Source organism: Ixodes scapularis, unplaced genomic scaffold (assembly GCF_016920785.2).
Source record: "Ixodes scapularis isolate PalLabHiFi unplaced genomic scaffold, ASM1692078v2 PGA_scaffold0__279_contigs__length_252992795, whole genome shotgun sequence".
Taxonomy (NCBI): Eukaryota; Metazoa; Arthropoda; class Arachnida; order Ixodida; family Ixodidae; genus Ixodes; species Ixodes scapularis.
In genome coordinates this window covers 9,666,555-9,810,733 of record NW_024609835.1, presented here as the reverse complement: position 1 = coordinate 9,810,733, position 144,179 = coordinate 9,666,555, and the positions used below count along the sequence as shown (strand labels likewise).

At 45.9% G+C, this 144,179-nt stretch overlaps 2 protein-coding genes across 2 annotated transcripts; one reads left to right on the top strand and one right to left on the bottom strand.

Annotated features, from left to right (window-relative positions):
• The first annotated feature begins 43,825 nt into the window (after window positions 1-43,825).
• On the top strand, window positions 43,826-44,617 carry LOC121836092. Its single transcript, XM_042290811.1, has one exon. The coding sequence runs from the start codon at window positions 43,826-43,828 to the stop codon at window positions 44,615-44,617; it is 792 nt and encodes a 263-aa protein (XP_042146745.1).
• A 5,515-nt stretch (window positions 44,618-50,132) lies between these two features.
• On the bottom strand, window positions 50,133-114,831 carry LOC8030844 (WASH complex subunit 2). Its single transcript, XM_029979957.4, has 29 exons — window positions 114,782-114,831; window positions 114,169-114,273; window positions 112,713-112,805; window positions 103,320-103,391; window positions 102,901-102,954; window positions 99,478-99,751; window positions 98,944-99,014; window positions 95,072-95,282; window positions 93,189-93,349; window positions 87,502-87,553; window positions 86,766-86,837; window positions 83,677-83,820; window positions 82,602-82,718; window positions 79,233-79,330; window positions 77,316-77,369; window positions 74,198-74,301; window positions 72,531-72,725; window positions 72,402-72,471; window positions 71,826-71,993; window positions 70,425-70,487; window positions 70,224-70,316; window positions 67,036-67,165; window positions 62,511-62,563; window positions 58,476-58,574; window positions 57,672-58,046; window positions 56,547-56,682; window positions 54,222-54,280; window positions 52,544-52,703; window positions 50,133-50,621 (listed from the first exon to the last, which is right to left on the bottom strand). Exons 1-29 carry the CDS (start codon window positions 114,788-114,790, stop codon window positions 50,488-50,490), a joined length of 3,426 nt encoding a protein of 1,141 aa, XP_029835817.3. The 5' UTR covers window positions 114,791-114,831; the 3' UTR covers window positions 50,133-50,487.
• Window positions 114,832-144,179: the final 29,348 nt, after the last annotated feature.

Below are 144,179 nucleotides of genomic sequence, written 5' to 3'. Positions count from 1 at the left end.
TGGTGATACAGCGAGCTTCAGCTGCAACGTCTTGGGAGCGAGTCCCCCGTGGACTAGAGTAGTGCCTTTATGCACACACGCAAGTTTGCTTGAGTGGTGCCATCTCAGACATTTTCCCACTCAATAGTTTCTTCTTTTTTTGTAATGTAAAGTGCTCGAGCGCATAGCCTTGGCTAATTAATGCTCATACCTTATTTTACCGTAAAAGTCGCGCACGGAGTGTGCGAGCGCGTCACTACGTGTGTCGTGACGCGCAAATGTCGACACAACACTCTGGACAGCTACCGCCATCTATGAGCGACGGCAGCAACCAGACAATCGGCTTGCCAGTTGTCTGGTTGCCGCCGTCGCTCGTAGATGGCGGCAACCTTTCCAGCGTTTCCACTCTGGCTTGCCGACTTGGGGCCGGCCATCACTTCGTTCCCACCATAGTACATCTTCACTGGTCTTCCTTCTTCACCAAAGTGAACGGCTGAAAGTTTTTTGTTTTGTTATTTTTATTTGTTTCGCGGGTTCGCCGCGTAGGGGGCAGAGATAAAGGTGTGGTGCGTGACAAAGACTCGGCCCCCTAAAGTTCAGCAGCTCAAAATAGTTATTTAATAGCCGATTCTACAAAAAAATATACAATAAAAATAAAACAAGAAAAAACAAGTCAGAGAAACAAGAGAGAATGAACACTACATTCATTTGGTAAAAGAAAAAAAAATACATATATAAACGTCAGTAAGTGTTGGTTCTGAAAAACCAAAGACAGAAACAACAAACAAAAAACTAGAATGCAATCTTATGAACCTCCGATATGTCAGCATCAACAGCAAGTTCAGATGGAGGTATACAATGAAAACTTTGAAATTAGCTATACCTAGTGATTATATATTCTTGGTACGATGCGCTATCAAAATGAAAATATGATTTCACTGTCAACCAAGAAACTTCTGCAATTCCTTTTAAAGGGCCACTGAAAAGAACGAAAATGTCTTTTTTAAACAGTCTGGTTGGGAAACGCGTTTGAAAAAATGAATTTTACGCGAAAAAATGATTTTTAAGAGCCATATTGACGGCGCGAGACGCGATTTATTTGGTAGTCAAATACTTTCCACTTGTTTTCTCTCAGTATTTCGGGCGCGTGGAGGAGAGGTGGATCGGCTTGGCCATCACGTTGAGGTGGAGATTGCGTATGACCATTCCGTGACGTCGTGAACTTTGTGCGCAAAATTTCAATTAAAACAAATATATTTTTTTCTCGTAAAATTAATTTCTCGACACTGTCACAACCAGGGGCTTTTTAAAACCATGGAACGTGTTGTTTAAGTTAATGTTCAGATCCGTTCTATTGAGAGTTTTAGTTGTTTGAAAAATTAAAGTGTGATGACCATTATAGTTGAATCTTATGGCCGGCATCCTTCACTTTGGGTTTCTAATCGGATATGCACGCTCGCTGTTTACTGGTGTGGTGTAAAGTCTATTTTTATGTATCCATTGCAGACATGTACAAATTACTGAAAAAATGTAGTTAAGTTAAGTTACTGAGTATCGACGCCAAAAGTAATTGGAGTAGAGTAGAAATTACGCATTTGTAATAGTAATTGAGTAAACTACTAACTACTGTAAAAAGTAGCGAGTTACTTTGAAGTTACTTTCGAAGTTACTTTTTTATATTTTTGTGGTAGCAAAATGAACAGCAGTTTTGATCCGTGAAAAACCCTGCGAGCCTAAAATAAATGCTGTCACTTTATGGCTTGCTTTTTCACGAAAATAGTTTATCCGCTTGCAGAAGCAATTGACCTTTAAAGGTTTTGATAGAAGAGTTTTCGCCTTTCCCTCCTAAAGATGTCCCCAGCAATGCTATAAAGGTATTCCACCGAGGCGCTGGATGGAACGGCAGCGTTGAATTTGAGAAACAGGCATGTGCGGGGTCGGGTAAGCATGTGAGGTTTGCCTCGGCTAGAGGGTCTTCTGTAACAAACTTTCTCCTTTTTTCTTTTTTCTTCGACAAGTTGAGATTGTTATGACTGGCCCCTCTTTATTAACACGACGTTTGGGAAGTACGCTGAACGAATACGTGCACCTGACCGTCAAGGGTTCAAGTCTCGCGCCGCGACGATGAGATCATCCGGACGACTGCGCGTCTCGTTGCAGTGCTAGTGCTACGATACTGAAGAAAAAAAAATTGTTTTGGTTTAACAGAAGATGAAACGAAGTATACTTCACCGCTGACGCCGGGTCCAACAGGGCTGATGCTGCCCTCCCAAGGGTGACTCGCAATTTTCGCCGGCGACTACGGTATCCTGGCGAGCCTGACACGCCTGACAAACAAATCATTTTAAACAAAGAGGAGGTCTCTCTGGCGTGGAAGGTCGGAAGGACGCGAAGAATTACGTGAACAAGCATCGTCGCTCGTACAATTGCAGCTGGAAGCGAGCACGTACTCCCATGAACGGATTATCCGTGTCTGCGTTTGTCCGCGGGGGAGTCCGGCTTTGAAAAGGCGTATGCGCTGACGACGAGGCGACCATAGGAAGAGGCGCCTAGCTGCGAGGTTATTCCAGTGGCGCCTCTCCAGGAACCGCCAAACCGCTGGAGTCAGAATTCACTAAAGGCAGACATGAAAACAACAACCCTCGGAGTGTCCCCGTCTTTCACGGTTGCAGCTGGAGGTGGGGCGCCGGCGTGCATTACTTGGTTAGATCAATACCCGACCAAGGCTTGTTAAGCATCTCTGCCTGCGTTCGTGCGTGCAGGTGTTATGTTTTGGCTGCTCGTCGCCACCTTGGCCCAAGGACGCCTGTGATGCAGTTTCTCCGTCTGCCGAGTATAAGTGCATGGGAACGGAATGGGAGGGGGCCCTTGTTCGGGAATGCCCACTTCATCTGCCGGCGTCTTATTTATTTCTGCGCTCAAACTTTCGTGATGAAAAAAAAAAAAAATTAGATTTCGAAAGTAGTTGGTAATTTGAGTAGAAGTTACCTGAAAAACGTAGTTAAATTAAACTACTAATTACCCAAATAAAGTTGTAATTGAAAGTTACTAAGTTACTCGGAAAAGTAGTTAAACTACAGTAGTTTGAGTAGAGTAGTTGAACTACGTCCAAGTCTGATCCATTGTAAAAACCTGAAGTAATATTCTTGGTCTGCCTTAAGCATATTATATTTGCTGAAAACTGGTTGTGTCCTTAAATTTCTAGTGCCCCCTTTGTAAACTTCACACATGCGTAAAATATTTTTCTGCAAAAGGATAATTTTATTATAATTCACCACTGTCGTCGTTCCTACCAGAATACATACAACTAATTTTGGAGTAGAATATACACTAGTAGAATATGTTTTAACCATGTAGGTATAAATTTGTGTAGTCTATAAATGCATCTAGCTGTTACCCGGGATAAATCAGCCTTTAGTTTGTTTACATGAAAATTCCATGATGGGTCCTCAGAAAGTCATACGGCCTAATATTTTTTGTTCTGCCTCCTGCTCAACAATAATGTGCCCTCGTGTATAATGGTAATGCAAGTGTAGTCTTGTTTATTTGTTGGTTTAAAATGATATACCTAGTTTTATTTGTATTTAATTGCAGATGATTTATTTGCAACCATTTTGATAATTTCGGAAGATATTTGTTAGCCCGCTTGGTGCGACGAAAAAGTGGGTTTCGACCCACTTTTTCGTCGCACCAGGGTCATTCCATGCCAAAGGAGACGGCAATTTTCGTCATGTTTTGGATATGCTTGAAAAAAATAATAGGAATAAAGACAGATTTGAAAGTAAGGATGGCTAAGTTTGGGGGCTGAATTATGTTTATTTTTGCTGACGTCATGCTCCAAAGTGCAGGGAATTTGAAAAAAACCTCCTGTATTTCAAAAAATTGCTGAAAAAAAGCTGTTCTTACCACATAATTTTACGTTTGCATGCAATCAAGCATAAATATATTCTATCTTACCTTGAAAGGAAAACACCTTACGCCGCCATTTTGGATCCAGACAGGCACTCCAAACCGAAGTAAATTTTTAAGATTTCTTGATTTTTTTTAGACAACTTGAAATTAAAATTTGACTAAGAAACTTTTTCTACTTATTTTTATAAACCTTATACTCGACTAGGTTGCATTACAACAGTAAAAAATTATTCGGACAGTTTTTAATTAAATGGTGAATATGACACTTTCTTCAAAAACTGCCCTATAGAGGGTAAAAAAAAGCCATGTGGGCAACGGTGCTCGCATTTTCTGAAATAGCCAGAAGTTTACCCAACCCATCTGTTCAACATATCAAAAAGTTGGAAAAGTACGTTTTGTTATTTTGGAGAAATTATTTTTTTAAATATGAGGCAGAACGGCATCACCTCCAGGCGTCCACCTCGTCGGGAATGCACGCCGTCGTCTGCTACGGTCGAGTGAAACACTGCACGGGGTACTTACTTTCGTTTATTATATTTGTATAGCTAAAGCTGAGGATCTTGACATTATGACATGTCTATTTATAGTCACTAGAGATTGCATTTTTTTTTCTCTAAACTATATGTCCGGGTGCGCCTGCAAGTTGAATAGCGACAACTCGAAATATTGTTTGGGATACTTTTTATCAAAGCCGAAACAAAGCATATTTGCAGCTCACCGACGTTGTTGTTTCTTATGTAGATAAATATAAAATATAGTCAAGAAATACTATATCACATTTAGAATATCAGTGTTTCATTAGCTTTCAGTTCATATCATAGGCTAGAACACTGCGCACGTCTGGAACGTCACGAATGTGAACCGTCTGTTGCGATGTCTTAAATTCCAATGGAAAACTCTTCCACCACGATGGACGTGGGTGTTATTTTAGCCACCACGTAATAATATTCTTTTGGCACGCTAATTTGAAGGCCTTAATTCCACTTTACATGTGCTCAGTTGACTGGAGACAAAGCCGTCGTCTACTAACCGAGTTTGTGAACGCAGACGGTTCATCAAAATTGGTTAGCAGACGGCGCGTCTTCACTTTTTGGTCATACTGCGTTTGCTTGTAAAAAATGAAATAGTGAACGCTGGAGATCGTCAACGATGCCGAGCGATAACGGTGATTTTCCTCCTTTTCAACGAAAAGGTATTGGGGTGCAAATACGTAGTGCAACTGAAATACAGAGAGTGAAACATTAAAAGAAGCAGAACATTAAGAGTGGATATTCAAGCCAACGGCCATTCGAAGGTTATAACACAACAAAAGCATGTTGCGTGTTTACCACTTGTAAAATATTTGTCTCCCCTTTATGAAAAAAAGTTCTGTGTTGTGCTCCTATCGAAAACCCCTAAATATGAGTATTCGCCTGCCCTTTCTGGTATATTGATATCTTATTTGAATGACATCTGTACATAGTATTTCTGGACTATATATTACATTCATGTACATAAGAAAAAAAGAAATGTCGATGAACTACAAATGTGCTTTGTTTCGGCTTTGATAAAAAGTATCCCCAACAGTATTCGAGTTGTCGCTATTCAACTTGCCCAAACATATTGTTTAGACCAAAAAAAATATATCCCCTTTCTAGTCACTATAAATAGACATGTCATAATGTCAAGATTCTTAGCGTTAGCTATACAAATATAGTTAACGAAATTAAGTTCCCCGTGCAGTGTTTCGCTCGACTGTACCAGACGAAGGCGTGCGTTGCCGACGAGGTGGACACCTGGAGGCGATGTTGTTCTGCCTCATATTTAAAAAATAATTTCTCCAAAATATCAAAAAGTACTTTTCTAATTTTTTTATATGTTGAACAGGGGGGATTGGTAAACCTTTCGGCTATTTTAGAAAATGCGAGCACCGTTGCCCACATGGCTTTTTTTTACCCTCTATAGGGCAGTTTTTGAAGAAAGTGTCATATTCACCATTTAATTAAAAACTGTCCGATTAATTTTTTACTGTTATAATGCAACCTAGTCGAGTATAAGGTTTATAAAAATAAGTAGAAAAAGTTTCTTAGTCAAATTTTAATTTCAAGTTGTCTAAAAAAAATCAAGAAATCTTAAAAATTTGCTTTGGTTTGGAGTGCCTGTCTGGACCCAAAATGGCGGCGTAAGGTGTTCTCCTTTCAAGGTAAGATAGAATATATTTATGCTTGATTGCATGCAAACGTAAAATTATGTGGTAAGAATAACTTTTTTTCAGCAATTTTTTTTAAATACAGGAGGTTTTTTCACATTTTCTGCACTTTGGAGCATGACGTCAGCAAAAATAAACATAGTTCAGCCCCCAAACTTAGCCATCCTTACTTTCAAATGTGTCTTTATTCATATTATTTTTTTCAAGCATACCAAAACATGACGAAAATTGCCGTCTTCTTTGGCATAGAATGACCCACCAGCAAAGAATATATTTGTGTGGTTCGCGTACATAATTAGTGCAGGGGAACCTGGTATTGCCGTAATGTCATGGAAGTACACGAGGTATAATTGAGGGCTTAAAATGGAGCCTTGAGGAACGACATGTCGTATTCTCACTTTTTTAGATGAATGGTCACTTATTGATAACGATCTGAAAGCTACGTTTTTATTAGACTTAGCGCAACCCCTGATACACCGTAGATTTCAAGTTTTTCCAATAGAATATCGTGTTGAACTGTACCAAACGCTTTTTTTTAATCCACAAATAGAGCAAGAGAGAATAATTTGTTTTCAATATTTTCAACAATTTCATCCTTTATATCAATTACTGCTTGTTCCGCAGACCCATTCTGAAAACCGTATTAAGCAGGGATGCCGCGAACTATTTTTTTGAACCAAAGTTTCGATGATCGAATCAAGCGGTTCGAAAAGTTCAAAAGTTTTCAACATTTCAAACTTTCAATATAAAAAAATTCGACGGAAGCCGACTTTTCCATCTTGTTAAACTAAAAAGTTCGACGTTTTTCGAATTTCTAACTTTGCACGTTCAGAAGTGCAATGTTTTTCAAACCTTCGAATTTATTACTTTAAAAAATCGATTCTTTTCGAACTTCCAAACTTATTACGCTGCAAAATTCGATGCTTGTCGAACTTTCGAACGTAATAGACTAAAATATTCGATGACTTTTGAACTTCCGAAACTCTTGCATTAAAAAGTTCGACGCGTATTGAACTTTCGAACTTTTTATACTAAGAGATTTGATAATTTTTGAACTTTCAAATTTATTTATCTAGAAAATCAAAAATTTTCGAACTTTCAAATTCTAAAAGGTCAAAAGTTCGACGAAATTCGACCTTTTAGGGTAAAAGGTCGAAGTTCGCCGAACTTCGAAAGACTTCATACCACATAGTAATGAAAAAAATTCAGTTTTGTATTTGCTTGAAAAATTTCGGCAGATGAAGATTTGGAAGCAAGAAGCTAAAAGTATTCAAAAATTGTTTAGTTTGTTTTTATTTACTGAAAAGTTCCTTCGAAATCGTGAGAAAAAAAAATTAAAAGACAAAAGAAAATCTATACACTAGGCGCAGAGTAGCCCCACACACACGTGCACACACACACATACACAGACGCAGCACCGAAGTCTTAGGAATATTGAACGAAACAACAAGTAACAACACCGCGAACGGACTGTACGAACAAAGAGCAAGGACTTAAGCAATGTGTTGCTAAGCGCTGAGGGGACGAGCGTTAATCGATAGTCCCATCCCAAGATATGCGTGTTGCGCATATGCGTGTTTTTTTTTTTTTAGCCAATGCGTTTAACGCGACCGATGCTTTTCGGTAGCGTAAAAGCAGTCGTCCAGAAGTCCACTTAGGCAATCTAAAGGAACACGACAGGACAGGATAAGCAGAAATTTAGAGGATGAGTAAGTAAACGGACGAAGATCGACAGCGTTCAGCCGACAGAAGCGTTTTTCGTTTTAGACGTTGTCATGACGGCTCTACAACACGAACACGCGCCCCTCGCAAGAGTACACAGAAACCGCGCTACTCATCACGAAACGATGCCACACGCGACATCGACCAAAGCGGACACTCTTCCCGAACGATCGTCGTTTGAACGTTGATGATCGCGCTTCCAGGAGACACCAAGATTCGCTTGCTGCAGTTGACGCTACGCTAAGAGTGTTAACTTCTTCAGGCTATCACAGCTGTCAGCAACCGCCTTACTTTGTCATCAGACTCGAATACCTTCGAGTTTGCTTGTACTACCAGCTTCGCCTGCTCTCGTGCTTTGTTGGCATTCAGTAAGCACTATTCCACAAAGCCGTGGAGTTTAGAAAAGTATGCACCACTGGACGGGGGTGCTTGCACTAACGGCTCTAGCGCTCACATTTTCGAAGCTTACTGGACAACCCACGCAGCGTTCCCTATTGGATAAACTTGACGTACTGTATTTCTCTTGCAAGGGCTTCTGGGAGGACGCGGACCTTTTATGGATACGTGGACTGCCTTGGAAAGCAAGCGCATGGTCGTCGGTCAAGAAAGAACTGCTGCACCTGCTCCGGAGCAACGTCAAATCGAATGTAAAGACAATAGCTTTAGCCTTCGGAACCAAGCGTAATTGTGCGACGCCTATGCGGTATATACGGCAAACTTTGCCGCTCGCGCGTCTTCTCAGTGTAGTCTTCATTCCACCGAGCGAGGAATCGTGGAAACAAAGCGCCGCTTTTGCGCAGTCGACCGCTATGCGGGCTGCTCTCACTGCTGACCACAAATTCACGAGTGCGGACATGGTGAGGTACGTCCTGCTCAATCTCCGATTTTCAAGACCGCCAGGATCAAAACGTGACAGCGACTTAGAGGACTCCGGTCATTTCTCCAGGCTCTCCGGAAATGCTGTGGCCGTTGGATGCCTTCTTGTCGATCACGAAGTCAACTCAACTTGCCAGCTACCGCAGCTCGGCGGCTTGGCGCACTTGTTACAACAGACGAATGCCACTCTCGACTTCCGTTATTACGCGACTCGGAAAGAAATAGTGACAGCGACGAAGACAGGCCGCGTGAATATCGTCATGGTTCCGAGTGCGATGAATGACGCCCTGATCCCGGTCCGTCAGTGTCCGGACGTCGTCTCGTACGACTACGTGACCTTCTACGCAAGAATAGACCCGGTCCGTCGAATCTCATTTCTCGACATCCTCAAGTGCTCTTCTGCTGCGGTGGCATGTTCGATCTTCTCGCTGCTTGGCTGCTTCATGGCGCTATGCTTCGGGGACTTCTTGGAGCGCGGTGTCGTAGGCGCCAACACAGAATTCGTGATGGTCCTCCTGGCCGCCTTCTACGCGACGGCCACCCGGGTGCCGGCCTCCTGCACGCGGGACGCCGGCCGCCGCATCGTCCTCCTCGTCTGGCTGCTCGGCATGCTGCCGCTCTCGGTGTACTTTAGGGGCCAGCTCACGTCCCTGCTGAGCCTACAGAAGCTCCCAAGCGGTATGGGCACTCTGAAAGACCTCGAAGGCGCTTTACTCCGGAACGCAATCGTGCCGTGCGTCGTCAACAGGTCCTACCAACATCACTCTTTGGAAAACCCGAGTTCGGACGCCGTCGTGGTGATAAAGAGGCTGAGCGACGCCTACCAGCGCCACGGCAAGGCCGGCATCGTCACAAACGGCACCCGGGAATGTTTGCGGTGCGCGAGAAGAAGCGACCGCGTCTGTTTCATCGTGAGGCAACCAGGGAGCTTGGTCACCAACAACATCCCGGGCGTCCGGGAGTTCAGGGAGCATCTGTCACTTTCTTTTATAACGACCCCGGTTCAAGACTTTTTCCCGCTCAAGGCGGCATACAGAAGGTTCCTACAGAGAGTTAGAGAGACGTCCTTGTCACGGTTTGTCGGCAGGTTACGAACTTTGAGAACAGAGGAGCGCGTGGAGACCACCCAAATCGTTCCACTCGACCTATCGAGTTTCCTGCAGTTGTACGCAATTCTACTCAATGTCGCTGTTATAGTGTTTCTTTTAGAGCTACTCGTGTCGATGCTCTCATAACGCCGCGTCGGTCAGCGTAAACAAGCTAACTGAACTAAGCAAATATCCTGGAGCGTCCGTCCTATCAACGGCCGATCGGGATCAACACGCATGACTGCTCGTTTTGGAGTAGCGCCTCCCGCCTCCAAAGCTGCCCCGGAATTCGAGAAAACCCCAGTCTGCCGAAATCGGCGGATTCGGCCGGAACTCAGTTGGGACCCGATTCTGGACACTTGGCGAAAACGTCGGCGAGAAATCCGGCGGTTTTGATTGTATCGTTTAACACCGTAGACTGGTGCAGAGAAGAAAATCTTTCAGTCGAAGGAACAGACACAGAAGGTCAAGGTCAAGTGCAGCATTGGCCAATCCTGGCCACCGGATGTCTCTTCGACCTTTTCGCCAAGTGTCCAGATTAAGGCCCCTGGAGTGCGCACTAGAGTGTTCTAGCTGGCCGTTTCTGCGCTCCACTCCGCTTGGTTTTCTCTATTCTGCTTTACCGAAATGGCGTGTTTAAAATATGCTTTAGCTAGCCGTTTTCACCGTGCCATTAAGCAGAGACCCATTTACGCCGCTTGTGCATGCAGTTAGCCCAAGTAAACAAAAACAAATAATGGCCGAACTCCCCGGTTGGCTATTGTTTTCGTTTGTTTTTGAGGATCCTCAGTGAGTAGCGCATATTTTAAAAGCTTCACCACCGAGGACTAACTGTGGTACCTCCCGGGATTTACTTACACGGAATAGACATGCCTTGCCGATCCCTTGGGTGAAAAGAAAGAGCACTTGTTCCTCAAAGAAATGGCAAACCTGCCCAAGCTAACGTGGGCGAATCTTCGGGACTACAAGCCCTAAACGCGTTCAACTACTTCGTGAACGGCTAAGCACCGGCGACGAGCACTTCCCCCAGGCGCCGAAGATACGCGTATACAAGGTTTCTTTCCCAGAGCACCGTGGACATTGCATTTGTGCGCGCCGTAATTTCCCATCGTTGTACGGTGATAGTTGGTCGCTGCCGGCGCAGCAAAGGCCGGGGGGGGGGGGGGGGGGGGGGGGGGGGGAGGTGCCGTCGTTTTTTTGCGTTGCCCTCCACTTTTACGGCGCTCCGTGCGGGCAGCCATCGCAAAAATTTGCAACCAATGTTTACATCTCTGTTAGTGACTTTCAAGTTAGAGTTGATCAAGAACATCTAGCAACGTCGCAGTTTTGTAATGGCACCGATTGCCTTGCACTGTTCTGCGAGCGAGGAAAGGTAAAAAACGCAGGCGAGCTGGTGCGGGAATTTCTCGCAATCCTCTTGTGTGTACGTGTATGTGTGTTTGTGTGTTTTCTGTCCTGTGTTTGGGCTCGTGTCTTTATATGCTTCGGGCGTGTATGCTTTTGGGATTCGGGGCTGTGTGCGGTTATCGGTATAGATTGAAAGTTAGGGTACACTGTGTAGTAGGCGATGAGGTCGTTTGAACTGCGAAAGAGGTCTGGGACAGGTATCTAAGGCGATGGTTGTTCAAAAACAATTTCAGGCTGTGTTGAAGGCTTCGTTGTTCTGTCCGCTTTTTTTTTATTATAATTATTATTGTTTTTACGGTTTGGGGTTACTATGGATGTTCTGCGAGCGCTTTTTTTGTTGTGTTTGTTTTGCTTGGCTCAAGAGAGTGCCTGACAACACTAGCAACAGCGCATTTTAAATTTCACGCCGGCAGTGTTTTGGTTGCGAGGGACGAGCGATCCTCCTCGCTTTACTTGCACATGTACCGCAAATATGGCTGAAAGTGTATCTGTGATGTCACCGAAAGACTGAAAATATTTTTTTCAACAATCGCATGTCCTCTACCGATGAAACGAGTGAGTGAATCCACTCAAAAGCGCATTCACAAGTCAAGATTCGTTCTCCGTCGACAGCACTGCGTCTTCGGCAATCAGCGTAGTTGTACGTGTCTCACCCTGTTCTCTACAACTGCGATACGACCCTACGATGAAAAGCCGGAACGTGCGCGGTGCGACACTCGGAGACAGGAACTCACATCGAAATGCATGCGGTGCCCCTCGGTTGCTGAGTTTTCAACCTTTCATTCCCATCGTCTTCAGCTGACGGCTCCTCGACTGCAGTGACCCATTAAAGTAGTTTGTTCCCTTTCCATTTCATTCGATAAACGTGATAATGCCTACTTCTCACATGAATAGGAAGTTGCTCCTGAGCATTTTATGCTGCCGTGTGTTGTTAATTTTAACGTGTTAACGCTTGGGTATGTAGATTTTCCCGTGAAATGTTGGCACCACTTGATTATCTGTGTCGCAGTAATCATGCTGTTCTGAATAAAGGGTCCTTGCTGTTATTTACCTTCGTCATTTTTTTTTTTTCGCCTTGCAATTAGGTTGTAATGTGGTTCTTGGTGGAGTTTTAGAATTGCTGTACGATTCTTCACGAGTTTGGCGGAGATATGCTGCATTTATTTTGTTGTCTCCAACCTTGGCATTCTTGATCCATCACTGGCACTGCCCTTGGATTCAAGTTGCATTTATTCTGTATATAATGTGACATATTCAAACTTGCCTAAAGTATCAACAAAATGCTGAAGTCAAGTGTGATTTTTATATTTTTTATTCAGTCCTCTCGGGTGAAATCAAGAAAAGTCGGACGCATTCAGAGTAATGATAGGACTTGCTATGTCTTGATACCTCTATTATGTCCGTCCTTCAGCTTGCTTTTGTTTTGTCTTGGGTCTTTAGTGTCGAGCTAAATTGTCACCTTGGAGTGAAACTATGCAGACATATGGGTATAGTTAAATTATGAATTTTGCCTAAAGACACATAATGTCAAATCGAGTGTGCAAGCAAGCTGGTTAAGAAAGGACATTTTGAAACGAGACTCTGGGCAAACACAACACTTTGAGCACTTCCTTGAAGCTTCATGTTAATATGTTTGTACCGTTCCTCCCCACATTCCATGACATTCAATGCCAGGCATATAGTCCACGAGGTGAATAATAAGATGCATGATCATTTCATATATTAATTAATCCAGTGACTCTGCGTCATGTCACTATCACAATACCTTTGATAGAAAATAATTGAAGAGAAGACATTTTTGATGGCAAGCTACGGAACTAGAAATGGTCAACAAGACCTCTCATTAACACGCAGGATATTAATAATAAAAAAAAGTTAAACACAGATTGTAGTATATATATATATATATATATATATATTGTGACGAAGAAGACGTCGACACTGGGGCAGTGGTGTGCCTGACCATCACGTGCCACGCTCCGCGCGCACGGCCCGGCTTCTATAAAATGCTTTCTATTTCATTGAGTGGACGCATTGTCATTCGCTGCCGGCCGCATATCTTCGTAACAATATATATATATATATATATATATATATATATATATATATATATATATATATATATATATATATATATATATATAAACTAAGTGAAAAACTCACGGTGAAAAACAACAAACAGCGGAAGTTTAATCGACAGTTTCGCCGAGAGACTCGGCTTCGTTAGGAGATCTCCTGACGAAGCCGAGTTTCTCGGCTTCGTCAAATTCTCCGGGTCTCTGATGTTATCTCTAAAACGACTTGAAGGCGAAAGCCCAGGCGCCGATGTATTAAAGACAGACACGTGATTTACTTAATTCACTTTGGTTCCTCTTAATTCGCTTAATTCTTAATCTTATTGCCTCTAATTCGCCTAAGTGGTCACGTAAACGTCCGAAGACAACGCGCTTTCTGATGACGCTATTTTGGCGCCGTTGGCTCACTCGGATCGTGGCGTCGACTGCGGGTGCCGATGATAATGAACCTCCGAAGACAGCGCGCTCTGACGACGGACCTTTGGCGCCGTTTCATTGGTACAAACTTGTACCTTTCGTGCCTCCGACGTGTTTTCAGAAGGTCGACATACAATGAGACATATAAGGCGCCTTAATAATCATAACAGAGGTGAGTCAATGTGGTCTAAGGTAGCTATTCAAAACGGTGCATGTTTGACGGTTGGTTTGGTTTACAGACTGCAGGGTTCTATAGCGTTCGGTCACTGCGGAAAGGCTCAATCACGATCCTATTTGTTTGCAATGAACATTTGATATTAGGCGGAGACTTCCCCTGTGTGCAATGACAATGTGGTCGTCCTTGAACGACTAACGAGTCTTTCCTCTATTCTTCATTCATCAATTCCATTTTAAGTTGCGGTCTTTACGCAAACGTATTATCACCAATGAGAACTGATGCTCAACGGGCATCAGTTGTATGTTTTGTTTCGTTTTGTTTTAGAAATTCAAATATTCTCATGCCTTCTGTGTCGGTTTTACCGGGAATAAGCGACCGTGACGTTTTTATTGGTAATCTGAGGTGCCTTCACGCTAAAACTTCAAAATGTGTCCCTGGAAGGGTTTAGTTCTATGAACAGGGCGACTACTCTAACCTGACGTATGAAATGTTTTCCTTTCTTTATGAATTTGAGGAACTCAGCTTGTCTTTAGATATTGGCGATCTTTGAAATATGTTTTCTTATAAGCTAAGCATTTAATTGATCTCTACGTACCATCATAATAGTGAGTTCGAGGCACAGTAACGATAAGCCTTGAATGAATGGCGAGCTGAGGGCCATCGTGAAGGGAAAAAATGCGTGCTTATTTAAGATATCGTAAAAACCAAACCCCCGAGCATCTCAGGCAACTAAAAAAATTAGATAGTACATACAAACACCATTTAGAAACGGCGATACAAAACTTCCTTAATTCTCTGGAACACCGTCTAAAAACAAATCCCAAAGCTGAATGGAAATGTATCAGGGGTAACAGAAAGGAAGAGGATGGCACACTAGCAATTGATAGTAATGGCAATGTCGTATCTGATGACACTGAGAAAGCAGTCTGCTTCAATTATTCCAATCAATTTTCTCCTAACTAATGCTGAACGGACCATATCAGTTAGTGGCTGAGCCGCTATTTAAAATGGCGAATTTTGAAATAAATGTTGACGGAATCCGGAGCCTCCATCTTAACTTGAACCCAGATAAGGCCGCCGGCCCCGACAAAATTCCCAATCGCTTCTTGAAGGAATTTGCCGACGCTGTTTCTTGTTTTCTCTTTATTTATGTTCACAAAGTCGTCGTCATCTTGAAAGCTGCCGGCAGAGTGGAAGGTAGCCAGCGTTTGGGGGGGGGGGGGGGGGGGGGGGGGGGGGGGCCGGGCCTGTGCATAAAAGCGATTCTAAGAGTTTATGTACCACCCACACCTGCTACAGCTCTCAAATGTGAGCCCAAAGCATGTATGACTAAAAGGAGATATATACTGACCTTTATCCGCTATATCTGCCTGTTCAAAACAGTAAGGGTACATTTTATATAGTACTTTAGTCAACCATTTGAACGCGAACAACTATTTGTTTCCTTCCAGCATGGTTTTAGGTTGATTGAAAATAGAGTAAGTAGAAAGACGAGCTAATTGATGTTGTACAATAAAAACAAACAAAAAACAAAACAAAACAAAAAAAAAAAAAACCCGGAGATTACGGTTGAAGAAGGCGACAAGCACGAAACGTCTCAATGTTTGTTCCCGTCCACGTCCGCCGTCACCAACTGTTTTTTTTTTTCCAATTTTTTTTTTTTTTTTTTTTTGGGGGGGGGGGGGGTGGGGGTGGGGCTCTTTCTTGTTTGAAACACAATTATCATAATTTTTTAATGATGTTGCGTCCTGATACAATATAGGCTCTCGGGTGGATTCTGTCTTTCCTGATTTTAGGAAAGCGTTCAACTCAGTTGCATACGAATTGATCTTACTTAAATTATCCTCATTAAATATTCCAGGCAATGTATCATTATGGCTAAAAGACTACATTAATGAGCGAAAACAGTGCGTTGTGCTAAAAGGTAAAAACACCACGTACGTGGACGTCACTTCAGGAGTACCGCAGGAGTCGCTTCTAGGTCCACTTTTATTTCTTGTTTTTATAACCGATATCAGCGAGGGCATAGATTCAAATATCCGTCTTATGTCGACGATCGCGTGGTTTGATATGTTCGTGATTCCAACACTAGTGCGGTTTTGTAACTGGGAGGGGCGAAAGGTGGCAGATGAAACTGACGTTAATAAATGCCATCATGTGCAATTTACAAAAAAAAAAAAAGAACTAAACCGCAGTTATAAAGTATATTGGGGTACATTTTGCAAAACATTATCTTGGCTGCCCCATATGTTAATAAAATGGCCGCTAAAGTCACAGCTATGTTGTATTTTTTAGGATGCAACTTTTGAAACTGCCCTCCCAGAGTGTTAGGGAATACCAGAGTACACGCTTGTGTACTCTGGTATTCCCTAACACAATATCTTAATGATGACCTCGGAAGAGTCCAAAAACAGGACAGCGAGATTCGGGACCAGAATTTATGACTACACTGCATGCTCGAGTCTAGTAAAAAAACTCTCTCGGATGGAAACCACTAAAATGCGGCAGGTTGGCGTTACGTCTAAAACTCTTTCATAATATATATGACAACGAAACTGGCATAGACAAGGGATCATTTCTTCAGCCCATTCACTTCATATCACGCAGGGTAGATGATCAAAGTAAGGTTCGCCAATATTCATACCGTACTAACATTTTCAAATACTGCTTTTTTCCTCTTAGCACTCATTAATGGAACTGTTTACCAAGTCGCATGTCACGTCATCATCAAACACTGAGTGTGTTTTTTTTTTTCAGAGTTATGGACGAGTACTTAAATATGGTCACCTCATTGTGTCAGCTGTGCTAATCAGTGTATAATGATTGTTATGTTACTTTTCCTACCACTTCTAAATTTTTCATAATTAACCTAGATTTTGTTTATTGTTTTTTTCCTCACTATGTGCCCTCTCCCTCCTTCTCTGTAATGAATTTAGGCGCTGAAGGGTATACTGAATAAATAAATAAAAAGGTGTAAACAGAGTGTCATCACGTAATGGCGATAAGTTACGACGACGATGTGAAGTGTATCAACGTCGAAGTGCAGGCCACCACGCGTTTCAAATAGTTATCACGGCACAAGATGCGGTTGCTTCACGGTCTGTCCGTAACATAGGGTGGATCGGTGGCCGAGTGGGCTAGAGCACACCAGCTCGGAGCACGTGGAGCGAAAGCTCGCGCTGCAGAACCAGGGATCCTGGGTTCAATCCTCACCCCTGCACATTTCGATCTGGATGATCATCGTACCGGCGTACGGTCGTGTTTCACTACTGCGTGATGCACGTCAAAGACCCCAAGCTAGCGGTTGTTTAGCCAGCGCCTGTTGCACTGGCTAAATTTCTCATGCAGCTGAGAGACAAGTCGCCCTTTGAGGCAGACTAAGTCCAGGCTGTATAAACATACACAAACCCGCAATGTCCGTAACATATGTCAACTTACTTTTACTTGACACGGAAGGAGTGAAACAAACTCGGGACAAGTGACGACAAACCTTGTCCTGAGTGTGTTTTATTCTTTTGTGGAAAGCAAATTTACCAACACGCTCTACAGGTGATTTCTCTGGTGTTCTTACCCAGTTAATTATTTCGCTATTTTAGGTCTTGCTGAAAATGGGAGAACCAGAAGAAAAAATTCTCGCTGTGGTAGTTACAAACCGGTACAAAACACACTTCCATATCTCAAGTCTGCAAACGAAATCCGGGGCCTCAAACCGATCATATAGGTGCCGAAAACATTTCCTCTTTGTTGTGATGCACGTCAATCAGCAGAATCAAAAGGAGAGCCTGACGCTGCTTTGATGCTACGAACTAAGCATACTAAACAGATGCTTCTTTCGCCCATCCAGTACCAAAACCTTTTGCAGACTATCTCCATTTATGCGATGATTTTCGTCAGATAAAATCTCGTATCGTGCACAAATACAATTCGTTTTTAGAAACCTTACTAGTTTTGCTAGAAAACCTACCATGGTTACTATTAAATACGCGATCAAAGGTGTACCATTATGCCGATGACTCAAGCTGTTACCAGTACCCGGACACTCCCATAGACCCAATGGAGTCGATTTCTGGGAAAAGGATGACCTTAAAGCCTGGTGCAAGGAGGCATCGGACTTCCTTCAGCAGTGATCTTCCATGGAAAAAAACGTTGAATGCTTCATTGTCATATTTATTTATTTATTTTCACAATATGTAGTAGTGCGGCACCACAGGCCTCAGGTATGGGCCAATGGCCTTTCTGTGGTGCCGCAACCCTCCAGGGTTGAATAAAGATATTATTATTATTATTATTATTAACTGAGCGCTCAGCAGCGCTTCCGTGGTCGGAGGCGCTCATTACTGCAACGAATCGAAGCCTCATTGCTCTATTAACAGATTGCGAAACTAAAATAAGCAGCGATAATTATGTTCATAAAATGAAGTGCTAACGTTTTATTAATTACTTTTGACGCCGTCGAGCTAGCTGGAGCGGCTTCCGAGCCGTTGCGAAGACGAAGCCGCTCAAAATCCAACATGGCGCAGCCCTTCCGGCGCGCCCTGCCGCTGCTCCCTACCGTGGTACCGCCGGTACCGCGGTAGGTTTTAGCGAGTTTTAGTAGACCGTGTTTCCCGCTCCGCTCAGCCCCTCCGCTACCCGCAACTCTACAGCCAAGGCCATCGGCGCGCAGGCGCAGTGGCGGTTTCTTCGTAGCGGAGGGCTAGCGGAGCGGGAAATACGGCCTACTAAAACTCCCTTTTGTTTGGAAATTTACGGTCCGCGCGTGCCATACCACGTGTTATGGCAAAGAATTGTAAGTTTTGCTTGCCTACCTTGTGTCCAGCAGTTGACAGTCCGTTACTTGTCGTCAACGTCTTCCAGGGAATCGAAATAGATGCAGCATTTTTCGCACTCGTTGACGCATTTATTCAGTCATTTGCATGACAAGGAAAAACAATTTACACCGTCACTTTATACAAGCGTTGCTATGCAAAAAAAAAAAAAAAAAAATTAATAATGAGCGCAGTATCTACGTTAGCAAGAGGTGCTGAGTGAAGATACAATGTGCGACACTGTTATCGCAAACATGACATAGCTTTTTCACTTTGAAAGGCTATCGGCGCGCACCAACTATTGCTGCCTTAGTTCTCGCTAACGTGTCTCGCTAACGTGGTCGATCGTTTCGGTCACGCAGCTATATAGATCATATTTTCGGGGACTGATATGTGTCCCCATACAATTCAAACTCGTCACGTTAAATAAAGAAACCCGAAGTACGTACTACGGACAGCTAGCTTGGGAGCAAAACGGATGAATACATGTTATTTTTTTTATCTTTTTATTGTGGCCCCTGTAAAGACAAACGCAAAAAAAAAAAAAAGAATGGGGGGAAATATATTTGTGAGACAAAAAAGAATGACGAGGGTAGAAAGTTGGGCGAGTTGGTGATTCATAATGATTAAAAAGCGCGACAGGTCAACGGACACAGAAGGAGACACAGCACTGTGTCTGTGTCTCCTTCTGTGTCCGTTGTCCTGTCGCGCTTTTTAGTAAAGCTCTTCGGTTACCGAATTTACCCAGAGCTGCACAATTGTTAGATATGACAATGGTGACTCAATGGTTACAATTTTCAGGGGTTTCCAGCCTGAATCACTTGCGGTTCTTTCCCTTTCCCAGTTGCAGATGACAAAAATAAACAACATACCACCTTCATTGTTTATTTGTGATCAAGATTATGGATGACCAACATTATGGAGAATTGCTTTGGAAACTGGAGATGTCCATATTAAAGAGAAAATATTGTAACAGCAAACAGAAATGTCGGTTTCCGTGATATGAAAACACAATCATAATTTCTGATATGTGTTACATAGAAGCAAACCGAGTGCGAAATAAATATGCAGCCTTGCCGGAGAATTGTATGCAAACAGCCCTTTGGTGAGGCAGGCACATAGCCAGGGGGGAGGCCCATGGGGCCTGCCCCCCCGACATCTTCCATTTTGCTAGGACCTCTCCCCCCTCCCCCCATACAGCATTTTGTCATAAGCGCCCCCCCCCCCCCCCCCCCCGCCGAAAAAAAATCCTAACTACGTGCCTGCGGTGAGGTATGTCTAAGAAGATATTTAAATGGTTATAGGTTGTGGAATCTCAAATACCAACTTGAACGTATATTACGATAAAACATCAATTCTTCAACCTGTGTAATCAGACAATAATGCAAAATTTTAGTGGGTCAGATATTGTCCACCAAAACTTGAGACCTTAAAGAGTGAAACTCTCCAAATACGTAGTTTGAATTCTAGCTGCCAAAGTTCCTGGAATCACTGGTTCGAAGCAACAGATATTTCCCCCTCGCCCTCCCACATAAAAAAGAAAACTGCCTAGAGGTTGTTGGCCACCAGCAGGCTAACAACGTGTCTAAACAAAGTGGATGCTCAGAGGCTTCTGTTAGTCTATGATCTTGCTCCATAAAAATCGTGCAAAGAGCAACCTGCTGACGCAGTGGACAACATTGTCTCTCGAGGGTCTCGAGAAGCAGAGCCAAAAGATTTCATGCCTAGTTGAAAGCTCGTGTCATTCTGACTGGTCCATGCAAATAAACAGTTAACACAATGAATTGTAATTCGGGCAAAGTTATTCGTTGCTTACTTAAATACTTGAACCAAAATCTTTAGAGACTTAGTAATGTGTAGACCTAGCTCTCTGTAGACCACTTTGGTATTTCTCATTTCTCTTGGCCTCTTGATGAGCTTCCGATACCTTTCGCTTGCACCGTCAAGTTGAACCACGAGTTGAACCAGGGTTTCTTGGTGTGACCACCGAGATCCTATGATGCCCATGGGATGGGCCAGCGACTTCATTGCTCTTTCTAATTTTTGCTGTATGTGTGTTCTCTATCCTCCCAGGATCTGCACAGGACCATGTAAGAACACATTAGTTTGTCTCGTCACAACACATACACTTGCAGAAGAGAAACAGGGCTATGAAATATTGCAGAGGGCTGCTCCTACTATCCTTTTGTTTTTGTTGTAATTCTCTTTGCCCCAGCCACTCTCGTTTTACATTACAGTTGATCGTAGATTAGACTGCATAGATAACTACGGCGGAACCTAGCATGCTGATGGTTACATATTCAGGAAGCTTAATAGGTTGGCCAACAATCAAGTGCACTTCACAAAAAAGTTACCACGGACATACCTTTTGTCTTTTGGGGTTCCCTGTCCCTGAGGCTTGTTACAGTGACTTTGATGCCTTGAGAATCTGTATAAATATACAAAAAAATAATAATGCAAATGATGTTATTTTATGTGCAACAAGTGAAAAAAAAATGCCTAACGCGAGTTTTAATTGTTTTGAGGGGAGTGCGTTGGGAGGTGTAAAAATTTTCGAAAGAATTGCACATGGAAGGACGGATAGCACATCTCGCGATCAAGCTCTGCTGTCTGCATTCCGCATTTCTATGCGTAAATCTTTCAAGATTAATTTACTATCCAGCTTTCTATTTATTTCTGAAAGAAATAAAACGCGAAAAAACGAGTCGCAGGGCTGTAAAAGAATCTACATGAGATACAATAATAAAAACGGGCAGATATTATAAAATGTGAACTCCGAAATATTATAAAACTGGGAGAAGAATATTTATATAGAGACTTCAATTTACTCGACGGGGTATCGACACTGCTGTGAACGAGATCGACGAGAGGTAGAGGAGGTGATATTTCGCCAACAGTCTACAGATCATAAAATATTTGCAGGACGGTCTTCATCCACAAAACCGTGCTAACTTACGCTCGCCGAAATGGTACATCGCAATGAAATCACAGTGACATTTTGTAAATTTCAAAAATGAAACGATATATTCAATTATCTAAAAGAGTACAAAACCCTCAAATGGTGCAATTTGTGGCTGGAAGATCAGCTTAGGAAAAGTTTTAATTGGGGTGAAAACTTTCAAACTCACCGTCGTCAGTTGGGATCCGAACGAACGGGTGCTTCTTGTCCCCGACGCTGCTTGGGCACGACTTTGCGTAACCGCACAAATGAGGTGGCTCAAAGACACGAAAAGCTTTCCACTTGCCCGAAAGTGCGAGGCTCGCGCAACGCGATGATCGAGGCGCTGAAGCTTGACGCTCCGAAGGCGAGCGAAAGCACCGAGCAGACCCACCGACGCCTCCACAACGGTCCACCGGTTTCAGAACGCGCAGAGCGCAAGCGCGCATGCGCATAGGCAGCCGTTTCGTTTTAGAAACGCAAACAACAGAAAAAAGCAAAATGTTGAAAGTGTGATGTTGACATGAACTTTTAAAAAAATATATTATATTCTTAGGAATACGTAATTTGTATTTAGTAAAATAATATGCAGTCATAACTAAAGTTGAATGAGGTTTGATTCATTATTGTTTTGTTTAGTTTTTAGTAATGAGCGCCTCCGACCACGCGAGCGCTGCTGTACACCTCTATGGTGGCGCCATCCGTGTTCGAGCCGCGCAACTCGCGCTGTGTCCGGAGGTTGCTGTTACGTTCTGCATACGTTCGTCGTCAGCAGCAGGCGTCTCGAGACGTCACAAGGATTGCAAATATTTCAAAAACAACCAGTTCTTGACAAATTTCTGTCGTGGTACGATTGAGACCGACACTTCCTATACTGATTCTTTTTGAACGTTTAAATCCCACGTCCGAGTTTTTGAACGAACGGTCTTTCGGAGCGAAATATAATTCCATGTATTCTTCCGTAGCAACACCTCTAGCAAAGGTTTCTTTGGAGCAGTGACGTCTCACTTTTTGTGTCAATTGGGGGGGAGGGGGGGGGGAGTTTATTTTATTTAACGCTGTTCATTTGCCATCTTTGCCTGCTCTGTGATCGCTTTATTTTTTAAAAAGTGAAGTTGTAATGCATTTTCAGATGTCCGCTGGCAATCGTTTTATCGCATCGAGCATTAAAAAGCATGTGACCGGCAACGTTTGTGTTGATACTCCAGTCTTAAATGTAGAGGCGTGCTAATAGTGAACGTTCAGCTCAAATCAAGTTTGAATTGAATGGTGCCGAATATTGACCAAAAGGTTGAATGTCGAAGCGAATATTGGATACTAAAACTTTTTTTTTTTTTGTAATGTTCACACGAATGAAAGGAGGCACATAATGAGAAATCAAGGCCTACCTGTTTGTTCTCCTACAGGGCATGGGAAACAAAGAACGTCTAGCACGAATAAAAAAATTAGTTACCACACTAGAACGACCAACTTGAGACAGCCGGAAGTATCCAACCATTCACGCGTGTGTACACAAAAAGCTGGATAGATTCTCGGATATGATTGAACTTGGCTTGACGCCGCGGAGAGCGACGGTTTGGCAAAAGAGGCAGGTTTATTTATCGGTGTCGACCGGTTAACGTCGACAGAGCTAGCTACGGGTGACGTAAGATCTTTGAATTCAAAGAGAGCATTCCTCAGCGCTGTGTCTGTGTCTTTCGTCATCCGGTCATCTCGTCACTTGTGTAGTTTTAATTCTCAGGTATGTCGTACCAACTCGCCTAAGCTTCAATTTTAGTGACTTACAGGATTTCTTTGAGCGCATCCAAGAAGCTAGGACCATGACTGCTACGTTGGAGGAATAAAAATAGCGTAGTTTCCGTCAGTCACGTATCTGAACGGAAGGTTAATTGAAGCTTTATAAAATTAAGATCGCTTACAATAGACAAGGGCAAAAAGGGAGGCGAACAGGGAATTTTATACGTCAAGAACCCGCAACTCGCCTGCCTCGCCACTTTAGTTCACTTAATTGACGAGAGATCTACGTTAGAACCGGCGAGGGCTGTTTCACCATTAAACAATTGCTCCTGTATACCAACGTTTCACCGGTAGTACTGATATTCGAAGTGTCTAATTATTCGAAAACTCCAATACTAGAAATACGAAAGTCGAATCGAATTATTCGGTCAATCATTATTCGATTTGATTTCGAGACTCGAATATTCGCGCACCCCTATAGTTACAAACCGTTTTTGTGTCATTCGTTTTCTTTTTGTTGTTGTTTTTTCTGCATTTGATTGCACTGTGGTCCACATCAAACACGTACTGAGAAAGCGCCTGATCTTTCCAGGAAAGAGGCGTTTGCCTTTCCTCCGACCGCTCCAGGAGGACTGGGATCATCTTCCATTGGTGGATTCGGAGGCGCAACTGCTCCGCTCGAATCGCGTGCTTCGGCAGGGCCTGTTCCCACATGGCAGCGGAGCAGCGGAGCCCTACAAGCGCTGCCGCTGACCTTGTGCTAAAAGCGTGCTGACGCGAGCGTTCACCAGTTTTGTATCGCACCGTCAAATCTGTTGCTGATGGCAGTTGATAAGTAGCTGACGACACATGAGCAGCGCTACATCAGCGCTTCGCCGCATGTGAGAACCGGCCTTTATTGTCACGAAAAAAAAGTAGGAATCCTTTTCTCCGTTGATGATGATGCTGTTATTCCCGAACAACTGTTTATTTATGGAGTAGGAGTTAACCTCTTTTACGACAGATATGGCCAATTCGTCAATTAATATTGGGGGAAAGATACTTAGAAATACTCCTATCTCTGGCTAATTCCCCTGCCGTCCTCCTCGACCCCTCACGCCCTCAGCGGGTGCCCCGACCACAGCCAAACTCGACAAACAAAGATCCACACAAAGGCGGGCGAGCCGAACTCCTCCACAACCGTAAGGAGTCCCAAGTTTGCGAGTAAGCGGGCGGAAGACTCCACAGCCGAAGGGGGGTCGGACGTTCAGGTTGCTCACCAGAGGCAGGGTGGTGTACAATGCTTGGTATCCGGGCGCAGACCTCTCTGTGGGCCTCTGGCAGCTGTTTATATTGGGTTTAGAAGCATTCTGGAGCCATCCAGGTAACCAATCACAGAGGGTTTTCTTAGCATCAATCAAAAGGCTCGGAGCCCAAAGCAAACATCAGCATGACAAAAACAAGCGCATACACAAGACAAAACACATTTCGAACAAAGTTCAAAAGATCAATTAAAACAATACAAAGCACGTACGAAGGCACGATAACAAGACCAGGCGCGAACATGAAAAGTCAGTAACCAAAATGAAGTACGCAAGTGCATAAACAACAAAACAAATCTATATGGCATCAAAACAAACTCGGCTGAAAACGTGGTACCCATTCCGAAATTCCCTGAACTTGGCTTTTTTCGGTTAACCGCTGCCGACGACCAGAGCTTCAAGAAGAACGGTCGGTGGACCAGGGGGCCGTAAACATGCACTCTAAGAAATAGGGGGTGTGTAGGGGTACACCCCTTGTCCCCATATGTCCCCCCAAAACAATAATTCTACTTTCAGTCCACAAACGTCCAACTGACGCTATCAACTTTCAATAGCGGCTTGATAGTCGACCGAGGCAACTTATTGAAATAGCTAAAGTGCGCAATAAAGGCTACAGTAAGACAATGAAGGTTTTTTTTTTTCTATTTTTTTTGGCCATGCTGCAAAACCTTACTGTTTTGTTTTTGTAGTTTTTGATACGCATATTAGCTATTTAGTACGTTATATCCAACAGCTATCACGCCGCTTCTAAAAGTTGGTATCGCCAGCTCGTCGTCGGTGGACTGAACGTCCAAATGTAGTTTTGGGGTATCACACATAAGACAAGGGGTGTACCCGTGTGCACTTCCTATTTCTAAGAGTGTGTCAAAGAAAGACACGAACAGTGTCACTTAACACCGGGAGCGGGGTTCTTCGGAAACTACCTCGAAGGAAAGCCCTCATCCGCCTCGCGGTGGCGGCCAGCGGTTGACTACACTGGGGGACCAGAGTAGGGGCCCGGAAACAAAGTAAAACTGAAACAACAAAGCCGCGAGGACATAACTTCGCGACAATATAGATAGATCATACCCAAAAACGATCGTTCGAAATCGCCATAACTAAGATGCTGTCCTTGGACTGTATTTTAGGTAAATTTTTAAAGGAAATACTACAACCCTGGGAATTACTGATTACAGATAGGGCAGAGACCGGACAGCACATCATCGAAATATATGCTGTCCGTGTACTGCTCTTTTTGTAGGTAATTCTTAAGTTCTTACACTATAATACAAATCCAACGCGCTCACCTCAAAACAGTAACAAAATCAACTTCTTTAAAACCTCGCCAAATGAGAACATGCTCCCACGCATAAGTTTAGAAGCTTAAAAATGAGAACTTATTTGCGCGGAGTTTCTGCGTTTCAGCCATCGAGATTTCGCCAAATGAGTGAAGCAAACTAAAAATGAAAAACCAACATCGGCAGCAGCGTTAAGAGCGAGGGCGTCTTAATCAATTATTCCCAGGGTGCATATAGAGGGCCGCTCCCTTTCCTAATGAGCCTTTTGAGTTCCGAACCCCGTGGCAATCGAAGATCTGCAACCCGTCCGCGCGAGCCGTGCGCAACAACCAACTGTGTGTATCTTACTATTCCTTACGTTTAAGTCAGGCGTAAGTCGAGTATCTGAAGTCACTAAGCGAGGCGCAGGCTGACCTAACGAAATAAGGACATTCCTCAGCTCCCGGTGCAACCATCACAGTCTTTAGACGTCACTCAACTGTGGCCGCGTGCAGCTCGAGAGTCTGTTCACCGTACAACATGCGCCTATCCCTGTTGGCGCTGTTTGGTCTCTTGGCGTGCCTAAAGACTCCGATCGTGTCGTGCAGCCAACGCACGCGACAGTCACAAATCCAAGACATGCTCCGGGCTCGAATCCCAAAGCAGGGGCAGGACATCGCGTTCCTTTCACCCAACGGTGCCTGGGCCGACGTCGACCACGCCTGGATGCGGTGGCTTCCCTGGAGGTACACTTCCTGGCTTTCGGTAGAGGGAGGGCTTTCCGACTGGCTTCGAGATAGCGTCGACACCGGAACCGGCACTGTAGTTTTGCTCCCCAGCTGTCCGAAGAGTGAGCGAGACAATTGCGACAAAAGGCTGCGCCTGCTCATGCGATACGTTGACCCTCAAGACGTCATTGTCCTTCCAGGAGACGAAGCATCATCAGCTCTGAAGAACGATTCCGCAGAGACAACCTCTGCCAGTCGGAGCGCACTCTCCGCTGGTGCTGCACAATTCGGTCCACCGCAACGGTTAAATAACGATCGGTACAATCGTTCTGCGAGATTGGCGGGACAAGTTGTGAACATCGGCTGCCTTCGTGTTTTGGGTGCTCAGTATTCGTGCCAGAGGCGCCAGTTCAGGCGACTCATCCGCCTGCTAATGCTCACCAACGTCACTCTCCGGACCCGTTACTACGCCACCACCGCCAAACTCCGGGAGGCGACAGTGGATCGCGAGGAAGTCGACATCATTCTAGCCCCGATTGTGATGACTCATACATTGATCTCCGTCGAGCAGTATCCGGACGTTTTATCCTATGGTTACGCGACGTTCTACTCCAGAGCAAACGTAGCCGAGGTTATATCTTTTGCGAGCATCTTAAACCACTCAGGCGTTGCCATATCGTTTTTGTTCATTTCGCTGCTCGTCTGCTTTCTGTCTCTGTGTCTCATGGACTGCTTGGAACGCGGTGCTGTCCGCGTCAACGGAAACAACCTAATGTTTCTCTTGGCGGCGTTCTACGCAACGTCCTCCAGGGCCCCTGTGTACTCCAGTTGGGAAAACAGTCGGAGGATTATTTGTATCGTCTGGCTCGTTGGCACCCTACCGCTTTCTGTGTATTTCAGGGGCCGGCTGACGTCACTGCTAAGCCTTCGGGTGCCGTCGAATGCTCTAGATACAGTGGAGGAGCTGGAAGAGGCCCTAGACCTCAAGAAGATTGTCCCGTGCGTCGTCGAAGGCTCTTACCAACACTATGTTTTAGCAAATGCAAACCTAAACAACACATCTGTGATGAGGAAGCTCAACGAAGCGTACACAAGGAACGACAAAGCGGAAATCGTCGCATCTTATCCTCGAGAATGTTTGCTGTGCGCGAGTGGGGATAGTCGGATCTGCTTCATAATCAAGCAGAATCAGTGCTTCGTCAAGTCTCTCGGCCACGACGTTCAAGAGTCTAAGGACAGGTTCATGCTTTCTTTGACAACTACGCCAGTACGAAAGTACTTTCCCCTTAAGGGCTTGTATAGAAAGTTTCTGCAGCAAGTTCGTGAGACAGCTTTGTTACGGGACGGCCCGCCGTGGTGTGGTTCAGTGGATATGAAAGAAAACACTTCATCGAACTTACCGCTGAACCTGTCGAGTTTCTTTCGTTTGTATGTGATCGCGATGTGCGTCGCAGTTGTGGTGCTAGCTCTGGAGATTGTCATTGCTGCGGTTCATCTTCGATTCTCTTGCTTACTAGAGTAAGCTGCATGTCGGCCGTCCTCGTGGTTATCGTTTTATTTCCCTGCCTGCGTATGTAAATCCCTATGCTTATATGTCGCATTTCATCCTTTACTGTTGCGTATTTTTCCCATTGTAAGCAATTAAATTATGTCAACTGGATAAAAATCACCTTATCTGATCGGAAGGGTGTGCGAATATTTCTATTTCGAATTCAAATTGAATATTAACTGTCCGAATAACATTCGGATTCTCAGTATTCGAGTTTTCAAATAATTCGATTCATCAAATATTAATGTACTGAAAAAATTGTAAGGGTGCAGGCGAGCTGGTGGAAGTTAACCATAGTTTTGTTTAACCCGAGACTGGGGTATTTCGGAAAAGGGACGAGAAGAAAAGAGGCCTCCTTGTGGCCTCTTTTCTTCTCGTCCCTTTTCCGAAATACCCCAGTCTCGGGTTAAACAAAACTATGATTAATGTACTGTTGGCAAAAGTTTAGATTTATTCTGGAACGCCGTTCGTATGGTTAAATAGTCCTTACAGGCTTGTGTTGGATCTAAATCGAGCCTGCATGCAGCTTTGACTAACGAACCATTTCGACAGAAAATAGTTTCTTGTGTTTTCCGAAGAGAGCATTCATGCTTCAGGCTTCTTGGAGGGGCTCGACAATAACTCGAAAAGCACACACGTAGCCCTTTTGAATTCAAAGATGTTGCGTCACCTGCAATTTGTGCACTACAAACCTATTATCAGTTGTTACGTTCTTAATATCACAAATTATCATCAAACTACAAATGCCAGCGATGATTAAACCGGTTTCTTCCACTATCCCGTCGTTCCCCGCTGCGTCAAGCAAGGTAACTGGGCAAGGTGGCGCGAGACGCCAAACCTGATTCAAACCAATCAGCCATATCCGTTCATTTGTCCACCACGCTGCGTATCCATACATTGATGGGTGGACTTTTCCTTCAGCTATGTCTTAATCATTTTAATATTAAAAGTGAATGCGTCTATCACTCAATGAATTAGCGCGAACCTTAGAAATAGAAGACAGTTTGTAGTTATTAATGGTGTTCCGTCGTCTGTCTGTAGGGTGCCGCCGGGTGTCCCCCAGGGGTCAGATTTAGGACCATTGTTATTTTCATGCTACGTCAATGGCGGAAGCCGTGAGTCCCAATATTACAGCTAGGTTATTCGCAGACGACTGCCTGCTCTGCACGAAAGTACGTAGACCAGAAAAACTTAAACTTGTCCGTCGCCTCAGTAGTTGATGCGTATCAAAAATGGAGAATGAAGCTGAATCCAGAAAAGACTATTTCTCAGAACGACAAGTGAACAGAACATTCTTACTTATCGCTATAAACTAGGAGATTTGTCTTTAACAGTAGCTGATCACCTAAAGCACTTCGGGGTAATGATAGCCTCAGATTGAAGATAAAAACTTCACGTTGATCGTATCGCAAGGCTATAAAAAAGTTGTGGTTCTTGAAGCGCAATCGAAGGCACGTGCCGTATATGTAAAATTATTCGCATTCACAATCCTGGTAAGGCCAACTCTGGAATACGCCTGTGCTTTGTCGGATCCGTATAGGAACAATCAAATTGATGAGTTAGAAAAAATGCAAAGAATGACAGCCCGTTTTATCCTTTCTAGGTATGGTCGAACTGGTTCGGTGGCTTCGATGCTCAAAGAACTAAACCTCCCTTGATTTTCAAGTCACAGAGAAACTGCCAGACTTAAACTTCTTTTAAGCTCTCTCGAAACGAGCTGAACATTGATACCTGCCGCTACTTGCTACCACGCTCGGCTCGGCCATTGCGGGCTGTGCATAAAAAGGCTTTTGAAATGTAACGGGTAAACAATGATATTTTCAAGTATTCGTTTTTTGTTAAAACTGTTAATCAATAGACCGATCTACCAGATGATACTGTAAATAGAGATAGTGTTGTTGGCTTTGAGGAAACGCTGGAGAAGCAAAGCTGTTTGGTGCACTGAGTGTGTCGTGTAGCTACATTTCAAACATTTTTTTCAGAAAGCGTGTCAAAACGTATGTGCTTGTATCCGCGTAGTTGTAGTATATATATCTTATACGTTGTTGAAATCTATTGGTGTGTCATTTTTTCCACTCCTGCAACCGCCCTGAAAGAAAGAAGGGTTACAGTATCAATAAATAAATAAATAAAGTAAATAAAAAAACAACTAAACAGCTTTGTGGAATTATATCTTTGGGTTTTTCGTTCATTATTATTTTTTGGGGCCTCGAATTAAAAAAAAAAAAAAAGCCAATTTTTCTAGCTTTCATTTTTAAGCGTCCCAGAAATTAAATTTAAAATAAATACAAATTGTGGCACCACGTTGCAGTGTAAAATGTATTTGTGAATTTTTATCTGATGATGAAATTATAATGCTAATGAAATTTATAGGTTCAATGTTGTTTGCAAAATTAATTGAAACATTCGCGCTTCTGTGAGTGAAACTTCGTCTGCTAATTTCGGCTCTCCTCAGTGGCGCCACTCAGCGATCGTGGTCGCTAAGCACGCAGCAGTGATAATTGGGTCCACGCCATAGAGTTATTATAATGTACCAGAGCTTCAACCGGCGCCAGTGTCTACGGGACTTTCGGTTTTTAATTGAAGCTGCAAAACAGCAACCAGACCACTTTTGCGGTACTCCTGAGATTTCTACGGGAAAACGCGATGCATTTTGCCTCTTCGCCGGAGAATAACAGGAATTATCTTTGTTACTTTGGTCGTAGCATAGAGTTATTATAATGTACGCTAGAGGTTCAAGTGGCGCTAGCGTGCTGACGCCAATTGAGGCAGACAGCAACCAGTCGAAAATTGACTTCCGGTAATGCATTTCTATGGGAAAAAGTGAGTGCATTTTCTCCCTGCGCTCAATCATAAGAGCCAATATCCCAAATAATTCGTACGTACTAGGTAGTTTGGAACATTTCCCAGTCAGGCCGACGAAAGAATTGGTCAGTTACGGCGTTTTTCTTTCGAATTCATCGCACTAAAAACGGTGCTAAAACGGCTTCGTACGTGTATTTTTTGTGCACTGTCGGACACTGTTAGCGCGAACACGACGTCGGCGCTTTTCAGCATGAGGGATGGATATACATCTGGAAACCAAGAAAGACGGCAAGAACTACCCAGTAACACTGGATAAGTAAATACCCGTGCATGTACGATCAAAATAAATTGAAGGCCACGTAATATATTCTGATTTTAAATAAGTAAGTACTGCTTTATTCTTTCTGCTCTGTGCGAAGTTCTACGTTCAAAATATCACCCGCACGCTCGCAATCTTTGAGAACAAGTGCCCGATAAGCACTGCCCGGCGGAGAAAACAATACGAAGAGACACTTTTCATAGCCCACGTACTTATTCTTTACGTTTTGAGTATTTTTATCCGCTCATGCACGACGGTGTCGTTTTTATATAATGGCAAAACTGGCATATTATCAATATATAAGCGTCACCGGAATGCTGGCGAGCCTTGAACACACTTTATATTCCTTTCGATTGTAATTTTGCTTCGAATCGTCGCTTGTTTTTACACACCCGCTGCGGAACACACGTTGGCACTGAAATGTAGTGAAGTTAAACATCGTTCACTGATGAAGAAAAATGCGCTAACTAAAGCACTTACACTTTTACAATGTTAATCAATGTGCATACTATTCGGTACGACCGAAATAACCAAAGTGTCCCGTGTTATTTTCCGGCGAATAGACAAAATGCACGCGCGTTTTCCCATAGGAATGCACAGTAGCACCGCAAAAGGAGACTGATTACTGTCTGCTTCAATCTGCGTCATGGAGGTTTGTATAGACACTAGCACCAGTTGAACCTCTAGCGTACTTTATAAACTCTATGGGTCGTAGCAAATAGTAGGTAACTTTATCAACATTATGAAAATCAAAATTGCATTACTTACAGTATTTTCCCGATCAGTGAGCGAGGAATATTTTAGTTTTCTGAACCCAGTCGTATGTTCCACAGCAAGTGTGCAAAGACAGCAGTTGCGGAGTTGGAATGATTCCGGAATCCCTCCGCACTTTCGGGACCCCGGAGTGGAATGGGTATAGAATGGAGGCAGCGCTGGGGGGACTCGAATGGGTATGAAATTAAATCCCTTTTTGCCCGGAATGCAGTGAGAATGGAAGGGGCTCGGTACTTATGCGAGCTGTGTTGATTTTCAGCTAGGGCCTACGGACTGATGGCCATACCTCGGCAAACCTCACTCATGAGGGCCCTCACTCACCCTCACTCACCCTCATCTTCACAGGTGAGGTGACAGTGAGTGAGTTTCTGAACCAGGAAAATTCATGAGTGTGAGGGTGAGTGAGGGCTGTGAGGGCGGTGAGGGCCGTGAGGGCGGTGAGGGCCGTGAGGGCCGTGAGGCCGGTGAGGGCCGTGAGTGCGTGAGGGGCGTGAGGGGCGTGAGGGCGGTGAGTGGCGTGAGGGCCATGAGTGCGTGAGTGGTGTGAGGGCGGTGAGTGCGTGAGGGGTGTGAGGGCCATGAGTGCGTGAGGGCAGTGAGTGGCATGAGAGGCGTGAGGGCCGTGAGGGCGGTGAGTGCGTGAGGCCCCCTTCAGATCGAGCATCTTTCTCAGCAATTTTGGTGTTAATGGCGGGTTGTTCTCTAGCTTTCCCTAGATCGACACGAATTGCTGAGATCGGGTCCGGCTCGAAATAAGCAAGCAACTCGGAGCAATTCGAATACGTTTGAAGCGGCTGCATCCAATCAGGGACGCAAAATTTTCACGTGATACCTCGTGCCGGTGATGATGACACCGAAAGACTTGCTTCTGGTTTGAAATCGATTGTTTTTTTGGAAATAAACTGTTTCAGAGAGGTGCATTAGTATTCTTAACGAGGTTTAAATGCATAAAAACACGTTTATAAAGCGTAATTCTGTCTAAATAGTGCAAGAAAAATAAAATGTTATGATGACGATGGCAAATTGCAGCAATTGGTTGCTGCGTGTGATACCGGGCGGCCCGTGTTGCTGGTGTTACGACGTAAAGTTTCTGGGCGAAATTGCCCCATCTGAGGCTGGCCTGAGTGGCGTGAGGGCCATCAGTGCGTGAGGGGCGTGAGGGGTGTGAGGGCCGCACGGGCGGCGAGGGGCGTGAGGGCGGTGAGTTGCGTGAGGGCGGTGAGGGGCGTGAGGGCGGTGAGTGGCGTGAGGGCCGTGAGGGCGGTGAGGGCGGTGAGGGCGGCGAGGGCGGTGAGTGGCGTGAGGGCTGTGAGTGCGTGAGGGCGGTGAGGGCGGTGAGGGCCGTGAGGGCGGTGAGGGCCGTGAGGGCGGTGAGGGCCGTGAGGGCGGTGAGGGCGGTGAGGGCCGTGAGGGCCGTGAGGGCGGTGAGGGCCGTGAGGGCGGTGAGTGGCGTGAGGGCCGTGAGGGCGGTGAGGGGCGTGAGGGCCGTGAGGGCCGTGAGGGGCGTGAGGGCCGTGAGGGCGGTGAGTGCGTGAGGGCCGTGAGGTTCGGTGAGGGTGAGTGAAGGGCTGAAGGTGAGTGTGACTGTGAGGGTGAGTGAGGGGCTGAAGGTGAGTGTAGCTGTGAGGGTGAGGGTGAGTGAGGGGTTTAGGTGAGTGTGGCTGTGAGGGTGAGGGTGAGTGAGGGCGACCTAAAATGCCGACCTCTGCTGATGGCTCAATTCGCTAGCGCATGGTAAGTGGCTCTTAAAACAGCATCATTGCACTGGAGGTGACTGACGGCCTGACTGGCTTATGCTCCTTCGAACATGAAAATGGCGTGGGCTCGGTGGAGCAACTATCACCGAACCAAAATGAAAAGCAACCGGAACCCGAACTGAACCAGAATAATGACCGTTTCGACTCCCTGCGTTTAACCCAACCGATCTTCTAGTGCTTGCGTGGAACGCAAAAAAAGTGAAAGCCGTTTACAACTCCCTGTAATGCCGAATTGGAGCGCAGCTCTTCAGGAGGAGGAGGGAAGGGTACTTAGGGGAGGGTAGACCCCTCCTCCTCCTCCTCCCCTCATTCTTTAACATGCTCCGGGGGGGTAACCTGACCTCGGGGGGAGGGGGTCACGTGACCTCGGGGGGAGGGGTGTCACGTGACTTCGGGGGGAGGGGGTCACGTGACTTCGGGGGATCACGTGAACTTGGGGTGACTTTGGGGGGTCACGTGGGGGCCACCTTGGGGGGTCACGTGACATTGAGGTGACCTTGGGAGGGGTCACGTCACCTCGGGGGTCACGTGACCTTGGGGGATCACGTGACCTTGGGGTGAACTTGGGGGTCACGTAACCTTGGGGTGACCTTGGTTACGCCGACGGCGACGGCGACGCCGCTCAAGCCAGAAACGGGCGCCTAAGAGCTGCGCTCTAAAAAACAATTGGATTGAATACGTTAAGAAATAGCAAGAATCGTACATCGAACGTAAAAGTCTACGTTTTAAGGCAGGCTCCATAATACGGTGCTACAGTCCCTTGTGCTGGCGTCGTATATCGATTGCACTTTGTCAGCTTTTTTAGAGCGCAGCTCTTAGGCGCCCGTTTCCGGCTTGAGCGGCGTCGCCGTCGGCGTAACCAAGGTCACCCCAAGGTCACTTGACCCCTCCAGGTCACGTGACCCCCAAGGTCACCTCAAGGTCACGTGACCCCCAAGGTGACCCCACGTGACCCTTTGAAGGTCACGTGACCCCCAAGGTCACTCCAAGGTCACGTGACCCCAGGTCACGTGACCCCTCCGAGGTCACGTGACTCCTGAGGTCACGTGACCCCTCCCAAGGTCACCTCAAGGTCACGTGACCCCCAAGGTGATCCCCACGTGACACCCCAAGGTCACGTGACCCCCCAAAATCAAGTGACCCCCCAGGTCACGCCTCCCCGAGGTCACGTGACCCCCCTCCCCGAAGTCACGTGACACCCCCCCCCCCCCCCCGAGGTCACGTGACCCCCCCGGAGCATATTAAAGAATGAGGGGAGGAGGAGGAGAAGGTGGAGGGGTCCACCCTCCCCTCAGTACCCTTCACTCCTCCTCCTCGAGAGCTGCGCTCCAATTCGGCGTTACAGGGAGTTGTAAACGGCTTTCACTTTATTTTTTTTTTATTTTTTTTTATTTTTGTTTTGCCGCGGTAGATTTTGGGGCATGTAGAGACGCTTTGCGGCAGCCGTGCATGACCAACCCTCAATTTTTGTTTCCTCTTATTCCGTTTACTTCAATTCATTGTGACCACAGCAGGGCAGGTTCTGGTCATTCTATAGATTCTAGTGTGCCCTTCTCCCCGGCATTGACCTTGGTGGAAGCTTGTCAATGCCCGCTTCACTGATTGGGCATCTGGGTAATACAAGAGAAGGTCAGCAATGGCGGATGTAGTCTGGCGCGCGTGCAAGGCACTCTAACAGCGCACTAGCGTTGTTGTTGCGCAAGTATTCGAAGCAGAGAGCAAGATAGCTTCTTCTTGCGCCACGAACGAACTAGGCATTTTACAGCGGAGCTGTTAAGGGCTATACTTTCCCAGGATCGTGGACCCCGCAAAGAAATGAAGACACTGAACTCTGGACACCTACCGCCATCTATGAGCGACGGCGGCAAGCCACGTTTCTGGTTGCCGCCGTATACACCAACTCATCTCTGTGACGTCACGGCGCGGTGGTGGCGCGTCGGTCGCACTTCCGGTCTGGGGCTGTGGGCGGAAGTCCCCATGCCAGACGTGTATTCCTGCGTTATTTTGAAGGGAACCAGACAAAAACCTACCTTCTCGTTAAAACGCTGCGGCTGGGGCCATGCCACGAGCCAAGAAATGTTTGAAGGTCAGTTTTCATGTGCTCGCTTCGTCCGAGAATCTGGATATGTGCCGTGAAAAGGGAAAAGCAGACGCCGTCGGACAACGATTGCTTGGGCGGGAAGCACTTTGGGTTGAATTCACGGATACTTAAAGGGCAACTCCGCTTCTTTTTTAGTAGTGCAAAACTATACAGTTCTCTTTGTTATCATCTACAAAACCCCCATGGCAAATATTACGACGGAATTCCGCCTAGAAGTCCATTAAAATCGCTGTCAAAGTTTGACAAGCACGAATCCGCTGATTTTGGATGAGACGTGCGGGCCAGACAACACTGCCCGGCTGCATTTCCGCTTCCTCCAAATTCCTTCTCCCGGCACCACCCGGCACGTCCGCGACGTCATCAAACATGTACAGCTTCTTTTTTTTTCAATTTTGTTTTCTTCCCGGGGAGAGCACGGGTGGCGCCAGCGCCGTGAAAGACGTGAGTGACGCGCTCGGCCGGCCCGGCGCTCGACTATTGAACTACTGATAAGCCGATCGCCTCGTTGAGCGCGGCTTGTGTTACATCGCATACTTTTGAACACCAAGTAAAAGGAGGAGAGGGAAGCTGCTTTTGTAAGAATTTTGAGTGACAGGTTAATCTTCTATAATCTTCTGGGAGGAGAATAGCGACGCCTGTGCTAATCCAGGAGGCACAAAGGAGGATCCTGATAAGAGGGGAGCTCCTTCTTCCCCTTGTATATCACGTGGGTGTACATGCTTAGTGATGCCGAATATACAATGTTGTCCGGCTTCGCCACCGTTTCGGTTTCGTTTTGTGATCATGGCTAGAGTAGAATTACACGAAAAATATTTTATTTTTCGCGAAACAAAGGATTGGGGATTGTTTTTGAGTGCTTCAAAAAGCAAAATCGGCCACTATCTCAAAATTTTTTTTAATTAAGCGGAGTTGCCCTTTAATGTGGTCGTCAGATTTATTTGTTTTGTTCCAACATGAACGCCAGAAAACCATCAAGTTGTGCGGACCACCTGCGGACTACGTTCAGTGCATCTTCAAGTTCAAACGGCCGCCTCATCGAACTGTCGTCTGCTCTTTCAAACGTTTCTGTTTGTCGTCTGCTCTCTTAGACGACGCCGGCCTGTAGACCAAACGTTGGCCCGGTACTTGCGATAAGGAGTAAGTGCAGGCCTCAAAAGACTTACGTTTGAAGGTTGGTAAGCAGGCTCGATGTAAACAGAAATACAAGGAGATGTTGATCATTGTTACCAGTGACCATCACTGACTTGCTATGCCTAATTGACTTGATACGATTCTGCTTGCGATTTTTAGTATCGACGTCGACCATCTCAGCTACGGTTCACGCTTTTGCAGCCCGAGCGGCGTCGCGACTGAAAATTGCGAGTGAAATCTCATCACGCGAATCGGGTTTTAGCGTACATACTGCGGCGTCCACGCGGAATGAATCGGCACACGTCACATTATTCACGCGAATTTTCGCGGTGTAACGAGCCTCAGAAATTTCGCTGGCGCCGCTCAAGTAGTCAGACATCGCCAGGAAGACGTTGAATCAACAATTCGAACGCGGAAAAAAGCGCGGGGACTCACACCGACGCCGACGACATCGCATTTCAATGGTTTGTTTATGGGCGACGGCGAGCTTCTTGCCCACACCCCCATCGCGCATGCGCGGAGCCGGTGGCGTCCACCAGGGCTGCTCCGGTTTGTTTGTAAACGTGAGTTGGTGTATAGACCTTTCCAGCGGCAGTCTCGAACGAAGCGATTTACAGCGGGCGTCCCTGGTTTTGAGAGGGTACGTCAGTGTTGCCCGACTGTGCTGAGCTGTGGGTTTTCTAGTCAGGGGGCTGTGGCAGCCTGCGTAGGCGCACTTCCGGGCGCTGGTGGAGGCTAAATTGACGCGTTCTATTTTTTATTTCGTGTCCTATGGCGAATAGAATTTCTCGGGGTTTTCAAAGGGGCGGTGCAACAATTTGCGGACTTTGGCTAATTAATTGCAGGAATTGATCCCGGCCACATATAAAACGAAGGACCGGAAACTATTCTTTCCTGCTTGCCCTAGTTTTCATTAAAACAAATAAAAGAAATTGGTATCTCCGGCACCCCTCAACTCAACATTGAAGCAGCACCAGCTTCGCCAGTGACGTCATTCAGAGTGGCGTTGGTTTCCGGTTGGGTTCTTCTGGCTTCCGTTTCCCCAGCGCTCGCCGCTCTCCCGCTCTCCCGCTCTCCCGTCGATTCCCGACCAACATGGCGGCGCGGCGGGCAGTTGAAGTCAAAGTCGAGGTCGAGACACCAGGAACAATAACGATACCCCGAATACTACGGACCACGATCAACGCACTCCGTCGAGCGAGGGAAGGACAAAACGTCCGGGTTGCTCGTGTAGCCGCCGTAGGCGCCATGGGCGTCGACGGATGACGGCGACGGCAGGTTCTGTTGACTTGCGGTAGATGGCGCCACAAATAATGCATACCCTTTTAGCGGCAATATTAGGCTTTTGAAGCGTTTCTGCATGCCTAAACAACAAGATTTTTTTAAACTTAACCTTAAATCAAGCTTACAATTGCCTAACCCTATCACTTACAGAAACCACTCCGAATGACGTCACACCACAGGTTCCATTTGCGGCCGCCATGTGGCCGCAGGTTGGGAAAAAAAGGGTTTTTTCTTTTACGATTACGCAGCGAAATAGAGGTATTTTGGGGTATGGTGGCACTTTTTCTCTTACTTACGCCGAAGTAAAACTATAAAAAATACAAGCTGCACATTCGTTCAGTGTTAAAATCATTGCACCGCCCCTTTAAGAATGCATTGTACTATTTTTGGGAACAAAAAAAGTGAAAGCCGTTTACAACTCCCTGTAACGCCGAATTGGAGCGCAGCTCTTGAGGAGGAGGAGGCAAGGGTACTGAGGGTAATGTAGAACCCTCCTCCTCCTCCTCCTTCTCCTCCTCCCCTCATTCTTTAGTACGCTCAGGGGGGGTCACCTGACCTCAGGGGGGGGGGGGGTGTCAGGTGACTTCGGGGGGGAGGGGGGGTCACGTGGCCGTCGTGGGGGTCACGTGACCTGAGGTGACCTTAGAAGGGGTCACGTGACCTGGGGGTCACGTGACCCTGGGGTGACCTTGGTCACGCCGACGGTGACGCCGCTCAAGCCGGAAACGGGCGCCTAAGAGCTGCGCTCTAAAATGAAGAAATGAAAGCTATTTTGGTGAGTCCGTGCGCGACAGAACAAAATGCAACTGGAAAATTTGTTTAATTTTATGTTGATTTTTTTACGGCACCGTACACTCAGCTGTGTCAATTTACAAAGGTCTTAGCCGTCGAAAATATTTGACCAGACAGGATATCCGAACTGCATGGATATTCCCCGCCCACAACATGAAATTCAACGAGTATCATCAACCGAACAACATATTGATATATTGTACGTACGCCACGGTGCCGCGTTATCCGAACAGGACTTGAGAAAGGTCTCGAATAACACAGCATGTCCAATATACAGTGCCGACGATCGCCGATAGTCACTTCACGACAATCGGACGGAATCCGGTGTGTTTTGGGGAACATCTAGAAAAGAGCTGCTTTTAGAGCGCAGCTCTTAGGCGCCCGTTTCCGGCTTAAGCGGCGTCGCCGTCGCCGTAACCAAGGTCATCCCAAGGTCACGTGACCCCTAAGGTAACACCAAGGTCACGTGACCCCCAAGGTGACCCTCAAGGTCACGTGACCCCAAGGTCACCCCAAAGGTCACATGACCCCTCCGAGGTCACGTGACCCCTCCCAAGGTTACATCAAGGTCACGTGACCCCCAAGGCGACCCCCCACGTGACCCCCAAGGTCACGTGACCCCGCAGGTCACGCCTCCCCAAGGTCACGTGACCCCCCCGGAGCATATTAAAGAATGAGGGGAGGAGGAGGAGAAGGAGGAGGGGTCTACCCTCCCCTCAGTACCCTTCACTCCTCCTCCTCAAGAGCTGTGCTCCAAGTCGGCCTTACAGGGAGTTGTAAACGGCTTTCACTTTTTTTTTTCGCACAGCTTCAAAGCAAATGAACGAACGTGTCTATTCCGTCGCCACAACCCGAACCCGACCCTATCAGCTATTTTTCTTGAAGACCCGGAACATAGCCGGGAAGGCTTTTTGGAGATTATCTCAACATAAATAATCCTCCAAAAACGTCGAACTGCCTGCGCCGCGGGCAGCTTGACGTTCGCTCTCTTCGTTCGTTTCCTGCGAAGGCCGAGTAGGCCACGAGCCCTGGATTATTCTCTGGTTCTCACAATGGAAGATAACACACAAAGGCTAAGCATCCTAAACAGGCAAATAAAGTAAAAACTTCCAAGAAAAGCCGGCGAACTCCGAATGCACAATGCAGGTGGGAAGTCACGCTGACCGGGTTTCCACAGCTCAGGCGGGTGCCAGAAATTTCTGGCTGATAGGGGTTGCTCGATTCGCAAAATGGCGGCGGCCAGAGCGCTCTTTCTGCAAAGGTCTATAGATGGCGGCAGTCTTTCCACTCTGGCTTGTCGACTTGCGGCCGGCCATTACTTTCCATTGTACAGCTCCGCTGGTCTTCCTTCTTCACCAGAGTGGAAAGGCTGAAAGTTTTTAAGGCCTTATAAAACCACACACACACGCTAACCATGTATCTGTGGAGGGTATACGGTCCATTTGAGAAGAAAATTGATCTTGATTTTCGGCGTCTGTTGCGACTCGCCCTTTTACGCTGGATTACGAGATCGATGTCCGCAGTGCCACCAAGTGCCACGAAGCGCTCTGTGCGACCACAATTCGGCTTAGCAGAATGAGTGCTTTAGGAAGCTTTTGCAGGCGTTGCATTTGATAACGTCAGCAGCTTCATGCTGCTTTTTCCTAGTAACACCTTGTGGCTGTCAATGGACATTTGTTTACGTTTCGGAATAAGAGGAATGAAATGGTGGAGTTTAGCCATTCCAGGAGTGGGAATGGGCCCAATGTATCCACTCCGAGGAGTTGAAAGGAATGATATTGTTGGAAACTCTAATTTTCCGAATTGGAATTAGGATGGAATAGGGGTGCCCATTTCGCAACAGTGAAAGTCAAGCGGCGAATCTAAGCAAGAATAACAGTAGAAAAGAACGCAGAGAACCTGTTCAAGGAGCGCCAACGTCCCGATGACGCTAATATTGATAACCGACGAGATTTATATGCCACTAAAATGACCCCCATTTACGAGCGGTTAAAACCCGTATAACAGAAAAAGTACACGCTCTATAAAAGGTTTCGATTTTTTAAATATTATGTTTTATTGATCGGGCGGCAAGAGTCTTTCGGCTTTTCCCTTTCATTATTTTAATGCGAAAGCATTAACTGGTCCCATGAAGCGAACCGGCATTAACAGCTTTTGAAGCCGCGACAAACGGCATCTAAACTCCCCTGTCCCAATAGATCGAAGCCTGTCGTCTATAGCAGCAATTTGATGGACAGGTTCCATTGGCTGGCGCGCGTCATAGTTTCAAGGAACGAGGTTCCCATTGGCTGCCTCGCGGTGTAGTTCCAAGGAACGCCACCCCAAAAAGAAACCCTCTCCATGGCAGCCCAGCGGCCAAGCCGGTAAGAGAGCGGCTGGCCGCGGAGCCAGCAGTGTCCGCCCGGGCAGACTCCGGAGAGGCTGCTCGGCCGAGCTCAGCGCGGCGCGGCCACTTCACGAGAGCGCGCGCTCGGCCGTCGGCCGCAACCTCGGCAGTAGCGAAACGTGGCCGTCCACGCCAGTACGCCGCCGACGAACTAAGGGAGCGGGAGTACGACATTCATGCTTTCGCAATCAGAACTCATAAGAACTGCGTAAATGTCCTCTGAATTTTTCAAGCATGCAGATATGAGTTTTGAACGCTAGAACAAACTTACCTTTGTACCCATACATAAGCAGCAGTGTGCATCAAACAATCGGCGACTAAATAAATTACAAATGTATGGATTTCGTGGAGACGCATCAATTCTCATAACGTCTTATCTTGCACATCGTAAAACGATACGATCATATAAATGATTATTCATCTGATATTAAACTCATTCTATCGGGCGTTCTACAGAGAAGCATATTAGGTCCCTTTCTTTTTTAATCTAAAAGTCAAAGATACTGTCAATATTAATAAATACATTAAATAGGTTATTTACGCTGATGATGCAAGTTTATTTTTTACCGGTAACTGCTGCCAGGAACTAGCAAATAAGGCAAATCAAACGTTGAAAGACCTAGCTACTTGGAGCAAATGCAATGCTCTAAAAATCAATGATAAGAAAGCAAAAGCAAATTTATTTCGCCCAAAAAATTAAGAATGATAACTATACTCCGTGACAACTTTTCTTGGCAATGCAGTGGAAGGTACGTCCCGCGTCCCCTCCTCCATTTTGAGTGTACGCAGGCTCTCCTCCTCCCCCATTTCCGGGGAAAGAAGGAGAGCCCGCGCACACTCAAAATGGGAGAGGGGACGCGGGACGTACCTTCCACTGCATTGCCAAGAAAAGTTGTCACGGAGTATAGTGCTACTGTTTTAAATAGAACCAAAATAGAGATTGTATCTAGTTTTAAGACACGTGGCGTTTTATTCACAGATCGAATGAGTTGGGATGAACACGTAAATTATATTTCGGTAAAATTGTCAAGAGTCGCAGGCTTAATGTATCGTTATCGCCCTATTCTGCCAACAAATGTGAAATTAATTATTTAAAATTCCTCATTTTTCTTCCACATTCATTACTCCTTCTTAGTCTGGGGTAATACTACAAATGCAAATTTAAACAAAATACTTGTAATACAAAAGAAATTATTGCGAAGTATTTGTAACGTGTCCTTCGATCACCCTGGTGAACCTCTCTTTAGAAATTTAAATTTGATGCCTGTAAATAGATTATACAAATATCGCTTATGCGTGACCTATAAATCAGAAGTACAAACAAATCTTCATGCCCTTAGTGAGTTGTCTCTCTCGCCAAGAGTAGCAACATGTCCTACTCGAAACACGGAAATTTGAACGCTTCCTATTTGCAAAACACACCACGGTGAAATGCAATTCCTCGACTGCTCAATTTCCTTGCTGCTCACAACATTGATCTCGCCACAACATCTGTAAAATATCTCCGAGCATTTTTTTTTTTTTCGTTTCAAATGTGATTGCTTAGTTGTTGTCATATTTCATAACCTCAGTGTTTGCTAAGTTGAATAATGCTGTGCTTGCATGTACTTATGTGCTTTGTCTTTGTTAGCCTCTTATATTGTTACCCCTTTTTTGTAATATTGTCCTGTTGTCATCTCTGAAATTGTTAGCTTTCTTTTGGTTTTGTTTTTGGATTAATTGTTGTGCCACTGCTGCCATATATAAGGAAAGGAGGCCGAGGGCCCGTCAAGCTGCATGATGCAGCTTTTTTTCTCGGTCTCCCTCCGTCATGCGTATTTTGACGGAAGATAAACATTATTATTAATGCTATTTATAGCAAATTGCACTCATTACTTGTAGCTCAAATTTGATTGTCTACATGCACAAGTAGGTACTGATCCAGTGTTGATGCGTAGTTCTTGGCGTCTCTCTTGATTTCCGAGCTCTTAGGCGCCAGGTTCCGGGTTGAGCGTTTCATAGCGACCGGGGCGAGAAATCGACGGTCACGACACTTGTGAAACGAAACATCGCGGTGATAGAGCACGAGCTCGATTTGCGGGAGATCGAGAACGTCTTCGTCGAAATTTTAACGGGCAAAAAAACGGAACCCAGCCTCTTTTTGTAGAATATATACAGCTCGCCTAAACAAAGAAAGGTTAGGTTCAGAGCCCTGCTCCGCAAATCTCTCAAAATTAGCGGAAACCGGCCTTTAGTGGTTCCGGGGGATTTCAACGCGCATCATCAGGCCTGGGGGTACTCTCATCAGTGCCCAAAAGGTAGACAATTGTGGGAGGACATGCAAGACCAGGGGCTTTCGTTACACACTGACCCTGATAGCCCCACGCGAGTGGGCAACAGCGTTAGTGTGGATACGTCTCCAGATCTCACCCTCTCCAAGAACGTCCGCGGCCTCGAATGGCACACTTCAGAGCTAAATTTTGGGAGCGACCACTACATACTGGTATCCCTCCTCAAAGAAGGCCTTAAAACGCGCAGGGCACGCGCGCCAGCCACCGTCGAATGGGACCAGTTTAGAACAATCAGATCCAACCAGGAAGGGAAGCCCATTTGCGACATCGGGGAAGGGGCGGAACAGCTAAAATCGAACGTCGGGGAGGTTACCAAAACCTTAGAAGGTGAAGACGCCCCCGAGATTGCCGATAGCCGCCTCCTGCATATGTGGGAGGCTAAGCAAAGCATGGAAAGACGTCTAAGGACACAAAAATGGAACCGCACCCTCCGGAGAAGGTTAGCGCGACACAACAAGGAAATTGAGGATTACTCCTTTAAATTATGTGAACAAAATTGGGGCAACAAATGCGACCAGATGGAAGGCGAAATGAACCTCGCTAGAACGTGGGGTATGCTCCGCCATTTGCTCGACCCGGAAAATTCGAAAACCCAATCGGGAATCAGACTCGCCAAAGCTCGACAGGCTTTTGACGGCGGCGACGACGATTTTATGCAGAAACTAATAGAAAACTACGTAGGTGAGACCCATCAAACTCCCCTTCCAGACTATGATGGTGCGCGTACAACGAGGCGCTTGATGCCGCCATCACTGAAGCGGAACTTAGAGCGGAATTAGTTAGGCTCCGCACAAAGTCTGCCCCGGGTCCTGACGGGATTACAAACAAAATGCTCAGGAACTTGGATGATACCTCGAGAGGTTACCTAACGGAGTACATGCAAGAATGCTGGGACAAAGGCGAGCTGCCGCAGCAATGGAAATCGGCAAACGTCACCGTAATACCCAAGCCGGGCAAGCCTCCGCAGCTCGGGAATCTCAGGCCCATATCGCTTACCTCGTGCATAGGAAAGCTAATGGAGCACGTCATCCAGACGAGATTAATCGAATACCTGGAAAAGCAGGACCTCTTGCCGCACACAATGATCGGGTTCCGCCCTCATCTGTGCACGCAGGATATCATGCTTCAGATTAAACACGACATTGTCGACTCGCGGTCTAAGGATGCGAAGGTGATCTTAGGGCTAGACCTGACGAAAGCCTTCGACAACGTAAAGCACGAGTCGGTACTTACCGGACTTAGCAATCTAAATGTGGGCACTAAAACTTTCAATTACGTGCGAAACTTCTTTTCCGGCAGGACGGCCTGCGTAAAATTCCAATCTATCGAATCTTCCATTCTTAAGCTGGGCAGCAGGGGCACGCCCCAGGGCTCGGTGTTGTACCCCCTCCTCTTTAACGTGGCCATGTGCGCGCTCCCCGGGCAGTTGGAACGCATCGAGGGGCTACAATTCAGCCTCTACGCAGATTACATTACCTTAGGGGTCAACCAGGGTAGTGACTCGGAAATTGAACAAAGGCTCCAGGCGGCGACCGACACAATCGTGAGGTACGCGGCCGAGCGAGGATTGGCTTGTTCGCCACAAAAATCGGAACTATTCGTCTACAACCCTAAGCATCTCCGGTGTAAGGCACCGTCGGATATTCTAATTGAGGTAGCGGGAGCAGAGGTCCCAAAAGTAGAACAGATACGAATTCTCGGCCTAGTTCTCCAGTCTCATGGCCACAACGGAGAGACTCTAAAGCGATTGGAGAGCCACGTGATGCAGACACTGAGCCTCATCAGGCGGGTTGCGAGCAAAGGGCGAGGATTAAAAGAAAAGAATTTAATGAGGCTGGTACAAGCTTTCATATTCAGCAGAGTTAGCTACCCTACGCCTTATCTCGACTTAAAGTCGGCAGAAAAGATGAAAATTGACGGATTAATACGTAGATGCGTCAAGCGCGCGCTGGGCCTGCCCACGTGCACATCCACGGAGCGACTTTTGGCGCGCGGGATGCACAACACGTGGGTGGAACTGACGGAAGCGGTGCGCACATCTCAGATTGAGAGATTGTGCGCCACAAAAACTGGCAGGACTATCCTGGCTAAAGTAAGAATCAATCCGCACAGGGGCCCAACCCTGAAGACAGGAATTAGGGAATCAGAAGCTGGCTAACCATCCCCCCCTTTACCTAAGAATATGCATCCCGAGCATAATAAGATCAGAAGAGAGAAGAGAGCAGAGGCCATTAGTCTCCGGTACAGGGAGCTGCCCTCGGAGCAGGTAGCTTATGCGGACGCCGCTTGTGGCCACGACGGACGAGCGGTAGCCGCGGTAGTCGATGGCCGCGGCTACCGCGGCCATCGACTGCAGCGGATGAAGTTGCGGTAGCATTGGCTTGCGTCGGCACGGAAGCAAAGTTCATCATAAGCGACAGTAAAACTGCCATCCAAAATTTTAGTGCAGGCAGAATCTCGCCTGCGGCGGCGAAGATTCTGGATCAGCGACTAATTGCGAGGAAAATTACGTTGATCTGGACACCGGCACATGCCTCCGTCCCCGGCAACGAGGCGGCTCACGAGCTAGCTCGAGGTTTATACCACCGGGCTGGTGAGGACCCCCTCTGGCAAGGGAGCGGTGAACGCATGGTAAAATATGGGTACATTACAGATTGGAACGTTGGCTGGTACCCCCACCAGACCCGTCATTAAATAATACGCAGGCAGTCGCGTGGCGACGACTCCAAACATACACGTACCCACACCCAATCCTGGTGAACCATATGTTCCCGGATATAAGATCAGACGAGTGTACACACTGCGGGTTGAGAGGGTCCCTCGACCATATAATCTGGGAATGCTCAAATTCTGCTGGGAGGGCGCTAAATATCGCTTCTAAAGAATCCTGGGAGACCCTGCTGCGCAGTTCGGACCCTGAGCTCCAGCTCCGCCTCGTCCAACTGGCTGAAGAGGCCGCCGGGACACAAGACCTCCTGGCCCGCAAATAAAGCGGTGCCTCCTGCCTCCCCGGCCTGGTGCCGAGGGGGGAGGGAGAATGCCAATTCTGTCGGACAATAAATGTTCTTTCCTCCTCCTCCTCTGGGAGCAGATGTTGCGCGACCCGGAGGAGTCAGCCCAAGTCCTGACCACCTCCCGGGCCCTGGCGGTCGCGACGGCCCTCTGGGCCTCCACCACCCCCAATACCGGATCCCGGAGGACTAATAAAGTTTCCTCCTCCTCCTGACAGATGGCGGTAGCTGTCCAGAGTTTTGTGTCGACATTTATTTTGTGATGGACACGAAACTGGGGAAACTAGCCCGCAACAACTCCGCTTAAAAAGGCTCGAAGTGCACGTAAGCAGTGGCGTCACACTGCTTAGGTGTCAACAGGCAGCATTTACTAGTGAGCCATGAAGCATCTCAAGAAACCATCTCCGACTCGGAGGACATGGATGTTCCAACAGAAGTGCCCAACGAGGAGAATGTGCAGCACCAGGAAACTCGTGACTATGAAAGTGAATAATGGATGGTCCTACAGACTATCCAGCGCCGGTACCTGAGCAACCTCCCACTAGCATGCCATCAAGACCAAACAAGAAAGTGAAGCTTACTTATGATGAACACTTCAACCAGGCATGTTAGTCAAGTTGTAGTATTTCAAGTTAGTTCATTGTTTAGAAAGGAAGATGTATCAGATCTGGTGCTAATGTCCAGTTTCAGTAAGCTGTAAAGGGCAGTCTGGCAACCTGAATAAACCAGTTTCGTTACAAGACAATCTCGATGCGCTCAGCACTTCTTACAAGTCGTGGATCCAAAAGCATGAATAGGGAGTTTTCGTAGAACGTTTTCGCCGTCCCGCAACGCTCTCCGCAACCCGTTACGATACCCGGAACTCTACAGCCAAGGCTATCGGCGCGCAGGCGCAGTAGCTGCTTCTTCATTGCCGAGGGCTTAGCGAAGGTGGAAACGTGGTGTATGCGCGCGCGTTCTCGTGAAGTGGGCGCGCCGCGCTGACATCATACTTTCGCATTAATAAACTAGATTGCTGGCGCTTGGAAAGCCGCTTCGCGAATGCCCGGGTCGCTCGTCCACCAACTCGCCGGTGACTTGCACAGGTAGGGAAGAGCAGGGGGGGAGGGGGGGGGGGGGGGGGGGAAGGTGCCTCCGCTTTTAATGCACCCTCCTCAGAATTTACGGCGCTCCGTGGGGGCCGCCATGTTAAAACTTGATACCAGTGTTGCTGCATCTCTAGGATCATCTTTTTTAAGTCAGAGCTGACGGAGAAAATCTGGCCACGGCGCAACGCCGATGTACATATAAAAATAGGCAATAAATTCAACAAAAAAAAAAAATAGTAGAAGGGATGACGAAATGCTACGCTAGGTGGCGCAAGCTGCCGCCCGATACAAAGGGTATAGCCATTACCATCCATCCATCCATCCTGGAAGCTAGAGCCGGTTTGCTTTCGTTGTTTTTGTTTGGTCGGAGAAAATCTAGCAACAACGCACGTTCAGCATGGCGCCTGTATTGCTTCGGCAGCTTCGGTTTGACCACGTTTGACGCGGTTTTCGAGCACATGTAGCGAAGACGTGACCGAAGAAGTGCCCCTTAATGGTCCCGGAAGACGGAAAGTATCATTCGTAATCGTCGTGTGTGCTTTGAAAGCGAAGGGAGTCACAGGGTCCACGAGTGCGCAACAACAAGGCAAGGTTCACGACAGCGCTCCGTTGACTTCTGCGATCTCGTTCTGTTTGGTGCATAGAAATAGGTTTGATGCAACACGGCGATGGCGGCAAAGAGTTGAAACGTTCGTGGTGTGTGGTGCGGTGCTTGGAGGTAGAAGCCCATATTAACACGAAGCGCAAATTGGTTATTGTGGGGTTGAAATTGAACAATGGACTCCGGATTGTTGTCCTAGACCTGCCGTTTTTATGCTTTATGCCAAGTTCAGAGTACAAGTGTGCCTGCTAGGGTGCGGCCTACCCCATTTCGAACCCTCGTCCTTGAGTACCGAGCCGCCTACCACCTGGCAGGCCGGTAGTTGGTGTTATTTCGGGGGATCCACCCATGTCAAATCGCCCTCCGAGAAGAGGGGAGGGAGGGGGGGCGCGGGGCCGGGGGCGGGGCCGTTCCCGTCCCCGTTGCCTTCCTCCTGGGTCCGCCGCTGGGTTGACAGAAGCCCGCATCGCCCGCATCTGCACTGAGTGCACTTGGGCTGTTGTAGTGGCTGTTGTAGTTGTAGTATAGGCTGCTGATGTTGCAGTATAGGCTGCTGATGCTCAAGCCTTTCTTCCGCGGCTTGCCGCCAGCTGATCCGGCTGCTCGACGGTGAGGAAGCGGCGTAAGTTACCTCTGAAGTAAATGTAAATCTTGTTCATACAGTTATCCGGCGTCAAAGTGTGGAAAGTGTCCAACGTGTATTGGGGGCGGGAACCACGAGCGTTTTGCCTTGCTTTTGTAACCGAAACCAGAACACCGAGTTAACTGCCTTGCGTACTCCGAAATGATGAAAGCAATAAGTCGTCAAAAACCCGTTTCTAGGGTTTCAAACCAAATAAACAAGACAAATATAATTCAACTTCGTTGTCTGTATGCAGGAGGACTTATGTAGCACAACAATACATTCTCGTTCCAAAATGAAAAAGAAAGTAAAAGTCAGTCCGCCGTATATGGCAGCAACTTCTTCGCTGCAAAACCTATGCTGGCAACGTAAGCGGTTTTAATATGGCAGCCTCCGCTTTGCGCCGCGTTCCCTTTCCCTCCTTTCCCCCCCTGGGGAAGAGTAGGGATTTTTCATTGTTGCCAGTAGAGATTTTGACCGGACAAGCGCTCACGTCTGGATTAACCCAGTTTTCAGTGAAAGTGGGATAGGTGGGTACTCCCACGGTATTTTACGGAATTTGTTTTTGAAAATGTTCTTTGTACGAAATGCTTTACGCACCACCCTGCACAATTCTTAAACGCGTCAAAAATTAACTGAGCAGTTTTACTGAAACTGCAAACTATATGCACAAAAAGAGTCTACAATGCACCACTGTCCAAAGCACCAGTTTGAGAGCCACCGGTACAGGGCCACGCTTGTTGTGGAGGCACTCTTCGCTCGTGCTGCTCAACTCTGGCTTCACGAATTAGGAATATGAAAAATGGTAGACTCTCAGATGAGAACACTACGCAGCCTGGTACAACAATATTGGCACCGAGAATTCCGCGTGGCGGGCGTTTCATTGCACTTGGGACTATTTGACTAGCCTCACTATCATTTTCGATTCTGTGAAAAAGAATGTTTGTTCATAATCACGGGACAGCAAACAGCTCTCGGCAACTTGTTTTATTTTGGCTTGCAAAGCTATTAAAGCGCGCATAACGCTGATGCTTGGAAAAGCAGACGACCAAAAGCACCGCTTGCCTGGGTTTACGTAATTAAGTTCGACTAGCCACAAAACTTGCCAACAAAAAAATTATGATAGCAAAACTAACTACAAAATATGTCCACCTCGCATCATGATCGACGTTTGTATATTTAAATATTCCCGTTGTTTATGTACACACATTATGTACAAAGGCTATAAAAGCTGAAAGATTGGCGTATAAAAATAAAAAAAAGGGGCTCCCCTCCCCCCAGAAAGCAAAAAGCGGGGAAAAGAGAGGCCCCGCAGAATCCCCGTCTGTCAGTTGTCCAGTTCGCTCAGGAGGGGGTCCTTGAAATCTGGGACCTTGGGCAGAGACTTCTTCACCGGAGGCACGCTCTTCTTTTCGGCCGTGCTCGCCCTGGGAGCCACCGGCCTTGTGCCAAAAATGTCATCTGCAACGACAGGCCGCAACGGCGGGGCATTCTCAACTGTCCGGAAGACATCTTGAGGGACATGTTTTACGCGGGGTGTCAAACCAAACCCGAACCATCGTACGATTTGGCTGGCGATTTTTTGAAGACCGAAGTCCAAAAATGGTTGCATGGCCCCTTTAAAAACTTGCGACGGTGGCATCAGCCGCGCAGTCTTGACTAAACAAATGGCAGATACATGGAGACAGCTCAATAATAATGAATGAAAGAAATACATTTCACACCTGTATGCAACACAACTTGATGTCAACAGAAATGCAAGTGCAAAGCAGTTTGAACTGGTGGAAGCAGTAACTGAGCCAATATTTACAATACATCAAAGAGTTGGAATTGAACCAGAACAAAATTCGAAGCTAATAATATCCGAACCAGAACCGAACCCGAGTTCTGACTGGTTCAATACCCTGGTTCTACGAGCCGAGAAATTGAACCCACGTAGCGACAGTCGAAAAACATCAGTTCTCTACCTGTAACCCACAGATAGAAAAGAGTACAGGTGGCATTCACTGAATACCGTACGAGAATAGTATTCATTGTTCACGGCACATGCTCGGAGGGGACTTCCACTTAGCGCCTGCCAGGAAATGGTCCAATCTTAATGGAGTGGAATGCATGTCATGGGAGCCGGCCGTCAGCACACTATAGCCGCAGGGTCAACTACCATATAGCCGCCATGGAGTATCATCTATATAGGTTACGAACGCAAGGTCTTTAAAACAATTAACTGAGTTAACGAACTCTGCTCTGTACAGATATAGAGACTGACAAATGCACAAATGTAACAGAACAAACACTTCATATTTCCTGATACCCTTACCTAGCATATGAGCACCCCACTGTGCCCTCAAATCTCCAATGCTAAAACCAGGGTTCGTACAGGCATCAAAAAGAAAAGAATTCAAGGGTTTTCAAGGACCTCTAAAGACATTTTCAAGGACTTCTTAAAATACCCTATCTAGTAAATTTATAATATAACAAAATTTTTTAAATGTACTGCGAAAATTCTTTATTGCACGATACCTAGGAAAAGGTGCATTTGCCAAAGAGGTGCCAGTAAAGGGTTCAGTAGAGGTACTGCAGTTTTTCCTTATTTTCCTGGTTAATGTTTAAAAGTTCTTGCATCTTTTTTTTTTTTTTCTGCAGTTTTTCTTAGTTTGTTTGACCCGACAATGCCAAGTCGAACAGCCTAAGGAAAAAGGCGAAAATGCAGGTGATGTCATCTGTTGCCTCTGCGTTCTCGGTGCCTGTAATCCTCACGACCCCTGAAAGTGGCACTTCTCGGGCATCGCGCACCGTTTAAACTATGTTCATCATGTGTAGCGTGAAACAGAAATGGAACAAACAAACCAGGAGTAGCTAGTAAACAATACACAAGAGAAAGCGAACGAGGGAAAAGATCGCAGATGGCAGATGGGCGAGTCCGGATATGGAACCACCGGGATGCTACCATTGTGGCCAGGCACTCAACAGGTATCCACTAAATGTGTCTAAATGTACTATATAAAAAAACTTCTCGTTGAAATTTTAAAATTTATGTTCGTTGAAATTTCAAAGTTTATGTTAACACACACGCAAAAAACATTTAATTACTGAAAAAAAAAAAAAAAGAAACCAACTATTATTGGAAAGTTTAAGGGTTTTCAAGGCACTGTTAGAAATTCCAGGGTTTTCAAGATCTGGAAAATGCCGTTTTCAAATTCAAGGGTTTTCAAGGACCCGTACGAACCCTGTAAAAGGAACACCCTACAAACCAAAACTCAAGCAGAGATAAGTTGTAAAAAGAGACTGGATGCACCCCCAAGGCAGGCCACACTGGGACTGAAGCCCCAGTCAAAATCAGCCATCTCTGAGTGTTTTCAACATCAGCCACAAAATGGACAGACCTGAGTCATCGTCGTCAAATAAAGTGCTGCGCTTGGGACGGCTCGACAGTGCCCTTGAAGATGACGTGAAGATGTCCGCGTCGTCATCGTCCAAGACTCCAGTGGCTTCTTTCTTCGGAGAATCCCTGGGTAATGCCTTCGTATCTTCGTCACTGTCATGCTGCAGATTTATTCATTAAGAAAAAAAACAAGAGGGAAAACCATTTAAGTCATGTCACAAAGACTGTTATAAGGGCAATTAACTACTACTTATATACACGAGACATCTGAAACAAAGATTAGAATAGCGAGGTATTCGATTTCGCCTTAAAATTGAATTGTGGTATCATGAAATTTCTCATAAATGTTTGTATGTGGAAACATTCATTCAAAGGAGGTAATGAAATTTTGACTTCAAGTCAAATTGTGGTACTGGAGACTATTTGACAAATCTCAATAAAACCAAGTTATGGCTCCATTAGGAGTGCTTCCCTTGAGGCACAGATGCACTGGAAGGAAGCAAAACCTGCAGAATACATATGCGTTATTTCTATTAACGGTCGCTAGAGCCACTTGCATTACAGGACACACAACAAATGATGTAAGCTTGCTCCTTCCAGAGAGTCTGCCTCTGACGTAACCAAACAAGAACTTCCCTCAACTGCTTTTCTCGCTTACGAAGACAAAACTTTTAAAAAGCTTCTGCCAAAACACCACCACACACGCACAAAAAACTATTGCATTTCAAATAGAAACTTCATTATAAATGAAGCTGTACCATTTAGTTTCCTGCAGAAGCCAGCGATTGAGACTAATGAGAGGAGCTCAGCAAATAACAAAACTGGGGCACTGGGCATGAAACACACACTCTGATTCCGTGTTCAAAAACTCTGCCTACGTCAGCGAGTAACACCATATGACAATGCAAATATGTAAAGACTCTGAAACTTGATTTTCAAGAGGTCTGCACCAACATTTAGATTCTCCCCGAGTTGGACTTGCCTGGGCTTATAGCTGAAAGCAAGTATAGTGGACGGCAGAGATTACCGTTTTCGGAGTTCAAAGAATGTGAAGAAATATACTATGAACAGCTAAGTTTTTTTCCCTTCAGGGGAAAGCAAAGAAGCTAGGAGATCACTAGACCATTGCGGTGAAGACTAGGGAAATATAAGTTGTGTCTATAAAAATGCCTCTAGTGCATTTATTGCAACGTTGGTGTGCATCGCTCATGCATTTGTTCATGCACCGAAAATCTGAACAAATCATCTAAATGCACTCGGGACTAGAATTTTTGTGGTATGCAAGCCCTCCAACCTTTCTTATTATGTGCTTTACATGCAGGGGAGCATATTTAATCAAGGTTTTGCTACACAATGTGCCTCCACTGTGTGAATGTTCACCCTTGTCGTCCATAATCAGAAACAATGAAGCGTCTTCTTAGCCAATAAAGATCACTAATGAGCTTTGTGGCTTTCGACGATGCATCAGTGTGCACAAGCTTTGGAAATGCTCAATCCTAACTGACCTGCGGTCTTCAGAGGACGCATATTTAATGCAAGCGCATATGTTAGCGTCTTTAAGGCAAACTTCAGCTAGAGCCACAGTATAAGGCAGCTTGCTTCCACCGTTCCCCTTAACTATTAGAAGAGTGCGCTACCTTTATGAAGCCAAAAAACCTGGAAGTGTGAAAACAACCCACCAAGAATGACATGGTAGCTGCCTTCTTTGTGCTTTGACTTGCCTTGACGTCACCGTCACCTGAAAATCAAGGTACATCCTATTTACTTGAACTTTTCCTTTGGCAACCTTTCTGTAATCTGGAGAACTCCCAAGCTTGTACTTTAATGTTGTGAGCATCTAACGTATGGGAAACAGTTGAACCTCTTACAACTCTCAAAGGACCTAAAAAATACTACCCATTGCACTGCAACAGAGTCTCTGGTAGTACACATTTCTGTTTTTAACCATTTATCCCAGCAATGTTCATCACCAGAAAAAACTTTCAGCCTTTCCACTCTGGTGAAGAAGGAAGAGCAGCGGAGCTGTACTATGTGCCACCATCTGAGTGACAGCGGTAGCTGCCCAGAGGGTTGTGTCGAGATTTATTTGTCCACGGACACGAAACTGGGCAAACTGGCCCTTAAAACTCCGTTGTAAAACTGAATAAAATGCTTAAAATGTTGCAGTAAAATTAGGCTAAGGTTAGGTTAGGTTAGCTTTATAGAGAGTCTGAAATGCCAAGGCTCGATCTAAAATGACCGTAAAATCGCCGCCTGCACGTAGCAATTTAAACTTTTCGTCAAAGGTGCATTTCATAGGCGGGTTTTACATCGTCATATTACAAGGTGTAGATCCGTCTCTTTACAAGGTAGGGCCAAGAAACTCACCAGGGTCAACAGCAGACGGCGACACAGACGACCAAGCCGAACGGCAGGGAGCGTTTGGCACATGTATTGACAGATGGCGCTACCTCCTTGTTCCGACTCGCTTTTAAAAATGTTTGAGACTGCCTGCAACGACAGTGGTCTACGAAAATGAAAATAATATTTTGGTAATGTACCTTTGGCTTAAGAATAAATGGGGACAATGATAGAAAAACTAGAAGCAACAAAAATAACCACGACGCTCTTGCGGCCGACAGCTTTCGTCTGCGTGTCGTCCGCTTTCTTTTGCCGGTAGGCTAGACAAGTAGAGCCATCTATCAATACGTGCGTCAAACGCGCCCCGCCACTTGACTCTTCATTTGTGTCTCTGCTCGCTGTTTACCCTAGCAAGTTTTTTGGCCCTATTTTTTACAGAAAGGAACCAACGCCTTGCGATTTTACGAGGTGAAATATGAAATACACTTTTAACGAAAGGTTTAGATTCCTACGTGCAGGCACCGATTCTCACGGCCCATTTTAGACGACGTATCGGCATTTCAGAGAACCTATAGCAGTGGTTCTCAAATGGAAGTCCACAAAGGCCCTCTTAGGGTCCCCAAAGCCCAAAATGAAGCAATATATATATTTTTTTTAAATTGATGCTGACCGTCTTAGATTTTAGCCATACACCCATGTGTGCATTTAATGTTCTTTCCATCATTCACCCACAAACAAGGAATCGAACAGTCTCGAAATGTCAGGTTACCGTTTTTTTTACTTTTGGTTAGAGTTCCTATTTTTCGTCTAATGTCTGTTACTAACCAGGCAGAAAGCTGCCGAACGTTTCCTTCTAAACCCTATAGATTAGGTTTGATTAGGCACTCCAGGAGGCCTAGCAAATTAATGCTTCGCCATAACACTTAATCCCTTGGAAGCACTAGGTATTTGTATCCTGATTAAGTCATTCTGCACTGTTGCAGCACTTAGGCATGTTTTTATTCACACCCACAGCTTTTTCCTGACTTCATTTACGACTTAATGTTTTTTTCGTCTTTCAATTACAAAAAGGGTCACGAGGGTTGCCGAAGCACATCCGAAGAACTCAACGAGGAACCTCCTAGAAGCCTCGAAGTGGTAGCCGACATTTTTTTCAGAGACACGGCCACTTCGGCGCTAGGTTCCTCCCCTCTTAGTGAAACGTCAGCTGTAGTTATGAGGCTTCCGGAAAAAAATTTTCGAGTCTTATCTACCAAGCTATTTACAAAATAATCTCCCCCATGCATCCTGAATTCAACCAAACTGTATAAAAAGGAAAGTATTTTAATATTTAACATCCCAGGTTTTTCAATGCTCTTCAAGCTGCATTTCAACTAGGCTCTGAAATTAACGAGACTCTGTCCCCTCTTAGTTTCATTATACTAAAAGTATCGTAAATATATTCATCGAGGAAGTCATAACCACAACGAAAGTTTAAACAGCAGAGCATAAATCCAGGTGAATTGACTCGTGACTTAAGAAAACAACTGAATGAGCGCCAAACAAACAAGGAGAGTGTTGATTAAATGGACGAAACGAGAGCTCCATTGCCCACTTGTTCAACTTTGCCCCACATTTACTTTTAGGTTCCGTTTCGGATGCTCTTCGAGAGCCAGTCTCCTCACCGAAGCCAAACAGTGCGTCGGAGCCTCTAGAGCCCTCCTGTAGGCTCCGTGGCCGGCTGGGAGCAGTCTTCCCGGCGGGGTTCACAGAAGAAAACAGGTCCTCGTCACTGTCATCCAAGATGCCCTTCCAAGGAGCCTGCAACCCGCGCTTTGCTGTCAAGCACCAAAAACCTTGGCAAAGCTCCAGGGCAGTAAAAGTTACTTCTAAAAAACTCCTCGGATCACACCTACAGGCTCTAAAAACATGATCAATTAGCACATACAGTTATGCATACCATATTTACTCCAATGCAGGCCGACAATTTTTACGGCAGTAGCTGTTAGTGCCCCTTTCCAGCGAAAAACGGCAATGTTTGAATGCAAAACATGCAAATCTTTTGCTTGTTGCCGCCACACTTCCATGCTGACCTTCTGTCCCATCATTTTTGGAACACTCATATTTTGTCGATTTCCTTGTCTCGTCTCCAGTTTCCGCTACGTTCAAAGTTGGCCCGACTCTTCGCCTTTATCTCTAAAATGTCAATCGCGCAACCGCGTCGGTTGCTCTCCCTGTAGCCGAAAAGACGACAATGATAGAACCACAGGGACAATCGTGCGCCATAATACACCGCGGGGCAACCGATTTGAGCAGCTGTTGCAAAAAGTCATTGCGAGTCAGAAAAAAGTGGGCGCCCACATGGCAAAAGCAACCCATCCCCACTTCGAGCGAGTTTCCATGCGGCGTACAAAGCACGGCCGTCCCGGCGGCCGTCACAACCGTTGTTTCTGTCACTGTAAATGCGAGTAAATGAAGTGTTTGAATTGCCGTCGACTCGATCGGTACCACCTAGAAGACAAGGCCTGTGCACGACATCGTCGTTCATGAATATCCGACCGCACAAAGCGGCAAATGCGCCAGAGCTCGATGGGAGCCGCCGTAAAGCAGCAGGCACATCCGACTTGCCGTCCCCGCATACTAGCGTTCCGCTTGTTGCGATGCTATACGTGGTGGCGGAAATGGTGACGCGAGCTAGGAGGCGCTGCATGGATTTACTGGCGAGGATGTTTGGGGGTGGAAGGTGCGGGCCTTCCAGACGGCATTGACTCATCTCTCAATCTACTCAGTGGCCTCCAAGGTGTCCTCACCTGTGACCCGTGCACCTCCTGGGGCCTTGGCGGTGGAGCGAGGGAAGGTCCCGGGCGCCTCGCTTCCGGCACGGGGCGGAGGCTGTTTTCGACGACGGAGAAGAGGTCCTCTTCCTCCGTCGACGGAGACTTGACCATGCTGGGGAGCGTCGACGAGGACCCGTGGACTGCAAGCGCCTTCCCTTCTCCCGCAGTCGGAGTAACCGTATCCGTCGCAGAAGCCACCGCGGTGCTGCGGGCCGGCGTCGGCGGCGATCTGAGAACCGCCGTAGCCGGCGAGCCGCCGCTGTCGGAAGACGGGGCGTCGTCGCTGGACCTGGGTTGACGCCCCTTGCGGGAAGGCGGCCGTCTCTTGGCCTGGATCCTCGCACGGTCCTGCCGGCAGAGATTGCATCGTTGCACTCGGCCGAAAAGGCTTTGAAGAGAAACATCTGCAAGCCTCCCAACGGCAGCCAATGCTTTACGAAAAAATGTGTAAGGAACCATCATAATCTAAACTCCGAGACACGGAGAAAATGATACAGCCGCTTCTCAGGGTTTAGATTATGATTGAAAGAAGGGTTGGGACACAGGCGAGTTGGTGAACATTAAGCAACATAATAAAACCGGAGACACAGAAAACAAGAAGGGCACACAAAACACAGTCTCGGACACAGCTAAAACGTTTTATTCGCAACACTCTCCCTTTATAGCGAACGACCCTCAGCCAACACGGATATGGAAAAACAGCAAATGCTACTATCAGCAAAAGGAGAGCCACCCATCCCCTTTTGCTGATACGAGGAAACATTCGCCGAAACCCACCTTGGTTGCGCTCGTCAGCGTTGTGATATGGTCGGCCGGCTCGTCGAAGCTGACGGACACCACCTTGGTATCTCGAAGAGGCGGCGGCCTAGCCCTGGGCTGCAAAAGAAAGGAACTACCCTTTTACCGAAAGGCCTGCCCAGTCTTTTTTTCTGCGACGCAACACGGTATACGGGGAGCGAGTGTTCCGAAATTCATGTTTGGTGTATCAGAACGCAAGGACGGGCGGTCCAATCAAAAGGCAACAGAAAGGATGTGCGGGGAACACGCGATGATGAAGCAGCCAAACGTACGTCGTCGGTGGAAACATCTGGAGGGTAAACAACGCACGAGGTGCGCAAGGAGCAAACTTACTTGCATGCAGTATTGTTTTGCTTTCGTCATGCCCGCCATTCGCTGGGGCATGGGATTCCGTGATGTCACCTGTTCTTGTGGTTCATTTTAATTTTACCTTTTGATGGACCACAGGGGACACTACAAGCCATGCAAGTCAATCCAATGCCACGTGAATGTCACGCAGGGGCGGATTTAGAGGGGGGGGTCCGGATGTCCTGACCCCCCCTTGAATTCTGCATGTGTAAAACTTAGGGTGTAAAACGAAGGAGAGGGGGTTCCTAAACATATGGTACGCTGACCAACACCTGACCCCCCCTCAAGAAATTCCTGCATCCGCCCCTGATGTCACGTGACCTTCGAGGGCTGCAGTGGTGCATAGTCACTTATATATTGAAATGGCCAAGATGGCTCGTAGCGTCCCCTACAGCCCATTGTAATTGGAGACGGAGTACAGTGACGTTCAGAGAAATGAATCGAACCATTTTGTCAGCAGACTACCCACATTAAAGTACTACCTTAATAAGAAGGTAGCGCATTGCAGAGCAATGAACCAAATACAACATCTTAAAGGGCAACTCCGCTTCATTTTTGATATTCAGAAAACTATGTAGCCCTCTTCAGTATCATATAGGAAGACCCCATGTCAAATATTACGATCTAATTCCGCTTATATATTTAATAAACTGGCCAGCAAACCTTCAAGAGAGCCAAGTCGCCGAAATCTGCCAACTCTAGCGTGCGGCACGAGGCGCAATCATCAGCGCAGTCAATGCCACGGAGTTGGAGCGGCCAACGTTGAACCACTACGTCAGAGGCATGTGTACGTCATTCTCACGTTTTGCTTGTTTTTACTTCTCAGAGTAAAATTCAACGATGACGTCATGAGTTTCTCCTCCCGGTGTTGGCTGACCGGACGTTCACGTGATCACCGTGACGCGGATGCGCTAGTTTGCGCTGCCCTGCGCGCTTATCGGTCTGTTTCTCCGCTCCCCTTCTCCTCTTTCGTCTTCTCCCCTTCCCCCTCTTCCCCGGGCCATCACCGTCCACGCCATGCGAAGCAACCTGCCCGCGTCCAATAAAAAGAAGAAAAAAAAAAGACCTGCCCGCATCGCGTGTCCTGTTTCTCGCTCCCACCCGAACGTCACAAGACCACGTGGTTCGACGTGACGTGCCATGACTCTGACGACCCGAGACCGATGTTGCCTGACGCAACCGAAGTTTCGGTTTCGGTATCTGCTCATGTTTAAATTAGGGTTACACAAATAATATTCCACATTTCGCGAATCCGAAGACGTAGAGTTGTTTAGTAGTACTTTGTGAATGTGAGTCACATGGAAGCCTAAATTTTTCGGAATTGAGCGGAGTTGCCCTTTAAGGACCAAACGCCCTGCAAAGTTCAGTTTTAATAGAGAATATCAGCCATATCACTAATAATAAAAGCTTGCAGGTTTTTTTTTGTATATAAGGCTCTATGGTGTCTGGGCAATAATGCGACCAAGTACGGCCACTGTGGATGCAGTGTTCGAGTGCCACTAGTAGTCGTTGAGACAAACTTTCAAACGGTAATTGACTGCAGCATGAACCTGGCTAAACACTTCTTTTTTCCAATTTCAAACAATATAATGCAATAAGTTTATCCAGTTTTCGAATTGCCGGTTTTTAAGGGTTCATCGAGGTAAGTTTGGAGAAACTGGAGGATGATTATCTTCTTTTTTTTAATAGCCATACAAATTTTGCATAATTTTGACTTTTTTGATAACTTCCATGAACAATGCAAAAAATATTTACAACGGCTGAGCACAAACTTTTATGTAGAAAGGAAATAAAGCATATGTTTCTATGTAAAAATAATTTCAGCTAAAAACATTATTTGAAGCATTGTTAAAAAATCACAGAAAAATGCCTAAAAAAGCTTGAGGTACAGCTTAAAGCGGGACACTGGCTAGAGGTTGAACTTCTGAACTACTCAAGTGATCGGAATGAAATTTGCAGGGGAGAGTTAGCTTCAGATAAAATGTGCTGCACAAACTTTCAGCTCTCCAGGACAACTTCACATACCTGCATAAGAAGATGTGTCACTCTTCGATAAGAAATCTATGATATGCAAATGAAGCTATTAAGCATCATTTTAACTGTTTGAATATAAAGCGGAGGATGTGGGACTTTGGGCTATCTAGTTTTTATAACTCAAATGTAAATATTTCAGAAAAAATAACTACCTCAAAATATGATATGCATATTTGTCCTATGTCAATTTTTGAAAACATAGCTTTTTCTGAATGAGAACTTTAACTTAAAACAAGATAAAGTAGATAGCCCAATTCCCCAGTAAATTTCAGTTCAGAAACATCTTGATTGTGGTAGCAAAATAATTTTACCTTCAAACAAAAGATTCCTTCAAATGAAATTTGCAGCAAAAAGCAGAACTGAGAAAAATGCATTCAAACATTGAACTCCTTTACTTTGTTACTGCCTCACAGTGAGTTGAAAATATTTTATATCAATGTAAATATTTGGTACATAGTTATGAAATTTAGTGTATGGTTGTATAATTAATTTCTGAAACCGAAAACCTTAAAATGGATTTTTTCAAAAAATTTGAAACTTAGGCGGATGCAAAAGCATGAATGTCGTTCTTTTGCGCGTCCTCGTGAAGTGCCCGCACTGCGCTGACAAGAAGCCTTTCCCGCGCACTGGCGGTCAAGGAGCGCCATGAAGTAGCCCTCCTTGAAATCGACGTGCAGCGGCCAATAGGAGCCTTGTTCCTTGAAACTATAGCGCGCGCCAGCCAATGGGATTGAAGCCAAAATCCTTCAGATTTCAGCTTCACTTGGAGAAAGGAGTTTAGGTGCCGTTTGGCGTGGCTTCAAAGCTGACGATGTCGGCTCGCTCCATGGGACCAGTTAATGCTTTCGCATTAATATGAAAGAGTTGTGCAAGAAGCCAGGTTTGTTATTATATTTTACTTGAAATATAGGCCTACAGAAAAAAATATATCTAATTCCAGTAGACCAATAGGCGTGCTTTATACACAAGATTTTATGTTGTAGAAAGGCGTATTCTTATTCCTGTGGCCTTCAAAGTTGTGTCTTGTGCACTTGGGAAAATTGTTGTTCCACCTCCTCTCAGATGCGCTTTTTTTTTTTAACGAAAACAAAAACAATCTTTCAAAAGTAAGGGCTGTTCTGTTGTGTGGGCCATGTTTTGCTACCTCATATAAAAATTTAATTGAAAACAAAATATAGGCATGACACCCCTATGACAATCCTTATTTCAACACACCCTGAAACAAAACTAGCATTTCTGAAAAATGTTAACTACAAAATTTTTTAATAGGCAAATACTATCAATTATTCAATTAACTACACAAGAAAATGTCAATGCAGAGATATCCTTTGTGCCATGGTTTTTAATGGGGGTATGGTAAAAATGTTGGTTAGAAACGTTTGTGACAAAGTTGATATTTTATTGAAGACTGCAGCATAAATAGGAAAACAATTAGCTTTAATATGTTTGTACTTAGCATGAGAAATTATGGTACGTAGATAAGAGAGTGATATAACCAGGATGAGAAATGACAGAAAAATGTTCAACACCGGTTAAGGGTGCATACAACAACATTTTGCACATTACACCAACAATGTGGAGGCATACAAGAGCCCGGCATTACACCAGGCAGATGGATGGGAGGTTCCTGACCTTTGCTGCAAACAGGTCACCACTGCCGTCGTCCAGTACGTCTGCATCCGGCTCTGCAGGGTTCAGCTAGATTAAAAACTAGCTCAGAGACCCCAGCAAATTTCTTGAAAGGTCCAGGTTTTCTATATACCGTAAAATACCGGGCAAGCGCCCACTCAAAATATGGAGGTACTGTAATCGAGAAAAAAATAAAGGATGGGCGCTCGTCCGGTCATCAGTTTTACATATAAATGTACCGTGTGTATTTTCTCAGACCTTACAAATTTGGAAATGGGCGCTTAGTGTGGAATGGGCGGAGGCAAGGTGTTCTATGGTAGCAATAACATATACACATTTAGACGTCCACATGCCCTTCAGCCCTGAAATAAGCCCTGCACTGCTGACAGATAGTTTGGCCAGTGCAGTACACCATAAAACCCTCTACTATTCTGGACCAAATATTTTTGTGGATTAGGCAGAGAGGGCATATCTGTGGCCACGAAATTTCTAAAGCTTTAGAGGCTGGAGTTTGCATCTTTAGAGAATAGAAATATTTGCTTGCCTTTATAGTTTGTAAATTTTCAAAATCCCGAAGTTCGCGAAAATGACGGGCTTGCAAACCTTGAGGGTTTTACAGTAACTTGTGACCTGGCCTTTTCTTTAACCCAAACGATGCAAGGGTGAAGCAAATACTCAGAGTATGACACAGTGGGCACAAACAAGCAATTACGGATAGCCTAGTTTTTTCTTGCACACCTGAAATTAAAATGCGTAACTAGTGTCGTGAAATGTGCTTATGCAGAGCACCAACTTAAGCAGCAGAATTGGGTGTCTCACGCCTACGTGTCCGAGTAAAGGGCAAAGAAATCCAAATGTGTTCATGCTAACTAGTATGTTCCATAGTGTGCGTTTAGAGAAGCAGCTACCTAAATTCTCCCCAATACAGAAAAATGATTTGCATAGGAAAACATTTATTCAGTGCATTGCAAATGATGTCAAATGGTAAGTTCCTGTAAATGGTTGAGTGTGTTGGTTTCCAGTTTACGACAACGAAAGAGGGACATGGAAGACAAACAGACAACAGAGGCTTTCGACTTGCAACAAAACATTTACTGGCTTCACCTCGCCTCCGAAGCTCTACAGGGGAGCGTCAATGAGGGAGGGAGGGAAGGTGGTGGGTGAGAAAAGCGGGAGCCATGTGGCCCTGCCAGCAGCTATGCGTACACGACGGAAAGTGGGGGCCCGCTGGGTGTCGTTAGACAAGTCACCGTTAATGGGGAAATCCGGAGCCGAATCGATCTGTTAGTGCGCGCAGTCGATGTGCCGTGTTGTGGGAGCAAGAGATGCACGCAGGGCGGAAAGACCGGGGCCCAGAGAGGACCTCCTTTGGACGGCTCCTAGATTGCAGAATAAGCTTTTTGCCGATATCTCGTCTCCTTCTTCCAACTCCTTCCATCCGATCGTGGCTCACGCCGAGAGCTGCTCCTCGTGCAGCCCCGAGTTCTCGGAAAGCACAATTCTTGGGGGGCACAAATCTCAATCTGGCAGGGAAATCCTGGACTTCCTACACATTAGATCTTCTGCCTCCAACCCATCCAGCCCTTCCCCTTTGGATCGAGAGATTTGCTTCCTGCGAGGCGAGAGGGTTCCTCCAAAGACATAAAAAAAACGAAATTCCCACACCTTCTCCTCGTCTTTTCTCCGCGTCCTTCCCCTCCCTTTTCCCTCCCTTCCCAAGAATGCACTGCCGGCACTCAGGGCCCCATGTAATGGTCGGGAGGCAAAGTGAAACCAGTAAACATATTGTTGCAAGTCGAAAGACTGTGTTTTCTGTCTTCCATGTACCTCCCTCGTTATCGTAAAAAAGGTGAATTCCCCTCGCCTGTTTCAGGCGGATAGAAGAGAACATCAAGATGCCTCCTCTTTTTTCTGCATTAAGACATACATGGTGTGACAGTCTTTTCGCAGTTTGCTTAGATATGGCATTGACATGAAACTTGACAGCCTCAGCTAGTGCTCCGGATATGTGCATTGCAGCACACCGGTAGAAGCTTTGATGATCGCATTTCAGCTAAAAGACAAAAAAGAAATAAAACAAATGCCCCGCAAACAGGTTCGAGCACACACCTAGGGTACTCTCAACTCAAAGATGGACGAGCAAAACATTGGTTGATTGACATTCACTGAAAACAGAAACTCTGTTCTATCATATGGACTAGGGTTCCATGTTTTCGGATAAATCCAAAAAACTCCAAAAAAACAGCCGCCGGTAAAACTTTGGTCACTTTAGATTTATTGAATGTGCCAATGCATCAAAATTCTTTTTTCTTCCTTCAACCCCCCTTCCCCCTCCCCCCCCCAAAAAAAAAGAAAAAAGATGGTACTATTTTACCATTAAGTTTCATCAGTAAACAGAGTCAGTGCTGGAAAAATGCTGCCACAGCCATCTTTCAAATTTCGGACCACTGTCGAAAAGGGTCTTGTCAAGGTTCATTCAGGATCACAGGTCATTGTACTTTCGGGTCACGACAAAAGTCACTGTTTTGGCTTCCAGTTTGAGCCATACAGTTTGTGCTTTAGAGGAAGGAGAATATGTTTTTGCAACAGTGAAAGCTATGGACCATGGAGATTGCATAAAATGGGGAAGAGGGGCAGTTGGAACTTTCTTATTAGAGTAGCATCCTTTACCACTCCACCTCATGCGGCCGCAGGGTAGGTTGATGGAATATGAGAGGGATGAATTCGAGCTTCCCAGCAACTACCTACCTCCAAAAGCTTGATTTTAATGTGTCGACGTTTATCGAAGAAACACTTGTGTGCAACTTTGGTTGTGGGCTCAAGCTCAAGAAATATTAATTGACACAAGCACATTTTTTTTTTTTTTTTATCTAGCATATGTTTACTTGTTTCCCCCATGTAGGCATTGGACCTCCTGAAGCCACACAAGCCGAACCTTAGGATCAACCTTCACGAGTTCGGGTGAGTTTTTATCTAAGCATGGTGCAACGGCAAGGGGAAGACTTGGTGGAACTATTCTACATTCAATTCGTAGATATTTGGACAAAACCACTATCCGGCTCAAATTCAAAATTTGCTATGTACAGTTAAACCTCGATGTAACGAAGTCGGTAAAATTCGCAATTTACTTCGTTACATTGAAATTTCGCTAAATCGAAATTTGGCTTTAGCATGCAAAAAAAAAAAAAAAAAAAATTCCGAAACATTTTACGGGTATGAAAACTCACCGAAAATTACATTTATTTTGGGGCAAAGTCGTCCGCGAGTTTTGCTTGCGCCTTGTCCGACAGTAGCAGCGGCGTCATACGACGTTCGAGCGCCCAAAGCGCTTGCACGGCATCCTGCTGCCTATGCGACGCCGTGTACCTCCTCAGTACGTCCATTGCGTCGAGCACTTCCCGAGTGCTCGTGATCTCAGCACTTTCTTCAGGATGGCGTCCAAAACGTTTGCTTTCACATCCAAAAAAAGAACTTTACGTTTCCTTATGCCAGCAAGCACGTGAGTGAACCGCTCGGTTGAAAAATAAAGCTGTTTAGTTTAGGCGGTGCCAATGTTTCCAACCTACACAGCACTCTTGCCCTCACAGTTTACTTGCCCCCTTGCGCTCATGGTGTGCTTGCGCCTTTGCTTTACATCACGGTCGCTTACACCCTGGTCTTCTCCTAGATGGCACTGCCCGTGCGGTCGCGTCGCGCCATGACGTCGCTCCCCCGCTGAAGTTGGCTCCCGCGCTACCCGCGGTACAGTGGACTATGATGATCAGTGAATGTCAGTGGTGATGCTGTTATGCCGTGTAAACTTTTTGCTCGGCATTTTCTGGCCAGCCCCGCGGAATCCACTTTGCCGCATGCCTCGCCGGCACTACCGGCGCCGCATCCTCGGGCTGCCTAGGAACTTATTGGAAGGCCTGTCCCCGTGAAGTAACCTTTCAACGCGCTCGCGTTTGCGCATAATTTTTTTTTTAACCACCATTTTTTTTTGCGAAGTTGTTTTTTAGAGTCTATTTATTTATTGCCTTCTATGGCAATGGCGCTTCGTTATATTGAAATAGCAGCAAAATGGACTTCGTTATATAGAGACTAAAAATACATGGGGTCTATGGGCAAAAAATTATGAAAAATAAAATACTTCGTTAAATCGAGGATTTCGTTACATTGAAGTTCGTTATATCGAGGTTCGACGTATTTGCACGTGTCTACATGTTTGTATTTGCTTCGAATTTTCTTATTTTTTGTAGATTTGCTCTTGAATGTTTTTCAGTCGGCACGGAATTTCAGTTTCCCACACATAAGGCTTACAGCTATTTATGGGCACTATGAAAAAATTGGGTATTATTATATTACTGTACCATTTGGGTCGTAACACCAAATGGATGCAGCTTGTATGAGATGTTCACGAGGAAAGAAAATCAAACTCTGTGGATGTTTGTACATCGAAAAGTTGGCCTGCCCACACATGACTGGGTGAAACTGGTTCTAGGCTTGTCGCACAGACAATGCTTGAATGGAGTCGGTGCAAAGCACTCACCCTCGAGGACACCGCCAACCCTCCCGAGCCGGTGCTTGAGCTCGTCTCCAAAGAGAGTGGAGCCTCCGAAGAGAGAAACTCCGCCCACGGGTTTCTTCTGGCTGGACGAATCTGCAACCGGCTGGCCAGACTGCCAAGAGAAACGACCTTTTCACACACATGCACGGAGCGGGACAGAGCGCCCCAAGAAGTTGCCTACACTGCGGAGCTAACTGCAGGAACTAGACTAGGCATTGCCGACGAGACATAGATTCGATAACATCCTGAATTCCAGCCTCTCAACAACAGCGCTAATCATTTGAAACCATTAACATCTGGGTCCTCACAACTAAACTGTCAGAACACTAGAGCAACACGGGAATTTTAAAAGCTCTTTCAGTGGTGCCGATACCTGATATTCTTAAATAGTATGTATCTAAAGGCAAAGAAATATTGCACTCTCTCCAGTGAATCAAAGGATCAAATACACTGGTAACCGCTTTATGTCATCACTCTTATGCAAATAAGCATTGCAGGTCCTTGTCTCATTCGAGTCCAGCTAGGACCGACCCGCTTCCTTATGCCCCGAGTCAGCATGTGCAGTTCCTGGTCTCGTGCGCCTAGCTCATTCTGGCCACCGGGCATAGCCATCCGACACTACACGGTATCTGACATCCTGAAGAGAAATGTGGTGTGCAAACATTAATTGGGTGCAATTAGCCTTTCGCTATAGAGTTGCGGACCCCTGCCAAAAAAACCAAGAGTGCAATGTCCGAACCTTTGCGGCTCCGTGCAAGTCACCTGGACTGTTGCAGTCCCCACGCATATTACGCTCAGCGTTAAATCAACACATGTTTGGCTGAAATTAACCCATCTCTGGTAATTACTATGTAAAAGCGAAAGAAAAAAATGAGGACAAAGAAATAGAAGTGAACACACGGAGCGCTACTGACAACTGAATTTTATCTGGGAAACACAAACGTGTAGACGCTTTGCACATGCACCAGATGAAAGCCGCCGCTGCTGACCTTCTCATGTCTTCCCCAGGTGCCAAGCTAGTGAAGAGGGCATTGACAAGCTTCTACAAAGGCCATTGCTGGGGAGAAGGACACAGCAGAATCTAAAATGGCAATAATCTGCCCTGCCGTGGTCCTGATCAAGTGAAGTAAACATAATAAGAGGAAACAAAAACTGAGGGTCGGTTATGGTGTCACAAATGCAAAAATACAAAAAAAAAGATAGTTCTTGCAACAAAATATTTTTTTTTGTGGTTAACCTTGCACCCACAGTATGGTGCCTAGAATGCATCTCTACTCGTGTTTATTGTTGTTTGTGGGCTTTATGGCGCAAGAGCTCCAAAGGCCATGCTGTACCCAGCAAGATAAACTAGAAATCACTAGAAAGAGTACACTAAAAATAGAATTTGACTATAGTTTGTATAAAATTCCTGCATTTGCTAAAAAAGCTAACAAACGGCCAAATGATATGAACTGCTCCTCTAGGAAGTGGGTAGGATGGAACGGGATGCAGTACAGTCAAATGCGAACGCCTCTACTATGGAAATGCTCGTTTAATGAAGTAAAATAAAGTCCCAGCCAACCTCCTATGTTCAATGTGTTTCCCAAACTACAAGCAAAACAAATTCCTGCGTAACAAATATTTCTGTTTAATGAAGCCATTGCACAGCCCCAGAGAGCAAAGACAAGTTGCTTTTCAATGCTCCGTTCAAAGCAATGCGCGCACTCCTTTTCTTATTTTACATGTATGTCGGCGCATTTGAAAGGACCCGTGTGAACAGGACTCGTGTGAACTTTTCATGGGCAGTCGCAACTTTTTTATGCTGTCTTCGCATTTGTTTAACCAACACGCCAATCTTCATCGGGATTTAAGACTCCCAATCTGGCTCGATCCGAGTCCCAAAATATTCCGCCTCGCAGTGATAATGTGCGGCCGAGGAAACAATCTGCCACTATTCGTGGGGTCAAAACTTAAACGAAATGAGTAGAGCCGCACGAAAAGAAATGCAATCCTCTTTTGGTGCTGGACAGATGTGAAAAAGGGCTCAGTAGGCTAGGTTGTGCGCCTCTCTCCATCCTTGCTGCGCCGCGCGCTGCAATGCTGTCGTGTACCGACTGTGCGGACAGCATTCTCAGTTCCGTTGGTTAATGAAAAAGCGGTTAAAGTACAGGCGAGCTGGTGGATATTTACCATGATGGAGCTTAACCCGAGACAGGGGTAGAAACAGAAACTTAAAAGTAGAAGGGACAAAGACAAGTGAAGAAGAGAACGTTGGTTGTTGTTTCTTTTTCTTTTTGCCGCCTTTCGCAAGCAGTTTCGTTTGCTTAGAGGGCTTCTCCGCTCCTTTTTCTTACCTCCTTGCGCGCGGCGCGCGACCCCCCGTAACCAAACTGCGCTGTGAAAAAAAAAAAAAGCTCTTTTTTGTTTTTGTTTTCTTAGTTCCGCGTTTTTTTTTTTTTTTTTTTTTGCCGCCTTTTTCAAGCTGTTTTGTTCACTTAGAGCGCTTCTCCGCTTCTCTTTCTTACCTCCATGAATCCTGACTGCGCTGTGAAAAAAAAAAAAAAAAAAGCTCCTCTCCATGTTTATTTTTTTTTCTTGCTTCCGTTGCATCTTTTCGAATTTTTTTAACGCCTTTTGCAAGGCGTTTTGTTCGCCCATGCTGCCCATGCATTCGCGACCTCGCTGCACCAGGATAGAAAAGTGCGTTCATTTCGCGCGCGTGGGGGGAGGGGGTCAAAATTTTTACGTCCAAGGAGGGGGTGCGTTTATTACGCGAGTGAGTTCATTGTGCGAGTAAATACGGTAATGAGGTCTGGCTTGATGTTACGATTCTTGTTATTATCGGCCAAGTCCCATTCAGACTGCCGCCGCCGTAAAAGTGCAAGCCCGACTTCTAGCGTGTCTTCTGCATCCAAAAAAGTGGTCCCTCGATTTACACTCGACGTCCTAAAAGTGTCACGCCGCCACTTGTTGCAATCATGGTAGCGTCGCGGCATTGGTGGCTCGTGGGCGACGCAGCAGACGCTGGTTTTGCTGTGGGATCACTTTCGACATACGGCTGTAATGGGACACTAAACATACTGGTCGAGACTTGTCCCACACACCGTACCCTAGGATTGGTTCGTGTCGAAGCGATCTAGACAGGCACGAAGGCCTTCCCCAGACACCGGCCGGCCATGCAAGCGAGTCACCTCGGTCGGGGCAAAGAGGTCCACGTCCTCGTCGGCGACTCCCCCAAAGAGCTCGTCCTCTCGCTCGAACAAGAACCGGCTGCCGCTCCTCGCCTGGCGACGAAATCCCGAGAGAGAGAGAGGGTTGAGCATTAATGGTGCCGCTCGGACACGCTAGAAAAACTGCAGAAACGTCCGCCCAAGCCAAGACGAAGGACTCACCTTTCCGACTTGTTCAGAGGCCGCCTCTCCCCGGACCGACGCCGGCTCCGCATCTCCCTTAGACTGCAACGAGACCCGACGCATCACGTTGGTCCCCTTTTGACTCCATTGCAAAGTATAAGGACGTGGTCGCACTCTTAGTACGTCATGCAAAAGACAGACTGCAGACACGTACGAGTCATGCACGAAGCAAACAGGCTTCGAACATGCTAAGGAACATCCGCAGACACTCCCACCCTCGTACCTGCGGCAAATGCCGTCTTTCGTAGGACTACATGTCCATGGCTTTATGGATTGTACGAAAGGAGACGAGGTACTTTAGAGCTTTTCTTATCTTTAATACTAGGATGTTGACCAGATTTTACGTCGCAGTGCACGCAGATTTCGAATATCCAATCACATATTGAATCTGCGCTAGAACCCGAATTAAAGGAAGCCGATTTGATTTAATTAGCTCGTTAGTTACAGGTCACTAAGAGAAACATCCAGGTGAAATTACAAATTTTCCGGGACTGCTCTCGCACAGATCGGTACTGCGGGGTGATGCTATTTTATGTCTGTCCCGGGGGTACATCTTTCTAGAGAAATCTGTAATCGTAGAATAGAAATGCAACCCTCGATGCAGGAGACAATGAAACTAGCATCAGCACGCAGCTCTATTCCTCCAAATTACTAGAACGATACCGGCGTCATTAATTTTGCTTGAAAGAAACTTCAGAAAAAAACTCTCAAGGCATTCGTATTACCGAAAAAGCACGAACCGAGAAAAAGGCTGTTGAAGTTGGTAGGTTCCAAGTGGATGTTCATGGACAATTAGGACTGTTGAAGCATTCTTTTATATATTTACCAACTCGAGATAGCGATAAAATTTAAAAAAAAAGTAGTTGCTCAAGATAAAACAAACAATTTCTTCACATGAAGCGATACACTTGGTAAATCATTTACCTACATTCCACTAATTAAGTTTCGGAATATTCCCCTTGGTTGCCACATTCCAAATAGAGGTGCGTTGTGAGTCTCCAAAATACGATATAGCCGAGAATTCGGATGACCAAACGACGACAAAGGCCCGTTCACACAATCGCGTTTGCTGTAGACCGAGGGTTCGCGATCTCTTACGAGAGATCACGCAGGCACGCCGGCACCATCTATATGGAACTGCATGTCACTGGAGCGAAGGTTCTGCGGTATATGAGAGTTCAAATGTACATACTACCTACGAAAAATAGTCGTTTATAGCATTGTCAAAACTTTTCTGGGCAAAAAAGGAAAAAAAAAAAATGATGCGCAAAAGATGCAGGAAATACAGAAAGTGTTCTACCCAAGATATGGCACCAGTGCATTCTCTGGTCATAAACAGCTGCAAGTGCAAGAGAAGGACACGGCGTAAGCTCCACCCACCCCAATGCTCCAGGAGGAGCTCTGGATGCTGTGGCTGCTCTGGCTGTCCGCCATGTGCGTGGGCGGAGTCCTGTCCGCAAACAGGTCCTCGTCCGCTTCTTCCTCGTCGAACAGCGAGATCGACTCGCGCGTCGGCTTCCTCGCGGCAGCCGGCACCGGCTCGGGCTCCTGCACGGACGTACGGCCGGTAGACGTCGCGTGGTCGGCTCGGCAGAAAGAACGTCGGAATCGAAACTAAGAAAGTAAACGTACGTGCAACTGTCGACGCGCAAATATTTATCGTCACACGCGCGTTTATGCGGCAATCGCCCGCACACCACAGGTCGGACATTTATGCGCGACGGTACACCAGTCACCTAGAGGCCACGAGTTGACCTTCATCTCGGGTGGAAAAGCTCGCTTATTCTTTTCATTCTTCAAACGAGTTTCCGCCTTTCGGTTGCCACGGGCTTTCGGTTGCGTGGACGTCGAGCCAAACAACGCTTTCCCTTTGACTTGAACTGGACAATCCGAAACCCCTACACAATTTCGTCGGCGACATAAACGCCGTCGTCGAAAAGAGACGAAAGAACCGACCTCCTTCTTTTGTGGCTCTTGCACTGGCACGTCGTCTTCGAAGAGGAACAGTCCCCTCGAGGCAGCCCTCCTGGGAAAGAGACCCCGTGAGAACCGTCCCCCCGTCTGGGATGCGGGGGTGTAGCCCACCCTTTGGCCAAGAAGGGCCCGGCCTCGGCGCCTTCCGAGGTCCCCCCGTCCGACGAACTCGGCCAGGGCTCGGCGGCCCCGGGGCCTCCGGGTGCGGGGACGGCACTCGAAAAGATGTCCTCCTCGGAGTCGTCGAACAGAAACGACTTGGCCGGCTTTGTTTCCGGCTTTGTTTCCGCCTTCTGGCTGTCGCGACTGGAAATGAGAGAGGAGCCAAAAAACGTGTACAAAATGTCCCCCCCCCCCAAAAAAAACAACCTTTTTTTTTATTATTTTAAAAATAAACTATGCGTTGCAGAACACTCATTCTCCACCCAAATGTAGCGCTAGCTATCCAAACCGAACACCAAAGTTTCAGAACTAGCCGCTATCTCATTAAAAAGATAAGAGATTTTCCAAAATTTTTTAATAGGAAATTGGAGGTTGACGGACTTCTCGATTACATGGAGCTGAATGGCGTCAGTTACCAAGAATGGGCCCAATTTTCCGACTGGGCCCACTCTTTCCACTGTAACCTTTACGAAATCACTTACAACTTTTGAAAGAGATAACGGTTGGTTCACAAACTTTGGCGCCTGGCTACCACTAGCGCTACATTCGGATGAAGGCCGAGCATTTGGCAATGCGTCGTTTATTTTTTAGGCTAAAAACAAACGACACTTACAATTATCTGTAATGCCGAATTAGAGCACAGCTCTTGAGGAGGAGGAGGGGAGGGTATGTCCCTGCTCCCCATCTGTTCTCTCCCCTCCTCAACTCCTGCTCCCCTCCCATTTGGATGGAAATTTTAGCTAAATTCCCCACTAAATTAAGCAAAAATTTCCACACTAATTTATCAAAAAGCTTTCCCGCCAAATTCAGTGAAACATTTTCCCGCCCAGTTTAGCGGGAAAATCTTACCCTTGCGACGTCACACGTGACATTATTATGGGGAGTTGAATTGAGTTTAAAAGTCCAATGCGCTCAATCCAAGTTTAGGTATTTCATATTTATGCAACTAAGTTGACTCGATTGCAGGTTGACCTTTCGCCACTGCACGCGTAAATAAAGCAAGAAACTATACTCGTGGGTGCGTCCGAAGGCACGTTGCTAAAACAAAATCTTATAGCTTGCAAAAACAACGACCGAAGAACCCCCTTTGGTCGCTCGGAAGGCGTGAATTGGGACAGAGTAGCGAGAAGCGTCTCATATCTTGCCGATCTGCCCGGCTGCACTTCTTTGCATTTACGTATGCTACATGAAGTCGAGATTAGGAAAAAAAGACATCTCACAAAACAAGCGCAGAACGACACAATAATCATTTAAAGCGATAGAGCAAACATGAATCGTGGACAAACCGGGGTGCTTCCGGTAGCTTCATTGTTCCGGCTTAGGGGTGACATTCTAATTATAAGATCAGCCTCCCTCCCCTCTCCCCTCCCCCTCCCTCCCTCCCTCCCTCCCTCCCTCCCTCCCTCCCTCCCTCCCTCCCTCCCTCCCTCCCTCCCTCCCTCCCCCCCCCCCCCCGCCACTCCCCTCCAGTTCCAGTTTGCAAATCCAAATAACACGGGTAGACCTACAGTTATCATGCAAATACGGCCAACACCTCGTAAGAGGCCCCCTTTAAGAAATGCTCTCCCAGGCAACTTGCGATTCGGACAAAGTAACCTCTTTGCCGCCACACTTACTTCGAAACGAAGAGGAGGTCGTCGTCGTCTTCGAAGAGGCCACCGGGTTTTGAAACTTGGGTTACCCGCAGGGTTTCCTCTTCCTTCACCGGAGGCGGCGGTTCCTTTAAAAAAACCCAAGTGTTAATCTCCATTGCTAAACGGCTGTTTTACAGGGACAGCTCAGCGTCCCTGCACTCCTTCATCAGAGTATCAAAAGACTGCAGCAATCTTAAGGCAAGGACTCTTGCACGCCTCAAGCTCGGATGGCAATACCCAAGTATTGCTATCCCAGCTTGAGTCCATACCACGCGCATTCTCTTGCGTCCACATACTCGTGTCTGCTGTTTTAAGATGGAAAGACAAGACATTCTGCTAGGAGGCTTTTTTTTTAAACGAAAGGCCATCACACTTGCGGGAAAAGATAACAACGGAGCAGCACTGCGTGGCCTCCCAATCCCAGCGACCCGACGAGCTCGCAAAATGGAAGGCGACCCTCCCAGAGGCGATGGTCGCGCACTTGTACAAGTGCAAGAAGCGTGGCACCTAAAACATTTTAGACGAAAGCAAGGATTACCTCTGTGGAGAGCGAAGAACCATTGTCGGGCTCCGACAATGGCGACTAGTGCATGGTACTGTATTTTTGAATTGGAGTGTGTTTCATAAAATGTTTTATGAGCTGAGGTATGTGTTTAACCCTCACCATTATACATGCACAATAGAATGCGCAGCAATTTACTTTCTGAATATCTGGGAGCTAAATCTGCCTGCGTGTTAGGTTTGGGTGTGCGTTAGAATTGTGCAAACACGTAGTTCTATGTGTAACGTAAATGGCAAGGGTTTATGGAAAAATGGCTACAATACCTGCAAATGTAGGCGACTAAACATGACTTCTCTGAATGTTCAGGGCATGTCCCGCACGCGGATCACTCGCTATTTGCCCAAACATTCATTCATAACCGAATATTTCGAAATTTCCGAATATGCAATTCTCGAATCGAATACAAATCGAACAAGAAAAATATTCTATTGATATTCGAATATTCACACAGCCCTACAAATTATGAACACAATAGTGCTGGCCTACAAAAGCAGCATGCTGCTTGTGCACAGAGCCAGGCAACCAGCAAAAATACATGTACAAATATGGTTGACGTAAACAAAGTACCGTATTTACTCGAATGTAACGCGACCACGATTGTAACACGAGAAGTGACATTTCGCAGCGCCCACCCCCCAAAAAAAGGAAAGAACAAAAATGTAACGCAAACTACAAACTACGAACTCTGGCACTTTTTCTTTAGTTTTGTGTGACGAGCACAACGAGGTCCGCGGAAGCCTTTTCGGCTGGGCTCACACTTGAAGAGCGCTTCACGCTGGAGCCTCCACTTACGGATAGTCAATTCTGTCACATCTAGCCATGGAGCAGCGGCAGAGTTTCCAATTTCCTCAGCCATCAGAATTGCACTTCTTTTAAAGCGGGCATTGTTACTGAGCTCGTCGCATTGCCATTTGCTCGAGTCCAAAGTTGCGGAAGCACAAAATTGTGCTTCGACGATTGGATTGGATGTTGCCAGCGTGTGCTATGTGTTGCCGGCACAAGACTGAAAGATCGAGAGATTTGTCAGAGTCATTTTGAAGGCCTGCGCTGCGGACAGCGCCAAGGCAAATTTTGAGGCGTTTCGGTTATAACACGAACCCCCAAATTAGGTAAGGGAAATTTTGAAAAAAACTCGTGTTACATTCAAGTAAATACCATAAATACAACAAGTGCGTGCTCGATGTAAACAAGCAAAATGGAATGCATGCATTCTCGATGTAAGCAAGGAAGATACACGAATATGACAGACACTAAAAAATTCCATGTCGAAAAAATTGTGTAGAAAGAAAGCCAGAAAGAATAAAATAATAACTGGGGATCTTAAACCTCTCTGTCCATCATAAGATACTCTAGGGATCTAAACCTCGCCACAAGGCTTTTTCCTTACGAACATCAAGTTTAGAAGTAGAATCATAGCAATAACTTATATGCGTAACCTATATATGCCGATAACATAAGATTGCAAGCCGATTAACCAGTTTTCGGAAAAAAATATTTTTCCGAAAGCTTTTATTGTGCCCGTCTGTCACGGATTTAATGTTATTTATATAATTATATAATTTATGAACAAACCTCATTGATACGAATATGTTCTTGGATGATATATTTTGCCGGCCGTTAAGGTTCACAAACACTGGTCCTGTTTGGCTCCCACAGGGATATGCAAATTAATTTCCCGTTCGTTGCGTTTGCCTTTCCAGTAGTCAAATTCAAAAACTGACACTTGAAGTGGCCGACGCAACTTGTTGGCCCACCCGGCCGTGGCTACCCCTCTTTCTTGCGCGACTTTGACCTTCTGGGCTGCGCTTCCTGTTTGAGCAGGCATGACCTCGGAGAAGAGTCGAAAGAGATTCGGGCTTTTGTAAGAGCCCGTTCAACTTTCCACCCCTTTCTTTGGCGTATGTGCATTCGCTTACTTCGGTCGCGCTTGGTTCCCCTCATTCCACCAGTTTCATTCTGCGAAGAGCTCAAGTTAGTAATCGTGCATTGCGAGCAGTGCACACGCATCGGGCCTTACCAATTTTGCACCAGTTCGCACGCATCGAGCTTCACCGCTTTACACCGGCGCCATAGGAGCAATGGCCAACACGGGGGACCAGCTAAGTCGGTCGATGGGCTCGGAAATTATGCTTACTCTTGAGGCCGACATTCTTTGCTTACAATTATTAACGGAACCCTAAGTTTAAAGAGCAGTTCACCAAAAAGAGGTTTAGGCCTAAAATCTAAAAAATATGGCAGTACTCCACAGTTGCGAAACTCCAATTAAAATAAATAGGTGCATGAGAGTTGCTTCTTGCCTGATCTATAGAGCCTTCTCAAGAACGTTATCAGCTGCTGCATATTCCCAAGTCGTAACTCTTTTTACAAGGTCCCTGGAAGAATGTATCAACAAAATCCTACTTTATTCCTGAAGGGCGCATCGCTTCACAAAGGACACAAGCTTTTAAGCTCCTACAGGAGTCCGAGACCATAGTGCAGTCCAAGATGTGTGCGATATTGAAAAAAGGTTAGCAAGTTATATGGAAACAAGAGGCTCACCTTTGCCAATGCTGATGTTTCCGTCTTGACACTGTTGGGCAGGCTGCTAGGTTCCTGAAAATAACAAGTTTGGTTTCATCGCAAGGCTCACGCATTTGTTCGATTAAGCTTACGGCCTCAAAAATGTATCCTGAATCATCCAAATTAGGGGTGGCCAAGAACCTCGTTCAACCCGGAAAATTCTGAATCGGTCACTCGGGAGAGCTATGTGCAAAAGCTGCAAACTTAAAATTGGCTCAACTAATTTTAAAGCATCAGTATTAGTTTTGGATCTTACCTCTTCATGTCTTTTAAGATTATTTTCTTAGGCAATGCTTCAATTTTATGTGCGGTTCGATTCATTGCGATTCTGTACACCACTGGCGTAACCACAGGCTGTGCCTATGGGGCATCAGCCCTCCCCCCCTTCCCGAAATTCAGCCGACCCTATAATATACACGTGAAGTTTGACCCCCGCTCCCCAGGTCATGAACATCCCAGCCAGCTCAGCCCACCTCAAAAATAATTCCGCCTATGCCACCGCTGTCTACTTGCGACCTTAAAAAGAAAGTCCCTCTCTAAAGGCACGAAACGGGATCAAGACAGGGGGACAGCAATAGAGAACTATCAGCGGACAACCCAAAACCATGGCGAAAGATGCTAGGCAGTTCTTGACTCACTCGTGCCTACATCAGCTGCACTAGATCCCACCATAATTTTATGTAATCCCTCATCAAGGCCCCAAAGCTGCATTATACATTGAATGATGAGTGGTGTGACATCCCGTTTGCAAGCAGTATTCACAATGCATTTGCAATATACTATATATCCATAAAGTGCTCACACATCATTTGAAAGACAAAGAAAGAACTCTGTTTATATAAACTTGGGAGCGTGTTGGTTATTGGACAAAGACGACAGAAAGAATAACACATTTTGTTTATTCACCCCTTTTAGCTGTAAAAATACCAGTCAGTGCTGTGGTCTGAACTCAAATTATCTGTCCCAGTGCATCGATCCTTTGAAGCTAGGCAAAGAGATTTACTGGGGTGAGCCATCGCTCCACACTACCTTCTCAAGAGCAAAAAGTTGAACAGAAAAACGAGTGGGCCATCTCTAGGGACGTAGTAAGGCAATTCCCTCTAAATAATCATGATATTTAAACCCCGAGACTGGGAAGGAATCTTCAAGCCAAAAAAGAAGGAAAAGAAGAAAGTGGACAGACAGCGTCTTAATGCTGATGTTGTCTGTCTGTTCCCATTCTTCTGTCCCTTCTACTTTGTCTTTAGGTTTCTTTCCTAGTCTCAAAGTTTAAATTTCACGATTAATATGCACCAGCTCGTCTGCACTTGAACCATTTTCTTCTTTCTTAATAACAATGTTTTTTTGTCTGGCCACATCAAGCAGTCTGTTCAAGATGGCATCAAAAAAAAAAAATATTCAAGTGCATTCACGCTATCGCATAACGTGGGTTGCAGGACAATAACTTGGTGCTCGCGTAATTCGCTATAATTGTGTTGGCAACGTTTCTGTGTCTCTTCCTGAGCACGAGTCTTAGGATTTTCGTGCCATTTTCACTTCCACTCTTTAATTCCACTCCTCTACCTGACCCGTACTCCATCTACGACGAGCCCCCTAATGCGCCGTAACCAAAAGTCTTATTCTTCGAAGCCATTACAACCTTTCCGAGGTCTAGTCAAAATGGCATGCAAGTTTGTCTGCTCAGGCTGCCGCACGCTTGCGCCGACACAACTGGGTGTCAGCTACGGCCACTGTCAAAGCGTCTCTTTCGAACGCCCGGCCTCCAGCAGGCACTGGTTGCTTTTCGAAGCGTGCACTGGCTGCATGTGCACGCTCGAGGCACAGGGAGTTTTCGCGAAGGACTCAATTCCCCGAGGAGGTTCCCAGTTGTCACTGTACAACTCGACCGACACAAACCTTTTTGACGGGGGCCCAGAGGTCGTCCTCCTCCTCCTCGTCAAACAGCCCGCCCGCAGAGAATGTCTTGGGTGCAGGCTTGGAAGGCGCAGGCGCTGCTACGAATTGGGAAAACGCGAAACGAGCGAAAAGGTTAAGTTGTGCTGATGCCCCCTGCTCTAAGTGAGCTGCTTTTCTCTACGATTTGGAGACTGAGGCATCTAACAGGCAGGGCTTTCAAGGTGGCATCATTCTTTGGAAATGGCACTACCAGCTGACCAGGTTTACAGTAGGTCGTTAATCCAGAAACTTATCTTATAAAATAATTAAATTTAAAAACGCATGCTTAGTAGATATGCATGCTTACGGATACCAATATGAGTGCATAACTTTGTTTTAGAGAAAACAATACTAACGCCATTATGGCAAACCACAGGTCTTAAAGGGGTCGTGAAACGTCTTTCCGGAATTCTGAACAATACTAATCTTTGTTCTTCGTTATATGACCCCCATTCAATCTTTCGATGGTCGAGATTTATACAGGCATAAAAAAGACAAGTTCAGTTTCCCTGGGAGCTTCCCTCTCAGTTCTACAAATACGTCACGATAGGTAACCACTGCGGAAGGCAAGTTTGTCCGCTTCTTCCGCAGGAATTGCCGTAATGTCAGAGCACCAAGCTTTTATTAGCCGACTGAAAAAAAATGGTAGGTGGACCACAAGGCATCTAGCATTGAGGTCTACCCACTATCCTTCCAATCAAAGCCAATCTGAGCTCGGCATTATTCTGATGTCACCGCAACTCCTGCACAAGCAGCAGACGACTTGGTCTCTGTGCAAGGAATTCTTGTTGTCTGCGTAAGATGGCAACAAAGACCAAGCTCTGAGGGCGAAGCTAGAGCGTCAGATATCGCGCCCACAGAGGTGCCATAATGACATCACTCACACAAGTCAAGGGATGACATCCAATGTTATGCTCAGATACTCGTAAAATGGCCGACCTTCGTGGTCGGCTTTTAGCTAGGTTTCGAGCCGCACGTCGACACTTTAGGTTGTTTGTACTACCGTATGTCGCACTACAGAGGGGAGTCCGATGGAATTGTTTGCAAGTTTGATCAGTCGAGCCATATCCCGATACGATCGCCAAATGACGAGCAGCAAATACATTCTTGCTTCGATCAGATAATTGCTCATCCGCTCTAACAAAAAAGACGAGAAGGCTGTAAAACTAAGCGAATTGAATTGCTTTTGTGTGTTTGAGAACCGGTATGTCAAGTTGCTGCTGAAGAAGATTGTGGTAAAGAAAAACTTGTGGAAAACTCGCAGCCGGTCGTTGGAAAACCGGGAAGACTAATAGTACAACGTCCTAGGACCACGCCAGTGAAAATAAGTGGCCCAAAACGGATGTGCCGACAGTTGAGAGGTCACGCATGCGCTTCCCTCCTTTCTAGTGATTCTGCAAAGTTCTGAGTTTGAATCCTCCGAGGATAATATTTTTTGCTTCACTTTGTGCTTTATTCAGGGGTGGAACTCATGAAATGTACTTGGGAGCAGCTACGGGAGCAGCTGAAACAGCTGTTTTGGGAGCAGGTTGGGAGCAGCTAAAACTACATTCTGGAGCAGGCTAGGAGCAGCTCAGATCAGTTTGCATTGCACTTAAGCTTGTATCTTAGACAAGCACGAAAGCATTTTCAATTGTGCTTAGCAGCAGAGATGAACATGAGCGGTTAGGGACCTAGGTAGAGGGGATAACAGTGTAATATATGCGAAAACTTGAATTTTTGTGAGCCTTAATGAGAATCAAACAGCAAGTACTCTATGTTTCTGAAGATAGCGTCCTTGATATCTTCTGAGTGGCCTTCAGACGCTCAAGATGCAAACCAGCTCTGCTTATCGCAGAACCCACACGTGCTCGACATAGTAATTATATGTGCGAACCACGTAGCGTGCGTAAACAACGGACGTGCAGTTGCACGGAGGAACAGGGCAACAAATTTCGAGTTTATCCTATTGTGCAACTCGATATCGAAGCAGCAGACTACGATTAGCGAAGTTATCGTATTTGAAGCGACAAGCAGGAGCAAGGTTAAAGTACGCCGAGCAGATAAGTAGAGCTGCTGACCGGCAAGGTTTCGGATCGGACCGCGTTTCAGTTCTATCAAATCACGATTTATCTTGCAAGAATGCGGTTCCAACTCCTAACGATGAAGCACTAAAAGGAATATTTTGCTCATTTGCTTTCGACTGGATGACGTCCGGATCCCGGGCCGCAGAGCCTCATGCAATCTGACGCTTAACGACTCTACCTCACCTCGGCCTACTTGCCCTACCGCTTATGGTTGAAGAGTAACAATCCAGTCGCAGGTGGTGTAGCGCTTAGAATCCGAGTTTTTTCGCGCGCTTCCGACTCGGGATAGACAAGGGGAATAAACAGAACAAGGGATTGCAAGCCCGACCAGGCTAAACGCCCTCATTGTTGACAATCGAGTCGATAAAAACCGAAACCAAGACAAAATAAAACTTTTTTTTTGGGCGGACGTTTTGCGATTTGGCGCATAATGGCGCGAGGTATTGGCTTTGGCGCAGTTTCTGCAACATGGCGCAGGATGGCGCAGACACATGCGTCTGGCGCAAAATGGCACAAATGGCGCAGCCGTTCCACCCCTGTTTATTATAATTCTAATCCACAATAAGTTTGTGAACTGCATTCCACAACAAATGTGAGTTGCAGCGGGACGGGCAGCATGATTACGACAGTTACCAAACAACAGAAGACGTGGATATTTTTGAAACCGAAACTGTATTCCAATCATGTGATGTGGTGGTGTCCAACTAATATGAGAATGCCAAAAAATAACCCAATGTTTTTATCACTCCCAATTATTTATTTGAAGATTAAATATATCTGCTCAACTTTTCCACATAGCTACCATGACGTTTTGTTACTCATGCTGCCATAGGGTGTCGCATGGTCGTTTCAGAAAGTCCAAAAAACATGATTTTTAAACGCGGTTTATAAAACGCAGACGCAAAATTTCGTAGTAATACTTGGGAATCAATGTCTTTGTGGTTTAATGAATATAAGAAAATTAAAATCTGGCAGGCGCATCTTCTTTTTGAGACCCCTTTAAGAGTCGCAGAGGCAAATCTGTAAATTTCTTGTGCACCGCAGAATTGCCTCCCTCTGCTTAGGAACCATCTGCAGAAATCCCCAAGGGCCACACGCATGAAATGAACAATAGGAACGTCACACATGTTCTTCCCAGGTTGGTTTAAAACCAGGTTGGTTTAAAATCTAGCTGAAGATTCACGAGACGTTTTGCAATATTCAAACTAAATTTCTGCTGCCGGAGGCATGTGAATCAGTCCATGCCCACACTCGATGGCAGTACCTTTGCTGGCCTGGGTGTCAAAGAGGCCGCTGGAAGACGGAGCTGGACGCTCCTCTTTTTCACTCTGTTGCCGCTGAACGACCTTGGGGGCATCCTTGAACAAGCCATTCTCCTCGTCTGAAAATGAGCCGCAAGGAACTGAACAAGGCACGGCTCGAATGTGAGCACTGGTGCTCTTCCAAAATATTATTAATTAAAGGGCAACTCCAGTCAAAAACAAAACCGAAATAAACGACTGGTATGACTTTAGTGACAGCAAACATGATCACAGCCGAAATAGTCAAAGTGAAGCCGCGCACTCCACTAAAACCGATTTTAAATATGCGACAAGCTGCTCTTTACGAGGTGGCAAGCCGGTTAGCTTTTAGTCAAGCAACAATGGGCGACGCGTACTGCATCACTACCGTGACGTCACTTCGTGGCGGGGCTGCGGTTGATTTCACACGTCGTACCGCACACCGCAGCACTACCCTGACGTCATATTGCGGCCGTACAGCTGATGATCAATGTTGCCATCCCTCTCTAGCAGATAGTTTCGGTTTCGCCATTAACGCCCGAAAGCAAACTTTGAACCGTGACTTTTATAAAACTACAAAAAACATTGAAAAAAAATATTATACCTAGCAATTCATGTACACTGACAGAGCTGAAAACAGTCGCGATCCCAAATTTTAAAATACTGACCAAAGTTTTTTTTAAAGGCACATCGTAACTAAGCCTATGTCTTTGAAATGTGCAACAAAAATGACGTTAGGATGATTTTCTGAAATTCCCGACTCCACAATTTTTGGTTACATACTGGCTCCAATGACACGAGCATTTGTACAGCGGAAACATTCTGAAGAATGTGTTTGTGGTCAGTCTCGTAGCCTATTGTGAAACTGTCTGGACTGAAGTATTTGAGATCCCATAAATTTGGACAGGAAATTGTACCAGATTTAGATTATGCAAGGTTAATCCTACTTCGCAAAACCACAAATGAACAAAAATGCCACAAATTATTTGCGAAAAGCCTATCAAACAAAAGGAGGTTTGCAAAATATGAAAAGGGCCGTAGCCAACTGAGAAAACTCACCAGAGTGATCAGAAAACACTTCTTCGTCTGTACTCGATGCTCTGGGTGGGAGCTTAGGTACAGCAGCTGCCTGAGCCCGAACAGCATTTTCTTTGACTTCCGACGGCCTTGATTCAGATCGCATCAGGGGCGGTGGACCAGAACCTGTTACATGCAGCATAACTTGAGAATAGGCCAGGCTCAGCCAACACCGATAACAACTGCAGAACTCTCGTAAATTCAAACTTTGATTGTTCATGCAGTGGAACGTCCTTACAAGGAAGTCAGACTTAAGAAAAACATTTTCAATACAGTTGAACCTCGATTTAGCGAAGTCACCGGGATCCCTTAATTATTTCGTTAAATCGGGAACTTCGTAAAGTCGAGAAAGACATTCTTCGGGATAGGCTGCGCGGGGAATCCGAATTTGTTCGTTAAATCGGGAAACTCGTAAAATCGGGTTTCGTTAAATTGAGGTTCAACTGTATAATCAAATGCCTCAACCAGTATACAAGCTCAGTTTCACTTCACTGCAATCATTATCCTTACCATATCGGTCGTTACTATTGCCGCAGGCATGATCGAGAAGATATGCTTCTTCGTTCATCTGGAAGATATGCGTACACTCTCACCCCAAGCGTAATTGACAAGAAGGCCAGAATGACCTTGCCTAGTCAGTCTTGCCCCAGCTCTTTCCCGAACATTCTAGGCCGAATATTCGAGATGACGAACGTGGTAGGTAAGGAGTCGAGCGCCTTATTGCCGATTCATTCTTCACCCCGCGCATAAGAATTCGCAGCTTCTTTTCGTCCGTTGCCTGAGGGTCGGCATGGATGCAAGACGACCTCAACGAAGCTCGTGATGGTTTTGTTGGGGCCCTGGGTTCGCTTTCGAAGAAGGTCTTTGGCCCTCTCCCGTCGTATTGGCTGGTGAATGTCTGTTTCAGCAGGTCTTTGCAGGCAGTCAAGGAGGTCTCACGATTCTTAAACCAGTGCCTGACCCTTCCTTCGGGCACAAAAGTACAGAATCTGCAGGCGCTGTTCTACCGTCCATCGGTTGTATAGGGACCACTCGTTTGTACTGCTGTAGCCAGTCCTCGACGTCCTCGAAAAGCTCACCGTGGAAGGACGCAGGCGTACACGCAGCGACGGGTACGATGGGTGGGGTGGTCGCGGTTGATCTTGTCGAACTCCGGGGACTTGCCTCGAGTGCGGCGGCTTTCTTGTGCGTTGGCTTGCTCCTCCAAAAGTCTTTCGCTGAGGAGCGGGCTAGCACTACGGGCACTCATAGGAGTACGCTGTATGGGTGACATTCTGCACCTCCAGCAGAATGTCACGAATGACAGACGATGGCCGCTTACGCTTATTACGAAGGCCACTGTGCCGAAAACATGCGAGCGTACACAGAGGCGCACGGGGACCCTTGCATCCCCCCCTCCTCCTGCACGCTGTGCACGCAGAGCATGCATAGCGCTGCTTCTGATGCTTATGCGCCAACGCAAGCAGGGAGCAGAGGAAGCAGCGTCCACGTTCCAACGCTACTCACGGCGCCCGCGGCCGACGCTGTCCGACTCCCGTCGGAATCTGACCAAGGAAGCAACGAAGCCAATGGAGTTTGGAAGAGATCATTCCTTCGGGAGCCCCCCGAGGCATGCGCCTGCGGCGTACGACGGGGTGCGTCGTATGGAAGAGTGGAAGTGTTTACTAAGTTCTGCGAGGATGAGAAAAATGACTGGTCTAAGTTCGAAATTGCCAAAGAATTCGACGTTCCGGCATCGGCTGTTCGATACTGTCCACTGTTTTGCTGAACAAGCAAGGTGTACTTGACGGGTTCAAAAAGTTCTTCATGCAAGAGAAAGTGCACCCGCAACCCGAAAATGAAAGATTGCCAACTGTTTTGTGCACGTCGGATTTTCTCTCGCGAGCATGCCTGCCGAGCCGGCGCACCATTTCCAGAGCTGCAACTATCTCTACAGGAATGTGTGAAAACATGTTGGCAAAGCCACCGAAGATCACTTTGATTCGTTCTCGCTTAACAATGTGGACGCTTCCATCGTTGCTCCTGCTACAGATGCCGCGATTGTAGACCTTGCCTGCGGCCAGGGTAAACATGAGAAGCAACGTCGGAGGCACCTCGGGAAGCTGCAACGACTGCGGAGATGCGAAACATCCTACGGCTGCTTCGAAACAAAGTGGAATGCAGCGGCGGTGACAGTATTCTTACGGTGCCTGGAGCAGTTCAAGGAGCACTGATGCCCAGATGAAATTATCGGCAAACTCCGCTTAATTATCTTTTTACTCGGTAAAGCTTCCAATTGTTGTTTATTACCAAGGTTTGTTTGAATAAGTATACGGGCAGAGTGTTCCTCAGTTTCCCGTCTACCTTCAAGGTTGTTGGCGCTGACTTTTTGGCCCTGTCGCTTTGATCGAATTACCGAGTATATTGTATTTTTTTACCGTCCCGTTGACATCGTTATAACGAGGGATTACTGTATATATTTACTTCCTGTGATCTGTGCAAGAATGTTTTTGCCATCAACGTATTTGCAGTTTTTTGGAAGTCATAAAAAATTGGGTTCATAGGTATTCCTTTTTATTTTTAATATTGAATGTGCCTTAGATAACTCACGATTTTGAATATGTTTGGTATGCATCAACTTGAACAGCGCGTGATCGTGGAAAACAGTGAATGCGCCTAAAACCAGCTAATTCTCGACCAGCGGTTTTCGGGCATAAAGATTATGAATTTCGAGCCGTAAATTGTGTTCTGGGTAGTTGGGTTCTCGTAAGTCATCTTTAAATAAAAACACTGGCGAGCAAAAGTATCCTGCCAGTGTCCCTTTAGAAAGTATTTGTACTGAAGTACATTGTATTTATAGTACTTTACTTATGACAAGCCCGCTTACGTTTATGAGTGGGGCTTGTTATAATTGGGTTTGTTTTAATTAAGCTGATTTGACTAGCATCTGCGGAAGCCCCATTATTTTCATACCAGACCAGACCCCAATTTTCTCCAGATTAATCGTAAATAAAAAAGAAAAGCTGGAAAAAGGCAGTCCATCCTAAAAAAAGCAACAACAAAGCAACTACACAGAGATGAGAAAAGCATACCTCCAAGCATGGACCGCGCCCCAGCCGGAAGCTTCTTCCCGCTCTGGGTGAACTGCGGCGTCGGACGAGTGGCTGGAAAAGCAAAACGGTGAGCCAATAACTGACCGTACTTCAGAAAGGATTAAAATACAAAATTCCAACTCCATCTTATTCCGGAATGCTTGGCAGTGCAGTGAAACAGGCAACAGTTTTAGGGAACCATCTTACGAATCAAACACAGATCGGCCGACAGCCCATACGATTGCCAAATGATCAACTCAATCGCAAAATTTCGATTTCAATGGCAGAAAAAGATTAAAAGGTTGAAAATCTCCGAAACGAATCGCTCCTATATGCCTCCGGAGCAGCAAGGCGACTGCTGAACAAGGTAGCGCTAAGATTAAAAAAGAAAAAAACTTGACAGCCTAGGGGAACTTTACCTATTCAGGTGGCACCGAAGAAGAGTGCTTTGTACCTATGCCAAAAATGGCAACGTATCACCGATAACCGCGGCCAACCAATGGAAGCGTGGACGGTACAACTGAAGGGTATCCTAGCGAGGGCGAGCAACTTTAGTCAACTTCAGTACGTGGCAGCCCAGATGAGAACCGGTGGCTCGACCTGGCAGGCACCCGACAACGACTCGATCCAAAATAGATACAAATGAGACCGTTGCCACACCAACTGACGCGCAGCCTATTTAGGGTGAGGCATCCGCCTCGACAAATTGCCGCGAGTCGGTAAGGGGATTGCTTACTCGTGCTGGAGGCCCGCTCCTTCGCCGGCGGAACGTCGTTGAACAGGTCCCCCTGCGACAGAGAGGCACAGGTCAGTTTTCTGGTGTTTGTTCCCCATTTTTAGGTAGCACAGGGGACTCTTTATTGTACAAAGTCGATTCTTCCAGGAAAGACCCTCGCTAGATTGCTGTCAAATGCCTTTGTAACGAATTCCACGGGACCAGGGTTGTAAAGTACCTAGGTACGAGTAACTGTAAATCGGTATCTAGGTACTTTTGTTGTACCTGAGGTACAAACCTAGGTACTTTCATTTCTCAGTATCTGTATCTGTATCTTAGGTACATTTTCCAGTAACTTGTAACTAAGTGAAGTTACTTTTTACAGGTACTTTTCTATTCACTTCGTCAAAATCGTAGAAAATACAATATAACATATAACTGAAAATAAATTATACTTACAGTCGTCAAGCAATTTAACTTCACGTAGTGTTTCCACGCAATAAATCGAACTCAAATTTTGCACTTTACAAAACTGAAAATGTTTGTGAAAAAAAAATAATGGGAGGACGATTAACCTTCGCCTTTAAGAGTTGAACGCGACAGGGTTATCGGGCCCCGTTCGCATGGCCTTCTCAATCGCTTCTCATGCTCTTGAGTCACACAACGACCTAGTTCTTATGATACAACACTCCCGGCGCGATCGAGGAGCTTTTGCCAGTGCTTTGATGCCATTGTACCCCTCAAGGTTTATTTATGTGTTTGCTCGGCACGCGCTAACAACACTCGATGCGATAATGCCTTTACCCTGACACAGACAGACATCGAGGCTCTCTAATGACGGCAGGATCGCAGTGCCATTCCCAAGCCCTCCGTTGCCTAGTCGGTAGCATGTCTGGCTCGCAACCGAAGTGTCGTGAGTGCGATCCTGCGTAAATTCTTCAAATTTTTCTTTTAGGCAAATGAATTAGTTTATCAAGTGGGATCATTTGAAACATGCGGCGACCATTAATTCGTATGTATTTAACCACCTTCATTCCACGCATGACGTCACGTTTCACATGAGCGTTGTGGGTTGTTTGAAATTCCCGCGCGAAGTCATGTGGCTGTGACGTCACGACCCTATCGACCATTCAGGAATTTCCCGTCACGCCACCGACGCCACCGGCATCCGACAGATTTTCTGTGACCCGAGCTCGCAAACGCGCTCGCCGTTAAAATATTTTCTGCCTTCCTAAAAACGAAAGAAAAAACGTGAAAGCTTGAAGACTTTCGCTCGTCGTTGCGTTGCGAAGGTTAGGTGCGTGTGCACTCGACTCTTCGTTTCTCCATGCCGCCGACGTCTTCTGGGCCCGCCAATGGCTTCGGTGCCAGTGCTGGCGCTGAAGGGCAAGCCACGTCAACAAGCGAGTTTGAGCAGGACGTCGTAAACAGTGGAAGCTGTGTCCTCGGTGAGCCAATTGGAGCATGAGAGTAAGGCACGTGAGGGCTCAACTCCAATCCTTTCAGCAAGTGCTCGGCATTATGGAAGAAGCAAGCGAGGTCTAATGTGGTTGCTGACGCCATCTCTTCAAGCTGTGAAGGATATTTGCCCACGCCTGTCCTCACGCGGTGAAACTCTACATACGATTGCCTCAAATCGCTTCACGGAATGCTTGTTCACAGTGAGGGAAAGTTGAAGGAAGTTTGTGAGAATTTTAAAATTTCGCGATTCACGAAGTCAGACATTGACTTTATTGATGAGTATGTTCAGGTGTTTACACCTCTCGCACAAGCTATAACTTGCGCAAAAACAGCATGTTTATGACATATCTCCTGCCTACAGTGGCTTCACTTCACAAAAAATGTCCGCATTGCTGACGGAGAACTTGAGGTACTGCTGCCCGGTGGTCGAGAGCTTAATCACAGCGATCAATAAGAGGTTTGCAGGTATGGAGGAAGAAAAACATTTGATAATATCTGCCGTATGCCATCCAAAATTTAAGGTTGCGCGGATAGACAACGAAGTGGAACGGAAGCGGGCCTGGGATTATCTAAAGAACGAACTTATGCGAACATCAACTATAGAAAAAGCGTCGTCAGGCGAACAAAGTGGTGAGGATGAAGAAGACTGTAAGCACTTCATTAACTTCCAAACATCGTCCTCATCTGCTCCATGGGAACAGTAGTTTGTACAGTACACCGAACTTGCTCCGACAAGAAGTCTCGACTGTCTCAAGCACATGCCGCTTCTGAAAAGCGTGTTCTTAAAATTCAACACGGGGCTTCCAAGCAGTGCGGCGCTGGAGCGCGTTTTTAGCATAGGAGGAACAATTGCTACCAAACTGCGATCGAAGATGTCGGATGAACATTTCGAAGAAGTCCTGATTCTGAGGTCAAATCGAGCACTCAAGTGAAAAAGACAAAGTCTTCGAATGCTCTGGTGAGAGCGTTTTGCCTTATTTCTCCCATTGACACCAATAAAGCACGTTTATCAAACTTGTTTTGGTGTACATCCCAGTGTATTAAAGGATTTACTTCCAATACTAATGTGACAAATTTGAGAAAAATACTTGATGTGAAAATAAAATGTACCTTTGAAGTAACTGTACCTGTACCTAGGTACATTTTTAAGCGAGTAGCTAGATACGCACCTAGGTACATTTTCGTATGAGTAACTGTAACTGTATCTTAGGTACATTTTTTAAGTAACTTTTACAACCCTGCGACGGGACCAGAAAAAATGTTTGTCGTAGAACTCTCTTCGTTGTATGGGTCTGGCACGAAAACTTTAACGTACGAGAAACGAAAGCTATCGTGTAACGCTGCACCTGCACGACAGTGTATTTCTGAGTGGTTCCATTGCTTAGATTTTGGTGTCATGAGAGGGAACTTGCACCAAAATCAGAACACGCTCCTCACATCTAGACCCAGATGGAAGCGGGCGGATATACAAACGTCAATTCAGTTATAAAAAATCAAGACAGACCGTTCCGCTTCAAATATCCATCCATTTATGTACAGTATAGACCACTTACAACGTAACCGCTTATAGTGCAGGACCGGGTATAACGCGGCTTTTTTAAACCACCGGTTCGCCTCCCATAGAACTCCATGTATGTACATACCGTTTAAAATGCAGGCACGCAAAGGGAAATACCGGTTATAGTGCGGTTTCTGGAACAGCCCGGTGGCCGTAAAGACTGACCGGCGCAGCGAGCACGCTTCCCTGTGCGGCACTAGATAACCGCCGCGAGCCGCAAGCGGCACTCGCGGGGCAAGGAGGTTGCTCGAAGAAGCGGGGAGAAGTGGAGAGAGGCTTCAGTTGCCATAGCGACGGAGGGACGCATACACGTGTCGTTCACGTGCGTGCGTCCTTCCACTGCAATGGTTGGAAACAACTGCAACGACAGACCAATCGCAGGTTGAGGATAAGTGTTCGCGCGCGTTGCATGCCGGTCGCGGGCCGGCTGCTTCTATCCGCAAACATGGCGTCGGTTGTGATTGTCGACGTAGATGGCGTGGTGGAAGCTCGTCGTTCCGCGTAAAAGCGCTATCCTTAACTGTGAATTTTCGTTGTGTGTCGCTATGATAACTCAGCACGTACTAGAAGGGAAGATCCACCTACTTGTGCGGCGATGTCGTGGCGGCACCCTCAAGACGGCAGAAACGCCCGTGTCGTCGTGTTTGTTTACTTCGACTACAGTGGTGCTTTCTAAGCATTTGTGTTTTCGAACATCGCCCGGATTTCTTATTTGGAGCATTCCATGCCTGTGCTCAACTTAAAGGTATTACTGGCGCGTACTGTATAAAGGATGCGAATTTTCATGCATTTTCATCACCAGAGAAAAGTGATTAGGGTTAGCAATCCTGAACGCTCGCAACGTCAGTCCGCAACCCGCGACGCCGTTAAAAGGCTGCGCTAGGCAAAAGTCACTAATTTCTTTCAAAACGTGTGACACACTTGAGAGAGAAGTGTACTAGTCTGGTGAAATAGAGACTTTCCTCAAACTAAGCTTTATTTTTCATCTAACATAAAATGAATTCTTTTAGAAAAGTAAGTTGTCTCATGGCATGTATTTTGGCCTGAAAAATTGATGTTTTGGTTATAGCGCGGTACCGCTTAAAGTGCGGATTTTCGCGACTCCCGCGACATACGTTATATGCGGTCTATATTGTAAAACAAAAATTTGTTGGGGTGGTCATGATACCAAATACACCTAAATCGCTAAATGGGCATTTTTGTGGTACAGGCATTCATTATAAAGACACAAGACTGTGATACATTAAAATCTCATTGCTTGTTCATACGCTTTCGATAGAAGTGTGCAAACATCAAAGTTTTGACTACAAATCGAAGATAGATATTTTCACACAAGTCGTACATTTAATGCAAATTAAAAATGGTACAGTCGCACCCCGCAATAACAAAACCGTCGGGGAAAGCAATTTTTTTCGTTCTCGCGAGAATTTCGCTGTTGCGAAAATGGACAAATATGCACGCCTATTACTTTCCAGAACCAAAACTGATGCTGTCCTTGGATTTCAGAATTGTAGAAAGTGAGCTGCACGGAATACTGAACTCCTCCACAATATCCAACTTCTTTCTGCCTTTTGCAGCTTTGGCGATGATTGCAGACTTCTCCTGAAGCATCACAAACATGTTTTTTAACGGCAGGTGGCATTTTTCCGATAGGCCAAACAAAAAGAAGTAAACAAGGCGCGAGTGATCTCGGCGTGCACGCGGCAGACGGCAAAATGGCAGCGAGCGGCCGGTGATGTCGTCACGCGAAATGTCCCGTGCCTACGTAGTTGCCAAGAGATGGACTAGCAGAACGCTGTTTTTAGCTACCATAAAAAAAAATATTATTGCTATCATCATCATTATCCAACCAAATGTAAACCGCAATGGCCGCGCCGATGTTTGTCGGAAAGGTATGTGCCCGACCTGTCGGATGAATGTGCTGCTCCACTTGTCATACTTCTGCTTTCCCAACTGGCCCATGTGCCGAAAAAACGTTGCAGACCACTACCTCAAACTTTCGTTAATGCGGGACTGCCTTTTAAAAACTCTTCGCTTTTGAGAGGGTGCAAATGCATTGAACCCTACGGACGTTCGCCGGGCCCGCCAGATTTCTTTGTTGCGGCAAGAATTTAGAAAAAATAGTTTTATTGCCCTTCAAGCTAGTGAAGATAGTCTGCCACTTCAGTTGCTGCTCTTGGTACGCTTCAGCAGAACGGTAAAGCTTGACAATAATGAGCCACAGCATGAGTGCCATGGCATTGATTGAGGCACATGGTTGACACAACCATCACGTGACCTTACCAGTAGGAGACTAGCTGTCTCACTACAACTGCCGTCCAACTGTTTTACAAAGCACCTCTTCTAGACTTTTCAGCTCATTACTCAGAACGTAACACTCGGACAGTAAGGTGGCCAGTATGGCCAACAAGTGAGTTATAGCTTAAGTGACTAGAAACACTAACCTCAGGTGCCTGTACCAGTATTACAAACATACTTTACTACAACTGGTTCCATACCGTATTTCAAACTTGCTTAAGCAGAACTGCGTGTTCTGCGAAGCTCCTATCAACAAGAGCGCACTGCATTTCTTTTCTTCAAATATTCTACATACTATTACAGATCACTGCCTCGGAGCCAAAGGTTTGTCAACACTACGAGGGTGACTAAACAAAAAGAAAACAGTCACCATCTGACGATTAGAAGTCACCTTTTCGTCGTCTTCATCGTCGTCGAACAGCTTTCTTGGGCTGGAGAAAGCGCCACCCCTTTTCTTGAATGGAGACTGCTCCTCAGCCTCGGTGAACATCTCTCCATCGCTCGGCACGCCGAACAAGTCCTCCTCCCGTCTCCGCACGCTCCCGGCGCCCTCTGTATGCAGTGCGAGCAAGCAGATGTCACAACAAAACAACTGCAAGTCAAGCTAGTTGGAATCTGCCGCTCGAATAGACGGCGAAAGAATTCAGACGAGGATGTACAAAGAACAAAACAGACTAGTAATATACCAAGCACACGCCTTCACTTGTGAAAGCACCCTTTCTATTCTTTGGGAATTTCACATTTCCATACAGTAAAGGGCGAGCAACCTCCCGCCAGCCAGGGGCGGATGCAGGAAATTCCTGAGGGGGGGGGGGGGTTAGGTGTTGGTCAGCGTACCATATGTTTAGGAACCCCCTCCCCCTATCCTTTGTTTTATGCCCTAAATTTTACATATGCAGAAGTCAAGAGGGGGGTCAGGCCATCCAGACCCCCCCTCTAAATCTACACCTGCCGCCAGCTATCCTAGCAGCGAGGCTGCTTCTTTTTTTTTTTTTCACAAAATTTATGCGCCGACAAGGTTCTTTTGTTTTCTCGTATAATAAATAGGGCAGTGCGAATAGTCGAGCTTCGAACTCAAACCGAATATTGATTGACCTAATAATTCGTCGTGACTAGAATTTCTGCTATCCGACTTTTAGAATAATTGTATATATAAAATATCGGTACTGCCTAACAACATTCGGGTTTATTAAAAGAATTCTCTTCATCCAGTAAAAGAAAAGAAAGGTGTCCGAGAAGGCCAGCTAAGGCGTCAAGTCCTCTGGGGCTTGGCACATCTCTCGGCAGGTGCACCGTCTGTTTAAGGGCCATTGCGTGGGCAAGGTAACATGCTGCGCGACTTTAAAATGTTCGCGAGAATAAGGGCGGTTCTTGAAGCCTCTATGTATTGCGCAACTTGCGCCGTTTGCCAGAAATGCAAGAGAATCTTCGACACACTCGTTCCACGGCGAGGCGCTGTCGTTCAGACGCCTCTCTTTTCTTCGACCATAACCCTCACGGGCCTGTGCTAGATCTCAACTGAGCCCGCATTAAAAAAGCCGTGGCTGACTAGCCATTGTGATAGAAACTGGTTCATATCTGTAGTCCTCAAACAAAGCAGTCGGCTCGACAAAAACCCACAGGCGACGCACGCAAAAAACGTAGGGAATATAGGCAAGTGTTTGAGAGATGGCGTCAGTGTGTTCTGTCGTAAGCATGAGGCTGAACAGTGCCCTCGGTTGCAACCAAATGCAAGTGCCTAAATTAACCTTTAGCCGAAGCTCTCAAGACATAAAGGTGTATACCAACAAAAACCAGCTCACAAACAGTGGATACCCTTCGTCGGAGTATCTACCGTTTGCCAGCCCGCGCCGCAGAGCTCGGGAATTGTTCCTTGGCTCGATTTGGACCAGCAACGTACCAGCATACGCTCGTGTAATCTCTACTGCACGATGCACTTTAAAGAGCCCATTGTTAACGAGTCGCACTGCACCGGCTAGATTGCTCGTCTATGGCGTGAACCGGCGTCGCCATACCCCAAAAGTACGTCGACCTCCCAACGTATCAACACTCGACATCCAATTCACTTTCTTTGCCGACGAGACGCGGGAATTGGGTCGAGGCAAAATCGATTGCCGAGCGTGGCAGGAGCGAGCGTGACGGCACTTCGTCGATTACGACGTTCTTCATTGCTTAGGTGTCCGATGAAAAAGGACGCCGCGATCTAGTCTTGAATGCCGGAGCGGCAAACTGGGCACGGACGCGATTGAGCAGACGGGGAAGCAGGCAGCTCACCGCTCCTCCTGGAAGACACGGAGCCCCTCTTGGGCGGTGGCTCGGAGGGCAGCAGGTCGGCGTCCGAGTCCGGCTCGCTCTCGCTGCTCGCCGAGTGCAGCTCCGCCTTCTGGTCAAAGAGCTCCTCCTCGCTGCTCTCCAAGTGGTTCCCATACTCCCGCAGCATTGCCTGTGCCATCCTCGTGTCTGCCGGAGCCTTGGCTTCCTTCTCCTGCGAGCATGCAGAGACCCGCCGAGAACAAAGTCTTCCCCGCTGCTTGAAGACAGGACCGTATGTAACTTGTCACGAGCGATGCATCGCTCATTATCTGTCACTTCTTCAGTTACCGATTCACTATGCGACAGATTTCTGTCACTTCTAGACAAGTAACAAAATTTGGCTACTCTTTTTCTGGAAAATAGTTCATTCATTCGCTTATTTGACCCTTAAATGCCCACGGGGGCTTTACATAGGGCGGGCAAAATTTAACTATAAAACGGGACAAAATATATTGTACACTAGGTTACTTGTCCAACCTATACAAACGTGATGTTAAGCGCAACATCGCAGCCTTCGGCCCCGGCTTACGCTGCGTTTGCGCAATCTACGCCTTACATACAATTAAGTTTTTCCCAGTAGCCCTTTGTCCGTGTGCCTAGGTACTCTCGCTCCCAGTGCACTGCCGCCATTATCGAAGGGCAGCCAGGCTTGCCGTACCATGGTAGAACCAGCATCTAAGTGGCCAACGTCAGTTTAGCCTTGTTGCGATTGTGTTCATCATATTTCTCTGTAGTTTGCCAGAGCAGCGTGGCTGATTTGTTTCTGTTCATACCGTTTAGCATCATAAGCAACCCGGCAAAGCATTGACAGAGGAATAGCTTTTCTCATTCAATAGCCTTCGGGGAATGCCCTGTAGCAATACCATTTAGTAAAGCAGTAAGCTGGGCGAGTTGGTATACAGTGAACATGGTGAAAAATCGCGCACAAAGAGACGAGGACAAAAAAAAAAATAGTGTGCCTGTCTGTGTTCTGTGTTCCTTCCTCGTTTGTCGTCTCTTTGTGCGCAATTTTTCACCATGTTTAGCAATACCAGTAATACCGTTCATTTTGCTCTGCAATTGGTTGTTCAAATAAAAAAAAAAAGAATAGCATTCTTTTTTTTTTTTTCTTTTGCATTCTGTTGCTCAAGATGCATGTCAATCAACGATGAAATAAATAGATGAAAGCTGTTTGTCTGATGAACCCCCAGGTACCAGCTGTCAGCCGAAGAACATTGCTCGAATATGCAACGCGTGCCGATAATTGAACAATAGTGTCCTTAGCCTTTGAAAGGTACTTTCCAGAAAAGGGAGTGCGAGGAAAAGCTTCAGGTCTGGTAGACTCTAAAAACAGGACGTCGAACCGGAACCAAACTGCTCTTGTTAGCCAAACCAGAACTGAACCAAACTTTTCGTTGCCATCTTGGAACTGAACCAGGAAAAAATATGACTAACCAATTCAAAACGGATCCCGGAATTTTTTTTTTTTTCTTTGTATCACAAAACTAATATACAAGAATAAAAAATAGCCAGTTGAATTTGCAATCTATGAGAAATTATGGGATTTTGTGGTCGCGCACCAGTCACCTAGCTGTGTTTGGAGATTTGTGTTTGTCCTTTGTCCCTCTTGTTCCCCTTCTCCAGGGATTATTATCGTCATTCTAGTCCAGCAAGCATTGCTGGACTAGAATTTAATTGCATTATAATCATAACCTTAAAATGCAAGCCGTTCACTCTTGTTCGCGTTAGACTGGTGGCAGCTGATAAAACCAGTTTGCTTTACTGACATCTAATCCCTGGCTAGCTCAGCTGGCAGAGCGCTCCACTGGAAATGAAGAGGACCCTGGTTCGATACCGGGACCAGGTGGATTTTTTCGGTGGTGCACCAGTCACCTAGCTGCGTCTGGAGATCTGTGTTTGTCCTCTGTCCCCCTTGTTCCCCTTCTACAGGGATCATTTTCGACATACGTTTTGCACAACTATGTTTGCGTGCCCAATTTCAGGTACTGCGTACGTTCGGAATTCAAATTCTGCAAGGCATGCCAAATTTATGTGTCCTTACGGCTGCACCCTGTCTATTGTGAAACGTGTTTCGTAAACTATATTTCACGATATGCATATGGCGACAAGGTGCCCATTCCATGACTTTACTCACTGTAATTAATTCCTTAGTTGAAAAGCACAACTATGAATCAACTTTTAATACTGCGACGCAAAGTTGCAACAATCACGGATATTTTAGGCAACCTACCACAGTTTGCGACAGCCTTTCGCTTCAGATAAAATACATGTGACTGAGGTAAACAAATGAATGTTAATTAGCATAACTATGTTTCGTACGTTAATCTTGATTTTTTTTTTTTTTTACTGTTGCATAAGTAACTCAATTCCTTTTTTTTTTTTTGGTACCTGAAAATAAAAGTGGATTGTATGAACAACGAAAAAACTGTATAGTTACTCGTTTCAAGGCGAAAATAGTGCCCATTGCCAAAACAATGAGGAAAAATATATTCTCAATTTAGTTGCTCAAACTGGTTTGAACCGTTATTTTTGCTCCCCGCAAATGAACTGAGAGCTGGGAACCTGAACCGATAAAAATTTTGGTTCGACACACTGAGTAGGAATACCCTTCGTCTGTCATTGTTTTTGTTGTTTACAAGCAATTCTTTGCCTCTCGAGACTTCGTTTTCTTTCCGAGTATGGTGAAAAAATGGTTGCGGAGAAATTGACCAAAATACCAACGAAGTAAGATATGACTACTCAATAAATACATACTATGCAATCCACTTATAACGATACCAGATATAACAATGTACCGCTTATAACGATTAGTTTCTAGAGTTTCTAGACTAGAAATGCTCAGTTTCTAATACAACAATAATCGGTGGTAACGATTGAATTTTCGGGTTTTCTCATAATCGTTATAAGTGGATTGCACTGTAGTACTTTGCTTAAAGGTATCAGGCTGTAAAGGCAGTACAGGTAAAGGTATCGGGCAGTAAAGATAGTAAATCACATTAGAAAACTATAAAAATTGCTTACTTATTGGCAAGTGCATGGCTTGTGAAATGCTTGAGAGAAAAGGACACGACATGGAAGTTAGTTGCCAAAAATATCAGGATGAAAGTGAAAGACGACGACGGCTTACGAAGGATGATAGCGCGCAGCAAGAGCAACTGTTTGTCTACTTGGGTGTGCTCTTTGCTTGTAGCTCTCAGAAAAACCACTAGACGGCGCTCATTACCAGAAAAAGGTAAAGTCCCTCGACAAAATTAATGCTCACAAATACCGCCAATCATTGTTGTGTAAAGACACGTGCCATGAGCAGTGCTCCGCCACCATTCGCTTCCAAGGACCGCTCATTTCAGTTCTGCGCCACCATTTGCTTCCAACGGCCGCCCAAGACATGGGCCAAGTGCACTGGCACATTTGACGCTACTTTTGCAAGACATTGAGGGTCTTTAGAGAAAGATCCATCGAAGACTGGCATTCCAAAAAAGCTAAAGAGTAAAGGGCCGTGCCTATTCGAGCATGTGTCAAATCCGTCCGACCGTTCTCAAGAATTGCCCCACGCAAGCGAAGGAACGAGACAAAATGAACTGGATTCGACGGGTTAGTGTCGACCAATTTGACACACTTTTCGTACCACACAAGTATTTTCTAGCTTCATCTCAGCTGCCAGCTTCCCAAACTCAAAAAATAATGCGGAAAGCAATGCATTATTTCAATTTGTTACTTTAGTTTTGGAAAACAAGGTAACAATCTTCCTACTTAGCTAGCAAAATAGGTAAGCCAGAAGGTGAAACCACTCTGTGCATAAGAATCGCAGAGATTCAAGAATCGCAACCACTCACCTCGTCAAAGTCGCTCTCCGACCGGTCGCTTTCGTACTCTCCTCGACTGCTTTTTTCTTCCTCCTCCTCGTCTGCAAGTAATTAGGAAAAGAAAAACACTTTCATCGAGAGCAAAAGACCAGGGCTTCCATGCACAGCTTCCGTTCATCGGTGGCAGACGTCCAACGCGAAGTAAAAGCCGGCCCCGCAACAGAGGCCACCCATAGTACCCCCTCCCCGCAAAGGAATAAACATTTCAACCCATACCCCAAGCTTTACTTTTGTATAATCCCATACAACTGTTTTAGTAACTGTTTTAATAATATGCTGTAGCATTTTTGTTATTAGATTGTTTTACTGTTTCGTTTCTTGCATATATTTTTGCAGTTTTTTTTTCATTCTGCAATGCTGTTTTGTTGTCGTTGCCAGCCAAGTGGTGTAGACTTCTACCTAGCTACCCCAGATATTGGGGTGCGAATAAATGCAAACAAACAAACAAGGCCGCCAGTGTCTCCCGCCGTGCACAAGAGGGATGGGGGGAGGGGGGCCACGCACCCTCGCTGAGGAGGTCCCCAAGGCCGACCCTGTCGTCCTGCACGAAGGCCTGGCTGCCGATGAGCAGGGGCAGGGCCCGGTGCAGGTAGGGGTCCCGGGAGCGGAAGAGCGGCTCGGCAGGCGGTGCCCCCTCGTCCTCGGAGTCCTCGTCCGAGTCCCCCTCCTGGTTCAGGTCCACAAACTCCAGCGAGGAGCGCACCACCTGCACCCCGTGCTGGAACGCATCCCGCATCCGACGCACCAGCTCCGCCTCCTGCTGCTCCTTGCTCTCGGCCTGCAATGCATCGGATCTCAAACTTCTGAATCTCAAGGACCTGGCTTGACTGAGAGCCGAGGAAGCCCTCTTGGTCGCGGCATCGACGCAGCAAAGCAGTTCAGAAACCTACAGACGCGAAAACTTTAAGGCATGAAACAAGGCAGAGTTTCACCCATAGTTCGGCATTCATAGATGGCTCTTTGAGAACCCACGGTCTAGACAAACAAATCCATTGTCTTCCCACGCATATCTGCTGCCCTGAAACGGCGGGGCTTAGACGCGGACATCCGCGGCCCTGACGAGCCCATACTGCTGGCGACACTATTAGAGAGGGAAGCGGCAAAACGTCACTTGCAAGGTCTGTACCTAAAAGCTTGGTCTGCTGGGCAAGTTGCTAATTGACATTCACATTAAAAATAGCCAAGGTTGGGCAGGAATACTCAAAAATGTATTTCGAAATAGAAATACGGGGATACATTACAATAGTAGCTAAAATACTGATACTGAAATATATCTGTAAAAGTGCATCGCGACACGTATCGGAAATGCATTTTAAATAGAGGCAAAAAGTATTTGAAAACACAAATACAGGAATACATTTTAGGGAGGGCAGAAATACAAATACAGAAATACTGATACTGCAGTACATTTTTCAAATTTGTATGAGACACCAAATGGGATGAAGCTTGAAGTTTGAAGTTTTCGACTCTGAAATTACTTTCCTGTAGGCTTGGCACTTTGCCTTGAAGGTAGTGATTTTGGACGACGAGTAGTCTTCAGTGGGCTCAAAAAAACGTTCCATCAAAGACTGACCACGGTCCCTTTCCTGACATCCTGTCTGTCTGACGAGGGATACGAAAAGACTTCGACCTCTATATAAATTCTATGTCATCCTAAATTCCATCAAAATGTCACCATGCCCCTGTCCAATAAGGACGCCCCTGTCAACATTTATCACATGATGTCACGGCGGAATCAACTGGTATTCTTTGTCTTTAGGTGTGGCCTTGAACATGAAACTGTACCACGCTGTTGTACGAAAGGACAATACGTGCTTTCGTTGTAGCTTACCTTGAAGATCATGCAGGCAGTGTCATTTGGAATTTTCGAGAATAGTGGGCCACCTGAAGCATCCTGGAACACATGCCTTCTGTTACGGTTGATAAAACGATAGATACGGTGGCATCCCTGTTGTGAAGGTTCTTCCTACCGAACCTCCGCCACCGACGCATGGATTGCAGTCCTCAAGTTTCGTCTTGCATACTCCAGATAGAGACCTCGTGGATTGCGACCCGATATTGCCGGCACAGGTGCGAGCTCTCCGAGAAACTGTGTGCTCGAGACGAGTCGCAGGTGTACGAAGTCTGGGTCGGCACAGCAAGGCCACGTCTGACCTCCGTCCTGGGTTTCGGATCACCAGAGCAGCGGGTCACTTTCACATCGACTGATGACGTATCCTTGAGCCGTGCAATATCACGGGCGCAGCCGCAGACGCATTAGAATACGTGTTGAACTTTACTGCGTGAGTCATCCTACTATTTCAAGTCAACCACCGCCAGGCTCGTGCTGCAATGGACTGTGAATCAGCTTTGCCGGCTGGGTGTACTGTGTACGCGAAGGCGAGCGAGACGGTTAGCAGCGGGCTTTGGATGCCAGCAAACAATGACTCAAGAAACCCCTACCTAAGGACCTGCGGCACAAGATGCTCTGCCTCCACTCCTGGCACGCCACCTGGTTCGAGTCCCCGACTACGCAACACTTCTCAGAAGAGAGAAGAGGACGCATAGAAAAATAGTTTGGAGAATCGGAAGGAACCTTGGTCAGCAAGGTAACAATGCCCCAGCATCTCCTTGACCCCAATGTCCTCAGAAGTAAAAAAAAAAAAGAAAATGCTTTCAAATTTTTTTTTTTTTTTTTTTTTTTTTTTTTGAGGGGTGGGGGGTGGGTGTATTTCTCAAGAAATGTAACAAAATACATTTCATCCTGATTGTATCGCAAAACAAAGAAACATTCAAAATGCATTTCAACACAGGAATACAGATACTAGTGAAAAAAAGGTATCGCGATACAGAAATAGTGATACAAAATGTATTTCTGAAATACTATTGCGATACACTTGTATCGCGATACTGCCCAACCCTGCAAATAGCGCAAAAAAGATGGGACAAAAAGACGAAGAAGCACAAAGGACAAGCGCTATCCTGTGTGCTTCTGTCTTTTTGTCCCGTCTTTTTTGCGCTATTTTTAATATGAATGTATGTACCTAGTCTTCTTTTTAGCTTTATTTCTTACGAGAACGTGTATGAAAAATTCCCGGTTCCTTGCCACTTCATGCAAGTTAACTGTGGTGACAGCCAAGGCTCTGCCAACTTTGCTAAACACAAACTACCGTACACACAATCACACTGCACACTTAACCGTGACGTCACGCGACATTGTGATGTTTGGCGTAGAAATTTTCTTGCCAAACTTAGCGGGAAATTTACACGCCAGATTTAGCGAGAGAATATCCCTGCTGATCGCCGCAGTGTCACGTGACGCCGTGATGTCGACCACGACGACACTACAGTAAACGCAGCAGGGGATTCACTGCAAAACCTTACCAGCGACTGCTGTTGCTATGAAAGAAAAAGTTGACAAACAAAGGCTCAAACAACTTCAACCCGTCGCAGCAAAACAAACACGTCACCTATCGTCTGCTCTCTTCTGTCGCTCTCTTTCTCATACTTTCCTCCTTGACCCCCCATGTTGCACTTGTAAAGTGCCACATTCTGCCCCCGCCTATAATTCTAGAGGGAAGCCGGCTGCTGAACCGCACCGGGCTGTCGAGCATGTGGGCCCCAGAAGAGCTGACACCCAAATCCCGTCGAGGATTTGAGTACCAGCTTTTATGGTATTTGCCAAACAACATCTATAAAATACATGCCCCCCCCAAAAAAAAGTCCGATTCTAGACATTGATTTAAGCAATGCCAAGCTTATGCTCAATCTCGGGAGATGTTGGGCAAGAACTCTGTTCACTATTCTTTTCTATTTTTTACAAAGAGGTGACATAGCAAAGAAATGAGCATTGTTGCCGAGTTTCTTGCGACATCTGTAAGCATGCATTCCTGTTTTCTCACCGACTCCAGGTGGCCGCTGCCATCTGGTGAAGCAGATATAACTCACCTGAGCTTCACTCTGAGCCTTCTCAGGTTCCCTCGCTTCTTCATCGTAGACCCTCTGCCAAAGAGTAGACTTTGTCAAAGAAGGCAAGCGAGAAAAACTGCACACAACCGTAGAAATTCACAAGCTGCGGCTAGAAGACGGAAAAGCCCAAGGGGGGACGGCAGTGAAACGGCTTCAGCAAGCTTTAAGCAACCACCACCTTCTGAATGACAAGAATAAGAGCACACTTCTTTTATATTTACATCTTGGGACATAGCCAACAACAAGGAAACCTTTTTTTTATTTATCTCTTTTAGTCAGATATTGGTTAAAACCAATCGGACTAGCAATCATTCAGTGGTATGCACCTGAGCTGCACTTTGCAACCACCAGTTTTGTCAGGTTCTGCGATGAGGTGGTAAACTTTCTGCCGTACTCACATTTTCTATGAATTGAAGGCTACTGAGATGGTTGAAATCATTGATGACATTGTTGACCTTCACACCAGACACCTAGCAGGGAGAAAGAAAACATAAAACAAATTTACAACTTTTTAGGTTACCAAGACATCTGAGTCGTGCTGTTCTGTACGCTGAGCGACACCGTTAAGGTGCAACCCCACTTTTGGTTAGTGTGATTCTGAACCAACAGATGGCGGTGGGATCGCCTTCCAAGCCTGTTCATCAATCCGAGAAATCGTGTGTGGTGGCGCTTCGATACAGTGGGGTATTTTTCTATATCCTGAATTTGACATCCCTGGCCCCTTGCTTGTTTTTCTCTGCTCGAGCTTTCTTTGGAACGCGCACAGCTGCGCCATTTCTCGTGCAAGGGGGCCAATTACCTATGCTCCGAGCTCACGTCTCTAGCAAATGTGGGCAGAACAAAACGCGAAAATCGTCCCGAGCCAAATGGCGAGACACGTGCACAACCAAACCACCGACGCGTTGAAAAATATAAAATTGCCTGAGCGCCGTTACCAAAGATTGCAGAGGCCAATTACACATATTTCAATATGATTAGATTTATGTTGACACGAATGAAGGTGACAAGAGGACGAATAGTGAACTGAAAAATAAAGGCTTAATCGGCGAACTTGTGCCAAACAAAAAAAAAGTAAGGAAAGAGCGTCGAGGTAGCAGAAAAGCAGGCGGCGATTCGGCAGCGTGACAGAGAGCGAGAGCGAGAGTGACTCGACGAGGTCGCCGGCGGCTGCTTATCTACAGTGCGTCACCATCTCGAAAGTTCGGCAAAGAAGGTTCGAGCGTCGCGCGCTCGGGGCGAGGATGAACTGGCACTTTCGAGAACAAGAAAACAGGGCGAAAGTTACGCCTGGTGAAAAAATGAACGCAAATCTTCTAGAAGTCCGTGACTGAGCGTTGCTTTCTCGGCTCGGCGGGCGGCAATATGACGGGCCAGCGCTTTTGTCGTGCATGTGTTTGGCTCTTTGTGGATTTCCAGGAAAACGAGCTGACGGAATAGACCTGGGTGTCCAAAATTCTAGTCTAAGAAATTAACTACCTAAAAAAAGGTAGCTGGGTGTTCATTTTGACCAAAACCACGAGACTGGAAAACACAAAAAAATGATACTCAGGTTTAGATGTTGAGTTTGGTAAACCCAAAGTAGGGCTGGTGCGGGAGTCATAATAAAAAAAATGCCGAGGTTAAAAATTAACTCACAGCAATAAATGATAATAATTAATTATCATTAATTCGTTATTATAATAATTAACGAATTCAGTGATAAATACAATGACTGGCCAGGCAAAGATTCTTGGTCTGTGGATAGCCTTTCCACAGTTTAAACATAGTACAGGATTTTACAAAAAAAAAAAATACAGGGCTTGTTTTTTTACTCCAAGAATAAACTAGGAATCGCCGAACGCTCATTTTCCGCCAGAAGGCAGCGCTAGAGGTCACAACCAGATGTCAAAGTTCAGCCCGATCCGATAGTTTATTCAAAATTTAAGTGATTTTCTGAAACGTTCATTGGGAAAATGGCGACCGACGGAGCTTTCGAATACATGCGGCTCTATGGCACCAGAAACCGAAAACGGGCAAAAATGGGCTTCATTTTCCCATTGAAATTTTCAGAAAATCACTTATAACTTTTGAATAAGGTGTCCGTTCGGGATGAAACTTTGGCATCTGGTTGTAACCTAGCGCTACCTTTTGGCCGAAAAAGAGCGTTAAACGACGCATAGTTTATTTTTGAAGTAAAAAAAACTTTTTTTTTTTGTGGCATCCTGTACCAGTCTTAATTTGGTGATTTATGCGCGCAAGTAGTGGTGTGCAAAAATGAAAAAAAGATGCAAACGGGTACAGTTTGACATTGTATAAAATATAGTGTAAGCACTCACATGGTACTTAAGAGTGAAACAGCCCTGCATTTTGCACTAGCGTTGAGTGTATAGAAAGTTAAGAGTGCATTAAAGGCTAAAGCTTGTACACATATACTGCTCAGGCCATTATGTTTGAAAGCTCATAGTACTTTATTACCCTCAGATTTGGTGTAAGTCCTCTCCTCATTGCTTACAAGAAAAAGAAGGAAACATTCTAAGCTTGGGTTGAAAGAAAAACTCCACCTGCTGACAGCTACCAATCATCTCGGCACCGATTATGAGTATTCACTGCATGCCGACGGTCGCGTGCTTAGAACGAGCTTTTTCCCACGTGATTTCATACAGTCACAATTATTCTTGACAAACAACAATGTTTACTCAGGCAAGCGGGCATATGTGAAGCTTATAATATTTTGTATTGATTGTGGCACACGTGGCAAGTTGCATAGGCTTTTTTACAACCTGCGAAATAGAATGCTCTTGGGTTACCTTGGTCTCTAATGCATGTAGCACACAAAAGAACACGAACTGAATTGCAGTGGGAAACGAAAATAAATGATGATAAACAAGCGTGTAGTCACGCGAAAACTGAGGGTATTGCACATATACAGAAGCGGAATATACAAGTGCGAGCATACTGCCCTGAACTATACTTCCAGTGAACAAACGCACCATCCAAAGCATCGAGTTTGTTTTTATAGCTCTTGGTACGCTCAAACCTTTAAAAACACAATTATAATCAATTCTATTTTAATTATTTTTATTAAGTGTGCCTATGTGTTTTTTTTTTTTTGTCTGTTGCATTCACGTGCCATTTTCTTAGATATACAATACTTTTCCAGAAGTCCGACACCTATAGTCTGGTTCATCATGAGTAAGGGCCCAATAATCAAAGATGTAGACAAAAAAAAAAAAAAGAACACAAACAAGTGAACACAGATTAAAAATGCAGTGTAACGGCACATCCAAAACTAGTCGTTAGTTTTTTCGAGAGCAGCAGTTTCGTAGGGCGACATTGTTACCCGTTGAAGGTTATAAGAAGTGCAGTGCAACTGTTAGCTCAGGGTCTTTAACGTGCATTACCCAGTATATGTGGTACACGATCACACGACGGTAGGATGCAGAAAGGCGACTGAACCCAGGGTCCCTGCCAAAGCCCCTTGATAAAGGAGTTTTTTACAAGTACCGCCAACCATTGTTGGGGAAACGCGCAAGACACGTGCCACGAGCGGGTGCTCCGCCGCCATTCGCTTTCAAGGGCCAGTCATTTTAGTGCTGCGCCTCCAAGGGCCACTTGAGACACAGGCCTCGTGCACTGGCACCTTTGAGGTTATTTGAAAGACCAACGCAAACACATCGAGGGGATTTAGTCCCTACACATTCCGCCAACGTTGGGTTCCGAAGCGTGAGCTCCGTGCTTTGAACGGAGCTCGCACTCGAGCATTTCTCCACGTGCTCTGATCTGCGGTGCCACACCACACTCGGCCAGCGGTCCCCCGCCGGACTTGGTTTAGCCTGTGAGCTAAACCAAATGAGCTATGCTTAGAGTATCGGCACTTTTTCCCCCAAAATTATTGTGGGTGCCGCCATCTTGGTGGTTAGTAACGAATAAAACGCAACTGCCGATCGTCATGATTCAAAAGTTTCGGTGTCAGGCAGCTCGCGCAATATTGCTTTGCTTTGTCACGAACTGTTTAAACATTTCTGGAGGACGGAAAGGCGTTTCCTGTGATTTCAAAAGCTTCAGATAACTGACAACCATTATTTTAAGCACCAAGATGTCTATGAAGCGTAACTTACTCAGTTGTTCTAGTTTAGCCCGACCGCATAGGCATAGAAAGAGAACAAACAGCTTGACCTTGCGCTCTTGGCGCTGCTTCAGTGGCTTTATCAGCCCGTAGCGTTGGCTGCGTTCCGAACTAAGGTAAAGCAAAGCAAATATTCAGATCTTAGGGTTTCACAAGACAAACCAACAACAATCACTTAACACACCCCAATAAAAAAAAAATTGCGGGTTTATTTTGTCTAATTGGAGATCTTTTGACGTGCAACCGAAATCTCAGATTGACCTCCGGCGGATTGCGGGCACCTCTGCCGATATTTAAACCCAACAAATATAGATTTATGGGCCAGTGCGTTGGCTCAGAGACACTGAGACGATTGAATGTTTTGTGTTTTGTTTTAATATCATTGCCACTTAAGAGCCACCGAGGTGGTTTTTGAAACAAAATATAGTCAAACCATTCCGACAAGCATAGTTTGATTGCGAAAATGGTGTTTCCATGTGATAAAAACATTAAAATATTTTTGCATACGTGGCGGAATCTGAAATGGCAGAATGCGTTTCATGGCGCCCATTTCATTTGGATCGCGTCGGGAATGCGTACCGACGCACAGTAGAACGCGCGCAAAAGTAGCTCTGGTGCACCCGCAGCCTCGCGCTTGTGTTTCTGACATCTCTGGCTCGCTCACTGCGGACATCCAGGCATCTGACACCGTGACATCTGGCGATTTTTCTGTCTTTCACGTGGCGTTCCAAGCGGCACAGGACGGAAGATGCACATCAAGCTGTTCTTGAACACGTGTCGCCATCTGTACTTTATATTAAGAAACTACAATTTGCCGTAACTGAATGGGAAAAGTGAGGTCTTATAACATTTTAACGTGTAATATATCAATATGGAAGTTCTGGAAAATGTCATATTGAAGGATGCTTCATAATTTAATGTCTCGTTATTTTGATTAGTTAACTTGATTCCGTTTTTATAGCGCCTTAAAATGATGTCATTTTAAAATATACACTATCTGTACATCTCGTTGCTCACTTTTTTAATTTATTACATGCAACCAAACTCTCACGTAAATTATCGTGGACAATGGGACGTTATAACTCGAGGAATAATTTTTTCAACATTAGAGACTGCGGTCTATTAAAAGATAAATTATTAACTAACAAATAAAAGTAATCGTAATTTTGAAACATTAAAGGATTGCCAAAAAACAGCTCTTTAATTTGACATTAACTTTAATTGTAAGTTACATAGAACGAAAGTTATAAGCCGTCAAAAAAGCACCAAAACGTCCTGCACAGTGGGGTTGCACCTTAACGAAAAACACGACATTGGCGCTCTTTTGCATTTTACTTTGAAAGGGTGTCAAAGGAGATGTACATTCTTTTTTTTGGATTAGGCCTCAAAATAGCAGTTTCCATGTTATTAGAAATGTTAATCGCAGCCTTTAGATTCTAAAAAAAGAAGACAGCTTCTGTGCACCAAGAGTGTTGCACTATGTACACATGTCTCATGTGCCTCACAGCTTAACTGGTGCTTTTTTAAAGGGCACCTGATCAGACATTTACGGTAAAGTACCAAAGAAGTGCAAATCAATATTTTGGCGAAAAAAGGGCGAGACAGAAAAAATACAAAATGGCGGCTGATAAACAAGCTTCCAGACATAAAAAAATTATTTTCAGGCTTGCTCATTAAAAAAGGAAAACAGCGAAAACATGCACATTGCGGTATTCACAGAAATCCTTCGTCAGTGCAAAGTTGAGTACCCACAAAGCTTTTTGCCCCACAAATCGAACTTCCTACATGTCATGTGCCTCTTGATCGCTTATCTCAAAATCAAGAAAGTTGACAAACAAAAAATATTGCAACACAGGCTGAAGAAAACTTAACAATAAACTGTAAAGAATAATGAAAGACGTTTACAATGCTCTGTAATGCAAAATTAGAGCGCAGCTCTTGGGGAGGAGGGGAGGGTACGGACAGGAGGTTATGCCCCTCCCCCCTCCCCTCATTCTATTTAATGAAAATTTTCCTGCTAAATTTAGCGGGAAATTTAGCCAAAATTTTCTCGCTAAATTTAGCGGGGAAATTGACGTCATGTGACCTCAATACCAATTCAGTTTCTCCGTTTGTGACGTGCAATAATGCAATGCGCGCAGTTACGTTGATGCCGACGGCACCGCCGCTCAACCTTGTTTTGCTCTGAAAAGAGCCAAACAAGAAAAATATTGTGGGTACTGTGCTCGGCAACTGAGCAACGCAAGGTCGTTTGTTTTCTATTTTCAGTATTTTGCCATTCATTTTCCGGAAAAATCATTTAGAGACCGAAAGGAAAAAAAAATAAAGGGGTAATGGGGAAGAGGGATAAAAGCATAATACAGAGAAAGAAGGAGTGATGAAGTTTTCCTTTTCTTTTTATTTCTTTTTTGTTTGTAGACTTCTGTCGAAGTGAACAATAAATATTTTGGCCAATATTGGCCTTTCTGGGTACGTGGAAGCTTGATGTGACTTTGCACAATCTCCAAATCAGTGAAAGTGGGGGGTGGGTGCTTGCAAATCTACTCAATATTGTACCCTATCCTCGATATTGTACAAGGGCCCAACCAGCCGTTCAAAGACGCCATATCGTCAGGGTGACCGGAAAATCAATGATGGCTCGTTTGATCAGACTTTCTGTACCAAGTTGCCTTCGCACTTCGAGAAAAAATAATTGGAGAGAGCTCGGCAAAGTCGGGTTTGGTCCCATACTGTGATGTTTGATCAAAACCCAAATGATCACAGCCGACGAGCATTCAAATGGACACGTATACTGCGTGAGAATGACAAGGGATGCGCACATTTTGTTACAACGCTTCTGTTTCCTGTAAGCAAGAAACAGCAAGGAGCCAACAGTGTGCACTATACGCCATCAAATAGTGCAAGAACCTCAAGGGTTTCTAGAATTAATTTTTTTTTTCTACTTAATAAGTTTCTAGTTTTTAGATTTTGAAGGTGATGTCCAGAAATAATTTGCATAGCCTCAGGATGTAAAACCACTTGTGCAACTAGTAAATCTAATCTCTGTATGTTTTCCTCAGTAAAATATCCTACTCACTAGGCAAAGATTAATGTGATGGCATCTTGACACCATGTTTTAGGCATTCATCCGAATAAAAGTTTTCTGCCATGTCGAGCAAATCACACTTCACTAAATTTTTTTAAGGCCAAATCGGAGTTAGCGTTATACCCCTGTCAGACGGGCACCTTGAATGTCATTTACGCTAAAGGCCTTTAGGATTTTCAAATGACATTTAAGTCGTGTCATGTCAGAGGGGTAACTCAAATGTCATTTGGGTGATGTCTATCACGATAGCGGTCTGTTGTTAACCTAGCAATGTAGTGTTTGCATTATTGTTAACCTGGCAAACTAGTGTTTATTTTATTGTTTACTAAGCAAATAAAATGTAATGAACTCTCAGAACATAGAATTCAAACACTGTGACAAAATCTAAGTACACAATTTGACTGAGGCAAGGTGTTTTGTGGCAACTATGACACGACGTCAGCAATCTCAATTAATCCGTAGCCATATCCGTTCCACCGCTTGGCTCGTATGCTTTCGGAACTCCATGCTTCTTGCTCTCCGTTGTTCCTCTCTCTCTTTCGTTCTTCGCCGGATTCATATACCCCGTTGCAGTTTACGTCAGCGATCGGTTCAAGCGAAAACCGTGACCCTGTAGCGATGGAGCCTGCTGACGAGAATGATCGTAGTGCTATGGATCCACAACGTCGGATCGCGTTCCTGACGTGCAACTGAGACCGCGAGTACTACCTACATTAAACAAATATATCGCGAAGGGTGTGCGAGATATACACGCTATAAGCATTTTTTTCTAAAAATAATTGGTACAAGTATTGCTTTCAGTCGTATTTATATTATTTATAATGTTTTATTTCGATTCGCGGAACTTGTGCTGACCGCTGTTGACGAGACTTTACATTTACCAGCCGTAAATGAGTTTGGGAGAACTCAGTTGAGTTCGAATGTCATTTAAGTCAAATGCCAATTGAGTTGCCGTGTGACACTGCCTAAATGACATTTACACTGAATGACATTGGGGTAAATGTCATTTGAGGTGCCCATCTGACAGGGGTATTAGCAAGAATACAATTCTGCCTTAAAACTAGGACACCGCGAAATGCCTTATCACCAACACTTCTGGGCTTCAAATTCTTCTATTTCGAAGTCGGCGGCGTAGTGGACTTGTAATAGTCGTAAAAAATGTATCCAATTAATGTTACTAATAATTCTCACAAAAAAGCAACTTGCAACAACACTAAATTTCTGAAAAACGACTTTACCAACTATGTTGCTGCGAAACAGAAGCGAGGAGAAGCCCGGCTTGATGGGATTGGGGGAGGACACAAAATTTTGATAAGTTGTTTTATATGCTAGAAACATTTTTTCTAATGAAATGTTTTAGGGTTATATGGCCCTCTCCCGAAGCACTTCAGACAAAAAAAAAGTATTGATGCTGGGGCTGTCAGTGGACCTTTAACCCCTTGCCTACTAATAAGGAGTGTCAATCGTGCCCCCTTAGGGACCATAAAGCCCAACCACGAGTATGACTGGCGTTTCGGTTTTAGGCACATGTTTAGCGCGCTCTCAGGCATATGGCAAAACCATCCCTGTTACTCCATTTACCTTGGGTAGTTTGCTCGTTTGTTTTGATGTTTGACAGGAAGAGAATGCTCTATTTAGCCAAGAAAAAATGAAAGACTTTTACAAATCTCTGTAATGTGAAATTAGAGCACAGCTCTTGAGGAAAAAAGGGGGAGGGTACGCCCCTCCTCCTTTGTACCCTGCCATCCTCTCCCCCCTCCCACAATTTCACCGCTAAATTTAGATGAAAAAATTACACCACCTGACCTCAACACCAATTCAGTTTCCCTGCTAAATTTAGCAGGGCAAATGACATCATATGATTTGGTGTCACATCACCTATGAACAAATTCAGTTTCTATGCTAGCTTTAGCGAAAAAATATTAAGGTCATGTGATCTCAACACCAATTCAATTATCCGCTAAATTTATAAAACTGAATTTGTCCGTTAAATCTGACGGAGAAACTGAATTTCCCCGCAAAATTTAGCGAGAAATTGATTTGACATTGAGGTCACGTGACGTCAATTTTTTCGCTAAATTTAGCGCAGTTACGCCGACGCGGCGAAACCTGGAAAAAGGCGGCTAAGAGCTGCGCTCTAAAAAAAAAAGAATTCACTTGTGAGCTTCTCTGCAAATCATTCAGCCTTTACGATTTTTAGGAATCAGACGAGAGTCTGATGGGCAGTGACAGGAGCGATGAAAACTATGTGAATCCTCCAAGCATTCCGTTAATTTCGGCATCTGCACGTCATTGGGACTCAGACTGGAAGTCCCGATTTAGAGCAAGATATGACACCTGGAAGTCGAGGAAAGGTTTTTGTCCTATTTTAATGCAAACCGCCCATTTAAAATAAAATTGTGCTGTACGCTCCTTGAAGAAAAAAATGAGTAGGCAAGGGCTTTCCTCCTGAGGCTCACAATGTGGTGTTTGCTGTAGTTATGCCTCATTCCCTTTAACTCGAACCAAATTGATGGGCACATGGCACACCCCCAGAAGGTGCACACTCATACTTGAGAAGAGACAAGGCTCGAAGGAGTTTCTGCCACATGGCGTACACACCCGAGTTTCGTGAATGAGGCTGTCCAACTCCTTCTGAATCTCGTAGCTTCTCGACGTGATGTTCCGTGAGACGCACTCCAGGTATGCGAGCAGCTGCAAGAAAACTGCAATGAAAACCTGGCACTACTGTAAGACAATAAAGGCGCGTTCACACCAGCAACTTGCAGCACTCGAGCCACAACTCTCATTGCAAAAGCAACCATCGCAGAAAAAAAGTGACGCGCTTCGAGCAGTCGCTAGCCGACCTGATCTTTTTGCGATGTGATCTAGTCGCGGAGCGGCTCAGCCAATCAGCGGCTGAGAAATATTGCTCGAAGTGAGAGTTTTCGAGAAGCAACTCGCACATTGTGAGCACCAGAGTGACCATCTGATCTTTTCCCGATGCAATCAAGCTGCATTGCGCGAGTGCTTCACATTGCCAGTGTGAATGTGCCTTCAGACCAAGAGTTGGCCGCAAAAAATGCACCGTGCGTTTCTAAAATTTTCTGCGAGGAAATGGCATCTGTTTCTGCCAGCAGACGTTGTTCCTCTCCACCATAGCCTCCTATACACCGTTTTACTGAAAGAGGGTGTGAGAGAAGAGGGGAAAGGGCTACCAATGCTTTCCCACTTGCTAGTGCGTTAGAAAGAGAAAGTCCCGAATGAAAGGCTTCGCCGGTGTCGAGTGTATGCATTGCCCAAACTTCGTTTGTGCTTTCTTCTGTTTTTTGAACTCCCAAACTTAATTAGAGCCACTGGCTTGGATAGTGACAGTCCCCCGGTCATCGGGACACCATCGCTCAGTTTTAAGGTGCACGAATAATAACAAAAAACGTGGAATACTGTCCGAGGACCTATGTAGCTTGCAGGGAATCCGTGAAGGCAAGTGCGGCTGCAATGTCCTTAAGCTCCATCACTTTCTGCATGACCCTGATCTCCGGCGGCAGTAGGTTGCATCTGTAAACCCAAGACTTTTCCACAACGCCATCCTCTCGACTGTGCTCGGAACATTTTGTGAATGGAGTACACACCGAACGCTGTACCCTTGATGAACTTGGGGCAGTTCGAAGGCGCGCACAAGTTTTCTCGAAATAATGGCAGTTTTAGCTTGTAACTTTTTGTAACTGAATTTTTCTTAATATTGATATTTTGAAGTGGTGACACTGACTCGATTTTATCATCTACAACACTTAGTTGAAGGCTCATTTCCGCCGCCGGGTGTGGCTTGAAATTGTCAAAAGGTTAGTCGGTTTTCCTGAATCGCGATCTGCTACGCGATACCAGACAGCCGTGAACCTATGTTGATCGTCACAACGCGACTAGATTCCTTTTATTTTCAAAATTAGTACATAATGTGGATGGAAAGAAACCTTTCAATTTCTGCCCCCCAAAAAAATAATTCCTTACCACGCCACTGGATTCTTCGGTTCAAGATTAACACGTGCCACCGACGGACACACGCAGGGGCTGATCTTACCTGGGAATCGTCCGCCAGCGACCAGTTCGACGCTCGGTTTCTCATATCCTCCGTGCTGAGCGGCTGGTCCCACGGCTTGGAGGAGCCCGCTTCGACGTCGCCCACCTAGTACCGGAGAGAGCAATTGCGCCGCATGGCCTCTGCTTACAACGTCCGAGAATTCGGGGTCAGCGCTACACTACTTGTGCGCTTTGACAGGTACTTTTAAAAAAAACAGCTAGCAGAAACGAACAAAAAAAAAAAAAAAAAAAAAAAGGGAGTTGATCATTTTGAAGCTTGACGCAAAGGGTTGACACGGTATTACGTGTCTGAAATAATTTAAGTATCGCCCTAAAAGAACAAACGCATTTGTGCGCAAAATACGCGTTGAATCGTTTATTCATCTCGGGCAAACACGTGCAGCTAGAAAACGAACAAAATTCCCATCAATTGAGCGCTCTCGTGACGAGAACACGCGAAGAGCCGACGAGTCTGTCCTACGCCCCCTTCATCCTCGAGGGAGTTAGTGACTACAATAAAGCGAAGCAGGACTGGTAGCACTCCAGGGAATGTGCAGAACGATATCTCCCGCGTGTAAGAAAAAGAAAAAAAAATCGCCGGGTTAACTACGTACCGAGTTCATGACATTCAGGACGTACCAGCGTTCAGCTGGTTCAGCTGTGTCTATAGTTTTCGAACGGCGGTGGCGTGGCGGTCGTTTTACGTCCGGCGGCGCGGCGCCGGATACGGATATTCGGCGGCGGCGGCGTACAAGATTGGCGCGTAGTTCAAAATTACACGCCAGCAGTGGCGTACCAACTTGTTTTCGACGGGGCGTGGGGGGGGGGGGGGGGGGGGGGGGGGGGGGGGTTTGACGCCGCCGACCAGTGTTTACCCTGCCCAGTGGCGGCAGTTTCAGCGCTTCTGGTCAAGAGATCCAACGAGTCAAAATATCCAACGAGTCAAAAGATCCAACAATGGATCTTTTGACTCGTTGGATCTTTTGACTCGCCAGACACGAGTCAAAAGATCCAATGTGGGTCAACAGGTCCAACGAGTCAAAAGGTCCAACGAGTCAGAAGGTCCAATAGTGGATCGCTTGACCCGGCAGACGCGAGTCAAGAGATCGCATGCGGGTCAAAAGGTCCAATTACTCGAAAACTGCCGCGTCATATGGCAAGGAGGTTAGGAAAGGTCCCTCACCTCTCCTGCCCTAGACGCGGCCCGCGGGGAGGCATTGTACAATAAAATTCAAAAAACAATTTTTGAGTATACCCGTTTTCACCTCAAGGAACGTAGTAAAGAAAAGTCTGGCTCCTCGCGGAACACTGCTGATTTCCGCATTCATGTAGAGAATTAAGATATAAGTAGGTGAATTGTAGATTAGATACATGTCATCATATTAAGACGTACACGTTCCAAACGCCAAAAGCATCGCTTTTCCCTCCGACAACCAAATCTCGTAAGAACTACTTCGCGCCGCGTATGAATATTGCGCAAAGCTTGCTTTTTTCTTTGGGTGAAAATGGGTACAGGTGCCTTAATTTTTGTCTAAAAGAAATGTTAAAGACATTTAAATTTGACGCGCCGTTTAACTCCTCATGCTTGGGAGAAGAGCGTGTTGGTTTAAGTCATGGATGAAGAAAGAATAAAACAATTAAAACAGGGACAACACAACCACATGAAAGATGTGGTTGTGTTATCCCTGTTTTAATTGTTTTCTTCTTTCTTCATCCATTAATTCCTCACTATTTCCCGGTTTGCGGACGGAAAAGGGCCCGAGCTAGGGGGGCACAGGTTGTGATAGGGTGTGTTTTTGTTTGCAAAATAGTTCGTACAAGAAGGCCGATGCAGAGTGCGTGTATATTTTTCAATGAAAAATGATTTGGTCGATTTTGTCTGTCCGTTACAAAAAAAGGCCCCACCACGACCATAAAAGATGACGCCCTTCGCACTTTTTGAAACACGATTGTGTCGCGTTCATGTTCGCTGGAAATATGTACTAAAGCGCACCTTGTAGGTGATGTATGACTTGTTCGAAATGTATTTCTCTTGTGCGAAAAACTAATTAAATTAGCGCCGCAAAAAAAAAAAAAGGAAAAAAATGACGGTCGTGCGTGTTTGAGGTCTGAATTTATTCTCTCAGGCACTTCATTTGACAGACATGTTCGTCGCTGTTAAGGTTTCATTGTACAACCAACTACGAGATTCCCCAAATTGGAATTTTATCATTACACAAGAAAAATGACAGAAAGAAAATGAAGACGATGAACCGTACGCAGTCAACGCAAATCTCAGTGGTGCTTGTGGATATTGAGGCATCGCAATGCTTGTCAGCTATCCAAGGGGCGACGTATTTCTAAACCGCACATGAGCAATTTAGCCTGGGCCGTACGACGTTGTACTCTGTTTCACCTTGAAGGCTGGTTCACACTGTTGCGACCGGCTACGACCAAGTCTGACGGAACAAGTTTTTAAGACCCTCTTACGACCACACCGCACAGCAGCAATGGCGGCCGTAAGCGGCCTAAAACTTCACTGCCATAGCCACCCATAAAAGAGATTAACGACGCGAACCGTTGCAGGCGCACACGGTCGGAACTCATGCATGTGAGTGAACCAGCCAGCGCATCCGATCTTGCGCCGACAGTGTGTCACGTGACCTTCCGGTTCGGCACGGCGTCGCGGGGAGCGAGATGTCCCATGACGCTCTCGACTTCTAGCACAGGTTGCGGTCAATCCTTAGGTGAAACGGAGTATAGCCTTGGGTCTTTATGTGCACCACGCAGTAGTCGCTACATGAACACTCGCCGATGATGGTTCTCCGTACAGCGTGGTGCCAGTTAGCAGCCATGCTGCACTGGCCATATTGGCAATATACTGCGGAAAGGCATGTTGACCCTCTGGATGGCTGTCAAACATTATGCTGTCCAAATCCAAAGCCATAAATGTTCTGCTTGTTCAGCTCATGCTGCGTATACACGTCTCGTAATTAAGTCACCGACTAACTGTTAAAGGTTTTTAGATTCAAGAAACAACCTGCGTCCCCGCGACCGTACAACAGGCGCAACCCTCTGGAAATTTCTCCGATGATCAAGCATGGCCGACGAAGAAATGGCGTTGGTTACTAGCCCATTGAAATGGAAAACGCACCAACGCCGTGACACAGCCAGTCATTCAGGATCCCGAAACCTCTCGTCCCCGAGGCCGCTGCATCATCTTCTCCCATCTCCCTCTTTTTTGTTGCTTTGTTATTAGACGCGGGATCCCAACCCGCTGCAGTGCAGTGACCATCACGCCCCTCTTTGCTACCAGAAAACCTTCGTTAATCGTAGTTTTGCTTTTCTTTCTTTCCTACTCTTCTTCAAAGCCCTTCCTCCCCTTTCCCGGCAAGAGTCAAGAGGTCCAACGAGTCAAAAGGTACAATAATGGATCTTTTGACTCGTCAGACACGGGTCAAAAGATCCAATGTGGGTCAGGAAATCCAAGGAGTCAAGAGATCCAACGAGTCAAAAGATCCACGGCGAGTCAAGAGGTCCAACGAGTCAAAAGGTCCAACGAGTCAGAAGGTCCAATAATGGATCTTTTGACCCGTTGGATCTTTTGACTCGATGAACCTCTTGACTCGGAATCCAGTTTCAGGGGGGGGGGGGGGGGGGGGCAAAACAACACATGCCTTGCCCCCCCCCCCCCCACTCTGAGAACTGGATTCCGAGCCAAGAGGTCCAACGAGTCAAAAGATCCATTGTTGGACCTTCTGACTCGTTGGACCTCTTGACTCGCCGTGGATCTTTTGACTCGTTGGACCTCTTGACTCGCAGTGGATCTTTTGACTCGGTGGATCTCTCGACTCGTTGGACCTCTTGACCCACATTGGATCTTTTGACTCATGTCTGGCGAGTCAAAAGATCCAACGAGTCAAAAGATCCATTATTGGACCTTTTGACTCGTTGGATCTCTTGACCAGAATTAAACGTGAGAACTGGGGGGGGGGGGGGGGGCTGGTACGCCCATGCACGCCAGTATGGGCGTGCTTGCAATTGTCGTCGTCTTTCCATCTCTAAAATGTCTGCAGTAAAGACAAAGGCACACGCGCCTGAGCCTAGCTCAGCAGAATGCTCCTGGTTACACGCGAATTTGTGCATAGAAGGCACTTCCCTGTTGGCAACTGTGGAATTTCTGTTTCTGCACATTGGCGGACTAAAACCGCAACGTTTTTGCACACTTTATGCGTTGGGTTGAATTTGAAAACAAGAACACACCCGTAGAAAAGGTGATGGGCGCCGGGGGCGACCCCCGGTACCGAAAGCGCGCATCTCTGGTCCTGTGCTGGTCCCGGTGCCGAAAGTGACGTCTCTGGTCCTGTGCTTACTACTGGTCAGAGCCGCTAGAAGCTTATTTTTAGTCAAGATACAAAATATAACTGGCGCGAGCCGTTTTAATTTTTTATAAAAGTAGTTTTTGTTCAGTATTTTAGATCAGAAGAGAAACAAATCCAGTTTATAAAGTACGGAAACAAGAAATAACCCGTCGACATACCCGCCACCAGGCGGTGGAAAAGGCGGCGCCCCGCATACTAGAAAGTGGGGGTGTCGCGAACCAGCCGCGGTCGAGTTCGACCAGGTTCGACTTTTTCGAACTTTTAGTGGAAAGTTCGACAAACCTTCTATTGAGGTTCGACTCGAGTGCGCATGCGCGACAGGCCGGCCAGTTGGCTTCGGTTTGGATGATAATGGCTAAGAGATGAATTAAGTGCAGCGCTGATTGGCTATTTCAGTTATTACAGTACTAAAAATTAAGTTATTACCTTCTTCATTGCTTAGAATTAGTTTCTTCTAATTGCAGCTGTTCTCAATATAAAATAACCCTTTGCATAAAATTTTTTTTCAAAACTTAGACATACTTGTATTAAGGTCTGGCCACACTGTCCACAAAGTCGAACCGGTCGGATCTGGTGAAAAGTTCGAAGGTTCGTCGAACCCCGAAAGTTCGACAGAAAAATCTGGTTCGACAAAAGTTCGCGACACCCCTACTAGAAAGGTGTAGTGGGATCAGGCTCCGACGAGCGGCGAGCGTAGAAAGGTCCCAGATGTACGCGGCGGCGCTGCAGTCGAGAATCCGACTGGTTCTGAGTGTTCCGAAGGCCTTCGGGGAGCAGCTTTGGCTTGCGGTTTGGCCCTTTGGCGGTATGACAGCGCAAATTGGCTCCCGTTCTGAACTGATCTTTACCCCGTGTTTGCTGTCGTTTGTGGCCAATGAAGTGTCATGCCGAGTTAGTGTTTAATCGCGCAGCAAATGCAATGCGAGCCTCCCTGGCTGCCCGCCTCATACATGTCCTATCCAGAACATGCTTTAGTGGCGCCCTCTCGAGCCGTCGCCACGGAGTGCGGCAGCCGTGAGCGCTCGATGAGCTCACTACCCTCCTCTAGTTCACGGCCGCTCAAGCGACCAAGGACGTCATGAAGGAGGTTATTTTTTGCTTGTTTTTGTAATTTTAATTTGCCTATAACTTTTAAAATAAAGCGAATTTCGAGAGAAGAAGTTTCATTAAGTTACTACGTTCAGTGCGCTCAGGTTCGGTGCAAATTAAAAACCAGTAAAAACAAAAATCCTTATAGGGCTCCTCAAAAAAATACTATCAACCCCCCCTTTTTTTTTTTTGCCAGGCGATTTAAATGATGTCAGAAGACTACCCAATCAATATTTGGCTGCCATCTTCAATTCTGGAACTTCCGGTATGCGTGAAAACATCGCTTTCTTCTCGCCTTGCCAGTCGTTCTTGTTATGTCCCTTATATAATTTATTACTTGTTCCGGGTTGTTATCGCTTCTTTTTTTTTTTTTTTTCCGGACGCATACCGGATACGGCGGAAACATGGCTGGGTGCGAGGCTAAACAACACGTTTGCAAGTCCGGTCTCAGGCGCGGCCATAATCCAATTACAACGCCTTAGCAAGGCTTCGTAATCGGATTATGGCTCATCCAAGCGCACCCCAGCCAAGCAAGATGGCAGCGCCCTGAAGCCGGACTTGCAAACGTGTGTACTTTTAATAAAATAAAAAAAAGCAACCGCTCGAAACCGAAACTGAAATGGGCATGACGTATAAAATTAAAATCGCTAACAATAGACAATGACAAAAAAGGAAGGCGAAAAGGACGAGCGCTAACTTTCAACTGAACATCTATTAAATAAAAAGCTGCTAAAGCAAACAACCACCAAATCTGGTGACTATCGTGGCCAGATTGCAACGAGCTGAAGCGTGTGGCCACGCCTACGGATGGATGGATGGATGAATACGGCTGAGCGCTTTGGATCGGGCGGTAGCGTACGCCACCTAGCCATTTTGTTTTACCATTTAAGCTTAGAATATTTAAATGTGAAATCTATATTCACTCCGCAGTGCAAAGAAGGTGAGGCTATGAAACCCCCTTGCCATCAGCGAATAAGAAAATACCTAGTTTTCTCTCGATTTCTGCCACCATTCACTTAATCTTTGCTTGGTAATCTCTACAGTCTTGAAATCCACTCTCCCCTCGCTGTCTCTAAAACCCAAGGACTTTATTAAATCTATGTTGTCTTCGGTACGCATAGGGTGAAGCCCTTTACAGTAGAGTATCAAGTGCTCAGCCGTCTCGTCCTCCTCCCCACAAGCAGTGCACACTGTATCCATTTCCTGGTACTTCACTCTGTATGTGCTGGTTCGCAGAACACCCGTCCTCGCCTCAAACAACAATGAGCTTCCCCTAGAATTGTCATAAATGCTTTCTTTGGCAATAACTGTTTTGTTTAGTCAATAGCTTTCCAGAGCGTCTTTGTCTGCATTCCCTCTAGCCACCGATCTCTTTCTGTGGCCTTAACTTTCTTCTTAACTGAGACTTGCTCTTCCGTATCTTCGCTATAGCCCAAAAACTTTCCTCTTTATTTCCTAGTGCGCTGTCTCCACTTTGTGTCTACACTCCTCATGTATAAATAGCTGAAAACCTCTCGTGCCCATTGCTCCCCATCCATTTGCCTCAACCTATCCTCAAATTCTATCTTGCTCACCGCTTCCCTGCTCTCAAATGACGCCCATCCCATGTATCCTTGTACTCCCTGGTTTGGCGTTTTGCAATGTGCCCCCAAAGACAGTCTACCTACTCCGCGCTGTTTTATTTCTAGTCTCGCATGCACTTCGGATTTCATGCATAGCACTGCGTTTCCAAAAGTCAAGCCAGGCACCATGACCCTTTTCCAAATCTCTCTCACCACCTCATACCTGTTGTAATTCCAAAGTGCTCTATTTTTCATTATAGCTGCATTTCTGCTCGACAGACACGGGCGACGCCAGCGGTACATCGTGCCATAAGAATCATCACAGGCGCCGGATCTCGGCATTCTGGCAGCAGCGGCGACAGACGACAGTGCACAAGCTAATCCGTTCCGTTACATCATTTCAGGTTGGTTTACGTTACTTATTTCGCGTTAAACATTTCTAGCTCTGTCGCTGCTGCTGCCTGCGGTGTTTACTGTTTGGTGAATGTTTTTATCTGGTAATGGCTGACGCATTGTGTTTGAAATGCCAAGAGAAAATTCTTAATGCCGAACAATCTATTTCGTGTAGTGGATGCGAGTATTCGTACCACTGTGGTGTTTGCGCGGGGGTGTCCGAAGTCACGTTAAAAACAAAAGGCGAGGCATATCGTAAGACATGGAAATGCCCCACTTGTCGAGTCTCAAGGTTGAAAGGCGGGGCTGTCAGTAAACAAAAACCGATGACGACATTTCAATTTCAATTCTGTTGGCTGGCATGAACGGAAAGCTAGACGAGCTGTTGAACCTTAAGGAAACTGTTGGAAGCATTGAGGCATCTATCAGCATGATGTCTGCTCAGTATGACGAAATTCTGAAATCTGTGAATGAACAAAAGAAAGAGATGAAAGAGGTGAAAAGTAGACTTGCAGAAATCGAGAAAAAAGATCAGGAGGAGGAAGTGAAGAAGCTCAAGGCAGAACTTCACGACATGGAATGGCGAAGCCGTAAGCTCAATTTGGAGTTCCATGGTATCGCAAAAACTAATGACGAAGACCTCATAAGCAAGGTAAATGAAGTGGCGCGAACTCTAGAAGTGCCCGAGCTAGCTGGATGCGGTATCACCGCGATTCACCGACTGCCATCGAAACCGGACAAAATTCCAGGCGTCATTGTCAGGTTTGCATCCCAAACAACTAGGGATGCATGGCTCTACAGGAAGAATAGGCTAAGGGCAACTGGAATGAGAGTGTACATTTACGAGAACATGACTAAACAAAACAGGGAACTCCTAGCGAAAACAAAAGAATGGGCGAAAGCGAACGGTTTCGAACACACTTGGCACAGAAACGGAAAAATCTTTGCTAGGCGCAAGGATGGTGACGATGCGGTTGTGATAAGGAGTGAAGACGATCTGGAAGTCATTGGTTTATAGTTTTTGGCATGGATCTTAGTTACACATTGGGTTTTCAATCAATTTACGATGGGTTCTTCATACTTGCTTCCGACTGACTTTACGAAAATTCTTGAGGGTGGTTTTGAGGTTTCACTCAAACTTTTTCACTTAAATGTACGGTCGGCTAAAAATAAATCGATGGAACTCGAATGTCTTTTTAGCCAACTTTCAGTTAGGTTGAACGTGATTATGTTCACCGAAACATGGTATTCCGACGAAACTGATGCATTTCATGTGCCGTCCTATAAAAGCTACTGTTTAAACCGGACTACAGGTCGCGGGGGTGGTGTTTGCGCATTGGTCCAAGAAAACATTAACTCTCAATTATTATCAAATTTTTGCGTTACCACTGGAGACTACGAAGTGCTATCTCTTATAGCAGATAATATGCTTATTTCTGTTGTTTATCACCCACCAAATGGCAATATTGTGAATTTTTTTACGTTTTTTGAGAGGCTCTTGAGATTCGGTAGTGACAATAATTTTAGTGTGATAATTGGTGGGGATTTCAATATCAATATGCTAGTTAATAGCAAGCCCAAAAATGAGTTTGACGTATTGCTTGCCACGTACGGATATCTTAGTACGATAACCAGACTAACGCAAATCACTGTTCACACAGAAACCTTAATAGACCTTTTCATTACAAATATAGATAATACACGTCTAAAAGGAGGAATATTTAGCACCCAGATCAGCGATCATCTCCCAATATTTATTTGCATTAACGAAGCCCTTCACCCAAAACGAGACATTCGGTCATTAAAATTTCAAAACATAACGCCTGACAATCTTGATATGTTTCGCAACGATATTGTAAGCGCGAGTTGGAATAATGTTCTAACAGAGACTGATCCCAATATAGCATACAACGCTTTTTTGAATAGGTTTCAGACGATCTATGCAAAGGATTTCCCCTATAAGATATGCAAATCGTCGAGTAAAATTCGAAAGCCGTGGCCAAACCTTTAATCAAAAATATTATAAAAAATCAGCTATTTCATAACTTTAACAAAACTAGAAACCAAGAAAGATGACTTAAAAAAGTTCAAATGTTATAGAAACCAGCTGTCAAAAGAATTACGAAAGGCTAGGGAACGTTATTACCATAACAGTTTTACCTCGACAATTAGAAATGTTGAGGTCACTTGGAAAAAAGTGAATACGATTTTACGGGGTAGTCAAAAAAATGAACACTTAGAGAAGTTGTATATAAACGGCGAAGAAATAAAGAATACTGCTTTAGCTGATATGTTTAATGACCATTTCGTAAATTTAGTGAATATAAATTACGATGATGATGCTTGTAGGTATATTGAAAAGAGAAGTGCAAATTCAATTTTTTGGGATCCGGTTGACGATTCCGAGGTTTTTAAAGCATTTATGAATTTAATTAATACTCATAGCAGAGATATAGATGATATACAGATTAAACCTGTGAAATACGTTTTAGACTTAATTATGCCTTATTTGACTTATATATTTAACTTGTGTATAATTGAAGGTGTATTACCTGAGCGTATGCAAATAGCAAAAGTTTCTGTACTGCATAAGAAAGGCGATAAAAATTATATAAATAATTATAGACCAGTTTCCATACTGCCTGTTTTTTCAAAAGGACTAGAAAAACTTATTCATACACGGCTCTCAAATTTTTTGATAAGCATCAGCTAATTACAAAATCCCAGTTTAAATTTCGAAAGCACCGTTCCACTGAGCTTGCGTTACTTGAGGAAAAGGAATTTATTTTACGTAACCTAGAAGATAGAAAACTAGTTTTGGGAGTTTACATTGACTTTACGAAAGCTTTTGACTATTTGAACCACACGCTCTTATTACAGAAACTTGAATGTTATGGAGTACGCGGGCAAGCCCTGCTTTTATTGCAATCATATCTCGAAAATCGTAAACAATATGTGTGCTGTAGTAATTTTTCATCCAGTATAAAACACATAGTCTCTGGAGTACCACAAGGAAGTATATTAGGCCCTTTTCTCTTTAACGTATATGTAAATGACATTGTGAATATTGACCAAACAACTAAATTGATAATATATGCTGACGATACAACACTTCTGTATGCTGCGGACGATCCTGAGGAGCTCGTGTAAAAAAAAAAAAATCTATTGTTAGGTCAGATATTGGTATGGACAAAAAAGAACGCTTTAAAAATAAATACAAGCAAAATGAAAGCCGTACTATTTCGACCTAAGCATAAAATTCTCCCTCCAATAAACACCATTACTTTAAACTCGGTAAATATCGAATTAACTGTTAATTTTAAAACACTTGGAGTAGTGTTTTCTCAGAATATGTCCTGGGATTGCCATATTGAACTTTTAAATAAAAAATTGTCAAGAACTGTGGGTATTATATGTCGGCATCGGTATTTACTTCCTACATCTGTTAAAATATTATTATACAAATCATTATTTTATTCCCATTTAAATTATTGTTCGTTAGTTTCGGGTACTACCACTGCAACTAATCTTGGCAAGGTGCACCTGCTTCAAAAAAGAATGTTGCGAGTAATTGCAAACGTACCTTATCTTTCGCACACGGAAAACCTGTTTAAAAGTTATCATATACTCAGTATTCACAACCTTTACAACTATAGGCTATCCACAAAACTTAGAACAGAATTTCTTTACAACACTTCATCCCTGGTAGAATTGTCTGCTTTGCAACAACATATCGTACCATACCAAATTCGTAATCCAGATTACTGGCACGTACCAGCGTGTCGGCTAAACACTGGAAAGGAAATGTTAGCATACCGAATTCCAAAGCTTCTAAATGTATTGCATTCTAAAGGTGTGTTTATAGATAGATTAAATCTGGGTGGATTGCGATCTGTCATGCATGATTTTGCATATATAGATTGATGCAATTTTTTTTCTTAGTTTAAAAGTGTGTTTTGTGTTGATTTGCGAATGTCAACGAATATGGTGCTCAGTGGCGTTTTCTAGATTTATGTTTGTTTTTTTGTGTGTTTTTTTTTCGTATTCATCGTGATTATGCACGATTTTTTGTATATTGATATTTCCGACGCTTCTGCAGAATGTACTGGGGCTGAGAACTCGTCAAGCCGCGTAGCGCGGCTTTTTTTCTTGGCTTTACCATTAGGTGTAATGGAAATAAACTGTTATTATTATTATTATTAAAAAAAAACACACTGAATCACCCAATCGCGTTACCGATCACCACGTGTCAATAAAATCAATCTCTTTTTGATGCCGGAAAATTAACGGCTGGCTGAACACGCTTCTAACACTCGTCTCGCCACTTTTTTCTCGGGCCCTTCCCATGATCGTGGTATTTTGAAAGTTGGGCAGGCGCAGACAATATGCAGTTTAGAGGCAGGTGTCCTCCTGTTGTTGAACGCAATGACAAGTCATGCTCGCGCATCCTCTCATTTACGCACTGTCCTGTCTGGCCGATGTACACCCTACCACATGTCAGTGGTATTTGTACACCACACCTACGTTACATTCCACAAGTCTTTTGGCATGATTGACAGTGCATAAACGCGCGTCGTTCCTTTTTTTTGGATCCGTGGGTGTGGCTTGCGTGGCGCCGAAAACACAAGCGGCACATCAAATCTTTTTGCCATAAACCGGAAGTCCCGTGTCTGTGCAACTTTTCTTTTTTTTTTTTTTCTTTTTTTCAATCTACGTATTTGCAGTTTTTTTCGACGCCACAAAAAATTTCTGTCATATTTTTGTGTATTTTTAATATTAAGTCTGGTTCATCGATGACCCACAACTTTGATTATTTAAGGTGGTTGCGTCTAAACCACAGAAAACGGCACGTGACCACGGAGAAGAGAGTGAGCGCTACTCAAACTGGCCAGTCCTCAATCGGCGGTTTTCGGGAGCAAAGAAAACGAACAGCGAGCCGCGAAATGTGTTCTGAGTAGTTGGGCCCTCATATGGCATGTACATACAAAACGTTGGCGAGCGTAAATAAGCTGTTAGTGTCCCTTTAAAAGTACTTTCGCGAGAAATTTTGGAACATATGGGAAGGCAGGAATTTAGGAAATTAAATGGTGAAAATTCATAATAAAAATACGCAAAAAAGAAAGAAAAGAAAAAAAACGAGGACAAGAAGAAGTGCGTATCCCCCAGAGGCGGATTTACGGGTCAGGCCAGGGAGGGGCGGTAGGCATTCGGCTGGCGGAGAGCGGAATTTATGATAATTTTTATATATATAATTTTTTTTAGCCAGCTTGAATTTGTGTGTTAGCTATAATACTTTTTTTTTTCTTTTGTTCTCTTAAAACTAATAATTAAATTTCTTGTACTAAATTTCCAGAGCCTCGTTTTGTTACGTTTTAATTAAATGACAATAAAATCCCCAATTTATGCAGAAACGGCCATATTAAGATGCAGAAAAAGCAGTGAGGGCAGCGGTGCCCAAAATGTTCGAAATAGCCAAAAGTTCAATCCACCTCACCTGTTCAACATCTAAAAAAAAAAATTAGTAAAGTTATTCTTGTTGTTGCTGTTGATTAAAGATAAGCCTCTCCGACCATGCCTCCAGTCGCCCGCGTCGTAGGCGAGCCAGACTTGTGCCTATCTCAAATACTCTACTCAAGATACTGTATTTAAAATTGTTTTTGAAGTATCTTGATATCTTGCAAATACTTTTGATCGAGAGTATTTGATACTCTATTTTAATTACATTTCTGAGTATCTTCTACTCATTATCTCAAATACATTTTTTTTTTTTTTACCTTCCGCCATTTTCCGTGTTTTTCGGTATCAAGTAGCATGGGCGTGGCACGAGCAAATGTGAACATGCTTTCGAGCAAGCAAATCCTGTTGCTAGCTCCGATTAGCTACGGTAATTTTAAAAAAGCTCGTAAAAAAAAATACATTTTTTTTTATTGTGACCAGAATTAAACTCTATCGCGATACAAATGTACCGCGATAGTATTTCAATTTTCACAGATACATTCCGTATCTGTGTTTCTGTACCGCGATACATTTTTTTCACCAGTATCTGTAGTCCTGTATCGAAATACATTTGGAATGTTTCTTTTGTATCGTGATACAATCAGGATGAAATGTATTTTGTGACATTTCTTGAGAAATATTCTCCCCCCTCCCCCCCCCCCCCCCCCCCCCTGCGAAAAGCACAATACAAGTCCAAACGCCTTCTTTTGTTTCTTTTTTTTTTACTTCTGAGGGTTTCAGGGTTTTTTTTACTTCTGAGGGTTCTGAGGGTTTACTTCTGAGGGTCTGAGGGTGAAGGGGATGCTGGGGCATTGTTACTATGTTGACCAAGGTTCCTTTCGATTCTGCAAACTGTTTTCTATGCGTCCTTTTTTCCCTTCTGAGAAGTGTTGCGTAGTCGGCGATTCGAACCAGGTGGCGTGCCAGGAGTGGAGGCAGAGCATCTTGTGCCGCAGGCAGGGGCGGATCTAGAACTCCGTTTGGGGGGGCGGGATAATTTTAAGGATACTATTCTCCCATTCTTTCTTGTGCAAGGGGGGTCCACCCATGACAAATTACCCTCCGAGAAGGGGGGAGGGAGGGGGGTCGACTTTGTTTGGGGGTGGAGGGGCGGCCGCCCCCGTCGCCCCCTCCCCTTGGATCCACCATTGGCCGCAGGTCCCTGGGTACAGGGATTTCATGAGTCATTGTTTCTTCGTATCCGATTCCCGCTGCTAACCGTCTCTCTTTCCTTAGCGTACACAGTACATCCAGCCGGCAAAGCTGAGTTACAGTCCGTTGCGGCACGAGACTGGCAGTGGTTGACTTGGAATAGTAGGATGACTCACGCAGTGAAGTTCAACACATATCCGAATGCGTCTGCGGCTGTGCCCGTAATATTGCCCGGCTCAAGGGTACGTCATCAGTCGACGTGAACGTGACCCGCTGCTCTGGTGATCCGAAACCCAGGACGGAGGCCAGACGTAGCCTCGCTGTGCCGACCCAGACTTCGTACACCTGCGAGTCGTTTCGAGCACACAGTTTCTCGGAGAGCTCGCACCTGTGCCGGCAATATCAGGTAGCAATCCAGTAGGTTTCTGTTTGGATTATGCTAGGCGAAGCTTGAGGGCTGCAATCCATGCGTCGGTGGTGGAGGGTCGGTAGGAAGGACTGTCACAACAGGGATGCCACTGTATTGTTTTTTCAACCGTAACCAAAGATAAGACATGTGTTCCAGCATGCTTCATGAGGTCCACTATTCTCGAAAATTCCAAATGACACTGCCTGCGCGATCTTCAACGAGGTCACCTACAACGAAAGTACGTATTATAGTTCTATACAGCAGCTTGGGTAAAGTTTCATGTTCAAGGCCACACGTACAGATAAAGAATACGAGTTCATTCCATCGTGACGTCTTGTGATCAATGTTGACAGGAGCGTCCTTATTGGACAGGGGAGTGGTGACGTTTTGATGGAATTTAGGGCGACATAGAATTTATTTACAGGTCGAAGTCTTTTCGCATCACTCGTCAGACAGACAGGATGTCAGGGAAGGGACCGCGGTAAATCCTTGATGGAACTTTTTTTTAGCCCATTGAAGACTCCTCTTGTGCCAAGCCTACGGGAAAGTAGTTTCGGTTCAAAAACTTCCTCTTCAAACTTCAAACTTCATCTCAGTTGGCGTCTCAAACAAATTTGAAAAATGTGTTGCTGTATCAGTATTTCTGTATTTGTATTTCTGCCCTCCCTAAAATGTATTCCTGTATTTGTATTTCCAAAGACTTTTTGCCTTTATTTCAAATGTATTTTTGATACATATCGCGATACATTTTTACAGATATATTTTAGTATCAGTATTTTAGCCACTATTTTAATGTATCCCAGTATTTGTATTTCTAAAAACATTTATGAGTATTTCTGCCCAACCCTGACTTTCACTCATATTTCAGCCCGAAGTTCGTACAATGAAGATTTTCCCCTCGCCTTCCCAAAGGCGGCTTTTGTTTCCTAGAGTTTCCCCTGAAAAATCCTCAAACAAAACGGGTGGTTTTGTTGAAGTAAAGATTGCCACAGTGAAGCACAACGCAGACCCGGAAACAGAGATGGGCAGTATTTCAAATACTTTGTGTATTTTGCATTTGTATTTAATTACAAATCGGGTAATGTATTTGACGTGTGTATTTAAATACTAAAACATGGGTATTTAAAATACAATTGTAATTAAATACAATTTTGTGGGCGAAAATACATTCCTCAAATTTATTACAAAACTTGAAAGTATAAAACAGAGAGGACGAGGACGGGAACAGGACATCTTTTATGAAAGATGTCCTGTTCCCGCCCTCGTCCTCTCTGTTTTATACTTTCAAGTTTTGTATCTATTAACCAACACGCTTGTGTTCAATTGTAACTCAAATTTATTGTCTCGATAATTCTTGTTTTTATGCATGTGGTTGTAAGATATAGTCTCCATTTTTTATTCGGCCATGGGGCTTTTTTCTTTTTCTCCTCCGGCTTTATTTTAAAGGCACTGTCCAGAACAGGAAGAAAACCACGTTCTGCATCGAATGCAGTGTCTCTCAATCAAGCACAAGCGTTTAGTGACTTTGTGATTACGGTGCTAGTCCAGGGCAAGAATAGTGACGAAATCGACGTTCACAGGCAGACTGGCTAAATAAGTGCCTGTGACAACTTGTGATGCTTTCCAGCCTGATTTCCAACCATATTTTTGCCTGGAACACTCTAAATGCGCGGGTCGTCAGATTTTCGTAACTGGCGCGAGTTGCAACAATAAAAAATTCTCTAGCTAGTGCTGCCCGTCTTGGTCGTCTCGGTTCTTTGTTGGTCTATACCAAAATGTAATCGACAAAAAAAGCTGCTTGAAGCTCTGTACTTTTTTCATCTATTGCGTCCAAGCTGATTACATTTTTTTGTGATTATATTTCTATTACGTTACTAGAGCCTCGCACACTAACTCCCGGGTGTGCGATGCAAAATTAAAATGAGATACCCAGAAACCCGTTGCAGGTGCCCTGAAGTCGCTGATGCAAAGTTTGAGGAACGTATTTGAAAACGTATTTGGAGGAGACCAAACACATTTCATTGTATTTGTATCGTGTACTTAAATGCTTTTTTGGAAATGTAATTAGATTTGTAATTAAATAGATTTTTGACAAAGTATTTTGTATTTGTATTTCGATACATATTTTCATGTATTTTGCCCATCCCTGCCCGGAAACGATCTAGGACAACAATGCCGACTTAAGTGTCAAGAAAATAACAAATTAAAGAAAATTAGAAGTGGACAATTTTTTTTCTTGTTTTGCTTGTTTTTATATTTAACCCCGCTACGGCAAAACGTCGAGGTTTTCTTTTTTTATTTTATTTTTGTCATCTGTCCGTCACTTACTGCTCTCGCGAATACTACCTGCAAGCGAATCTTGATAAGCAGAGGACATGACAGGAAACGAACTACAAGCTGGATGACTTCCCAAAATCCCAGAAAAGCGTCCCACAAAGTTGAGTGCCTTTCTGAACGCAACCTAATTGAAAAAGGTGCGGCCACTGCCGTGGCTATTACGTGGGTTCTCTTTGTTATCCATTCACTCATATCCGTATTTTAAGTTCGTTTATAGTGAAGTCCCCATATAGGGAATATGAATTGTAGTTAAACGATGCGTCTAAGGTGCGTCGCCGGACGTGATATTCAGCGATGTTACTATAGCTAAAGCGACCTCTTTATTTCTGTCCCAGAAATGTTTTGTAACATGTATCGGTGATATTGCCACGCGCGTTGCCGATGGTTACCGCGCTTGGCTCTCGCGCGGAGCCTCCGGGTTCGATTCCAGGGAGCAGACTCCTCTTGTGTTTATTCTTTCAACTTGACATTCTTGTAAGTTCGAGAACCTTAATTGTCGTGCGATCGAATTAAGAATGTTCTACGCACCGAACGTTCTACGCCGAATGTTCCAGAAACCCAAGCGGGTACAAAAGGTGCTCCGCGTGGCGGTCCGGATTCAGTCTCGTCCCAGCGCTCGATCCCGCTGTTACGCCGACCTCGACGCCTGTGGAGCTAGCCTTCTCTATTTTGTTTTGGGCACAAGTTCGCCCCATCAAACGTTGAGTTTCTTCAGTCAGTCGCCGCCTCATCATTTGTCATTCGTGACAAAATTTCACAAAGAAAATAAGGACTCCTCTTCTACGCCGATGAAACGATTACTGATATTAACAAATACAACTGTTTATTTAAGACATAGGCTATAAAATCTTTACAACGGATACGATCAATTCGTCAGCAAATGTTGGGGGGATAATCCGAACTTAAGGAAACCTTCCCTGCCGTCCTCCCTGACAACACACACCCTCAGCGGGGGCCCCGACCACAGCCAAACTCGACAAACAAGGTTCCACACAAAGGCGGGCGAGCCGAACTCCTCCACAGCCGTAAGGGGAACCAAGTTTGCGAGCTAGCGGGCGGACAGCTCCACAGCCGAAGAGGGGTCGGACGTGCAGGTTGGTCTCCAGAGGCAGGGAGATGTCCAAGGCTTGGTATCCAGGAGCCAAGTGCCTTACGGTTGGTTGGTTAATACGTTTATTAAATATCTGCCTTCTGGCTGGAGGGTCTCAAGGTAGGCAGGGGGATAAGGGAGGTGGGCGGGGGGAGGGGAGGGAAGTGATGGGTGATGATGATTAGATGAACCTACCGACCCCGGAGGATCGGAGGAAGTCGATGAGTGATGCATAAATGAGCTTCTGTTCCGTGTTCACGGTAGTGTTCGATTAAGTCCACTCCAAAAAGGAGCGGGGGCGCAAGGTTCCTGGGAGGTCGTAGATCGCGGCCTCCCGCGCTTGCGCGTATCCAGCACACTCCCTCACAAGATGGGAGCAGGTGGCCGGGACGATGCACTGTGTGCAGTTTGGATCGGGGCCGATGTCTTGTGGATCCGCTGGGTGGTGTAAGCTTGCCAGCCATACTGGTGTCATCATAGTTCTTGTTTGTAGCCGGTTTAGTGCCACCCGCTCCCACCGCGGAAAGCAGCGCGGGATCGGATGAGGGTTGGGCGGTAGAAGCGCGGCGAGGCGCGCCTTGCGTGCGGTTTTCTCTGTGCGCTTCACCTCCGAGAGATCGAAGTCGTCCTAGGGCACATCCCGCTGAACAGACGAGGGAACCGGGCCTTGTGAGAGCGATCTTGCGAGTAGCGCTGCCCTCGCGGCCCCATTCGCCCGCTCGTTTCCCGGGATGCCTTCGTGGCCTGGGAGCCACGTAACGCTGATGGTTTGATGCGCCTTCGCCTGGCGCACCACTGCTCGAATTTCCGCAATAGTAGGGTTGCATGTGTCAGTCCGGCGTAATTCTCAGAGCGCCTCTTGAGAATCCGTGTAAATTCGCGTTTCCGTGACGTTGGTCCGCTTTTGAGTGGCCGCCCTCACCGCCATGAGGATCGCCCGTAGTTCCGCGGAGCAGACGTTCCGGGTGGTTTCTGTAAGCTGCTGCTGCGTGTCGTGTCTTGTGGGGAGTGCCAGGTGATGGCCGTGCGGCCGGTCTCTGAGCGCGCCGCGTCGGTGTAGAACACTTCTACGTGCCCTTCCAGCCCGCCGACCTCAGCCAAATGGATAGAGGCCTGGGTGACCCGCCGTCCCGGCGCGTTGTGCCCTTGGTTTCTGGGTATTGGTTTGGCAACGACGAGCGCCTCCGTCTCCCACGGAGGCGGAGGTGTCGGCATCAGTGGTCCTTCGATGAGACGAGCGCGCCCACTCTTGGTTAGGATAATTCTTCCTTGTGGGGTCCGCGACAGGCGCTGGGCTTGGCTAATGCGCATTTCACCCGCAATATCTCGGATGGTGTTCATTTGCGCGACGCACTCGAGCTGCTCCACCCGCGTGAAGCGGGGGAGACCCGTGACGATCCTCATCGCCGCTCGATTCATGGTGACGAGTGTGGCCTCTTGCTTCCGGGTGAGGCGGAGGAAGTTCAGGCCGTACACCAGACTTGGAGACAAGGAGCGTGCGCACGAGATGGCGTAGTAGGTCCTCTTGAGCTCCCCAAGCTTTGCTGGTAATTGCTCTGAGGAGGTTCAGGCCGTCCTTCCAATGTTTCTTGACTTGTGTAATCCACGTGGATGCCCTTCTGTTCTTATTAAAGGGGACGCCCAGAACCTTGATATTATCTGTTGGTGTGATGGGGGTACCTTCTACGCAAAGCTGCATGTCGGTGCTGGAATTCCTGCGTTTGGAGGGGATGACCATATACAATGTCTTGTCTTTGGAAAGTTCGAATCCGGAGTTGCAGGTGAACGTGGTGACTATGTCCAGGGCACTTTGCATGTGGCGCTGCTGGTCGGTCGCATTTCCAGTCGTTGTCCACAAGGTGACATCGTCCGCATAGATGGTATAGCAGACCTGCGGGACGGCCTCCAGGGCTTGAGCGAGGTCGGTCATGGCGAGGTTGAAGAGAAGCGGTGACAAGACCGCCCCCTGAGGTACGCCGATGTTGTTGGGCCTCCAACGTCCTTTCGTGTTACCAATTGAGACCTGGTATGTGCGTTCTTGAAGGAAGGTCTTGATGAAGTTTAAGGGGCGGCCCTGTATGCCTCGCCTCTGAGCAGCAGCGACCAAGGTGGAGTGCGGGACGGAGTCGAATGCTTTCCGCAAGTCGATGGTGACGAGCGTTCGAGGCTGACTCTTGGAGAGGCGGCGTTCGTAGAGGTCGTGGTAGATCATAAGCAGACTGTCCTGCGTTGACATGTGCGGTCGAAAGCCCGTCTGCACGGGGTGAAGGGCCCCCGTAGTCTCAAGGATCCATTGCAGGCGGGCAGTGACCATGCGCTCCAGAACCTTGCATAGGTTGGATGTCAGGGATATGGGTCTGAGGTTGGCTATGGCATCTGGGGTCTTGCCGGGCTTGGGGATGGGAATAACTGTTGATCTTTTCCATTCTGCTGGTAGTTTGCCTTCCATCCAGACCTTGTTGAAGGTGTCGAGGAGTTTTTTCATAGCCCCACTTGGAAGGTTTCGGAGCGCTGTTATGGTGACTTGATCTGGGCCAGGTGCCGATTTCGCCTTCGCCGAGCTCAGTGCGTCGATGAGTTCTGCCAAGGTGAACGGCGCATCCGCCGGTTGTTCTTGCAGGATAGGCATCCGGTTGTAGATTTCGGGTGGTGGTGGTATTGGTTGCTGAGGAAAGAAGTGTTCCCCAGCTTCTTCCGCCAGTTGTTCCTCCGTGATGTTGAGACGGAGAGCAAGGTTGCTCCCCGTGTTGCGGGTTTTGGTTTTTCCGGCCAGTCCCCTGTAGGCGCTCCACACTTTAGTGTAGCCCGTCTTGTCGTTGAAGGAGTTGCACAGCCCTCTCCAGGTGGTGCGGCAAAGCTCGATGGTGTATTTCTTTGCCTCGGCTGCGGCGTGGTTCAAACGAATTTTGTTCCCGAGGGATCTCCTGGCCCGGTACCGGATAAGAACAGCGAGGCGTTTGTCCCATAGCTTGACCAAGTGGAGGTCGGGTGTTGGCGTGTCTTCCTTCACCTGGTACTCTGTGCGGGCTTCTTTGAGCGCGGACTGGATGCGCTCCGCGAAAGGCACACCGTCCCGGCGGCTCATTGCGGCGCGGTAGGTGTCCCACTTGGTAAAGGTTGTCCACCGTCTCGGAGTGGTGCTGATGTGGAGTTTGATGACGATGGGCAGGTGATCGCTGCCCATGGGATCCGACTGCACGTGCCATTGGACCCGCAATCTTGGGGAGACCCACGTCAGATCGGGAGACGTGTCATTCTGGTTGGTGGACTGCGCCAGTCGAGTGGGCGTCTCAGGGTTGTTGCAGAGCTGGAGATGTGCTGCTACGCAGGCTTTCTTTATGTTCTTTCCCCGAGCGTTCTTGTCCGGGTACCCCCAGGCCGTATGTTGGGCGTTAAAGTCCCCCGCCAGGATAGTATGCCTCCCCCGGACCACAAGACGGTCAATCCAGTCGGCGTCATTCGGACCCACAGTTGGCCTACTGTAAGTTTTGTGTATGTCAATTATAGTGTCTCCGAGCTTGATCTGTGTAGAGACGACTTCTCGCTCGTCTGAACACGCCAGCTCTGAATCTATTTCTGTTTGTGGATGTTTTTTTCTTTATTAAAGTAGCCGCGACACCGTAGTTATTATAGTTTCTTTGAATGCTAGGGTGTATGTACGTGTTATATCCCCGTATCTTAAGTTTGCCAACGTTCGCCTCTTGGAGGAGAATAACATCGGGGGCGCGATCTTTAAGTTCCAGTAGCCGAACATTTGAGCTCGGGGAGTTCCTGCTGCAACCCGCCGCAGTTCCACTGAAGGATCCATGGTATTGGGTTGGAGTGCTTGTTATGTTTTTGTGAGGGTGTGAACCCCCAACTGTTCTTGAGAGTGTTTGCTGGTTTAGCATGCAACATTAAGTGCCTGTTAAATCTTATTTAGCACCTGTGTGATACCGGCCAGCTGCGTCTCCACTTGCGTAAGCCTCTCGTTGAGGGATCGGACATTGTACTTTAACGCCTCCGACTCTTGGGACATAAACGCCGGTATGACGGTGGGCTGTTGAGTTCTCATTGCCGCTGCCGCGTAGGACATTCCGGTGTTCTGTTGCGCCGACGCTGCTCCATTGGACTCGGGCTCCTGGCCCCGCTGTTGTGAGGCCTCTGTCCGCTTAGCCGGTTTCCGGGGTGGGATAGCCCTCTTCGGACAGTCGTTGCTGGTCCCCAGATGGGCTCCACCACAATTGATGCATTTAGGGGTTTGCGAACACTCTTCCATGCCGTCGTGGACGGATCCGCACGAGCCACAGCGTGTGATGTTTTTCGGGCAGACGTCTTTCTTATGCCCGAGTCCATGGCATTGGAAGCATACCAACGGTCGCGGACGGTATTCGTTTACGTTCAGGACCTCATTCATGTAGCTTACTTTCCTAGGGAGAGTCCTGCCCTCGAACGTTACTAAGATGGTGTTTCCTTTGCGTCCGAGGGGCCTGGCTGCCACGATGGTGTTGGTCCTGCTGCGAATGTCCGTTGCAAGCGATTCCGGGGCGACGTCGTTTCCCTCTCCTTTCAAGTAGATAATACCTCGGCACTGATTTCCGGAGAGGGCCTTGTATGGCTGCAGCGGGTGCACCTCATCTCCTTTGCGAATCTCTGTCCAGGCAGAGAGGATCCTTTGTCATGATGCTGATAGCGTTGGCCTTTTCATTTCGTCGGATGGTGTACTGGTCCGTTGTCTGAATGCCGGCGCGTTCGATGGCCTCCTTGATCTCTTTTCCAGTGTAGGCGCCAACTTCTTTTTTGCCGACCGATCGCAAAACGACAGTTTGCGTTGGTGGTTGCGCGAGCTGCACGAGCTCCACTTGTTTGGAGTGGCCCGATGTCTCGAAGCCACGTCGGCGTTTCCTTCCCGGCGACAGAACCGGCCACTCGGTGTCGTCGGCGTCCATTGTCGCCGACGGCGTCAGTGGCACGCGCGCCAGGTTTCGATTAATCTCTCCGATCTGCGCCCGTTCGAATTCTCGGGGTGGCACGCCGCAATCTTGCACCGGCGTGTCACCATCCTGCGTCTCTGGGCACCTCCCGGTGTTGCTCGGCGTTGCGGCTCCTGACTGGGTGTGAGCTGTTTCACTGCTTTGTCTATTGCCACCGCGCGACGGTTGTTCTTCCTGTCTGTTACCTTGTTGAGGTTGCGTGCCGTTAGGGAATGGCGGTAGGGGCGCAAATTGGGCGAGGAAACTGTACAGTTCCCCGATGAATAGTGGGTGTCGCTCAATAATTGATGCAATCATTCTGAGAGCATGCGAGGGCAGTGGAGGAGGCGTGCCTTGTGGCCAGCTGTCCTCTGCGCTTACTTGAGTTGTCGGGATCCCCGGCCGTGTTTCTTGGAAGCTGGCCCACTGCGGCAGCGGTAGATGATGAGGTATTATTCCATCCATGCAGGTGCCTTCCAGCACAGCTGAAGCGATGAGACCACCCCGCCCGGGGTGATCTTTGGTCGGAATAAGCTATCGAACGTTTCCGGAACTCAAAAGAACACGTCTGTCACAGTCAAGAGAACGAGCCTCTCCCCCAAGTCGTGCCTTACGGCCCCTCGGCGGCCGCTTATATTGGGTTCAGCAGCATTGAGGTCCTCCAGTCCACCAATCAGAAAGTTTTGGAAGGACCAATCAAGAGGGGTTTTCTTAGCACCAATCAAAAGGCTCGGAGCCCAAAGCAAATACGAACATTCCAAAAACAAGAGCATATACGAGACAGAGCACATTCCAAACGAAGCTCACAAGAGCAGCCATAAACAACAGAAAGCACATTCGTACGTAGACAGAGAAGTTACACATACACAGCGCAAAACCACCTCCGATGTAGAGATCCCAAATGCAAACATACGCAAGACAAAACGTTTCCAACGCGGGGTTCTGTAAACTAAGTGTAGCGTCACAGCGTTCACGTTCGCCCCCAGTCGGGGCCCCCCGACTCCGGTGGAATCCAACAGCCGTCCCGTGTAGACGGAAAGAACTCTCTTAGAAGGCAAAAAACATAAAGTGAAGCTAGACTAAATACTCGCGCGAGCAACAATTCGCGACAATATCCTGCTCCTTATAATTAGATTGCATAAAATGCCCATACGATTTTTTTCTCTTCTTTTTTCCGTTTTGTGTTGTAACGTGCTAATAAACCATTCTGGTAAAATTTAAACGTATGCAACAAGTAGTCCAAAAGCCGAAGGATGGACAAAATGTAGTCAATTTTTTTTTTTCACGTACCTCGGAATACTAAGGGCCAGTGAAGGATAGGCGAAAGAATGCCATGCGGTAAATTTAAAAAATTCGAGCCGATTTTCCGATAATGTTTGTATAAAATAAAGATTGTCCGAAACGCATAAACGGGGATATTGTTTTTCTGGACTGGATAGTGCCGTAGAATGCAACCCGACATGATCGAAACGGATGAAACGTCTTGGATCTCTCCACTCGCTTAGGCTAGTTAACATTGATGTTAACTAAATTTACTTTTGTTGTTGTTTATCACGGCACAATGTTCAAACAAATAATTTAAATATATAAGTTTCGTGCAACCTCAGTAGTAAAACGTTGTCGTGGCGACGTTCGAAAATGCAAGCTGTGACTTCGCAGACATCACTTCGTCAATTCAGCCATCTCTCATTTCTTTATGACGTTACTGATTTTTTTAAAAATATATTAGTAAAACTTCAACGGGGTAAAGTAGTTTTCAGTGAAATCTGATATTGCTGAGCCAATTATCAATGTTGCGGTGAAGCCCGCATACCGGAGCCGGAGGTTGGTATTACGCGATAAAAATGACTTATTCAACTGGTTGTCCTAAAACTACAACAAAAAAAGGGCAAGCAATATTTATACCCGGTTATTAAGCAGAATCTGGGCAATAAATTAAAAAAAGTATGAACGAAATAAAAAATGGCTTTTTTGAGAAAATTGACTTCAAAATTTGCATATTTTTCATTTTTGTCTATATTTGTGGCAGAATAAAAACAACACGGTAAACACAATAACCAGAAAATACATGTCAATCGATAGCTTACATTGATAGCTACGCACAGATATCTGTCTCACGTCATTGCGCCCTACCGTTCGTTTTATATAGCTGTCCGAAGTTGCGTCACACTTGCTCTAGGTTGCATGTTTGAGATTTTTTAGAAAATTAATTTAAAATAACAGAAGACAGAAATTTACCTCTAAAAATAGCCAAGTCTGCGTAAATATTGCGTAATAAATATAATAATTCTGCAAGAATTCGATATTTTGTAAATGGCGGCTAAAGTGGAGATAAAATCAAATTGGGAATTTGACGTTTTCTACCCTGCAGCGCCTCAGAATTTTTTTCTCTCAAACTATACAATTCTAATTTTTTTCAAAGGCAGTTTCTTTCATCACAAGGATTCGGGTATCATATATATTTTTACGATTAAATCTAAAGACCCCCCCCCCCCCCGACAAGTTTGGTCGAATTCAAATGAAATCACCCATATATATATGGGTCTAGGCCAACTCGTCGAAAGCCAACTCGTCGACGGCCAACTCGTCGGCGGCCCATTCGTCGAATAGGCCAATTCGCCATAGGGCAACTCGTCGAAGGAAAACTTCTCGAAGAGGCCAACTGGTCGCCACGCTTTCGAAGCCACAATATATCATTTTGTCCTGAAATTTCGAAGTGAATTCTGCCCTATAGTAATACGTAATATCGCCACACGGTAATAGCTTTTAGTGTGCTCTTTCTTGTAGAAGACAACAACTTGCAGCTTTCGCCGCTTTCACGGTGCAGTGCGAGGCGATTACTACGTCGCGCGTGCATCACTGGGCCGCGTGTTAACATACACGGCCCACCCGTTCACCCCGCTTCGCGGTGACAGTCTGCGGCGGCTCATAATTGAAATGCTAACCTACCTGGCCCATCAGTCACGCCACTTCGCGGCGACCGTCTGCGACGGCTCATTACAATAAGTAATAAAGCAAACGAACAAAAGGACGACCCCGAAACAAACATTTCTCAACTTGTCTCAAGATACTGTCCTATCTTCTTAGTCTTGTGATTTTTCTATTCGCCTTGTAACCTAAGAATGGCGCTGTGTCCAAATACAAATAAAAATTTAGGTCAAAAGGTAAGAAGGAACTACGAACTTTAACCTCGGACCGTCATTCAACCCATTTGACGAATCACCCATCGACAAATTGCCCCTTTCGACAAGTTGCACTCGACGAATTGCCCTATTACGAATTGGCCTATTTGACGAATGGGCCGTCGACAAGTTGGCCGTCGACGAGTTGGCTTTCGACGAGTTGGCCGTATCCCATATATATATATATATATATAAAACTGAGAAGAAAAAAACCCTTAGTGAAAAACAGCAACAACGGACGATTTAATCTTCGACGTTTCGGCCTGAGTCCGGCCTTCGTCAGGAAGCTTCCTGACGAAGGCCGGACTCCGGCCGAAACGTCGAAGATTAAATCGTCCGTTGTTGCTGTTTTTCACTAAGGTTTTTTTTCTTCTCAGTTTTATACCCACGCCTTCGGCCTCCCGCCACCATGCCCGTTATATATATATATATATATATATATATATATATATATATATATATATATATATTGTGATGAAGACCCTCATCGTCGTCATGGGGCATCATCATATCTCCCCCATCATCGTCATCACCGATAGCTGGTGTGGCCCGTGCTCGCAATCGCGGGCAGTTCGAATATAATCATCACTGAAAGCGGTCGTTGAGCTTCTGTCTCCTGACATTCTGTCTTCCTGACATCCCCGAAAGGCTTGGCTCGCTCGAAAAATTCATCAGGAAAGATGCTAGCGGGGGAATGACAGTATCCTCACAGGCCCGTAATTTGGCTTCAACAACTATGGAATCAGACTCGCGGTTATTTGAATCCCCCAAACTGACGCCTTTGCAATTAATGACAGCTTCAGCAGATTGAAGAAACTCCCAGCCTAGAATCAGGTCGTGCGAGCAAGACGACAAAACCATGAACTGAATGGTGTGGCAGGTACCTTGTATGAAAACGCGAGCCGTGCATTGAGCGGTGGGATGAATGATGTCTGTGGACGCCGCCCGTAATGAACAATCATGGAGGGGTGTTCTAACTTTGTGACGACTTAAGCAAATGTCCTCTCTTATCACTGAAGTAGCCGTCCCTGTGTCAACTAAAGCGTACAGGAGTAAGCCGTCGATATGTACCTCGATGAGATTGGATGGGTCAGAGGGAGGATGATGAAGACTCTCCCGTGACGCAGTTGCTCCTCCAACAACTGCGGAACCTAGTTTCCCGTATTGGGCCGCGCGTCTCTCCTCGAGATCATGGGTGAGAAAGAGCGAGGATACGGAGATGGGGAGCGGCGCCGTGGAGCTTCCGGACGACGTGCTGGATAGGGATCCGGGGGTGGAGACTGATCCCGCGGCTGGTTCCAATACCCTCTGTTGTTTCGCTCTCGACTATAGTAGTCGCGGGTTTCGTAGTCCTGTTGTCTTCTTCGGCAAACTCGTGCCACGTGCCCGGTAATCCCACAATAATGGCAGATTGGACGCGGCCGATATCCCGAGGATCCGTAGTTGGGACAAGTGGGGCGGCTGCTCCAAGGGGGTAAAGGACCCCTGTTAAAAGCAGGCGAGATAGAAGCCAGAGCAGGAAGGTACGGAATCAGTTGGGGAACTCCCCAACGAAGAGTTTAATCAGAAGCTCGAAGTCCATCGGTGCCTTTAGGGGAAGTCTCTCTTGGTGTGGCGACAGAAGCAATCTCCTGTTGGATAATGCGGCGCAACCCGCTGTCGTCGCTCTCAGTCGTCTGGGGGCTTGCAGCAGGTCGGAGAAAATGTGAAAGTTCATCTCGTACAATCTTTTGTATCATTTGCTTCAGGGTATCGGTCGATAAAGAAGGCATGGTAATTGATGAGCCGTCATGCAGTGCTCGAACCTGAAGACGGGAGTTGCGGGCCTCATCCAACCTTTGGCAATGCGTGGTGATGTCCTTAACAGTCGTGGGATTTTGCACAAGAAGGACGTTAAATGCCTCTTCAGAGATCCCTTTCATCACATGGCGGACTCGGTCGCCCTCAGACATGTCCTTGTCGAAACGGCGGCGAAGTGCGAGGACATCCTCGATGTAGGAAGTATACGTCTTACCAGAAGATTGAATGCGTGCTGCCAACTTTCGTTCGGCTACAGCTTTACGATTGGCGGGTTTGCCCAAGATTTCGGCTAGCTGGGTTTTGAATAGCAGCCATGTCACGATTTCATCTTCATGGTTGGTGAACCAGATCTTGGCCACATCGGAGAGATAAAAAATAGCATTCCGCTGTTTCGCCTGGTCGTCCCACTTGTTATAAAAACTCACTCGCTCGTAGGCGTGCAGCCAGTCCTCCACGTCGTCCTCTCGGAGTCCGGCAAAGGTTTTGGGATGTCGGAGCTGGCTGGGGGCAGGGCTGACTGCAGCTGCAGGGGCACCGGAGGAGGATTGGCCACTGCTGGTCATTGTCACTATTCGCCTTCTGGGACGAAGCTCCAGAGTGATGGAACGTCGCTACTGGGATCGTGACCCCGCACCTCCACCAATAATGTCAGGAAGACAGAAGCTCAACGACCGCTTTCAGTGATGATTATATTCGAACTGCCCGCGGTTGCGAGCACGGGCCACACAGCTATCGGTGATGTGCTTGGACCCACACTTTTCAACGTCTACATCAATGACATTGTTACATCCCTGTACTGCAAGCCCCTGCTTTATGCAGGTGATGTCACTCTTCTGCACCCGATCTCTAGCCTTGCTCACCAACAGCAGCTCCAACATGACCTTGATGCAGTGTCTGCTTGGTCCTCTGAGAACAGGCTCCCTCTAAATGTTGCCAAGTGCTCGGCTATGGTGATATCCTGCGCCCGGCAACCCCTGGCCCCTCCTAGTCTTTGCCTTGATAATGTTGCCCTCAGGTGGACATCAAGCGCAAAGCTGTTGGGTGTCACCCTGGACGCCCAGCTACGTTTCTCCGCTCACGTTGGAGAGGTACTTTCGAGGGCGCGTCGGCAGCTCGGATTTTGTCTCCGTGTAACCAAGGGGGCTGGACCCGAGACCTTAAGACATCTCTTCACTGCACTTGTGCTTCCTAAACTTGAGTATTGCTGCCCCATATGGAGCCCCCACCAGGAACACCTTGTAGCGGCACTGGAGAGCGCCCAGCGTCGGGCCGCCTACGACTGCTGACCAACCTTTTGATTCTGAACTCAAGCCAGTCTGGCGTCGTGCTCCCTTTAAGGAAAAATCGGAACGGTTCATTGCAGCCTATCTTAGCCAGAACTGAGAGGCACCGGCAGTCTTTTGTTGTGAGGACTGTGACGCACTGGCGATCATTGCCACCTAGCTTCACCCTGTGCCCACCCACGGCACGAGACGAAGTGAAGGACTTCTGCCATAGAGTAACTAGCCATCTCCGTCATTCGCTCACATAGCCTTTGTGCAAGTTTCTAATTTTTTTTTTAAACTTGTATTTGTCAAAAGTATTTTGTTGCTTTTGCTTTCCCCTCCCCCCCCTCCCCCCCCCCCCCCCCCCCCCCCCTCTAGTTTGGGTGTTTGCAGACCAACTGGTATGGGCCTTCGGCTTTTCTGCTGTACTCCCGGCTCTCCTGAGCCAAATAAATGAAATGAAATGAAATGAAATGATGGGGGAGATATGATGATGCCCGATGACGACGATGAGGGTCTTCATCACAATATGTATGTATGTATATATATATATATATATGTGTGTGTGTGTGTGTGTGTGTGTGTGTGTGTGTGTGTGTGTGCGTGTGCGTGTGCGTGTGCGTGTGCGTGTGCGTGTGCGTGTGTGTGTGTGTGTGTGTGTGTGTTATCCTACAAACAGTCAGAAAATAAAAAATGGGTATTTCTTAAAAAATGCGATCGAAGACGAGAGAGGAGGACACGAAGTGATTGTGTGCCTCTTCACACGGTGAAGCGTAGAAATGCCCGCGCTACCCACACGCGCGCCCGGGACATGGCTCAGAGCCTTTGGACTGAAAGGACACACTGGACACAGCGGGATGTAATGTCGATCTGATAATGATGTCGGTAAATTAAAAACGATACAATATCCTTCACAGTTATAGT

Coding starts and splice junctions, on each gene's coding strand:
- LOC8030844 (XM_029979957.4), bottom strand. Junction 62,564..67,035: donor GGTTGGCGGTGTCCTCGAGG/GTGAGTGCTTTG, acceptor TGAACCCTGCAG/AGCCGGATGCAGACGTACTG. Junction 50,622..52,543: donor ATTTGACGACGATGACTCAG/GTCTGTCCATTT, acceptor CTGTCGTTGCAG/ATGACATTTTTGGCACAAGG.
- LOC121836092 (XM_042290811.1), top strand. CDS start 43,826: ATGCAAGACCAGGGGCTTTCGTTACACACTGACCCTGATAGCCCCACG.